The sequence below is a fragment of the Ipomoea nil genome, unplaced genomic scaffold (genome assembly GCF_001879475.1).
Source record: "Ipomoea nil cultivar Tokyo-kokei standard unplaced genomic scaffold, Asagao_1.1 scaffold0869, whole genome shotgun sequence".
NCBI lineage: Eukaryota > Viridiplantae > Streptophyta > Magnoliopsida > Solanales > Convolvulaceae > Ipomoea > Ipomoea nil.
Window position 1 is genome coordinate 323,014 of NW_017617297.1, and position 140,277 is coordinate 463,290.

A 140,277-nucleotide genomic window follows, 5' to 3' on the forward strand; every position below is an offset into this window, starting at 1 on the left:
GTTCTCAAAGCATTTAATAATCCCCAGGAGTCACGCCTTCTATTACGATCCGAATTTCCATAAAAACACGTCATGCGCCACTGTTTACCACTCTCGGCCCTGACCTCCACATCCAAATGATTTTTAGAAAAACTCAACAAACTGGCCGTATTATTTTTCTTCCAGAAAAGAGCAAGACCACCACTCAAACCAACATTATCAACATAAAATAAACCTTCATACCCAAGCGTGACACGGAGCCTCTCTGCATGTGTCCAGGCCACCATGGTTTCCATTAACAACACAAACTCGGGCTTCTTACGGGACACCATGTCCACCACCTCTCGAACTGTTCGTGGATTGCCCAAGCCACGATAGTTCCAACTTAACGTACTCTTGAGGATGGGCGGGACTAAGAACCCGCCATAGACAAGTTTTTTGACACATCATTCATAGCAACATCACAATCCCCCGAGTCCACATGCCCCTCCTACCCGTCAGATAGCTGTCGACGGCGTTTTGCTGTCGCTACCAAAACACCACCATTCGGCAGCACTCCTACCGAAGCCCCACCACCACCTCGGCTTCCCGTATCACCCTTCCCCTTGCTCGCCTCAACGCCGGCCTGGACGTCCGGCAAAGGTAGCGGCCTCCCACCGACCGGAATCAGCCAGCTCCCACCCACCTCTCTCGGAGTCCCCCGACTGCCCCCTGCTCGCAAATCAGCCCCGTATGAATACTTACCAACCAGAATGCTACTCTCCCGGGCCTTCAAACAAAAGGTATAGACATGCCCCGTGAATTAACAGTAGAAACAGAATTTATGCAGTCGTTCATACCTAAACGCCACCCAACATGTGGTTTTATCTCTATTAACAAGCTTCATACATCGTTGCAAAGGTTTGTCAACCGCAATCGACACCTGAATACGATAGAAGGTTAGCCAGGGGGCACCGACGAACCTGTCATCAAACTTAACGAACGTACCAATAAAGTTACCTGCCTGCTCAAGAACCTTCTTTGACGTGTAGCCCATCGAGAGTTCATGCAATTGAACCCACATATCAACACTATTCAGCGACACCTCACATGGAACCGCACCCCCATAACTTCTCGACACACAAGGGTGTTGTTCTCAAATGCCCATGGTCCCCATTCAAAACATACTCCACATCTGTTTTATGGTAAAAAACGAATAGGAACAAGCCCGGTTGAATTTCAGTTACCTGCACACCCTTGACCGGTTGCTACACGGATGCCATAACCTGCCGCATATACTCAATTTTAACCATCTTTGCCGTCAGAAACCGTCCTACCACCGCCCAGGTCTCCTCCCCGTCGCCTCCTACCTCACCGACACCATCACCCTTCGGCGCAAACTCCTCCCCCTCTTCCTCCAGCGCCATGTCCGCCCAACTCGCCGCCAACCATTTAACAGCTTCGTTATCCGGAGTTGCTGCCATGGCTGTTACGTCGCACAGTCACCACGTCGTCCCGCTGGTAATCGCCGGCAATCAACCGGATGAAGAAGCAAAAGCACGAGCAAAATCCTAGGAATCCTAGAGAGAGAATTTTTATGTTTAATTACTGTTTTGTGGTCAAAAAATTTCTTCACTTAAATAACCCTAGATTCCGTAAGTATAAACTTTAGTAACGAAATATTCCGTTAACTATTTATTATTCTTAACTTACTAAATAGTTTCTATAAGAAATGTCTTAGGTTCGAACCTCACCCCAATCAGAATTGGCATAATTGTTAAATATATACTACGAATATGTTAAAATATACGGAGTATTAAAAAATTAAATAATATAAAATTTAACATAAACTTTGGTCAAATAATTAACCCGACTAAATACAAAACATTCAAAGTTGAGCATCAAAGATTATAAATCATGAACTTTGAAAATCATTTTCTTACATTTAAAAAAAAAAACAAATTTAATTAGGTTAAGTTTTTTTCTTTTTTCCGTTTAATTAATCTTCGCTTGACTATTTAGAACAAAACTCAATATTTCAATTATGTTTTTTGCATTATTGGAATGATTTAGGTTATTATGGTTTTAATATTTGTTTGTATGTCTTTTTATAAAGGTACAATTGTACATTACTTTACAAATATTATACTATTAATTTTTTTTATCGGACAAAATTTGTTCTTACATCCTTGTCAAACCTGCGCGACCTAATTACAAAGTTGTTGATCAGAAATACAATTACACCTGGACTCTAAAACGATAAGACAATTTTCCAAAGAATTGACAATGTTACATCTCACTGGCTCAAATTGAACAAGTTTAGACATCATTCTTAGAATTTTATCAATGTATGAAAACTTCTAAAAAAATTTGTAAGTTAATTTTTATTATATCATTTTAACAATATCTATTGTAACAATATATTTTGAATTATTTATTATCATCATCTATTGACGGCAATTGTAGCAATTTTAATTGATAAACTCCCAAAACAATTTGTCTCAACAATGAATGTAAATTAAAAAAATCAATGACTTTAATGTTGTTGATGAAAAGTATGTACGTCACTTTATTACTCTTATTAAATTAAATAAATTGGTAGCTACAACAAAAAATAATACATATACATTTAATTAATTTAGAATTAGAAGTCTATAATGTCATTATTCAAAAAAAAAAAATTATTCATTATAAAAAATTTAAAAAGACATATAATTTCATTAGTTATATTATATTTATTTTCTACAACCTTCAAAAAAAATTATTTATTTTCTACAATTTAAAGATTCCTTACCTTCAATTTAAATTTATTAATTAATTATATTCACTACATTGCGCATTGTCTTCTTTTTACATTATCTTGTAATTAAATATCAAAGTTATGCTTTCAAAAAAATATCAAAGTTATGATACAAAATATGTTATATATTTATTTACTAAGTATTTTGTAGAAATATAATAAATATTAACATTTTGTTCAATACTTTCACATGATAATCTATGACACACATCTCACAACATATTAAACATGTAGGAAAAGACTACCATTACCAAATATCAATATGCACTAGTAAGATAAAGAGTTCATAGTACAACTAAGATCTCAGTTATATACACAACAAGGAAAATCTAAAACTTCCAACACCATAATCTCATTGCATGATGATGTCCTCTATGCTACCACCAGTTACCCAATTGCACATGACATACTACCAGTAAAAAAAAAAAAAAACATGACATGTATTGAAGATGAAGACAATGATAATGCTACCCAAAAGAGAATTAAGAAGACTTAGATAAATTTAAACCAAAAGTATTTAGACTTAGAAGAAGGGAGTAGAGAAAGGATTAAAAGACCATTTTGTTTGGGTTATCAACTTCAATTTCCAGCCACGTACGGCCACGTCTTCTACTCGCCGCCGACGGGTTGTTGTTTGGGTTCCCAATTGTCGCTGAACCGGATCAACACCAAACAGGGCCGTATTTTAAGTTTTGGTGGCCCTATTCTGGTAAATAAATGTGGCCCTACCAAAACCATAATTTTTAAAACCAATACATGCAAGTTTTGAACCTTTGACCTCCAAGTTAAAATACAATAAATACACATTCTTACCATCTCTTCATGAAACATTTAAAGTGCAATTGAAAACTTTTAATTTTTATTTCTAAACTAGCTAGGTAAAAATTAAATATTGGACCTCTAAAATTTGGGGCCCCTCTAAAATTGGGGGCCCTGTGCGGTAGCCCAGCTTGCACAGCCTAAAATCCGGCCCTGACACCAAATAGGAGAAAGGATCAAAAGACCATTTTGTTCCTCAGATTATAGACTAAATGTTGGGTTAAGGTTTTTCGGTCAAATTTGACCGGCAATTTAGCCGGTGTGATCAAAATTGACAAAAACTACATAGTTAGGGTACTAAATTGACACTTTTAAAAGTCATGTGCTGAAATTAACAAAGTCCCTATAGTCATATGACCAAAATTAAAATTTTCTCCAAAATTATATTAGATAGTCAATAAAAATATTTCTCTTTTAAAATTTTTAGGTAATCCCGCCATTAAACTTAATAAAGTGCGCTAATTACGCATTAAATATACCACCATTGATTTTTCACGCAGGAATTAAAGAATTTGCTCCATGAAGAAATATATTAACTTTCTTTTATACAAATTATTACGATGTACCAACTATTTTTAGCCGCCATATTTATTTTCCATTCACGAGTATGCCAGCTAGATTCTATTAATTAATATTCCATTCAACTCATTTCATGTACTGTATTTTTTTTTTTTTTGAAAAAATTAATTCATTTAACATCATTTAGGAAACCCACATGGCCACATCCACTATTTGAAAGAGTTCATTAATTAAAGTGATAAATTTCACTTTTATATAATAGTTACGAATCACACAAATTTGATAAATCGTATTATGAAGATCCTATGTGATGTGTTCGATCAAAAGAATATCCGTAAGAATCGAACTAGTGAATTTTTAGTACAATAATAAGGTTTCAGCCACCCAATCACTTCTTTAATTCAGACTATTTCATTAAAATTTTACTGACGCTAAAATTAGTACTTGACAAATGACAATAAAATCAAAGAGAAGTGGTATATACCACAATTGTACCGCGTACTATTTTAAAGTAATTATTATTTTATTTTTTAAAAATAAATTTATAAAATTTAATGTGGAGTTAAGTAAATGGGTGGCAGAGTTAATGATGAGTTTGCAGGAAAAGAAAAGTAAAAAAGATACTTGTACAGTTGTACTTCTACTGCTCTACTAATAGTCTGCTACAGTGCTACACTCTACACACGTAGAGATACAAACGAATGGTGACGTCATGATCAGCATTCGACTGGCCAGGATTTAACCATTCCGATCCGATGGTTGTGGTTCCCTGTAGTTCGAAACGCACGTGGAGGTCCCAGTTTAGATCTGTCAGTGCTACAGTAGAGTAGAGGAGATGAACTCTACGCGCCTTTAATTATAAGATGATAATAATCTTTGAAAAAATTACATGTTATATCCAAGTTCTGACTTAGTCCTTGAGTTATGACATTATCTATTTTTAGTTCCTTAGTTATAAATGAAGTGGCGCATTTAGTCACCAATCGTTAAAATTGACGGAAAAATTAAAAAATATTTAAAATTTTAAGGATAAAGTAGAAAATTCACATTTTATTTTTCTTTTTATATCAAAACCACTTTCACAACATTATTTTTCACTTCTTAACCTCTTATTTCAAAATTGTTCAATTCTAAAAGCATTTCAATAACTTTAGTATGACTTGTTAGGAACCTGGCTCTCGTGTGTCTATATATATATATATATATATATATATATATATATATATATATATATATATATATAATCTTTATATATTGTAAAGATATACAAATTCTTGATTAAGTTACTGCAGAGCTTACAAAAGAATTTTACGTACTAAAAATCTCAAGTTAATCCCTTGGTGAATTTTTTATAAAAATACCTGAGAAATTTGACATCTTCTTGTATTTCAAAAGTTATGGTTTGATTACAATTATGCTTAGTAAGGGAAATCATAAACTTTTAGGATGGTGTGCTTTACATGATTGAAGACAATGATAAAGTGTTATCTTGTTTGTCTGAGTCACAAGTTCCTTATACGAGACTCAAGTTACTAACAAGTCATACGAAGATTATTGAATTGCTTTTGGAATTGAAGAATCTTGAAATAGAATGCTAGGAAGTTGAAAATAATGTTGCAAAAGTGGTTTCAATATAAGAAAGTGAATAAAATATGAATTTTCTACTTTACCCCTAAAATTTTAAATATTTTTTAATTTTTCCGTCAGTTTAACGGTCGGGGACCAAATGCGTCACTTTGCTTATAACTGAGGGACTAAAAATGGATACGGTCATAACTCATGGACTGAGTCGTCACTATCATTATAACTCAAGGACCAAACTTGCCATTTTCCCTATAATCTTTTAATTAATAATTAATTAATTTTAGGAATAAAGTCCAAATTGGTCCCTAAACGTAACCTGAAAGTATAATTAGGCCCTTCAGTAGGTTGAGAAAGTAGCTAAGAACAACAAAAGATTCAATAGTACTAAAATAATAATAATAATAATAATAATAATAATAATAATAATAATAATAATAATAATAATAAAAGAACTTGCACACAAGAGAGAGTTAGGAACCAATTAGAAATGTCAATATAAAAGATCTAACAACTTTAAAGTAAGAATAAATGAAAAGGATAATGATATTTTGATAAATAATTTAAACTTGTATGTACTTAACAACACCATAAAGTGCATCTCTTAATATTTATAGGTATAGTAAAATTATTCACTTTTTTACAACTTATTGTTTAGGGGTTTTTTTTTTTTTTTTTTTTTTTTTTTTATGGAGTATTTATGGTTTAATTTGGTTTAGAAATTAAAGTCACTTTAGAGTTTAATAGATATTGTTTGCCTTTAGAGTGCATTAAACAACAATATATATATATATATAGTACATTCAACACCAGTATAAAGGGTATCTTATGATATCAATTATTCGTTTAGAGATTCACTTTGTAGTTTGTACTATTTAAGAATTTAGAATTTATGATTTAGCTTTGAGTTTAGTTTTCTTCTTCCAAAAGGCTGATTCACTTTGTAGTTTTCTTGATTTATCAACATATGCACTCTATAGTTTCACTTACACTCTATAGTGCTATAAGTTGCACTATATAGTGTTATTAATCGTACTTTAAAGTTTGAACACGCGCTTTGCGTGAAATAGCAATGCTCAATATGTAAAATTAATTCAAATAAGCAAAGAATAATCAATATTAGTTATAATAAATATTGTTTAATATAATCGGTATCACAATAAATTATTATTATTATTATTTTATAATAATAAAAAAAAAAACCTCTTTGTGTTTCGTTAAAAGTTAAGAAATTGTATTTTTTTATGTTTAGTTCATTTTCTTGAAAATGAACTAAACATAAAAAAATACAATTTCTTAACTTTTAACGAAACACAAAGAGTTTTTTTTTTTTTTTTTTACTTTCAGGCAAAAATTTAAAAATTAAATTATTTTCCAAAAAATGAGTCTATTTATCTTTTGAAAATCATTTTTTAGAAAATAATTTTCAAGTTTCTAAACGGAGCCTAAAGAAAATTACACACCACAAAATTCATTCCTAAATACACTAAGGAAAAATATTTGTCAGGTTTCTAAACAGAACCTAAAGGAAATTACACGCAAAGAAATTCATTCCTAAATACACTAAGGAATTTATATATTTTTTTATTACAAAAGAAGGGGATACCCATATACTATCTACGCCTACATCAAGGCTCGAACCTAAGACATCCCACATAAAGGGCCAACCGGATACCAGTGGACCACAAGTCACTTAATAAAAATTATAAATAAGGAAATTAAAAATGAAATTATATTTTAGAAAATTAGCATTTTTTAAAAGAAAAAAATTAATCATTAAATCAAAGTTTAAAAGGTTAACACCGGGCAGAATGACATGCCATTCCATACAATCTGACAAAGAGATGAATTCTCTAGCAATATTGTGGGCTACTTGATTCGCATACAGTTTCACAAATTGAAAGCTTCTAATCCTGTTTGGTAAAATAGTTAGCTTACCAGTCAATTTTTACTTGTTTGACTACTATTAGCCGTTTGGCTTGGTTAAATAGTCAATATTAGTGTTTGATTAATTAGCTTTTTGTAATAGCTTATTGCTATAAAACGCTAAAATTGAAAAAATTGCTCCAAACAGTTTTTTTGATCAGGGTTTTGAAAAAGTCATGTAATCAGTTATCAGCTAACAACTAATTTGACGTAACAAAACTTGCTCACAATGAATAGCCTTACACAGTACACGCTGTACTATTTGGGCATGCACTTCCATCACCACCCTATATATGTAACCCAAACTAATCAAAACTAACTCTTTAATCTAGCTGAGAGCTTCTCGAACACCCATAGCCTCGACCTCTTTAGGAAAAAAAAGCCCTATAACGAAGTCTGATCAATAGAAGCATCCACATAAACTGTAACCATCACTAGGCAGTGACAATTTATCCATCATGCCCACTGTCCTTAGCGCAGGTTACAGAACTTCAACTATGCAACTAGGGAACAACTTGGTTAACAAAACCGGCAAGAGGAGAGTTGTCACCTTTAGTTTCTAGCATCTATCATTTCTTTGTTGCCAGATTTTCCAACATAGGAGGAGAACTAAGCATATAATGTAAGCTGATGTATCTGATTCTGGCCAAGCCCTTATATATCCTTCACACAACCTAGAACAACAAGTGAGTAATCGTAGGGGCTCCTCTTGCATCCCGAGTGCCATTATATCACCTCTCCTAGCGTGTTTGTTAAGGGCAATGATAGTGAGTGTACAAAATATAACAATATCGTCCTCAGGAGATTGAGGATTATGACACGTAATATATAAATAACTAGTCACTAGTGTTAGAAATTAACAAAAAGCTAAGCAACCATAAACAAGATAGAATTGAACAAAAATATATAAACAAGAGATAATCACGAAATAAAATAAAAAAGACTCAAGTTGAGGAAATGTGAAAACAAACCTATAAGATTAGGGAAGAACACATAATCGAAGAATTGAAGAGATGCACGTAAGGATTCTAGTCTAAAACCCTCTCGTGATCATCTAAATAAAAACTAGAACTAGAAATCATCACACTCTCATGATGCATTAACTCCAAGTCCATCAACAATACAAAACATCAAAAGCAGGGCCAACTCTGGGCAAGGGCCTAACTTTGCCCAAGGCCCACCCACAATCCTTATATATATATGGAAGGGTTCTCGTGCGGTTGTGCGAAGGACGCACCTTAAGCATTAAAATGGCGCATCTTAAGTACACAAACCACTCACTTTAAGCACAAAAACAAAATATCTTAAGAACATAAACCACGCACATTAAGCACACAACAAAGCACCTTAAGACACACAAATTAAACCACGCACTTAAGTTTTTAAATGGTTCACCTTAAGTTTCAACAACGTACTACTCACATTAAGCACACAACCCACGTACCTTAAGCACAAAACCCACGCACCTTAAGCACAAACCAACACACCTTAAGCACAAAACCCAAACACCTTAAATTTGACCTAGATGAAAAAATTATCAAATTGCCAAGATTTAATTAAAGACAAAGTAGTTTAATTATATTCTTCCAAAAGCTTGAACACCAACCCTAAGGGCCCCCACACCCCAACCCAAAATAGTTTAATTATATTGGTAACCACATAATTATCATTTTAAAACTCAAAGGGACCAAACCCTCTTGTCTATATTTCTAATAATTACCCCCCCCCCCCCCCCTACATTCTAAAATGGTAATCTAATGCTTATATTTATAACATGTGTTACTTTTACAATGAGTAATTTAATACTTATATTTATAACAAGTGCAATCCGTTGAGTTATCATGAATCATCGCAGCAATGGACAGAACCCGCATCGACCTTTTATCTAATAAATGCATCTCTTTAAGAAGTTGGGGTTTGTTGCACTTATTAGCTCTAGAATTATTACGGTTATCCGAGTAATAAGTACCATCAAACAAACTATAACTGATTTAATGAGATATTCGCTGTTTTATAGTCTAAAGTAGTTCATACTTACACATGCATCGCTTAGTCTTTGAGACAAGCATATGACTATTGGCAGGATCAACCTGGTAGCATTCTTCAATGACGTCGCTGCTGCACGAAGCGCACGATATGCCCCAATCCCCCGCTCTGAGGAGCAATGGAATACGAGCATAATGTTAGGTCGAGGCGACAGTTGCAGTCGTACAAAATGCGTCAAAAGGGACAAATTGGGCTCGAGATCCCGTGCCCTCAAGGTGGACCGAATCCAAGAGCCCGGGCAATCGATCGCGGACCAAGGCCATGTCGCTTTGCGAGGACCGTGAAATGCTAGCAATGCCTTTGCATCCATCCCGCGCCCGATCCACGCATTTTGCGATGATGAGAGCACGACAAAATGCAAATACGTTAGTCTGCCAATGCCATGCAATGTATGCAACACAAGAAACCATCGTGCGACCAAGGTCGTGCACCCTTGTTTCGTCTTAAATGAAGAGACGTGCTTGGCAGGACGTCATTACTTGAGCATGGATCCAATCTTACCGCACACGCCAATTACCACTCATGCACCGTCTCGCATCGCGAAACACCACATGTGCTTAACCGAAGACCGACAGGGACTGCTCTAGGATGAATCTTTGCACAAGACTCCACCGATACTGGCCGTCATGACCTTTTATAAGCTAACTAAATATAATTAAAGTGTTTGGTAAAAATTAATTATTTTAGTAGCAAATAAGTGTAAAATGACATAAAAGAATAAACAAAGAGTAAAAGACATTTTTGGTCCTAGACTTATAGTGGCTTGGACAATTTTAGTCCTTTATAAAAAAAATTGCCATTTTATGGACAGAGTTATTGTGGCGAAGACATTTTTGGTCCTCCGTCTATATTTCTGTTAGATAACCGTATGAGAGAGGGGCAATTACGTCAATTTAGGCTATCTCCTTCTATCTATTATATCTATGTGTGTTTGGCGGCTTCGATTCTCCTTCTATCTATTTGATTAGTAACCTGTTTGGCGGCTTCGATTCTCCGGCAATTTCTTCGTACAACTGCAACTTGGACTCTCCGACTCCTTCGAATTATGACCGAGAAGAAAACAAAACACACATAGATATAATAGATAGAAGGAGATAGCCTAAATTGACGTAATTACCCCTCTCTCAGACGGTTATCTAACAGAAATATAGACGGAGGACCCAAAATGTCCTCGTCACAATAACTCTGTCCATAAAATGGCAAATTTTTTTATAAAGGACTAAAATTGTCCAAGTCACTATAAATTTAGGACTAAAAATGTCTTTTACTCAACAAATATATTGAGATTTTGATTAATGAAGGGTAAATGAATCATTTTTGTAAATTAATAAAAATAAAAAAGAAAACAATTAAACAGCCATGAGTTTATTTCGAAATGCTCCGAAACGCATTACTACATTAATAACACATTTTGGCTCTGTTTGGCAAACCTAGCTGAAAAGCTATAAGCTAGGAGCTGAAAGCTGAAAAGCTATAAGCTCGGATCTGAAAACTGAAGAGCTGTTAAGCTAGCTGTTATGATTAAAAGTGTTTGGTAAAAATAGCTTTTTGATAAGCTGATAAATGTAAAAAGACTAAAAATGACATCTTCATAAAATTTAAATTAGTTTGTTTACATATTAAAATTTAACATTTTGTCTTTAAAAAAAATTAACATTTTAAAAGAAAACTATTAGCATAATCATGATCTAGCATCTTATAATGAAGTAGCAATATTGTTGCAAATCTAATAATAATAATAATAATAATAATAATAATAATAATAATAATAATAATAATAATAATAATAATAATAATAATAATAATAATAATAATAATAATAATAATAATAATAATAATAATAATAATAATAATAATAATATTTGTGGTGAAAGTTGCGGATAAAGGAGAAGAGAAAGGGTTTTAATTGCAAAGGGTAAATTATGTCATTTTTTTAAAATAATAAGGATAAAGATGGAAAAAAAAGTTAGGAAGCTATGAGCTTATTTTGAAACGCTACCTAAAGTAGCGTTCCAAAATAAGCTATTATTTTAAGCTAGGAGCTTATTTTGGGAACATTACCAAACATAGCTTATAGTTTATTAGGAGATTAAAATAAGCTATAAGCTTCTAAATAATCTCTGCCAAACAGAACCTTTATGTCGGCTATTTGCCACTAATAACAAAAAATCATCAATTAAGGAACTAAACTGTACCACCAGATCTATGGAAGTGGGAATGTTTCGAGGATAATTAATTAATTATAAAAATTGATAAATGTTGAAGAATAAAATTTTTATCATATATATATATATATATATATATATATATATATATATATATATATATATATTATTTTAGAAAAAATAACTAAAAGATGTAATGTATTTATTTTTGAACTAATTTGAAAATGCCACATTAGTACAAAGTAAATAAATAAATAAAAAGAAAGAAAATAAGAACAGAGGATACGCATAACAATTACTCCACGGATGTACTGTACTCCAGTATGCCTAACCCGATGCACCGCACTACTCCAGCAAATCGAACTAAAAGAATGCATCACAATTACTCCACCAATGTATTGCACTACTCCAACATGTCGAACTGGGGGATGCACCACAATTACTCTAAAAATACATTACAGTTACTCTACGAATGCACCGCAATACTCCAGCAGGGAGACACGGCGACTTTGGGTGCATCCGTAGAGTAATTGCGACGCATTCCCCCAATTTGCTTGGTAAGGACGTAAAGTTTGCATTTGAACGCTAATATATAGGATTATTTTTAAATACAAATCCCCCTTAAAATATAAACTGTGTGCATGTAAGTACGTTAATGTGCGCACGAACTAATCCTAGATATTGTTGGCAGTGTGCACAGTGTGCATGTAAGTATGTTAATGTGTGCGCGAGCTTTGATGGATGATTGTGATTTTTTCCTCCTACGCGCTGTGTGCATGTAAGTATGTTAATGTGTGCATGAGCTTTGATGGATGGTTGTGATTTTTCTCCAACGCGCTGTGTGCATATAAGTATGTTAATGTGTGCACGAGCTAATTCTAGAAATTGTTGGTAGTGCGCCCTGTGTGCATGTAAGTATGTTAATGTGTGCACGAGCTCAAGTTTGTATTTTAAGGAGGGTTTGTATTTGAATGCAACCTATATATATATATATATATATATATATATATATATATATAGGAAGGTTCAGGTGCGGCGGTGTCCTTAGGTGCGGCGTCATCAATAGTTCAACAAATATATACACCATCAACGTTAGGAAAATGCATCACAAAAACACACAAAAATTAGGTACGCATCACCAAAAACATACCATTAGGTGTGAGTAAAAACACCATACAGTGTCGAAATACACCATTGTGGTGTGGTGAGTTATATGATGTATTTTTTTTGGATCTGTTGTGTATTTTTTAATTTTTTTTTTTGCATTCCATTATGGTGTGTTTCTCTTACATTGTCGGTGCATGTTGTTAACACTGTTGGTGTATTATGAAATTCCGTCGCACCGCCACACGGGAAGACTCCGCCGCATTTGAACTTTATATATATAGAGCGCTCATATGCGGCAGGGTCTTACCGTGCGGCGGTGCGGTCAAATTCCAGAATACACCAACATTGTTAACAATATGCACCAACAGTGTAATAAAAACACACCACAATGAAATGCAATAAAACATCACAAAATACACAACAGACTCAAAAAAATACACCATATAACTCACCACTCCCAATTGTGTATTTCCGAACAGTGTATGGTGTTTTTACTCACACCTAATGGTGTGTGTTTGGTGATGCAGGGGGCTCTGTTTACTCTGTTTTGTGTGGTGTATTTTCCTAACGTTGATGGTGCATATTTGTTGAACTATTGGTGTTGCCGCACCGTAAGAAATAGCCGCACCGTAAGACACTGCCGCACCTGAACCCGCCTCTATATATATATATATATATATGGTCAGGTTCCTATGAGAACAGGTTTTCCTGTGCGGTCAGTGCGGCATACACCATTAGGTATGCATAAATGTACCACACAGTGTTTGAAAACACACCTTTATGTGTGGTGTATTTTTTTGTGTAGTGCATTTTTTGACATTTCATTCTGGTGTATTCTCGAACACTGTATGGTGCATTTATGCATACCTAATGTGTATGCCGCACTGACCGCACGAGAAGACCTGTTCTCACAGGAACCAATATATATATATATATATATATATATATATATATATATATATATATATATATATATATATATTGGTTCCTGTGAGAACAAGTCTTTCTGTGCGGTCAGTGCGACATACACTATTAGGTAGTATTGAAAATTAAGTAGAAAATGAAAGAGAGGGAACAAAGGTAGTATTGAGTTGTCTTCACATGGGTGCATGTGAGGATGACCCACGTACCATGGGAACGAGTGTAAAAATGACATGTACATCGTTTTCTCCAGACCAAGGTCTCTCTGTTGGGTTATGGTTCCTGCCTCGACACTTCTATTCCTACGATGCATGCACCCCCCACCCACTCACCCCCTCTATTTTTATCCTTTTGTTTTCTTTATATTTATTATTAATTATTAATATTATATGCTCAATCATTAATTCGCGAGTATATTTGTCTTTATGCATTTGTATGCTGTTGCATGCATCTTCACCAATTTTTCTTTTACTTTATTTGTTATAAAAATTTATTTAATGATGACCCAACATATACTAATCAAAAGGCTAAGGACGTCATTTCACTAAATTATATAATTTATGTTTTATGATCATTATATTTCACTACTGGAAATTATTGAATTTCCGACCACCTGAAAGTGATCTTAAATCAAGTTGAAAGCAAAAAGTGGTCGGAAATAGCAACAAGGGTTTTTCCGGATACCAAAAGTGGTCGAAACAAGGCTTTCAACTTGATTTAAGATAACTTTGGTGGTCGGAAATTTCAGAATTTTCAGTAGTATTTTCCTATTACTAATCTTGTACTATTTTTTTTTTTGAATATGTATAATAGTTACATTTATTACAAGACACATATTTTAATTTTAAGTAATAAACCAATTTAAATATTTTATTTTAAAATTCTTTTTATACAGCGTATTTACATTAACCAATTAAATTAGATAAAAAAAATTTTATGGTATATATAGATTAGTGGGCTATTAATTAAAACTAGTAGTTGTCCCGTGCGATGCATGGCAAATATGTTATAAAAATATACCCTATATGAGGTTTATTCATATATAAAAATTTTGTTATTTAATAATTATGTGTGAATTGCTATGATAAAATATAATTATGAACATAAATATATTTACAATTTAAATAAGAATTGGTATTTAAGGTGGGTGATTACTACAAATCTTAAACTATATTAAAAATTTAGTACATAGTATTTAATATTACAAATTTTTAAGAACTTAGTAAATTACACTAGTAATTGAATTACAATTTTCAAAGTCACCACGGATCAAAATTTGTAGACTTTTGAGATTTCTAGAGTTATAAATCTCAAAGGTCTAAAAATTTTGATCTGTGGTGACTCTGAAAATTGTTAGAAATCTCAAAGGTAAAAAAATTTTGATCCGTGGTTACTCTGAAAGTTGAAATTCAATTACTATTGTAGTTTATTAAGTTCTTAAAAATTTGTAGTATTAAATACTATGTACTAAATTTTTAAGATTGATCTCAATTAAAGTTTATTTGTGAGTTTTTTGGATGGATTGGATGAGGCAAGAGAGATGAAAATGAATTAAGGTTAATTTGAATTTTTATGCACCATGTAATAAATAAATAAATAAATCTTAATTATAATATAACTATATGGTTTGGTGAGCAATTATTGTTACAATAATTGCTCACCAAACCATATGGTTATATTATAGTTAAGATTAGCAAAGTGCCAACTGAACTATGCAGGCATGTTTTATATAATTTCATTTTTATGACAATTTATGGTGGGAAGATATCAAAAAATATATTTTTAAAAAAAATTATAAATATGCCAAGGGTACCTTGTGGTTGAGCAATACTATGTATAAGTTAGATTGTAGTACTAAAAAAAAATTGTAAATATGCATTATTAATTTTTATTTTTACAAGGATTATCATTAATTAATTAACGTATAACGTATTAGGACTCTGCATTCTAAGCACACTAGAATTCATTCTCCCCATTATTACGAATATTATAAATATATCTCTTCATCATCATGTATTTTATAATCATGGATTGATCAATAATAAGATTATTCCTTGAACTATTTGTTCTCATTCGGTATCAGACCAAATGATCGATGACTATAAACCCTACTAAAGAAAAGAAAAAAGAAAAAAAAAAAAAGGAAAAAAAAAAAAAAAAAAACGCCTCCGCCACCAATCTCCCATGGCCGCAACACCACCTCCTCTTCTCGCACCATCTCCGATATTGCCTATCCAATAAATATCCTACAAATATCACATCACTTTATCTCTATTAAACATACTTCCTCAAACTATCTGTTATGGAAGACTCAACTTGTTTCCTTTCTTCGCGTGGTTAAAATCTCAGTAGATACGTTACCGAAGGCACGTTTCTATGTCCGGGTTCATTTATTAAGACTCCAGATGAGTGTCCTGTTGTAGCCACACTCCGAATGAGTGTTCCGTTGTAGCTTCGCTCTAGATCAGTATTGTGTTGTAGCTGTGCTCCGGCTGAGTGTTTCATTGTAGCCGATCCTGTGCCCAAAAATTTGGTCCGTTAGGATTATTTTATTTTGTTCGTGACAAAGTAACACCAAAGGAACTACAAGGAAACTACATCTCTACAAAAAGACCAATTCGTAGGTATCTCCACCAAGTTAGTAACCATAACAAGACTAAATGATCTAAGGGACAAGCTCAATATTCTCTCTAGAAAACCTTATGCTTGAGGGGGCGTATTAGGACTCTGTATTTTATTCTAGGCATACTAGAATTTATTCTCCATTCTCTATATTATTAGGAATATTACCATTTATCATTCCTATTCTGATTAGGACTCTTTGTATCTTTATAAATAAATCTCTTCATCATATACTTTAAATTATCATATCAATAATAAAATTATTCCGAGAACTACTATTCTCATCTAACTAAGTACTATATTTGCCAATAACAAATTAATTAAAAAGAATTCTCCAACTAATTTTACTTAGATTCATGTGATGTATGGACGTTAAGGATGCTATACTTGATATTATGTTTTTGGTAGATACATGTTTAATTAGATGGGGCAGGGCAAACTCATACCTATGGGAATTGTGATTGGAGTTATATCTTTATTATTTCGAATGAAGTAAATTAGATACTCTAGGCTTATCAACTAGACCGACGTCTCTGTTAGAATTTGAATAATTTTTGCATGTTAAATTGTTATTTTGATTTAAAGTTCACATTCACTATCATAAGATGCACTGCTGGAACTTATGAAATTTCCGACCACTTAAAAGTGATCTTAAATCAAGTCGAAAGTCTTGTTCTGACCACTTTTGATATTCAGAAAAACCTTTGTTGCTATTTCTGACCACTTTTTACTTTCAACTTAATTTAAGATTACTTTAAGTGGTCGAAAATTCCATAATTTTCAGCAGTGATGCAATTTAGATGAAAATTATTTTTTAACCTTAGCTAGTAAAGGAAAAAGCAAGTCAATAGGTAACTCCCATATAAAATTATAACTACTAAGTTAACTGTCTGATTAATTTAACTACCAATTATCCCATGTTAAATTGCTCTGATGGATAGCACTAGATTGATTTGACGGCATAATGGTCTTAGACTCAACTAACGTACTAAAATCATTATTATACAAAATTCAACATTTAACAGACTGAGTTGTGATTGATTTTGAAATGTATGTTAAACCGTCTGCATCCTGCAACGGCGTGGAGTAAAAGTAAAATGAGAGGAAAATGTGGTGTGTGATGCATAGAGTGCACCTATATATTAATGTAATTAGAAAACTACAAAAGCAAACCCTAGACAAGTTGATTAAGTAATTGACTTGATAATTATAATGTTTCAAATTTTACTATTTATAAGAGTTATGGGAGGTACTTATTGACTTTATTAATTTGAGTTGGTTTATTTAGTATGAGAATTGAGAAGCCTAGATCGGTTTCATCCAAAGTGCACCTTTAGACAATAATTGCATGTTGGAAAAATAGTAAAAATGATATTGTATGTGCTATTTTGTTGTACAAATATATGTGGGGTCCACTTCCGATTTGAGCCGGGACAAAGTGAATTCGAATTCTTCATAGTGAGACGAAAAGATTGATATATTGTACACTCAAAACGAATAATAATGGGTGAATGAAAAATTGATTCACAAAATAGACCCATTAGATTTGAAATATAGAGGTGGAAAGGATTGTTACAATCTAGTTTTTAAATCAGTGATTAATGTCATGATTAATTGCTATTTAATCTACATCTCCTATATAAACATTTGGTTGAGCATGTGATTTTACACACCAACTTAGTCAACGTTTTGCTCTAAGAAAAACACGTACTGCTCAACTTCCTCCTCAAATTTATGTGTTCATAGCACTGTTCTAGTTCGTCGAGCTTATTGTTTGAGTGCTCAACCACCACCATTAATTGCCATACGACCACAACCACCACCACCACCACCACTACCACACCAACACCGCTACTACAACCACCATCATCACTACCACTACCACCACTGCCACCACTACAACCATCACCACCACCACCACCACCACCATTACTACCACACCACCACTGCCACCAACATCACCACCACCACCACCACCATCATCACTGTTAGTGATAATAATATTAATGATTGTATTATATGTGGTTAATAGATATGTGGTGGTAGATTAGTTGACTCTAGCCAACCTATTGTATAGGAGAGTATTACGTTACCTTTTTTTTGAATGCTACTGACTCTATTACGTTACCTTATTCCTATAGGTTTGTATTATTGTAATCCTTCTGTAACTGAATACAATTTGAATCAATCTCTCTCATCTGGTATCAGTTAGCGTTAGGTTTTCTCCCTACCACCATCACTACCACCACTACCACCAACACCAACACTACCACAACCACCCCCATCTCCACCACCACCAAGCCACAACCATTACCGTATATTATTATTATTATTATTATTATAACAAATAATATGTTCATTTTGAAGAAAATAAACAAAACAAAAAACATACAATTCATTAACTTTCAGTCAAATAGAAAAAGATAGTTTTATGACATTCAACCAAATATCTGAAAATTAAAATATTTTACTAAAAAAATGAGTTATTTTTTCCAGATGGATTTTCAAACGGACACTTAATTTCGTTTAAGTACTAGTTGTTGCATATTTTATTTGTTTGTTTATTAATACTCATGTATATCAAATTGCAATGCTATTAGTATATTCATGGTTTTCACATTAAATAAACAAAACAAAAAAACACACACAACACATACAGTGTGTGTGTATTTATTTATTTATTTATTTATTTATTTATTTATAGTTGTAGAATTCATATTATTTTAAAGAGAAAATTGTATTTTTGATCCTCCATTTATACACTTATCCTTGTGGTACAGACTTAGTCTAACATTGAGTTATATGATGAGATAAAGAAAAAAAAAAAAAAAAAAAAAAAAAAAAAAAAAGGAAGGAATTAAATCTTTATTATTTTGAAGAAAGTAAATAGTTTTGCCTTATGAATTAGACTAATGTCTCTTCAATTTAGTTTTGGATACATTTTTGTTTTTCAAATTGCATTGATATGATGGATAATACTCGATTCACATGATGCCAAAGGGGTCTTAATTAGACTCAACTAACATGTCGAAATCATCATTATACAAAATTCAACATCATATATATATTTTTTTAAATGAGTTGTAATTGATTTTGAAATGTTAGATCATGTCTGTCCTGTAACGTGGACTAAAGGTAATATAAGAAGAAAAGTTAGTGTGGAATGCATAGAGTGCGCATATTAAGGCAATTAGAAAACTACAAAGGCTTTGTGGGAGACGGTGGGATGTTGTTGTTTGAGTTAGCTGGCAATCACTATTTTATTTATGGAATCTCTTTTTCATTATTAAGTTTCTAAACTTTTTTGGGGAGCGTTTTATTTGATTTGATTAGTTTAGAATTTTTTTTTTTAATACTACCGATTCTATTACAAGGTAATATCTGTTCGAAACTACTTTCTCAACCTATTGAGATATAAAGAGTCAATATCACTTTCACTGAGGATCGAACCCACAACCTTCCAAAAGCAGTTTGGTGTCATTAGACCATAAGGTCTTTGGCTAGAAATTTCTTTAATTTGCTAATCTTTTTTTTTTTTCAAAGTTGCATTATCAAAGCTACTAATGGTAGATTTCTCTCCCTTTTTTCTTTTATCTTTTCTTTTGTAGTTTGACTTAAATTATGATAAATCAATAATTTTGATACATAACAAATTTCAATTTTAGTCAATGATCGACATTGTAACTTTAAGCCCTCTTTTTAAATTTTGTATAATTATATAATTGACTTTTGGATTGCCACAATTAGTCATTTAGCGTCTATGGCAGCAACCCTTCAAAATGGACTTCGTATCCTTGAGGCACCTCCGCTCGATCGAGCTCGTGGAGATGGTCTCCCTCGACCGGCTTGGAACTTCGACTTTGAGAAGAATTTCCCAACCAAACCACTGGGAACGCGATGCTTTCTAGTCTCTTTAGGTGTCTCCCTCATTTCTGATCCAAAAAATCATTCAATTATAAGATTTTACAAGAATAGGAGAGAAATTATATATTCTAACAAAAAAATTAAATAATATTTATATTATATTTAGCCTGGCCTCTTTTTTTTTTTTTTTTTTTTGAAAATCAACCAAAATAAACTTCATTAAATGAGATGTTCAATACATGAGGGAATAGATGAAAACATATAAAAGGGCCACTTTGAGAACCAGCAGCCCTAGCCAAGGCATGAGCGGCTTTATTCACTGATCTAGAGATGAACCTGAAAGACACTGCTTCAAAGTGTCGTCGATATTCCCAGCAAATGTAAAATCCGTTAAGGAGCCATTAAGTAAATTGCATACCATTTGACAGTCCGAAAACACTGTAACCTTAGTGTAGCCCATATCCTTGCTTCATGAAAGAGCCTCCATGATAGCTACAGCCTCCGCTAAATGGGCATCGTTTAAGCATCTTATTGAATAACAAAAATTTAAATAGAGGACTAATTATGAAAAAAATAAAAAATAAGAATTTAATAATTATGAAAAACAAATAAAAGTTAAAGATTTTGTTTTTTTTGAGTACTATTGACCATATTACAGGTAGAATCTGTTCATATATACTCTCTCAACCTACTAAAGCCCAATGAGTTAATACCTTCCACTAAAGCTCAAAACCATGATCTCACATTTGGGAGAGTCACTTGATGCCGTTTGATCACATGGTCTTTGGCAAAAAAAAAAAAAAAAGATTTAATCTAACAAAATTTTAAAAGTGAGACTCATGCATATTTTATTATACCTTGTAATGTATCCATTACCAATAACCAATGATTTATGTTAGATTCGAATTGTTTTATTATATTCATACTTAGGATCGTATTGAAATAAGAAAGAGAAAAAAAACGTATAATAAGATAATTGACATTATAGATTAAACATCGATATCAATGTAAGGTCATTGTTATGAAGTTAATGTTGATATGAGTTGAGCTATTAATACAAGTCCAATTTGACAAGTTAGACGGGATCTTACAAGGTGGACACGGTTCTAAAACTGTTCATAATTATAAATATATAGTTTAAAAATTATGAACACATAATTTTATAATTATAAACATAGAGTTGTGAACATAATTATGAACATATAGTTCTATAATTATTAATATAGAGATTCAATAATTGTAAATATGAAGTTTAATAATTATGAATATATAGCTTTATAATTATGAACATATAGTTCAATAATTATGAACATAGAGTTCTGTAATTGTGAATATAGAGTTCAATAATTATGTATATAAAGTTTAAAAAATTATGAATATGTAACTTTATGATTATGAACATATAATTCAGTAATTATGAGCATAGAATTGTGTACGCCTTGTAAGGTGAACATAGTTCTACAGTATAACGATTGAAGTTAGAACTATTTGACCTGTATTTTAGATGGGTTAGGCATTTAAAAGAAAAAATGATTCGTCCCATTCTTTTGCATGACAAATAAAATATGTGTTATACGCATTGGACATGTATAACTATGCGTTACGTTATCCACTTAATTACCTGTTTTAATAATATTTTAAATTTTAAATTTTAAACATTTGTTTTCCTGTTGTTAATTGCTATTGATTTTGAACTTAAATGATGAATCATGAATGTTTACTTAGAAGTTTGAATTTAGTGTATTGCTATGTTACTTCATTTATATCATGTTTGATTTACGAAATGAATTTTGAGAGAATATGAATGATGAAATAAGTAAGGTATTAAACAAGAATTGTATTTTATTGTTTGGTTCACTAAAGAAATAGACTTTTGAAATTATAATGAATTTCAGTGTTTGGTTGGTTAAAGAATTAGAAATGAAATGGATTTTTAAAAGAAATAAATACCTTTATACAAAATATATAATAATAATAATTATTATTATTAATGATTATATATATATATATATATATATATATATATATATATATATATATATATATATATATATATATAGGATAGACAGAAAGAGATATAAAATAATAATAATAATAATAATAATAATTATTATTATTATTATTATTAAAAAGATATTTATATTAAAGAGTTAATTAAGTACCGTTCAAACAGGTAAAATTTTGGACTTTTTTTTTTTTTTCTCCTTGTTATAAAACAGGATTAAAAAAATACAAAAACACTTCACGTGTTGTTTACCCATTGATGAAAACTAAGAAGTAAAAATGAAATAAAAACGTAACATTGTTTATGAAAATCATTAACGGTTTGATTTGTTCCACCCAATGTAAAGTTGGGATTGTATATGGTGAGCATCTTCTCAAAAAAAAATAAAAAATGGTGAGCAACACTAGACACGAGGAATGAAAAGTTTGCTTCATGCACAAAAACATTCGACATTATGTCGTTAATTTCATAACAACAACAGCAAAAAAAAAAAATGTAAAATACAATAATGTTTATAAGATTATTTTTTTAAAATTATATTGATAGTGTACAATCAAATTAAATATGATATATTTAATTACATTTAATATTATACTTTTTGTTAAGAGAAATCTATAGTCACTTGATGTTATTAATATTAATACTAGTGGTACTTAGTACAATTAAGTACGACGATATACATAATTATAACGAATGCTCTTGACACCATAAAATTTTTTGAATATTATAAAAAATGCTATAATATTATAAATATAAATATTGTATTTCAAAAATAAAAAAGCAGTACATGTTAATTACGCACATAACTTATGAAAAAATTATAACTATATATGTTTTCATCACTTTTTATTTTTAAAGTATCACATCTTTACAGATGATATTGTACTTATGTGTGGCTAAATAAAGAAAAATATTATTTATTGCCTAGAATTCTAGATTCCTTACCGTTTAGTTCCCATCCATAAGATTATGAAATTAATCGAGTAAAATGTTAAAATAGGTCTAATAATGTTCATGAAAAAAGTAAAACGGAGGAAGGGGACCAATCTAACAATATTAGCTGGATTTGTACTTGAGCTTGTCAATTAGTTAGATAACAAAGTTCTACCATAATGATGATCTAACTAGTTAACCATCACACCTAGTACACACACAAAAATAATGTGCAATAATAGGTTTGAAGTGTAGCAGTGTGCCAATGTACATATATGTATTGCTTTTTTAAAGCGTATTTGATTCTTATAAGAGTGTTGTAATTGATTCTGTTGGAGGATGCTGGTGAAGGGACAAGTCTAGTATTCGGTGGCTAGGGGATTGTTGGGTGGAGGCCTGAAAGATCAAGCCCAGCACCTTATAGCCTCTCGAAAATGTGGCAGTATATAAAGAAATAAAATTGTGTCTTCGTTACAAGCCATAACTTTTGACATAGTGCAGTGATAAGCGCTTAATCCTAACAAGTGTTATTAGAGTCCGGTCACTCGCAGAGACCGATAAAGGGTTAAGTCCAAAAAAAAAAAAAAAAAAAAAAGATAGAAATGGAAAATTATAAAATAATAAATTATTGCTTATTAGGTAACATACTGATCGACATAATGATATGAAAATGCAACTTTTCCATATTTGGGAGAAGAAGAGTACATTTCTACAAATCTACACATACAAATAGGGGTGGGCACTTCGGTTCGGTTTATCCGAACCGAACCGAATCGATCCGATCCGAACCGAAGTAGTAATAGAAAACCGAATGGTTCGGAATTTTGTAACCCGAACGGTTTAGTACCGAACCGAACCGAAACCGAACGGTTTGGCAAAAACCGAACCGAACCGAATGCTATATAATTTTTTAATAAATAATAATAATAATAATAATAATAATAATAATAATAATAATAATAATAATAATAAAAAAAAAAGAAGTAAATCCAAGTGCCTTGATGCCTGCTCCGCCGTTCAGTTCTCATTCTTACTAGTACCGAACCTTCAATTTTTTATTTAATTTCTTTATAGCTTGTTTTCTACATTGCACTTTTGTTGTTTGTCGCAATTGTTCTTTACCTCACAATTATATATAACTTGAGTTATATTTACAATATTCAGTATTTTCCTTAGTTTCATGTTTTTCTATAAATTTAATGTGCTTTACAGTCATTCTAATTTTGATTTCCAGTGTACTATAATTATTTTCTAGTATTGGAATATATTTCGAGTGCACTAGCAATGACAGATTGTGTCCAAAAATTAACTATATAGTAATTGACACTAGTTCTTTTAATAACAACTATATAGATAGATGATTATTCATCTTATCAATGAAAATATTCCAACTGAAGAGTCGGTTGTGCAAAAACGTTAACTAAGGTTTGGTAATTAGTACTTAGTATTGTGTTTGAACTTTGGATTGCTATTTTGTTATATAATGTTTAGAGTTTGAATTTGGATGATGTGAATATGTATTGTTTGGTAGTATGTTCGAAAAATTAGAAAATGTTGAAATTTGGGGATCTTAAACCGAATCGAACACCGAACCGAATTAAATCCGAACCGAAACCGAACCGTTTCAAACCGAATCGAAACCGAACCGAACCCTAATGTTAAACCGAATGGTTTAACTTTTTTAAAACTGAAAAACCGAAACCGAAAAAAACCGAACCGAAAACCGAAACGCCCACCCCTACATACAAATACAAATCTAATAAGAGCCAATAAAGTCAGGCCCTTAACCAAAATTTAATTGTTTATTGAAATGAATGATTCATATTATTTTAATTTTAGCTTTTTTTTTATGATTTTATTTCTTTATCCTCTATTATATTATTTTCTTTCCTTAAATAAACATGCATTCCGTTAGTATATAAACTTTAGTAATGAAATATTTCATTAACTATTTATTATTCTTAACTTACTCATTAATTTCTATAAGAAATGTCTTAGGTTCGGACCCCATCCCCATCATAGTTGGCATAATTGTTAAAATATACTACGAATATGTTAAAATGTATTTAAAAAAATACAATATAAAATTTAACTTTGACCACGAATGGTAACAATTTGAAAGTCGAAGAATCACAGGTGGTCAATTTAAAAGTTTATAACTAAATGTGACAAAATCACTATACTCGGAGGACCCCATTTGGTATTAACTCATTAAAATAATAATAGTAAGTTACTAAAATAGCCTCTCAAGTATAGTAATTTCACCCACTTTTGTGCAATTGTTATATCGTGCACCAGGGCGCACAATGCATTGGGCGTCCTGTCCAAAACGACGTCATTTTTTATGTTAAGAGTTTATGTGTATTATTTTAATAGTTTATATGTATTATGTATTATGTTAGAGCATATTATGTTATGAGTTTATGTATATTTTACTATACAATTCTGTACATTCGAAGGATGAGATTTTTTTTTTGAAGTTAACGACATAAACGTGAAACGAAATTTCTAAAAAAAAAAAAAAAAAAGAAAAAATAGATACAAAACAACGTCGTTTTGGTCATGGCGCACAATGCATTGTGCGCCTTGGTGCCCGTTATAATTTGTCACTTTTGTGTGTTGTATAATTTTCTAAAGAAGAAAAACAAGGGTCGTTATATTGTGCACCGCGGTGCATAATCGATTATGCACCGTGCGTCAGACACTACAGTGTGTCTAGACCGACACTGGCTCATATATTATTTTTATATTATCAAATGAAACTACAGTTATATCAAAATGATACTGTATTTGTGGTGAAATGAAACTACAGTATATATAAAATGAAACTGAATAACATTTCACATATTTGAGTGTATATTGTACAATGAAGCTGTAATTATATTCAAATGATCATGTAGTTATGTTTTAATGAAATTATAGTGTATATAATAAAATGAGTTAATACCCAAAATAGTCCCTCGACTATGTCGTAATTACCAATTTGGTCCTCGACTATCATTCTTACCCAATTAAGTCCTCAACTATACAATTTTTACCCAATTTAGTCCTTTGTCAATTTGACTGTTTGTTGACTGTCAAAAGTGGAAATAAAGTTGTAATTTTACAAGTTTTCTCCTTCCTCCTCATTTAGCAGCGCCAAACCATGTAGCAATAAGCTCCGGTTGGGTTCTAAACCTGTCAGTATCGAAGTAGTGGTTATGCATCGGATAGCCCATGAATTTGATTTCCAACGATTTTTTGACGATCGAAATCTGATCGGAGTGTATTGCTGCATGGTTTGGCACTGCTAAATGGAGAGGAAGGAGAAATCTTGTAAAATTATAATTTTATCCCAACTTTTGACAGTCAACAAACAGTCAAATTAATACAGAGGACTAAATTGGGTAAGAATTGTATAGTTGAGGACTAAATTGGGTAAGAATTGTATAGTTGCGGACTTAATTGAGTAAAAGTTACATAGTTGAGGACTTAATTGTGTAAGAATGGTAGTTGAGGACCAAATTGGTAATTATGGCATAGTCGAGGGACCATTTTGGGTATTAACTCTAATAAAATTGAATAACATTTTCACATATTTGAGTGTATAAATATTGAATGAACCTGTAGTTATATCAAAATGAAACTATAGTTGTGTTGAACTAAAACTGCAGCGTATACAAAATGAAACTGAAGAACAGAGTTATTTTTTGCGAAGATTTTGTTTCTTTTCATTAAATAAAACGACGTCGTTTTGACAGTGTCGATTTAGATACACTGTAGTATTTGACGCACAGTGTATAATCGATTATGCACCACGGTGCACGATATAATTTGCTGAAAAACAACCAATGGACCTAAAAAATAAAAACACAACATATACCCAAACTCTATAAAATATAAATTTATAATAGATCTCAAAGCCCATATCCAAATCAATACTGTGGGCCTTAAATTAACGTCATCTAAAAAGACCCAATTCATTTCTCCGCAATGGTTATACTTATAGATCATCAATCATTATTGCGTGGATCATGGTCCACACAAGTTATGTGGACCATATTTTGTATATTGTAAAATAATGTATATTCAGTATAAAAATAATGTACATTCAGTCCCAAAAATAATGTACATTATATTTAAAAGATATACATTATTTTGTACTGAGTATACATTATGTACCATAGTCCACACAATAATTTGCCTATAGAGTTGTCAAAATGGATTGGCGGAGTAGATTTATACAAACTTAAGGGGAGGCTGCCATCATATAAAATTAGGTGGGCTAGGCCGGGGTAGCCTGTGGCCCGTCGAGCCTGCCTTGCCTAGCTCGTGGAGCGGACTAAAAAGTCCGTCAATATTACGGACTTTGCAAATTAAAGTCTACCCACTCTTTTGGCGAGACGAAACGGACTAGCTCAATAAGCTAAACCTGATTAATCGCTCTATGTATATACATTTAACATATTATATATTTTAAGTTAATAGATTATGGACATTTAGTTATAGATGAATGTAAATAATAACTAAATGTATATAATAGATTAATTGTATATAAATAATCTGGACTATGATCTATAATATTCATGGTGAACCATGATCTATGGCAAATTGGTCCACACAGTGTTATGTGGACTATAACAAAAAGTACATTTTTAATATACTAAATGTATATTATTTTTGTATTGAATGTACATTATACAATATAATGTATACTCAGTACAAAAATAATGTACATCCCCTAAATATAATGTACATTATTTTTAAACTAAATGCACATTATTTTTGTATTGAATGCACATTATTTTACAGTATACAAAATATGGTCTACACAATAATGATTGAAGTCTATATGTACATAATCTAAATTATGGTGTACACGATATAATTTATTATAAAATTATAACTTTTAAAATTAAAATCACTAATTATTTCTTTTCAATAAAATTTAGGACGTATTTGGGCGGTTGGTATAGTGCAAATTGAGTTATCGTCGACAGTGGACACCGCCTCTGTAAGCTTCCCTCTACCTACATCATCTATACATTTCTCCTAATTTAATCCTATGGTCATGCTGGTTTGATGAGTTTCTGTACTGAATTGCATAGAGTAATAGTTTGAATTTTTTAAATATTGAAATGGTTTAGGTTTTAGAAACAGTTGATTGTTCTTCTCCCAAACAGTTGATTGTTCTAAATGCTGATTAGCTGGCTCTAAACTGAAAATCACCCTTGAGGGGGAGGCAGAAGAAAAAAATTGCTAGGCTTATTGGTCAATTGTAAATGATTATTTCATAAAGCATGCTTAATTAAGAACCTATGAGCTCAACTTGGCTTGACTGGAACTGGAATGGTTCTCAGCTTGGCTTTGCTGAAAGGAATTTTTGACTGGAATGGTTAATCTGGGAACTGAGTTTGTGATGGTTTATGTACACCAGACTCCTTGGCTATGGATTTTGGGATTTTCTTTATTTTTGTCATTCTTGTATGTATATTATCCATATTGGTAGAGTGGGGTGAATACATTTTTGTTTAGATGTAAAAAAGATGGTATCTTTTTTTAAAATATATATATATATATATATATATATATATATATGCCCTACAGTTAGTGTCAATAGGGTATTGGACAGGGTAATATTTAGTTGGGTTTGGGACGAGGTTGGGTAGTCTTAACTGTAAATGATTTCGGATTTGAGAATAGCTGAACAGGTTGGGACCTTCCGACCTTACCTTTTGCAATCCCTAGTTACATCTTAGTATGCAAAACGCATGTTATCTTACTTTTTAAGTTATCCATGTCTATTTCTGTTGCAGATTTTTCTGGAGGGGGCTTGTTACTGATTACTGTCATGGATCTTAAACCATTTAAACTAGACATAGATGACCTTATAAGTGAATTCGCTGAGGTATGAACTATTTTCTGCTTCCTTAGTATGATCCCCTCAACTATAGTGATGTTGAATGGTATCACTTAATTTCTTTTGTTGTATTTTCAATTCTTCCTGCTTCTTTTCGTAAGTAGCAATCTTGTTGGTGTATAGGGCGGATCAACGACTCTTGTGGAGATGAAGAGAGTATGGCTTTCAAAAAAATTCTCCTTTATTTTTGAGGCAAGTCCTTCCACAAATCAGGCATGCTTTATGCAATCACTCTTTGCTTATTCCGTTGGTACGTTCTTAGCGTGCTTCATTTTTTTATATTTTTTATTTTAGTGCTCTGTTACCCAATCTGATGTGCTTTAGCTTGTTCATCTAGATTGAGTGACTTCTTATTATGAAAGTAGAAAATATCCATTTCTTAATGTTACAAGAGCTAATAGCTTTCTATCTTAATATTCTGAAAGAATTTAACTCGACTTCAGAGTTTGATGTTTCTTTCCAACAGTTAGTTATTATTATAGTTCTTGGACATCATAATATGTTATTTCTTGCATTGTTAGTGCCCCTTCCAGTTGTTTGGTTTATGGGTTATGATACGCATCCAAAAGGATGGATGGTTTACTCACGCAGAAAAAGGAAGGATGCAAATCAGGCAAATCAGGATATACATGGGAAGGCTTAACTCAAGGGTTTTGACAAATAAAGAGAGGCATAATCATCTCAACAATCATCTCAGCAATCATCTCCTTTCTATAATTATTTATTTCCTAGTACTATAAATCAGAATCTCTAGAAGAGAGTAGATCATCCAATAATCTTCCTTAGTCTTTAAGCTTTAGTAGCTAGGCAAGAGCCTAAAACTCTTGTTGGGGAAAGTCTTGTGACTTCCTGTTTCTTTTCTTTATTTTCTAGTCAATAAAAATACCTCCTGGTTCTTTTCTCTAACAAATTGGTCCGACCTGCCGTTGAATGGCGAACACATGTGATTCCCGCATAGAGACGTTAGAGAAGAACCAAGATGCAATTCGTACTGAATTGACCACATTGACGGATCGATTTGCAGCCGTAGAAGCTTCTGTGGCTAGGATGTCCGACCTCCTCGCTCTCTCCCTCCAAAGCAAAGGGCAGGGCGATGCCAGTGCGTCATCGGTAGCAGTCCCAACAATTGATTCCAACCCCTCGTCAGAACGATTGGCTCCTCCCGACAACACCACACTTCCCACGGGAAGATTGGAACTTCCTACATTTGATGGTGGCGACCCGATCGGATGGTTGCCCAGAGTGGAGCAATATTTCGCCATACATCACACCCGGGAAGATCTGAAGGTTCCGACAGCCTTTATCAGTATGCAAGGACCGGCTCTACATTGGCTCCGGTGGATGAAGCGAACGCAGCAATTCGTAACTGAATGCCTAGTGTGTCAAAAGAATAAGTATGACACCATGGCACCAGAGGTTTACTCCAACCTCTGGACAGAATTTTTTGACAAATGGGGCACCAAGTTGCGTTTGAGCACTGCATACCACCCTCAAACGGACGGCCAGTCAGAAGTCCTCAATCGATGCCTGGAGCAGTATTTGCGGTGTATGACTTCTGAACAACCAAAGCAATGGGGACGCTTCCTCCATTGGGCTGAATACTGTAGCGTATCTGACTTCAACGGTCAGTTTCCTCACTCCAACCTTAGGGACAAGGTTGCTTCTTTGGAGGGTGGCAATGATACGCATCCAAAAGGATGGATGGTTTACTCACGCAGAAAAAGGAAGGATGCAAATCAGGCAAATCAGGATATACATGGGAAGGCTTAACTCAAGGGTTTTGACAAATAAAGAGAGGCATAATCATCTCAACAATCATCTCAGCAATCATCTCCTTTCTATAATTATTTATTTCCTAGTACTATAAATCAGAATCTCTAGAAGAGAGTAGATCATCCAATAATCTTCCTTAGTCTTTAAGCTTTAGTAGCTAGGCAAGAGCCTAAAACTCTTGTGGGGCAAGAGCCTAAAACTCTTGTTGGGGAAAGTCTTGTGACTTCCTGTTTCTTTTCTTTATTTTCTAGTCAATAAAAATACCTCCTGGTTCTTTTCTCTAGCAGGTTAATCCTTGTTTTTCTTATTGTATTATGTTTGCCATTCGTACTTCCTTTATGCCATATCCGGTTCTCACTTTTGCATTCTTTTTTCTTTTATTGATGACCTCTGGGAACTTAAATTGCCACCCCCTAGTCCTCAAATTACATTCTTGCTGTTTGGTACTGATATTTACTTTTTTGATGCTTTGTTTTTTGTCTCTTGGTCTTAGGCTATGCAGCATCTACTCGCTCTTTATCACATAGACTGGGTGGCCTTTATTGCTTATATTGCCTTTTTGAGACTCAGCCATTTATGCCTCCTTTCAAGATATATCTATCTCTTGGTATGTATGACTAAAAACGTTTTCTAATATAATAGATGAAAGTGCAGGTTATGTTTTCTTTGAATTCTTTCTATGACCGATCTTCTGGTGACCTGAGACCAGATGTATTTGATTAGTCAATGATTATCATCGTTCTTTTTTCAAAGGTTAGTTAATAGATATGTAAGTTTGGGTCTTAAATTGGCCGTAAGCTAGATGTCCAAGCTACTGTCTATTCTGATGTTTTGTATTATTTCATTTTCTTGGTTTAGCCACTGAGATTTAAATCTGAATAATTGAATTCTTGGATATGCGAATATTCCATAAACTTGTCTTTAGAACTCACAATTATAGGTATTGATAAACTACAGGAGAATTGAAGAGGTTGCGAAACCTTGTTGCAGATGCAAAAGCCAACAATATAAAAGTTGTATGTGCTTTAGTGAAAAGAATGTTGGAAAGGAACATGTTTCTCTATGGGTTTGTGGATATAAATGAAGGCTGTGCAACAGAAAGAGTAAATGAACTTACAGAGATACAGAATGCTAGAGTCCAAACTGCATATGAGAAGTAAGGACTAAATTTTATAAAACCCCACCTTAAAACAAGGGTTTCCCTTATCCATTGTCTTTGGTTTCTTTGCTGCAACTGGCCAAATGACTATAACCGTTTTTGCTGTATAGGTTGTTTGCAAACACACGAATTGAGCACTTCACCCATTTGGACATGGTATGCTCCAAAACACCTGGTCAGATAATTGATGGGTTGTTTCTTGCTATTTGCATTCCCAAATAGGTAGATGTTGTACAAGTATTGCTAGCAACACTATAGGTGAAGAAATTGTATGCTCCCACACGGGTTTAGCTCAATGGTTCAGTAGGCAGTATTTGGGAGAAGAGACCAAGATTCGAACCTTGGCGGTGGTAGTGTGGGGATTATGCCTAAAGTGGGCAGATCCCTTGTGCGCACCGGCATTTGGCCCTGTCTGCTGAGCCATTGAGTCACCGTGATTTACATCCTCCCAAATGAATTTTGCTAATTATTGGTCATCATAATCACTTTTACATGGTCATTTATCAGTGCTTTGTGCCATGTTTTTGTCATGGTGCCACTCTCTTGATTCCAAAATGGCATTTTAAATTTTCTTTTTCTAGGGAGTGGAACTTGATGCAGATTTGATCAAACAAAGATCAACAGAATATGCAATGGCGAAGAAACAAGCCATTGAAGGTACCTCAACTATTTCTATATCTTTACATGTCGTCTCCACTATTCCCATTTTCAAGTCAAATAAGTAAAGTTAATGTTCTATTTGAATTATTTTCTTTTTTGAAGATGCTGCATTTTAGTATGTATTCTTAGACTTTGTCCAACTACATGTAATCTTTTGCTTATGGAAAACTGTCTTCTTAAACTTCGTTTGAGCTCACTGGTTCTTCTTGTTTCGTTTCTAAAGAGGCTAGCAAGATTGTAGATATCGAAAACATAAAACACATAATGGAGAACAAGAGATCGATTGGAGAAACAATCAAGCAGAAAGCCGGTTATTGGAATGCACAGAAGGATGCATTCTATCAACAAACAGGATTTGGTCATGAGTTGGCTATAGAACAGGAAGAAGCGATGCAAGTTGATGAAAATTTAGAGGAAGCGGGTGAATTGCAGGAAGACGACTTTGGGAAGGAGCTGGAAGATGTTCTTTTGTCCGAACAGCTCTTGCTCGAAAATGAAGAAGCAGAAGATTTTGAGCAGGATTGATTGATTTCTTAAACTCTAATGAAATTACTATTGGGGATGCCCTTAAAGAAGAGAATCAGAAGACGTTAGAAGAATCAGGTGAAGATTATTTGCAGGATCGCCTGATTAGCCACCAGACTTGAATGTTTAACACTTACCTTCCATGACTGTGACTTCTATAGTTCTATCAATGAATTTGTCTAAAAAACGTGTCTCATTAATGCACATATCTAGAATGTAACTCATAACTTGACAATGCAAATTGGCTCTTCCAAAAGATGTCTTCTTGAATAGATCAACAATTGGTTATATAAATCATAAAAAATGAATATACAGGTGTAGACATGCCAAGTGGGTCATGCTAGCCCGGTTTGACACAAATCTACATGAGCCCGAAATTTTTGACAGTTTTTAAGATTGATTATAAGTTTTGACACAGTCAAATATTGGTGGGAACATATATTAATTATTGCTCCAATGTTTTTGAATCTGTAGTATTCATTGTATTGTTATATAATATTGATAAGCACATATCACTACACAAAAAGAAAATCACACTATATTCGATAAGCTCGACAAGAGGATGTTGGCAATTATTTAACTTGTGATTGTCAACTACTAATACATTCTAGGTATAGAATTCATAATCTTTAATGTACATAATTTCATAATACAAGACACAAAAACTTACAACAAAGACACATATGCGTGTAATATATATATATATATATATATATATATATATATATATATATATATATATATATATATATATATATATATATATATATAAGCTTCAATCCAGGTTATACCCCTGGTTTATGTCGCTTTTTTCTGTTAAATTCTTTTGTACCTTATGCTATAAAAGTTGTACTACATAATTTTTTGGACAAAAATATCCCTGCAGTTATAACTTCTGTTATCTTTCTACATTATTATTACCATGTACATGCATACATAATATTATTTCTTACATCCTTCCATGGTAAGTTTACATTCATTTAGGTTTTAATTAAAATGTTACCATAGTTATATTTAATAATTTATCATTTCTATAATTTTTACCTCAAAAATATTAATATGAATCATACAATTATATATGTACACACACACACACACAATATATATATATACACACACACACAATTATTTGTTAAAAAAATTAATATAACTAAGATTTTAATATTTAGTTTTAATATTGGGCATATATTTTTTGCGCATCGCGCATATAAAATACTAGTATATATATATATGCACAAAATTTCACAGCACAAAATATAAATTCATAACATAAAACACATAATATGTTGTGTTACACAACTACTAATTTGTTTGATGTACAGAATTTCATAGCACACAAGACATATACACATGTTTTATAGTTAAAAAGAAAAACATGTAACTTAAATTGAACAACCAAATGATTGCCGTAAAAGATAAATCGAAAACAATGTCGTATAAGATCAGGGTCTATAGTGCACTGTGGACTCTGGTCCACAGTATAACGATCCCAATTCTTTTAGTACGAAATTAATTTCACTTGTGACTTTAATTGGCAATGGAATGAAATTAATATGCAATGTGTGGTTTCTTACCTCTCATCACAAAGGAGCCATCATTACTGTGAGCAGACAATATATTGAAAGAATATGACTTTGGTAAATATTTTTCCATATGTAAAACATAATAATTTACATGTAAAGTAAGAATTTAACAATTTTACATCTTAAATTAATAATTTACAAACACTTAGTGTACATATTCACGATGATATTACATATGGATACGAATATATGATGTATATATAGTGTACTAGCTTTTTTACGCGCTTTGCATGAATGGGATAATGTCCAATGATTATTTTTAAATAAGTATTTTAAAGTATAGCAATGCAACATTATATAGGAGATGTTCATGCATAGATAAATAAATGTTGAATTTGTTTATTTAAATCGGTAATTTAAACTATATAAATGCAAAATAATATATGAGAGATTGATTATAATTAGCACTAAAATAAATGTTTGTAACTTTTAGAAATCTACAATTTAGAAATTATGAATCTAAAGTATAAATTTTATGAATCTACAGTATATAAATTATGGATCTACAGTATAGAAATCATGGATATGGAACCGTGCCCACCTTGCAAGGTGGGCACGTGCTCACAGCATAACGATCCCTGTGCATTTAGTCGGATTAATTATTTGACCAAAGTTTATGTTAAATTATATATATATATATATATATATATATATATATATATATATATATATATATATATATATATATATATATATATATATTAACATATTTGTAATATATGTTTAACAATTATGCCAACTTTAATTAATTGGGATGTGTTTCGAACCTAAGACCTTTCTTAGGGATAAAGTACAAATAAGCCACTGAACTATTTGGGAAATAGCAATTAAGCCATCGAACTCAAATAACCCTCAAATAAGCCATTGAACCCAGAAAAAAAGAGCAAATAAGCCATTGAACCCTGAAAAAAAGAGTAATTAACACTATTTACAGGTTAACTTCAGGTTTTTTGCTGATTGGATTGCCAAATGTTTATTTTATTTACGTTTATTATTTTTTATTAATATTATCCACTTGGATAGTATTATATTTTAAAATAATTATAATAAAAATATTTTTGTCTTGTCGAGATTTAATTTGTTTCTTTATTATTATTTTTTCACTAGATCTTTTGTTTAAAAAATAATAATAAATAAATAAATTAGATCTAGACAATACAAAACTACTTTGATTATAATTACTTTAAAATATATTACTATGTAGATAGATTATAATAATAAAAAAATATAAATAAAATAAACATTTGACAATACAGTCAGCAAAAACCTGGAGTTAACCTGTTAAAAATGTTAATTGCTCTTTTTTTCTGGGTTCAATGGCTTATTTGTGGGTTATTTGAGTTCGATGACTTAATTGTTTTTTTTCAAATAGTTTAGTAGCTTATTTGTACTTTATCCCCCTTTCTTATAGAAATTAATGATTAAGTTAAAAATAATAAATAGTTAACGGAATATTCTGTTACTAAATTTTAAACTAACGGAATTTAAGTTATTTAAGGGAAGAAAATAATATAATAGAGGGTAAATAAGGAAAATCATTAAAAAATAATAATAAAATTAAAATAATATGAACCATTGATTTGTAGAAACAATCGTACCGACATTTTTTTGTATTCGTAATATATGTTTAACAATTATGCCAACTTTAATTAGGATGTGTTTCGAACCTAAGACCTTTCTTATAGAAATTAATGATTAAGTTAAAAATAATAAATAGTTAACGGAATATTCCGTTACTAAAGTTTAAACTAACGGAATTTAAGTTATTTAAGGGAAGAAAATAATATAATAGAGCTGGGTAAATAAGAAAAATTATTTAAAAAAAATAAAATCAAAATAATATGAACCATTGATTTGTAGAAACAATTACCGACATTTTTTTGTTCCAAGGGTCTAACATTATTGGCTCTTATTAGAATTGTGTTGTATATTGTATGTATTGTAGATGTAGATATATTTTTGATTCAGATACCCCATTTAGCATGCATGTCCGAATTGGTCAAATTTTGCTCCTCCTTTCTACCATTTTCTCTCCCTCTTTCTCCTCCCATTGTAAGTCTTTTGACCACAACACAAACACAGAAAGAGATTGAAAACTAACAATACAACAGAAATATCAAGTCCATGGCTTGCGTTGCTGTAACTTGTTTGATGCGAACAATAGAGCTTGAGTTCCTGCAATCCAATCCACGTCTGATGTTCCAGGACACACAACATATCAAGTCTCTCCATGAAAAGCTTGGCCTTTTGCTGATGTTTCTTGATGAATCTGACAAGAAAGCCGACTATAATGAGGAGTTGAATGAGGTGACAGCAAAAATTAGACAAGTAGCAGTGCAAGCAGAATATGACATTGAAGCAGAGCTAATAGAGGAGATTATTCATCATCAGACAGTTGATCAGACCTTATGGCGCGTACTTGAAGACGTTGAACAGCTGATAGAGATGACTGAGAATGCACACCAGATTCATCTTGCTAAAGATTTGCAAATTCTACATCTAGAGAATCCATCATCACCCTTGAAACGTACTCCAAAACATGAGGACACAATAATGGTAGGACACGCTGAAGAATTCGAGGAATTTAAGGATCAGCTCCTTCGGTCCTCGAATGAACAACGACAAGTTATGGCGCTTGTTGGCATGGGAGGTATTGGCAAGACAACATTTGCAAGGAAAATTTATGATGAGTCTGGTGTTAAGTCTTATTTTGACTGTTGTGGTTGGGCAACCATATCTCAAGATCTCAATAAGAGGCAAGTGCTCCTTGATCTTTGTCGTTCTGTCATGCCAACACGCGATGACCTTAACACTCAGAACGATGATCAGCTAGCCGAACAACTGCAGAAAAGTCTAAAGGGACGGAGATATCTCATCGTCGTAGATGACATATGGACCACTGGAGCCTGGGATAATGTCAAAAGATGTTTTCCTGAGAGCAACACTAGCAGCCGAATATTATTGACTACTAGACTCCGAGACGTAGCTAGCTATGCTTGTTCCAGTAAGTCATTTAATTATGAGATGCGGTTCTTAAACTCTGATGAAAGTTGGAATTTATTTTGTCAAAAGTTTTTGGTAAGAGAAAGTTTGAACAAAGAATTTGAAACGATGGGGAGGGAAATTGTTGAGAGATGTGGAGGATTACCAATTACAGTTGTGGTGCTAGCTGGACATCTATCCACTAACATGGCAGTAGATGAATGGAGGAGTGTTAAATCAATGTTAAACTCATTGGCGAATTTAGATCTGTCTCAACAATTTTCCAGAATACTGAGTTTGAGTTACAACAACTTGCCTTGCCATTTGAAGAGTTGTTTTCTATATTTAGGAGGTTTTCCTGAAGATAGTGAGATCGAAATTAAGAAAGTGGTTAGATTATGGATTGCTGAGGGATTCATAATAGAAGTGAGTGAAAAGACGCTAGAAGAATCAGGTGAAGAATATTTGGAGGATCTTATGAATAGAAGCCTGATTATGAAAAGTGGGAGAAGCACTAATACTGGCAAAGTTGGAACATGTAAGATGCATGATCTATTACATGACCTGTGTGCAAGCAAGGCTAAAAAAGAGAAACTTCTGTGCACCAGAGATGGCAGTGAACTTCATCATCATCATTATCATCATCGTAACGTTGTTCATTCTGATGGAAATCGTTGGTTAAGTCTTAAAATAACATCTCAACTAAATCATTTTAGCATTGATTTGGACAAATCCCGCTCCATTTTATGCTTTGATATGCGTGAATGGGGTGGTCCTGATTCGTTTTTGTATTCGCTAGCCAGTAGTGTTAGCATGACAGCCAACTCTTTTAAGATGCTAAGAGTGTTGGACTTAACTCTACTTGACTGCAAAGAAATACCTTCAGATATTAAAGAATTAGTTCTTCTTAGATATCTAGCTTTAGCCTCAAATAGGCTTCTTACCTCCACCATACCTTTGGGGAAGAATCGGAATCTGCAAACACTTATTATTTGTGAAGATATCAATGGCTTCTGTCAGCTACCTCGCGGAATATGGGAGTTGCCACAATTAAGGCACCTTCAGTTATACCATCAGCTAATTCCAATGTACACTCCAGAAGTGGCTCAACTAAATCTGCAAACAATGTACTGGTTGCAATGCGTTCAGTGCACTAAGCAAGTGCTTTCGAGGATTCCAAATGTTAAGGAGTTGGGAATAATTGCCCAAGGATGCATATCCCACCATTGTTTAGATGATCTTAACTGCTTAAATAAGCTGGAGAAGCTAAAAGTTCAGGGCACCTATTGTCCCATAAAACTACTGCGGCCTTATACTACTTTTCCACAAAACCTCAAGGAGATTACCTTTGCAAAAACTCTCATGCCCTGGGAAGCTATGGACGTTATGAGTATGCTGCCCAAGCTCAAGGTGCTAAAACTCAAGAATCATGCCTGTGTGGGACAAGACTGGAAACTAAGTGTAGAGAAGGGGTTCCCTGAGTTGAAGGTTTTGCTAATTTCTGTTATGGATTTGAAGCATTGGGAGCTGGGCGATGATGTTGATGCTGATGATCATCCTTTCCCAAAGCTTGAGCGCTTGGTATTGAGAAATTGCTTTGAGTTGAAAGAGATGCCAAGTTGGATTGAAAACATTAGTAATCTGAAGTCAATTCGGTTAGAGCATTGCCATGCTTCCCTTGTGAGTTGTGCCAGGATGATTGAAAAAGAGCAGCGTGAGAACTACGGAGAAGAATATGGATTTGAGATTCTTGAATTCCACACTACTCAATCAGGTCTCTCTCTCCCTTGCACTAGTTGGTTTGATATATATATTTTCCAAATTGTGGCATTTTATTTCCTACTTTAAATAATTCGACCTTTATTCCTATTTTGTATGCTGATCGAAAAAGATGAAGATCAAGATTCCAGTCTCCCTCTCTGTCACTCATTTGCAGAAGAGAATGATGAAGATATAAAAACGGTACAGTGATTCCACCTACCCTTAAGCTTTTTTATTTCCGTTTTATTATATATTATTATTCTATCTCTTGTGATCGATATTGACTAACTGTAAAAGCAAATCTGCAAATCTTTTGCTATGCAGAGTGTTTTCCTCGAAGCAACAAGTCTCTATATCCCACACGAGAACAATCCTCAGTGTTGGAGTTGGACTCAGGACTCCGGGTATGCATTAATCTCTCATTTTTGTTCTCTAATTTGACCAGTTTATGTAAAAGAATTGTATATAGTCCAATTCCCCTTTACAACGTGTGCAGATATAGGGTTGCAGAACTTCTGTGGGTTACCTGGCTCGAGATCAAAGGACAGTTGGACACCAGGCACCTGCACAAAAACACTTCTTATTCTGCATACCTTATTTTTAAACTTAAACTGAAGGCCCGTGGACTCGATACAGCATTCACATTGGTGAGATACCTCACTGATAAAAGATGTTATAGTGAGAATCGACGTCGTCAAGTATTTTTAGCAAAAAGGAGGTCTTCTCAAGAATTTGGCCAATTTCCAAATAGTCGCCATGATGGGTGGATGGAGATTAAGCTCGGAGATTTTTACATTAGTTTAAGAAATGATGGTGAGGTTGAAATGGGGCTTTGGAGTACTGAAGACGCGCTTTTAAAGTCTGGTCTCGTTGTCAAGGGCATTGAAGTTCGACCTAATTGTTGAGGAAGATATATAATTTATGAGATAACACCCAGTTAAATTGTACTTTGTATTATGAACTTTCTCATATAGGTTTAGTTAGAGAATTAGTAGTTAGCAGATTGGTAAGCTATTAGTAGATTGTAGATAGATTGTATTAGTAGTTTTTACTAATAGATAATATTACTTGATCACTTGTTCATAAAAAAGTGTTTAGTAATTTTTGGTTCGCGAGTTGCACAATCAGTTTATCAGTCAAATCCTAATGTACATTATTTGATAGTATGGTCCACACAATAATAGTTGCCTTCTATCAACATGGACCCTTTAAATCACAATGGAAATGATGATAGAAAACCTGTCAGAAATCTGGAGAGTCTCTGACGCCTTCTCTGAAAATACTATCGGAGATAATCTAAGATTTAACGCTTATTCCTAAAACAGACAGAGGATAAGGATGGATAGGGATGGAGTCTACTAATAGCACCGCCGGCTCAACCCTCCATTAGAGCGTCAGCCGGAGGATGGAGTCGTAGGACCTTTACAGAGTTGAAGTGTGTAACTGAACCTTTTCAATATTTGAGAGCCTAATTACTTTTTTATCAAAAGTTAAAGAGTCTATTTGACATTTTTCGCTTTAACAAATTAAGTAAACTAAATATTCTCACTGTGTACTCAAAAAAATAAAATAAAAAAAAAATCCCACTGTACTGTTATTTTGGCCGAACCTCAATGGCCTTAATGACGAGTCCCGACTTCTCGTTACTCTCAGTATTCCACAGTCGAATATCAACAACACCTTCATTTCCATTGCAGACATTAAACTCTCCGAGCATAATCTCCATCCATTCATCATCATCGGAGTCTACATGGGACCTCATCCCTGCTAAAACTACTTGGTTCTCACTGTTAGTGTTATTGTCATTCACATATCTCAACGATGATCGTGCCAGGTCGATCCCATAATGCCTGGGTTTAATCTTGTAGAGGAGGTATGCGGAGTAACAAGTCATCTTGTGTAAGCGCCTGGTGTCCACCGTTCCACGGATGTCAAGCCACCACACTCGTAAAAGCTCTGCAACTTCGTATCTGTACACATATAATTGTGTCGATATTATGTTCACGAACATTGGAATTAGAATGATAATTAATATATAAAAATATATAGTAAATATATATCAATATATGTATATGTGTATATAGGGAAGGGATCAGGTGCGGGTGGGATTTTCCGTGCTGGTAGACGCACGTTAAGCATTAATCTGACGCACTTAAAATACAAAATACACGTAAGCACACAAACAAAACACCTTAAGAACATTAACACATGCACGTTAAGCACAAACCTCAAGCATGTTAAGCACAAGCATCACGCATGTTAAGCACAAGCCTCACGCACCTTAAGCACAGAACTAGACACCTTTTAAGTTTCAACAACTACTCACATTAAGCACAAACACACGCACGTTAAGCACAAAACTCACGCATGTTAAGCACAAAACCCACGCACCGTAAGCACAAAACTCACGCACTTAAGCACACAACTCACGCACATAAGTTTCAACAACTCACATTAAGCACAAACTCACGCACTTGAAGTACAAAACTGACGCACGTTAAAACCGCACAACCGCACGGGAAACACTTAAATGCACCTGAACCTCTTTCTGTGTATATATATTAAAATTTCATTTTTTTTTTTATCAATATGGAGGGGATTTAAAATTTCATATTTTTTTTGTTCGACTACGAAGTGTTCTGAGCAGGTCTAACTGTATGAGACACCTTTAAATTTGTACCATACAAAAAAGATAATGTATGTTTGGTAAATGGCTCTGATTGAGTTAGTGGGTTTGACTAGTTAATAGCATTAGTTGATTGTAGAAAAGTGCTTGGTAAATTAGTGTTAATTAGTTGATTAAATACTAAATGACTTTCTCAAAAAGTTGATCGAAAAAACTATTTTGAGCAACTTTTTAAATTTTAGCGTTATGAAGAAATAAGTTGTTACAAAAAACTAATTAATCAAACACTCATATTGATTGTTTAACCAAGTCAAACAGCTAATAGTCGTCAAATAAGCTAAAATTAATAGGCTAAATATTTTACCAAACAAGACCAATGAGTTTTATGATTATTAAAAAAAATTGAATCCTGATATAGTATTTATTCAATTCATATCTGTGGATCAACCTCTCATTTAAAAGAGTCACCACGACCACAGACCACTAGACCAGACCACAAAATCATTGACTATCCTATAAGACAATAAGTTAGAGTGGATTTTGTTTAATTACTACTACGTACGTACCCGGAGTTCCGAGTCCAAGTCCAATAGCTGGGATCATCCCCCCATGCAATCCCGAGGCTTCTTGCTTCTATCCGTACACTTTGCACAACGCAAACTATACCTCGTGTCAGGTCTTCCTCGTACTTTTGCTCCTCATCAAAGGCTTCATCGATCTCTTCTGCAAATTAAAGTAGATTAAACGATCGAATGACCCATAGAGTATAGAGAGATAGAGAGAGATAGCCCTGATTGAATGTGGAACATATATATATATATATATATATATATATATAATTCAAGAATCTTGATTAGAAAACACATTCTTCCCCAGAGAACTAACTCACGTTGCTTTCCTTCAATCCCTTCTGCATCATTTATACTCTTCTCATCCTCTTCCATCTCCTCATCATTCTGGCTATTCTTTTCATCCTCATCTTTTTCAGGGAGGTCCTCTATTATTATTTAACAAGAATGAAGATTCATTTAAATAGGATATATGATACAAAATGCCAAATGCATTATATTTAATTAATTTGGAAAAAACAACTGAAACCAATTATAACTACCATACGTAAGAAGAGAGGAAGATGAGAGAGAGAGAGAGAGAGAGACCTGATTGAGTGTGGAATTCAAGAATCTGAAATCCATATTCTTCACCGTAGCAGTCACGCTGCTCTTCTTCAATCTTCCTGGCAGAATTCACAAGGGAAGCATGGCAATGCTTCAACTGAACTGACTTCAGATTATCACAAAGGTTTTCAATCCAACTTGGCATCTCTTTCAACTCAAAGCAATTTCTCAATACCAAGCGCTCAAGCTTTGGGAAAGGATGATCATCAACATCATCCGCCACCTCCCAATGCTTCAAATCCATATCAGAAATTAGCAAAAGCTTCAATTCAGGGAACCCCCTCTCTACACTTAGTTTCCAGTTTTGTCCCACACAGGCATGATTCTTGAGTTTTAGCACCTCAAGCTTGGGCAGCATACTCATAACATTCATAGCTTCCCAGGGCATGAGAGTTTTTGCAAAGCTAATCTCCTTGAGGTTTTGTGGAAAAGTAGTATAAGGCCTCAGTTTTATGGGACAATAGGTGCCCTGAACTTTTAGCTTCTCCAGTTTTTTTAAGCAGTTAAGACTATCTAAACAACGGTGGGATCTGCATCCTCGGGCGATTATTCCCAACTCTTTAACATTTGGAATCCTCAAAAACACTTGCTTTGTGCACTGAAAGCTCTTCAACCAATACACTGTCTGTAGATTTAGTTGAACCACTTTTGGTGTATACAATGGGAGCTGATGGTATAAGTCAAGGTGCCTTAATTGTGGCAACTCCCATATTCCATCAGGTAGCATATGGACACCATTGATACCTCCACAGATAACAAGTGTTTGCAGATTCCTATTCCTGCTCACTGGTATGGAGGTGAGCAGCCAGTTTGAGGCTAAAGCTAGATATCTGAGAAGAACTACATCGTCTATAATATCTGATGAAGGTAAACTTCCTTTGTAGTCAAGTAAAGTTAAGTCCAGCACTCTTAACATCTTAAATGAGTTGGCTGTCAGCTTAGCATTATTGGCTAGCGAAATTAAATACCAATCAAGATGATCCCGTACACGCATATCAAAGCATAAAATGGAGCGGGATTTGTTCAAAGCAATGCTAAACTGATTAAATTCATATGTTATTTTAAGACTTAACCAACGATTTCCATCAGAATGAACAACGTTACGATGATGATGATGATGATGATGATGATGAAGTTCAATGCCATCTCTGGTGCACAGAAGTTTCTCTTTTTTAGCCTTGCTTGAACACAGGTCATGTAATAGATCATGCATCATACATGTTTCAACTTTGCCACTATTACTGCTTCTCCCACTTTTCATAATCAGGCTTCTATTCATAAGATCCTCCAAATATTCTTCACCTGATTCTTCTACCGTCTTTTCACTCACTTCTTTTATGAATCCCTCAGCAATCCATAATCTAACCACTTTCTTAATTTCAATCTCACTATCTTCAGGAAAACCTCCTAAATATAGAAAACAACTCTTCAAATGGCAAGGCAAGTTGTTGTAACTCAAACTCAGTATTCTGGAAAATCGTTCAGGCAGATTAACATTCACTAATGAGTTTAAGGTTGATTCAACACTCTTCCACTCATCTACTGCCATATTGGCGGATAGATGCCCTGCTAGCACCGCAACTGTAAGTGGTAATCCTCTACAATTCTCAACAATCTTCCTCCCAATCGTTTCAAATTCTTTGTGCAAACATTCTTTTGTCAAAAGTTTTTGACAAAATAAATTCCAACTTTCATCAGAGTTTAAAAATCGCATGTCATAATTAAATGACTTACTGGAACAAGCATAGCTAGCTACCTCTTGGAGTCTAGTAGTCAATAATATTCGGCTGCTAGTGTCGTTCTCCGGAAAACATCTTTGGACATTATCCCAGGCTTCAGTGCTCCATATGTCATCCACCACAATGAGATATCTCCGTCCCTTTAGACTTTTCTGCAGTTGTTCAGCTAGCTCATCACTGTTCTGTGTGTAAAGGTCATCGCGCATTGGCATGACAGAACAACAAAGATCAAGGAGCACTTGCCTCTTATTCAGATCTTGAGACATGGTTGCCCAACCACAACAGTCAAAATAAGACTTAACACCAGACTCATCATAAATTCTCCTTGCAAATGTTGTCTTGCCAATACCTCCCATGCCGACAAGCGCCATAACTTGTCGTTGCTCTTTCGAGGACCGAAGGAGCTGATCCTTAAATTCCTCGAATTCTTCGGCGTGTCCTACCATTATTGTGTCCTCAAGTTTTGGAGTACGTTTCAAGGGTGATTGACCACCAGATGATGGACTCCCTAGATGTAGAATTTGCAAATCTTTAGCAAGATGAATCTGGTGTGCATTCTTAGTCATCTCCATCAGCTGTTCAACGTCTTCAAGTACTCGCCATAAGGTCTGATCAACTGTCTCATCATGAATAATCTCCTCTATTAGCTCTGCTTCAATGTTATATTCTGCTTTCTCTGCTACTTCTCTAATTTTTGCTGTCACCTCATTCAGCTCCTCATTATAGTCGGCTTTCTTGTCAGATTCGTCAAGAAACATCTGCAAAAGACCAAGCTTTTCGTGGAGAGACTTGATATGTTGTCTGTCCTGGAACATCAGACGTGGATTGGATTGCAGGAACTCAAGCTCTATTGTTCGCATCAAAGAAGTTACTGCAACGCAAGCCATGGACTTGATATTTCTTACAATGAGAGGAGAACGAAGGAGAGAAAATGCAATGGTAGAAAGAAGGAGCAAATGGTTGGAGGGAGGATAGCAACTTCCTCTAGAGAGACTGTTCGCTCCGGAAAAAGACTTACCTGCGCGTGGCCCGTGAACAATAAGTGTGGTAGGGACCGTTATCCCCCATCCTCCATAACTGGCAAATTATATCGTGCAGCCATAATTGATTATGCACCGCACATCAAAACGACGTCGTTTTGTTTAATGAAAAGAAACAGCATCCGTTTCCCGCTGTTTCGCATCCTTCCGTAAAAAGTAACTCTGTTATTCAGTTTCATTTTGTTTACACTACAGTTTCAGTTCAACACAACTACAATTTCATTTCGATATAACAACAGTTTCAACCGATATTTATAGACTCAAATATGTGAAAATGTTATTTAATTTTATTTTATATATACACTATAGTTTTAATAAAACACAACTACATGATCATTTTGATATAATTACAGCTTCATTGTACAATATATACTCAAATATGTGAAATGTTATTCAGTTTCATTTTATATACACTGCATTTTCATTTCCCCACAACTATAGTATCATTTTGATATAACTACAGTTTCATTTTATAATATAAAAATAATACGTGGGGCAATATCGGTTTAGATATACTGTAGTGTCAGTTGGTAATTAACATACAAACAAATGCACGCTCCGTTAACACTAACGGCGCGCTATTTCTTTACTTAAAGAAACGGCGCCGTTTTAACCGCGTTGTATGTGCACCGCGGTCCACGATATAACGACCGTACCCCTCCATAACTCCATTAGATTTTTTTTTTTAAGTCTCATGCTGCAATTAAATTATTATTATTATTATTATTATTATTATTATTATTAGAAAAGTATCAAATAGATCATTGAATTCTACACTTTGTGCAATTGAACCATTGGAAGAAAGAAAAGGCAGTCACGACTGTTTTCATCCTCGTCCAGGATAAAGGTAGCGACAACTATAGTTACCTCCCCATTTATCCATGCGATGCTTTGATAAAGTAGAGTGATTAAATTGAACAGAACAAAGGTATAAGGACTAAATTGAAAAAAACACTATAGTACATAGACTTCATAGGTACTTTTGTGGACTATATTTTGTATACTGTAAAATAATGTACGTTCTGTACAAAAATAATGTACTTTTAGTATATTAAAATGTACATTGTATCCAGGGGATGTACATTATTTGTGTATTGCGTGTACATTATATTGTATAATGTATATTCAGTACAAAAATAAAGTACATTTAGTATATTAAAAATGTAATTTTGTTATGGTCCACATAACACTGTGTGGACCATGGTCCACACAATAATTTGCCAAGTTAATTCAAAAGAATAGATGTGATTCATGTGATAAGAGCAAAATAAAGGAAATGACAATCAAATTGTAATGAAAGATCAAGCAACGATTAACAATCAATACTAAAACTAAGGGCTTGAACTAGGTCATTTAAGTGTAGATGATATAGTGTATCATTGATTAGAACTCATGTAATGCATTGACAAGAGAACTAGGGAGATACTACTAGGTGTCAGCACCATTCCTGTGGTCGTTGGACTCTCAATCAGTTTCAAACCCCACTCTCGTGGTGACTTAAGACTATTGAAGCATTTTATCAAGCATGCGGTGTTCGCATCTCCTTCCAACCCCTTTTCTCAAAGGTGAGTTGGATTAGTGAGTGGTATGGCTATGGTATTGTTGTATTCTCATAGTGACAACGACTTGTCCATGTATCTCTTGTATAATTTGGCCACAACCATACAAGAGTCAATATAAACCATCAATCTCACAACTAAAACCATTATTATCAAGTCATTATTACACTAACTCATAGCTCAATTCAATCACATAGCATCAATCACAAAAGATGACTTAATCCAATCCCTAATTGAATCTAGCTAAGCATGAACTGAAATCAAGGACATTTACAAGAACAATTGGAAGCAATAAAATGCAAAGAAAGCAAAAAGGAAAGACTTAGCTTTGATTAAGAGCTATATATGGAAATGAAATATGAAAATTGCAAGATGAAATCTGAAATTGTTCTTCAAATATTCTTCAAAGTTGGATTTATTACACAAATGAAATGTTTAGAGTCCAACAAAACCTTGGAAAGAAAGTGGAGAATGACAAGTTTTTAAGAAATAACTGCCTATTGGTATTTATAGTCTAAAATCCGCGCCTATTGTTATCTTCATAGAAGTTGTATCACTTTGAAATACCTTTCCAATGCCGTTGGAATCACTCAATTTGGATATTCTTACGGTGAGATATGCTCAAAATACTGAGACGTCGCCTGACAGAGAAAAACATAGCAGAATGGAGTCACGCTGGTAGTCACGGTGTGGATACCAGCGTGACCCATAATCTTCACTATAAAATGCATATTTCTTCATCTCCTTTGTTTCTTTGGGTCCCTGGGCATGTCATGATACTTCCAACTTGCTCTTTTTCACTTTTTTGATCTCTCATGACTCCCGGAGTATGTCTTTGTATCAAGATGACTTCAAAACACATTCAATTGAGCTCCAATTTACATGATGTTACAATCAATGCCTCCAAATCACCTAAATGACACAAAGAAATCAAATAAACACATACTTAGCTTCCAATAATCATGAAATCTTATGAGTTTGATATCAATTGTGCATATAAAAGTACTAAGAATTAGTGTTTATCAACAGTGCACTGTAGACCCTGGTCATATAAGATGTCGTTTTCAATTTATTTTTTACGACGACCGTTTGGTTGTTCAATTCAAGTTACATGTTTTTTTTTTCTTTTTTTTTTACTATAAAGCATGCGTATGTGTCTTGTGTTATGAAATTATGTACCTTAAAAGTATAAATTTTGTACTTCAAACAAATTAGTAGTTGTGTAAATACAACATATTGTGTGTTTTATGTTATGAATTTATATGTTGTGTTGTGAAATTTTGTGCCTATAGAATATAAATTTTCTACCCAAATCAAATTTGAAAATAAGTAAATATATAAAATGTGCATGTGTCTCGCGTTATGAAATTATGTACCTTAAGAGTATGAATTATGTATCTAGAATAGATTAGTAGTTGTGTAACACACAACATATTACGTGTCTTATGTTATGAATTTATATCTTGTGTTAGATCCCTTTGACAGCGTCCGCGCGTGTAACACACAAGGCCAAGGCCACCTTAGACTGAGGCCGCCCCAAGCCTGGATCGTCCTCGCTTCTTCTTGGATTTAGTCTCGGATCCATCTCTAATATATCCATCACTACAAATTCAAAAACATTGGAATAATAATTAATAATATATCTTCCCACCAATATTTGACTGTGTCAAAACTTATAATCAATCTTAAAAATTGGGCATTAAATTTCGCGCTCGTATAGATTTGTGTCAAACCAGGCTAGCATGACCCACTTGGCATGTCGACCCTGTAGCACTAATTTTTTCCAATTTATTATAACCAACTAGTAATTGTCCCGTGCGATGTACGAACTATTATTAATTTAATAAATTTATCAATTAAATTTTTGACATTCTCTGAATTAGCAAAGAAAGTAAGGGTTGTGGAAACTGCAGAAAAATGTACTTGAGTTCTTGAGCTCATAATTAGTTTGATTAAAAATGTAAGTATAACTATACAATGTAATATTTAATATTTTTAAAAATTTAATTATGCTATTATTATGTTGATTTTAAAGTTTATTGTTACTTGTATTATTATTTGAATTTAAATTTTTTAAAGGAATTTGAATTTGAAATAACTACTTTAATTATATAATTAACGTATTTAAATAAAACTTGTAAATAAAATAACAGGCGATATTTGTCCAAAATCTCCACAAAAAACTTATTCATTTAAAAAAAATTATTTATGTAAGAACTATATTTATTTTATCTTTAATTTCTCCTCTTTATATATGTGGAGTCAAATTAATTATAATTGAGGTTTAAATGAATATATACACAAATTATATTAAATATAAAACTTTACCAATAAATTTGAACACAATAAACTTTTTTTCATACTTCATTATGCTTTAATAGAGATAGAGATAGAGCTATAATAATAAAATATAATTTATAAAATATAAATACACATAATAACTTTTAAAAAACATGTATAAATGCATCTACCCACACAATTAATGCATTCATACTTGCAAATCTTGCATTAATGAGGCATGTTTTTTAAAGCTCCTAAATATAGAAAACAACTCTTCAAATAGTAAGGTAAGTTGTTGTAACTCAAACTGAGTATTCTAAAAAATTGTTGAGCCAGATCTAAATTCACAAATGAGTTTAACATTGATTTAACACTCTTTCACTAGAACTCGAGGCTTGAATAACTTTCACAACCTCTAAAACCCTCTCTGCTTTAGGGTTCCTCTTCAAGCGTCGCTCATTCCTTCCTCACGGTCGCCGCCTCCACTCGCTGCCGCCTCCGTGAAGCGAGTGGAGGCGGCGTCCCTTGTCACCATCTCCCAACCTTCATTTACTGATGCCTTCCCTGCTTCCATCGCCTAAATTATCGCTTTCCCCTGCTGCCAATCTCCTTGTTTCTTCGTTCGATTTCCACTACCACCTCCGCCTTAGCCACCAGTTAAACCTCCCACTTCCCTCATCCCTCTCCCTCCATCTCCACAACCACTGTCCACCACCAATCTGTGGTTTTCCATCCGTTATTTCGATGAGTTTTTTCCTCTCATTTCTTTGGCGAGTTCCTTTTCATTAAGGTGAAACGATTTAATTGGTCATGGCGTATGTTAATCTCATCCTGAGCAACAAAGAAGATATGAACGATGATATGCAGTTCAGATTGATGGAGATAATGTCTATGGACAGAAGAACGACAATTGATACTCAACTAGTATGCAAGACTTCTCAAACATAGTCAGTCTTGGATAACCCGATCATTAACAACATCATCTGTCCCATTGCAGTTGTTGTTTAAACGATCCCTTAGGTCTCTCCCCGACCCCATAGGGAGGGATAGTTTGTCGGCTTGCATCCCCTTTGAGGTTGCCTAGCTTCCACCTGAGGTGACATTGGTGTTTTGGAAATCGCGAGAATTGCGAGAATTGGGCCTCGTCATTGTTATATATGAAAAATTTGAAAATAGTAACTAGTAAGTACACTTGAGCTTGTATATATGTCTAACTCTCAATGAAAACACCAATGGTGGAATTAATTAACGTAGAGGCCTATATTAACTAAGTCGGATTAATAAAATGAACAAAGGAATATAAAGACAATGTATACGACTTTTAAGAGACAAAGTGTTTGTGTTAATGGCTTTAAAGAGACTAATTAAGAGAGTACAAATTAAAGAATATAATGATCAAACAAGTTGTGTCCTAAATGAGGGCCTCAAGACACTAGATGACCAATTATGAGATGATGATGAATTACAGCTTCTAGCCCTTGAAGTTGAATGTTGAACCCCTCAACAACTTCTATTGGTGTTCATGGCACCAAAAGCACCCATTGGTGTTCCTTATCAAAAATGAATAAATTAAAGGAATTGAATATAAAGACAATGTATAAAGCTCGAAAGAGACAAAGTGTTTGCATTAATGACTTTGGAAAGTATAAAGAATGTAATGATATGACAAAGTGTGTCCTAAATGAGAGCAAAGAGTTTGCTATTATACTTAGCCTCTCCCTGCAACTACCCGGTCGAATCGAACCTTACCCGCTCGGGGCGAATGGTTAGGGTCCAACTTAATTGACCACATCTTTCGCTCGCCTTGGCCGATTGAACCCCCCGACTCGACCTCATGGGCTCGGGTCGGATCACCTTGAGCTCGCATTGGGTACTTGGGCCAACCCTGAGGTCGAGCTAGCCCATGCTGGTTTTCCTCCATTCGGATCAGTTCTGCTTAGCATTCCATCATTCGGATATGTTCACTCCAAACACATTCTTAGTATCAATCACATAGAATATCATTTGAAAAAGTTATTCGACACTTGTAATAAGTCAATAATTATGATTCATATCAATGACTTTGTAAAGTTCTTCAATTTCAACAGTACTTAAAGGGGTGTATTCAATCATGACTTTCATAAACTTTTAAAGACTTTTATGAACTTTAAAAGTTTGGAGGTATTCAATTCAAACTTTTAAGGAGTTTTTAAAAGTCAGGCAGTATCCAATCAAGATTTTTAAAGAGTCTTTAAAAGTCGGGTGGTATTCGATTAATACTTTTAAAGAGTCTTTAAAAGCCATGTGGTATTCAAAAAGTTATGGATTTGAGTAGACTTTATAATTTTAGGACTTTTGTAGATTTTTCCTTCTCAAATATTAATAGTTGAAATCCAACCCTCGATCCCAAGATTTCAAAATTTTCTTTCTACCAACTCTGAAGGTTTTCTCTCTCTATTTAAACTTTATTTTTTTCTCACTATTTAAACTTTATAAACCTTATACCTAAATTCAATAAATTATTTTTTCTTTATTATCCTATATTTTCTCTCTCCTAAACTTTACAATCTTCCTCTAAATTTTTGTATATATATATATATATTATATTTTTAAGGGAAAATGACACTTTTTCCCCCTGTGTTGTTTACTAATAGCATATTTCCCCCCTGTGTTGTTTATGTAACCACTTTATCCCCCTCAATTGTTTTTAAAGTGGTTATTTTCCCCCCTCTCCGTTAAATAAGTGTTAGGGATGTTAAATATGAGGGTAAAAATGGCATTTCACTTATTATTATTATTATTATTATTATTATTATTAATTTATTAATGAATTTGGTTTGCAATATAACTGTGCATTTTTAAGCGTGGAGTACTGCAATATATTAGGGCGTGAGGGTGGGGTCGTCCATTAATCCTTTATATAATAAAGCTATATGGTTTGGGAAATAATTAATGCTACAATTAATGTCACAACATACATCTTTTATTATAAAGAAAAAAGCACAACATTTAAAAAATAAAATAGCTATATATTATATAATCATATAAAAAAATATACTTTTGAAAAATAAAATAACTATATATTATATAATCATATAAAAAATGTGCTCAATTAGAGTTTAAATTTACACATACAAAATTTGAAATTTGCTTTCCAAATGTAATTATCTTAGTTATTATTCGTATTGTGAAAATTATAATATAGATGAAATACAATTAAGAATAAATCAATGTAATTAAGTAAATTTTCTCTATAAGTTTATTTGAATATGCACATAATTAGATATTATATTAATCATACAAAATTATAATTTATTTTAATTGTAATTTTGTATTCTATAAAAATAATAAATACTTGACCAATGGAAGCTCAAAAATATTATTATATTAAATAATTTAAAATATTTTAATTTTTCTATTTTTTATTTATATTTATAATAATATAATTTTTTTCCGTGTATCGCGCGGGTGAATTACTAGTAATAATAATAATAATAAGGAAGGAGCATGATGGTGACAAGTGTCATCATCCTATTCTCCTAAAAATTTTAAGATAGACCAGTATTAATCATATCATATCATAGTTCATCTCAGTTCGTTGCTATGCCAAACGACCTACACAGAAGACATCAAGATATAAAAATGGTACGGTGACCCTACCTACCCTTAAGCTATTTTACCTTCGTTTTATTATATAATTTTATGTACTTATTGTTGTATCAGATGACCAAGTATAGAGTAAGAAAATCTGCAAATCTTTTGTTGTGCAGAGTGTGTTCTTTGAAGCAAGAAGTCTCTACATCCCACACGCGAACAATCCTGAGCATTGGATCTGGACTTGGGACTCCGGGTATGTAATATAGGCCTATATAGACTCTAAGTTCACCTTTTCCAAGTCTGTGTGGACATATCTGGTTCATTAAAAGTTAGAAATCAATTGTCAGATCTGATCCTGTGTAATTGCAGTTGCACAGTTAGTTGTAAGTTGCATAATTGATATTGGACCAGATCTAATTATTGATCTTTAGCTTTTAATGAACCAGATCTGTCCACACGAACTCATAGGAAGAAGTGGACTCATTTGAACAGTAGCCTCTCTCTCCATTTTGTCCTCTAATTTGATTGGAGTGAAAAAGAATTGTATTTAATTTTGAAGTTCCACTAAATTGAGTTACAATAACTTGTGCAGGCATGAGGTTTGTGAACTTCTGAACGTTTGCTGGCTGGAGATCAAAGGAATGGTGGACACCAAGTGCTTACTTAAAATGACTTGTTACTCCGCATACCTTCTTTTCAAACTTAAAGAGAGGACACAATGGGTTCATACGGGACTTACCTCGGTGAGGTATCTCAAGGATAAGGGTAGCTATAGTGAGAGTCGACGTAGTCAAGTGTTTTTAACAGAAAGTAAGTCTTTTAAGGATTCTGGCCAGTTTCCAAACATACGCCAAGATGGATGGATGGAGATTAAGCTTGGAGATTTTTATGTAACCTCAGGAAATGAAGGTATGGTTGAAATACGATTTTGGAATATTGAAAACTTACATTGGAAGTGGGGTCTCATTGTTAGGGGGATTGATGTTCGACCTGATTGAGGAAGGAAATTTAATGTTCGTTTACGGGATAACACCCAAATTCTAGTTACTTTCTTATATAAGCTTTGTTTGGCAATTAGCACTTAGCTATGAAACTTTAGTGGTTTTGATTAGCAATAGATGCTTTAGTGGTTGTTTGAGTCCCTCCTTGATGTGTCTAGTTAGATATATATTCAAAGTTTGATATTCTTTTTATTTATAATTCAAGTTTGTTAGTACCAATTACAAGCTTGGGATCGGAAGAACTTTTGATACTCGATTTGCAACTATACAAAATCAGTTAAGCAAGTGCATATATCGTTTATGAGTATAGACATTAGTAACGGGTGTCATATTCACAGGGACTACAACTATTAGTATTACTTATATATAAACTAAAAGTAGCATGCAGACAACAAAAAGAACAATTTCAGGTTTTGCCAAGAAGATGCAAACAAGAAGCTAAATATTCACAGGTGCCTGTTGTGTTAAGGTTAAGCATACCATGAAGCTGTTGAAGAATGTTTCCTTCTACTCTTTCAACCATAAGTCTGAAAATGTAAGAACTGCAAAGAAAGGGCATTTCTCAGTGCTTGGCATTGAAGGCACCAGAAAATCAAAGAAGTTCTTCATTGCTTTAGACTATCTTTCCTATTCCCCCTTTCCTCAAGTTGCTTGAAGCAGCAGAAAAAGAACGTGGATTTGAGAAACAAGGCGTGTTAGCAGTACCTTGTGAAGCCAGTGAGCTTGAAGAATTCTGTCAATTGATTGAACTGAAACTGTGTAATAAAGAGGTTAACAGTTTTGTCTGCTTGTCTTCGGTCAGAATAGAGTATGTGAGGACATTGTAGGGCACTGCCAATGCCCTTTTTATCAAATTGGATAAAGAACAAAAACGTAAACAAATACAAACTGCATCATTAGTTTATAGTGTTTATACATCCACTCTATAACATGTTAAAAACCTGAAAACAAATGCAAAAGCTCTGAAAGAGATACTGTTTGGTCACCCACTGAATTCTCTTATAAACAAAATCCTTGAGAAAAAACATTAACAAGAAATTGTACTAACAAACAAATTTGTTGGTAGAAACTACTAGTCACTTGACCATTTCCTTTCACCACTATCATAAAAAATCCTGTTCTAAGTACAATTTCCTTCAATACAACTTGGCAAAAGTGAGACCACCAGACAGGAAAAAAAAAAAAAAAAAAAAATCTGATCAATCGGATGAAAATCAATTCTGAACATATCCTAAATAAAATAGTAACTAACATTGAAAAAAGCCTGAAACTATGGTTGACTTCTACATGGACTCACCTGAAATTCACAGCATGGATACAATGTGTTTTTTAATTTTCAGCTAACCAAATTCACTGTAAACACATCCATGAACTAATTTACAACTGGGTCAGCTCCTGCTGGTTTTCCACAGATTGCCTAAGAATTAACTCTGCTCTCCTCTTCTTATCATCTTTATCTTCATCTCGCCTGAACCATGTTGCTGTTCTTGAAGAACTCTTGTTCCAAAGCCTCAAATTTAGAGAATCGCCTAAAACTTTCTTACCAGGTCTGAACTCTAAACATACAGCAGGTCTTTTGTCCGGAACAATCTTCTCCATGCCATTTCCTGTTTCTGAAAGCCCATCTTTCATTGCTTCAATTGCTGGAGCAAATGTCTCCAGCAAAGAGGCATGGTCGTTGGTGTGGACTTTGGCAGAGAATTTAACTGGCAGAGCAATAGGAGATACATCTTTCTCTCCGGCTTGTAATGTCTTTGCAAGGAATGGGTTTTTGATTTCGTTATGACCCAAACCATTCTCAGTATCATTCGGCTCCTCTGAGCTTGAAGCCACTGGCAGACCATTGCACACCAACCGCTGCTGCAAATTCAACAAAGACCTCTCCGCCTTCCTACGCTGCCTGACTAACTCAATTTTATCAGCTCGAGGATCAGACTCCCTCTCGTTCCATGTAGGTGTGTGTATATATGTGTGAGGGTCAGGAAATGCAGGCAACCAAGGTGGTATGTGCTTAAACTCTGGTGTTTCACCCATTTCCTCAAAACTAGGAATCATCCTAGGCACTTTGACCACTGGAAAGTGTGGCACAGGCTGGGCAAAAGGAATCTCCTCAGCTGACTCAACATACTCAACTATCTCCCTCATAACACCTGAATTCATCCCACAACCGTTTACCTCTGCGGCACCCAGAAACCCTGTGTGTGTATACAAATCCTCCAATGCACCAACTATATCAAATACATTACACTCAGACCTCCCAGCTAAATTGGCATAGGAAGTTGCAGTCTTTCCTAGGTCAAAAAGGTACTTAATTGCAATGTCTGCAAAGGAATCCAGAGCTGATTCATTGCAGCTCTCAAAACCAACACTCTCACATATCTGTGCCACTGCAATTCTCGATATGGCACTCCCAAAATCACGCGAATCCACCCGCTTATCCACAGTATTCTCTCGCTCTCTTTTATTCTCGACTTTGCCTCCATTGCTCATATTCAAATTCCTGAATCATTTAAGATTTCTCAATCAAAATCCAACCGATTAACTAATCTTTAGCATTAGACCCAAACACTCACTAATAAACTAGCAAACACTACTCTCTAGTCACCATCAAGAATTAGACATAATAAAACACACGGAATATCAAATATCAAAACATGATCAGGCAGATCTCAAATTACCCAATGCTGTTCAAAGTTTAGGTAAATAAACTTCTAAGACTCAATTAATAATAAATTTAAGCACAAAAGTTTTTTTTTAAAAACAAATCAGCATCTTTTAAAGGATACTCTAATTGCAAGCTGAACTCTAATTTATTCACCTCAACTCTTCACTTGTACCCTCTTTTGTAAAAAAAAAAAAAAAAAAAATTGGAAAGAAGTTTTGCAAAATTAATATAAACACTACAGAGTGCCTAATTAACAGGGTGTGTATCAAAACGTAGCTTTCCCCAGCTAAAAACAAACATGATGCACCAACGAAGAGATATTATGCACACTTGAAAATAATTATTTCTCAATTTCTTGTGGTAATACATGCATTCAGGAACACATGGCAATAAAGCATTCTTAATCTTTATTCTCGCGCCTTTAGCTAATTTTTACTTTAAAACTAAAATTACTTAAGCATAAACAAGAAACTTTGGAGGAAATTCATTGGTAGTGGGCACAAATATTAGAGGAGCGGCCAAGAACACCCAAAAGAAATAAATCTACAAAAATAGCCCTCCAAAAAAAAAATCCGGATTGTATGTATTTACCAAAATCATCATCGTATAAGCATTTTCCACAAGTGCAAACGGTAAAGAAACAATAAATTTTACATTCGATTAGAGATCATGCTCTTAAATTTGCTTACGTGTGCAAAGTTAGGGTTTGTATGCATACTTGTCCTCGGCGGTGAATTGCCACATGTAGGGATTGAAGCAGGGGATCGAGGAGAAGGCAGCGGAGCCGATCCAACAGCTCCCGAAGTCTTTCGGGTCGCAGTGCGGGACTCCCGGGTCGCCCCTAGAAGCGTTTGCTAAATACTTCTCCATTTCCGCCTGTGCCTGTGTGCTGTATAGCTGTGCTCCTCCGTCACCGTCAGTCACATGCGTGTTGTATATGATATATGGTATTACGTTTATACCCTTGCTTCTCCTTCAAATTATAATTTCACCACCAACAATTCTACAGATTTAAAATTATTAAAGTGGCACTTGGTTCAAATAGGTATCGAATCTGAATGGAATAAAGACTTAATTTCAACCAAGTTGCTTGTAGTCCGGCTTGTAGTCCACTGGTATTGAGTTGCTCTCTTAAGTGGGAGGTGTAAGGTTTGAACCTCATTTGAGATAAATAATGTGTATATGTAGGGTATATCTCCCTTCCTTATTAATAAAAAAAAAAAGACTTAATTTCAAATTTTGATTCCTTTGTTATTGATATTTTAATTTTTATTGAGTTAATTCTCGCGGAGGTTCTTTGGTGATAGTTTTAAATTTAGTTTCGATTATTATTTTTGTCATTTAATACTTTATACTATTATATTTTGAACACTTTTAATCTTTTTAATAATTTTAGGTAAGGGTATTTTTGTCTTTTTAAATTTTTAATTATTTTTCCAATGAGTTCGTTCCAACATATGTCTCTTGCTTTTGGTGGTATTTCCAAATGTAGTCCAACACAATCGTTTCATATTTTTGACATTTTTTTATCATTCCGGTGAAACCCTATTTTATGAAAGTGTATTTTTATATGAGAAAGAAGATACCTTTTTTTTTTTTTTTTTTTTTTCCTTTTGGTCTATAGCTATAGTAGATGATTCACATAATCATGAACTAAAACGATATCAGTTAGATTGAAGCCAACCGTGTAGCGATATCCCAAGCTTTTCAATTGCGTTACTAAATAATTACCCTGGCCCATACCCGGAGGTCCTCACATACTCGGTATTGCCATTGACAAAGGACGATTTTGCGTTAAATTGAAGGAGAAGAATACAAGAGTCTGGTGAAGGAGATGGTGTAATCCACGAGTAGGGATGTCAATCGGGCCAGTCCACTCGATTTCGGGCTAGCTCTGTCGGGTTTATCAATTCGGGCTAATCAATTATTTTATTGTTTTATTTTCGGGTTTGGGTTGTCCCTAACCCTAAACATCGTGTTATCGGGCATATCGGATGGGTTGAACCATCTGAACTAAAATTGAAAACTAAGAGTGGGTACCCACATTTAGAGCTATAAAAATGGGCCTGATTCGCATAGTTGAGCTCGTTTAGACCTTGTTTAGGCATGTTGAGTTGTATATTTCTCCGATTCGATCCGAACGGGCTATCCCGTTTAGCCCCTATGTGGTACCTGTGATATACATGTTTGCCTCATAGCCTTGTAACCCGCGGGGCAACTGTATAATTCGTCACCCCTACCCATACCCACATCCTAAGTTTATTTAAATATTTATTAGTTTAAATGTGTTTGTAATTTTGTATTAGAATTTAAAAAACATAGATAATAGTAAGAATTGAACACCTAATCTCTCCTTTAATCTTAACCTAGAAATATCAATTAAATGTTAAAAGTATTTATTAAACTTTTTTGTATAACTATATATTTATTTAAATCATTCACAAACATTATAGGAATAAGGGTCAAATTAGCCATCGAACGTAACGTGAAAATGCAATTGGGCTACTCAACTAAAAAAATAGTGCAATCAGACCATTCAACATTGTAAAATCATGCAATTTGTCCCAAGTGACTTGCAGTAGCAGGTTACCAACATGTAATTAGTTAAAAATTAATAAATAGATTGTGAGTGAACGAAAAATTAATTCTCAAAGTGTACTCATTTAAATTTTGAAAAATAGAGTTGGAAAGACTTGTAAATAGCATTTGTCTCACATTGAAAATGGATGTGAATTTGTAATAGTAAATATTTCACTTTTTTTTAGAAATTTGAATTGTATTGTATAAAGACTCTTTCGCGTGCGAGGGGCGAAGGGAGGCGAACCAAATCTCAAAATAATCAAAAAAGGTTTAGTTTGTGTGCACCTGTGATAGACGAACACGAATTTCGTGGAAAATTGGCAACCCATGAGGCATAAGTTATGCCAAATTTCTGAACATTTTTATCAAGTCTGAGGAACAAAGTCTTTGGTACTTAGAGCAACACAAGTTACACGAAACTATGTTGCTAGACACATCAAGGTCGTTTACTAACTTGGAGAAATGGAGGATTTTTCAGAAAATAGAGAAATTGAGAAGTGAAAAAAATAAAAATTGAAGGAATTGTTTATTAAATTTCTTCTTCCAAATTCAATCTCTATCTCCATTCTTCCACTTCTAATACAAATTTGGAGAATAGATAAAAAGCTTTCTCCAAATCGAGGAATGGACACCGATGAACAGTAAATCAGATAAACATCCCGTGTGCGGCGCTTATCTGTGTTTTGTTCTTCCCATTCTTCTTTTTTCCCCGACGTCTTCCTCTTTTTTCCGTTTTAATAATAATAATAATAATAATAATAATAATAATAATAATAATAATTATTATTATTATTATTATTATTATTATTATGCTAAAGTGTCATCTCGCACCCTGAACTATAACGGATTATTCATACCACACCCTGATCTTTTATAAGTGATATTTAAATTCACCAACCATTAATTTTTTTTCGCCTAGAATTTTTTATAGGTTACTTACAGGTTACCGGTAATCTATGCTGATATAGGATTTTTTTTCTTTTTTCTAACACCTCATTCCGCCAGCCAGCCAACAATGATTAATTTGTTGATCAACCTTAGACAAAAGGTAAAGAAATTTATGATCCATTATAATTTAATTTATAATAGCGCAGCTAAGATTGTCGTAAAGGGTAAACCGAAGATGTTTGGGAGGAGACGATAGAACTTACTGTACCGTCCGCCAAGATGCTCGACGGCGTTGACGAAGTGGTCGTGTAGCTCCGGCGTCCACTCTAAACGCGGTAATGGAAATTTCTTGTACTGCCAATTAAACCCATTTCTCTGGCCGCTGCTTTTCCTCATTTCGATCTTCTGATTTTCCGGCGAAGGTGAAGACAGTGAGCGGAGGAGGAGATGAGAATTCAATGTATAATAAAGTGGTTGGAACCATATAAAGAAGAGCATAAAAGAAGAACTAAAAGTAGCTAGAGGGAGTCAGAGCTGAGATTATGGACTTTTGTTGGCCTGTGTGGACTTTTGCAACATTCCCCATTTCCCTATGACAATGTATTTCTATTCTGAAGAGGAATTTATTTTATCTGCAAGAATGTAAATTTACAAGAAGCTAAGCAGCGACAACAACGTTATTCTTCTTGACGACAACAATTATTTTGCGTTTCTGCGGACGACCACGACGAAGAAACCACATGCCTAATTAATTTATTGCTTTTGATGAAGGTGACGGCGAAGCCTTTCTCCACTAGCCAGCAGGCGAGATCGACGAAAGGGATGATGTGGCCTTGTAGCGAATAACATATCAACATTGCATGCAGCTTTTGGCCGGTATCCGTCATGGATTATTATTAACAATGTTTAAAAACTCTTAGGAATGTCGAAGTGAAGAAAGCATATCAAGATTATTGATTTTGAGAGTAGACTTAAAAATTTGGGGTTGACTTAAAAAGAAGTTCCACATCAGCTAATAACTTGTGACATGTCATCATAGTAACCTAGAAACCTGTAAAAAATTCTAGACGAAAAAAATTTAATAGTTCGTGCATCTAAATATCACTTATGAAAAATCAGGGTGCGGCATGAATAATCCGTTATAGTTCAGGGTGCGAGATGACACTTTAGCCTTATTATTATTATTTGCACAAAAAATCACATTTATATTTTTATACATGTTATTATTGCCTATGTTATTTTGTAATCATTTATAATTTATTTAGTGTAAGGTTTTTATTGGTGTATTGAAATTAGAGCAAATACCAATTTTAGTCTCACCAGTATTAGCAAAATGACAATTTTGATCCACATGTTTAATTCCTACCAAAACTCATCCCACAGCTATTGTTTTGCTACCAAAGTTAATCACTCCGGTAGTCCGGTCACCGAAAAAATTAAAACACGCCGAATTCTTTAAAAAATAAAGGTATTTTTGTCCTTTTATCATTAAGATCAAAGTATTTACTAAATTTCCGTTAAAATTAATAGCTTGATCTGCCAGACTGCCAATGCATTTCGCCATTTTAATTTGTAAAAAAAAAAAAAAAACAATAACAAATTATACAGAAAACAATTTTAGAATTCAGCCTAAAGATTTCAGTAGTGGCAACACTTCTTCTTGTAGCTTTTAGTTGGTCCTAACACTCTCTCTGGAGGATCTCCCACCACCACTCTTGCCTCTCTTTCGTTTCTGTTTACCATGCCCTCTCAAAGTAGAAAAGCTAACCTGATAATCAAGATTGCATAACAACTTAACAAATGATGAACTATATACATTCAGTTGAATTTTAAAGAATGAAATACACTATTTGCAATTAACAGGACAATCTAATGTCCCAGTTTAAGAACATTAAGCTCACAAGATAACCCGACGTGTTTTAATTTTTCCGGCGATCGGAGTGATTAACTTTGATAGTAAAATAATAGTTGTGGGATTAGTTTTGGTAGGAATTAAATATGAAGACTAAAATTGTCATTTTGTTAATACTCGTGGAACTAAAATTGGTATTTGCTCATTGAAATTATTATAATAGAAATGAAAAACTAAAAATAAGGAATGGAAATTAAATGATTTGAAAAATAGAAAAATAGAAATGAAAAAACAGAGGAATGAAGTAAACGATCCTCAATGTCTCCAAATGGAGAGATGGAACGATGCGGGTGAACAGTGATTCTTTCTGAGGTCCTGTCATAGTGTCATGATTCCCACCAGCAGCGTTTGTGCATTCTTTTTCCCTTTCTTTAACTTTCCCCTATTCGAAGCATCAAAAGTTGCTTCGAAGCATCAATTACGATCAACCTCTGCTATTCAGTAAGCAGTAGAGGTTTGTGAAGTTCTACTATTTGTAGCAACATTGGTCAACCTTTTCATTTCTCTTCCTCCTCTGCTGCTCTCACCTCACCAGCTACATCTTCTTCTTCATTTTCTTGCTGCCCACCAGGTATGTTTCTTCTTCTTTTTTTTTTTTTTTTTTTTTTTTTTCAGTCATAAATTATTCTTTTTGATAGCTATTTTTCTTTTTCAAGATCTGACATCTAAAATGGTTTCCTGGCTGACCGACTGGTTTCTACATTTTTTATTTTGCAATATATTGAATTTTGTTTGTGAACTTTTCTCCTATTTTACTTGTGAATTGTTTGTGAATTCTTATGGTTTAATGTAGAAGATAATGACTTGTCTCTAGAGTTTTTTGTGCTAATTTCAAGTTTTGATTATGTTGAGAAAGATAACCTTGATTTAAACTTGTATTGATTATGTTGGAAATTTATGGACATTGTATTGAACTTGTGATGTTAGGTTTTTGCATTTTGGGTATTGAAGCTAAGAGTCCGTCATGGCTTGTGTTGCACTAACTAGTTTAATGCGAACACTAGAGCTTGAGTTCCTGCAACCCAATCCACGTCTCATTCTAAATAACAAACAACTTATCGAGTCTCTCTGCAAAAAACTTACCTTTTTGCAAACGTTTCTTGACGAATCTGAGAAGAAAGCCCACAATTGTGAGGAGCTGAACGATCTGATAGCAAGAATTAGAGGAGTAACTCTCGAAGCAGAATATGACATTGAAGCAGAGCTAGTAGGGGATGATGGTCCAATGATGACAAATTTTAGACTAGCTCTCGAAGCAGAATCTGACATTGAAGCAGAGCTAGTAGAGATTTGTCATCAGATGCTGGATGTAACCTTGAGGCGTGTACTTAAAGATGTTGAAGATCTGATAGTGATGATTGAGGCACGAACAGCAAAAGGTTTGCAAACTCAACATCCGGAGGAGAGTTCATCGTCTGCTGGTCAATCATCCTCCCAACATGCTTCAAAATTTGAAGACACCATGGTGGGGCAAACCAAAGAATTCGAGGAGTTGAAGAAAAAGCTTATATCCTCGAATAAACCATTGCAAGTTATGTCACTTGTCGGTATGGGAGGTATTGGCAAGACGATGTTTGCAAGAAAACTTGCTAATGATTCTGCAGTCAAGGGTCGCTTTCACTGTTGTGGTTGGGCAACCATGTCTCAAGAGCATAATAAGAGGCAAGTGCTCCTTCAACTGTGTCGTTCCGTCTTGCCAATGCGTGATGATGACATTAACACTATGAACGATGGTGAGCTAGCAGCACAACTGCAGAAAAGTTTAAAGAGACAGAGATATCTAATTATCCTGGATGACATATGGACTAAAGGCGCATGGGATGATGTCAAGGGATGCTTTCCAGATGAGGACACCGGCAGTCGAATATTATTGACTACTAGGCTCAAAGAGGTATCTGAATATGCTTGTTTAGATAATTTACATGACATGCGCTTCTTAAATTGTGACGAAGGTTGGAATTTATTTTGTCAAAAGTTTTTGGTAAGAGAAAGTTTGAACAAAGAATTTGAAACAATAGGGAGGAAGATTGTTGAGAATTGTAGAGGATTACCACTTACAGTTGTGGTGGTAGCAGGACATCTATCCGCCAATATGGCAGTAGATGAGTGGAAGAGTGTTGAGTCAACGTTAAACTCATTGGTGAATTTTGATCTGGCTGAACAATTTTCCAGAATACTCAGTGTAAGTTACAAAAACTTACCTTGCCATTTGAAGAGTTGTTTTCTATATTTAGGAGCTTTTCCTGAAGATAGAGAGATTGGAATTAAAAAATTGATTAGGTTATGGATTGCGGAGGGATTCATAAAAGAAGAGAGTGAAAAGACGTTAGAAGAATCAGGTGAAGATTATTTGCAGGATCTTATCAATAGAAGCCTGATTATGGTAAGTGCGCAAGGCAGTAATGGAAAAGTTGAAACATGTAAGATGCATGACCTATTGCATGAGCTGTGTGCAAGCAAGGCTAAAACAGAGAAACTTCTGTGCACTAGAGATAGGAGTAAAAATGGTTACAATATTCAATCAGATGGAAATCGTTGGTTAAGTCTTAAAATAGCATCTCAAGGTTCTCTTTGCTTAGCTGCTTTGAAAAAATCCCGTTCCATTTTATGCTTTGATATGCATAAATGGAAAGATTCTGATAGGGATTTAGGTTATCTAGCCAATAGTTATAAGATGACAGCCTACTCTTTTAAGATGTTAAGAGTGCTGGACTTAACTATACTTGACTACAATGGAAGTATACCTTCAGATATTATAGATGTAGTTCTTCTCAGATATCTAGCTTTATCCTCAAACTGGCTGCTCACCTCCATACCAGTGAGCAGGAATTGGAATCTGCAAACACTTATTATTTGTGAAGATATCCATGGTGTCCGTAAGCTACCTGATGGAATATGGGAGTTGCCACAATTAAGGCACCTTCAGTTATACCATCAGCTAATTCCAATGTACACTCCAGAAGTGGTTCAAGTAAATCTGCAAACAATGTACTGGTTGCAATGTGTTCAGTGCACAAAGCAAGTGTTTTCGAGGATTCCAAATGTTAAGGAGTTGGGAATAATCACCCAAGGATGCATATCCCACCGTTGTTTAGATGATCTTAACTGCTTAAATAAGCTGGAGAAGCTAAAAGTTGAGGGCACCTATTGTCCTATACAACTGCAGTCTTGTACTTTTCCACAAAACCTCAAGGAGATTACCTTTGCAAAAACTCTCATGCCCTGGGAAGCTATGAACATTATGAGTATGCTGCCCAAGCTTGTGGTGCTAAAACTCAAGAAGCATGCCTGTGTGGGACAAGACTGGAAACTAAGTGTAGAGAAGGGGTTCCCTGAATTGAAGCTTTTGCTAATTTCTGTTATGGATTTGAAGCATTGGGAGCTGGGCGATGATGTTGATGATGATGATCATCCTTTCCCAAAGCTTGAGCGCCTGGTATTCAGAAATTGCTTTGAGTTGAAAGAGATGCCAAGTTGGATTGAAAACCTTAGAAATCTGAAGTCAGTTCAGTTGGAGCATTGCCATGCTTCCCTTGTGAATTCTGCCATGGTTGAAAAAGAGCAGCGTCAGTTATACGGAGAAGAATTTGCATTTGAGATTCTTGAATTCCACACTCAATCAGGTCTCTCTCTCTCCCCCCTTGCAGTAATTGGTTTGATTTGTTTTCCAAAATGTGGCATTTTATTTCCTACATGCTTTAAATAATTCCACCTTTATTCCTATTTTGTATGCTGAAAAAGATGAAGATCAAGATTCCACACTCACTCAGGTCTCTCTCCCTCCCTGTCACTCATTTGCAGAAGAAAATGATGTAGATATAAAAATGGTACTGTGATTCCATACCCTTAAGCTTTTTATTTCCGTTTTATTATTATACATTATTATTCTACCTCTTGTGATCGAACTGTAAAAGCAAATGCAAATCTTTTGCTATGCAGAGTGTTTTCCTGGAAGCAAGAAGTCTCTACATCCCACACGAGAACAATCCTCGGTATTGGAGTTGGACTCTGGACTCCGGGTATGCATTAATCTCTCCATTTTTGTTCCATCTCTAATTTGACCGGTTTATGTAAAAGAACTGTATATAGTCCAATCCCCTTTACAACGTGTGCAGACATGAGGTTGCAGTACTTCTGGACGTTTGTTGGCTCGAGATCAAAGGAAAGTTGGACACCGGGCGCCTGCATAAAATCACTTCTTACTCTGCGTACCTTATTTTCAAACTTCAACCCGAGGCTGAACGGCTCGATGTAGCATTGACATCCGTGAGATACATCAAGGATAAAATAAGTTATAGTGAGAATCAACGTTGTCAAGTATTTTTAGCAAAAAAGAGGTTTTCTGAAGACCCTGGCCGGTTTCCAAACCGTCGCCATGATGGGTGGATGGAGATTAAGCTCGGAGATTTTTACATTAGTTCAACAAATGAAGGTGAGGTCGAAATGCGGCTTTGGAATATAACGCAGCATTGGAAGTCTGGTCTCATCGTCAAGGGCATTGAGGTTCGACCTAGCTAATTGATGAGGAAGAAAATTTATGGGATAACACCCACTTAATGTTGGTACCGTTGGTAGAAAACAAATAATAATCAAATAAAATTGACTATTATTTTCCTTGGAAAAAAGGGAAGAAAAGATGAAGAAATTTGGCTAGTGTTTGGTGTTGGGTTTTTGCAAGAGTCGAGTGAGCACTCTTTCCTTAAAACCTTATTTGCCACCTCCCGTAGATGCTAGGAGCGTTGTGGCCTAGGCTTCCCAGGATAAAACTTGTTATGATCCAATGTTTGAGCATTCAAACAAAGGATCCGGCGAGCAAGACAATGGCTATGAACACAGTATAGCTAAAGAAAGAGTAGAAGCAGAGATTTTTGAAGCTGGAAAAGTATACTTTCGTGCTGTGTAAAGCTGTGTGTAAAACTCTACTGCCTCTACCCTCTCTTATATAGGGTTGAAGGAGCCAATAGCCTTTATTATGGCAATTAAAAATGACATTAAAGCTGCCTTCCAACAGCTATAACAGCAGGCCACTACTTGGGAATTGAATTCAGAATTCAAAATTGGAATTAATAGACAATTAATTCCGTAACAGATGAATTCAATCCCCTCAACAGTCAGAACTTTCGGGTTCCTGACCGTTAGCGTACAGGGTTCGGTCTCAACTTTCGACCTCATCCAATTTCGGCCCTTGCACCTTTCGTGGACTCTGTTGCACGAGAGTTGTGCTCTCGGTGCACCACAACCTCTCGTGCTCTCTTGTAGCACGAGAGTAGGTGGCTGTTGCACGAGAGTTGTGCTCTCGGTTCGGTTCTGGGCGAACCCGAACCAAGTGGCTTTCGACCTCATCCAATTTCGGCCCTTGCACCTTTCGTGGACTCTGTTGCACGAGAGTTGTGCTCTCGGTGCACCACAACCTCTCGTGCTCTCTTGTAGCACGAGAGTAGGTGGCTGTTGCACGAGAGTTGTGCTCTCGGTTCGGTTCTGGGCGAACCCGAACCAAGTGGCTATACCAGTTGGAAAATGATACCAAAGTTTGGCATAACTTAGCCCGCAAGGCCAGAATCTCTGCTCGTTGGAATTTGATTTGCACCCCCCCCCCCCTCCCCCTGCGCGAGAGAGCCTCTATGCTATACAATTCTACAAGCTTCAAAAGAGCTCTTGTATATAAGGGGGGAAAATCTTCATTCCAAAGCAATGTGGGACAAAAAGCTCACTTTTTTTCCCTTCATTTTCCAACTCAAATGGGTCTACTTTGAGAATCAATATCTCATTCACCCATTATCCGTTTTGAGCGTACAATATATCGATCTCTTCGTCTCACTACGAAGAATCCGAATCCACTTTGACCCGACCCAAATCGGAAGTAGACCCCACTGATAATTGTACCACAAAATAGCCACTTAACATGCCATTTTATGTCATTTTAAGCTATTTTTTCCAACAATCCCCCACATGAATGAAAAATTGATTTTCGGGGTATTTTGAAATCGGAAACAACTGTGTTCAAACGGTCGATCCCTGCATAGGATAGGTAGGGAGTCACTATACCCTTTGAACCTTCCCTCGTAAAGACATGTTTACTCTACTGGCTGTACGGTAGAACGCGATGTCTTTGAACCGACTGCCGTTTGTGTAGACGATGACATATCTCACACAGGAATCTCCCAACCATGCTCTTGCTCTCATGAGTGTGCCCGTTTTGGTCGTGGGTCACCGTTCCTGGTTTTGCGAGAGTTTCTAAAGAATTGTGCCCAACAATTCTCCTTTGAAGCGACCCTCACTTCTCTCTAACATAGGTGATTCTTTCTCGAGTATACCGCATACTCAAGAATCATTAAAGCATTAATATGCTAGCCTCTTGCGGGAGTCACTGTTCTAACGAGGAGTGGTAGGGAGTCCGAGACCCCCACAGTGACGCGCTCCGTTCCATAATTTAGTTGTCCCATTGAACCTAGGTGCCAGCTAGGTTGGGTATCCACTATAGAACTTTTTAGTCCAAGGGCAGTAGACCCATTCCTCGTGTCAACTTCTCCACAACTTCTCTTCCTCACCCTTTGGTCAGCGGATCCGCTATATTGTCTTTTGACTTTACGTAGTCAATCGAGACAACTCCAGTTGTGAGTAGTTGTCTAATGGTATTATGTCTACGACGCACATGTCTAGACTTACCATTATACATATGACTCTGTACTCTCCCAATTGTGGCTTGACTATCGCAATGCACACATATTGGAGGTACCGGTCTTTCCCAATTAGGAATATCCTCTATAAAATGGCGTAGCCATTCAGCCTCTTCACAACCTTTGTCCAAGGCTATTAGCTCAGATTCCATCGTGGATCTAGCTATCACAGTTTGCTTAGAGGATTTCCATGCAACGGCTGCACCGACTAGTGTAAACACGTAGCCACTCGTGGACTTAGAGTCCTTAATATCAAATATCCAATTCGCATCGCTATACCCTTCAAGTACAGCGGGATATCTCCCGTAGTGCAGTCCAAGACCACGAGTATACCTCAAGTATCTCATAACCTTTACTATTGCCTTCCAGTGCATAGCACCGGGGTTACTCGTATATCTACTGAGTTTACTAACCGCATAGGCAATATCCGGCCTAGTACAGCTCATAAGATACATCAAGCTACCAATGACCCGAGCATATTCCACTTGTGAAATTCCTTCTCCGTGGTTCTTGGTTAGATGAATATTTGTATCAAATGGTGTCCTAGCCACTTGACTATCATCCTTGTTAAATCTCTCAAGGATTTTGTCAATATAATGTGATTGGCTCAACACGAGGCCATCAGGTCTTCTAATGATTCTAATCCCGAGGATTAAATCAGCCAAACCCATATCCTTCATGTCAAATCTCGCATTTAACATGTTTTTGGTAGACTTGATCATCCGATCATTACTACCAACGATGAGAATATCATCGACATATAAACAAAGAATGACGTAGCCATCTATCGTTCCCTTAACGTAGACACATTTGTCACCTTCGTTTATTTTAAACCCGTTTGTTAACATCGCATGGTCAAACTTCTCGTGCCACTGCTTAGGCGCTTGTTTTAAACCATAGAGCGATTTAACCAACTTACACACTTTCCTCTCTTGGCCCGGAACCACGAACCCTTCGGGTTGTTCCATATAGATTTCCTCATCTAATTCGCCATTTAGGAAAGCGGTTTTCACATCCATTTGATGAACTTCCAAGTTTCGCAACGCGGCTATGGCAAGTATCATCCTAATGGAGTTTATTCTCGTCACGGGAGAATACGTGTCGAAGTAATCGAGGCCCTCGCGTTGCCTGTAACCCTTGATTACAAGCCTAGCCTTATACTTCTCGATGGAACCGTCCGGTTTCATCTTCCTTTTAAAGACCCACTTGGATCCTAAGGGTTTACTACCCGGAGGAAGATTAACCAGTTCCCAAGTGTGATTCTGTAGAATAGAATCCACTTCACTTTTTATAGCCTCTTTCCACATTGGTCCTTCCCTAGAAGTCACGGCTTCTACATACGTTCGAGGCTCGTTCTCTATCAAACAAGATAGAAAATCGGGTTCATTTTCTAATAAACAAGTTAGAGTACCCGAATCGTACTCTAACAAGTAAGTTAGAAAATCAGGACCGAATGATTTTCCAACTCTCGCCCGCTTACTGCGTCTCGGCTCGAGCTCGGGTTCTCTCTCGGATTCCCCACTATCATTATCCATAGTTTCGTCAAACGTTCGTTTTGACGTACTTGGTCCCTCGTTGGACCTACAAGGAAATATATTTTCGAAAAAATATGCATTCCTTGATTCTATTATCGTGTTCTCGTGTACATCCGGATTATTGGACTCATGTACTAAGAACCGATAAGCACTACTATTATGTGCATACCCAATAAAGATACAGTCCACCGTCTTAGGACCTATCTTTACTTTCTTAGGTGTTGGCACCAAAACTTTGGCAAGACACCCCCACACTTTCAGGTACTGGTAGGAAGGTTTCCTACCGTTCCACAGCTCATAAGGAGTCTTATCGAGCTTCTTTCGGGGTACCTTATTCAAAAGGTAATTACTTGTCAAGATCGCCTCACCCCAAGCATCTTGAGGTAGGCCCGAACTTATAAGCATCGCATTCATCATATCTTTCAATGTACGATTCTTTCGTTCGGCAACACCGTTCGATTGAGGTGAGTAAGGTGCAGTACGCTCGTGTATTATACCTACACTCGCACAGAAGTCACCAATAGGTGCTTCGTACTCACCACCTCTATCGCTTCTAACCTTCTTAATTCTCCGATTAAGTTGGTTTTCCACTTCATTCTTATAAAGAACGAATTTATCAACGGCTTCATCTTTGCTCTTAAGCAAATACACATAGCAGTATCGTGTGCTATCGTCGATAAATGTGATAAAATACTTATTACCACCTCTCGTTTGTATCGATCTAAAATCGCACAAATCACTATGGATTAATTCTAGTGGTTCAGTTTCCCTTTCAACCGACTTGAAAGGTACTTTCGTTAGTTTTGCCTCAACACAAATTTCACACTTGTTATTTGTGTCAATTTGAAAGTTAGGAATATGGTCCATGCTAATTAATCTACGCATAGAATTAAAATTAACATGACCTAGTCTACCATGCCATAAATTGGAAGACTCAAGCAAGTAAACAGAATTAACTTTGCTTTTATTGATAACAGGAATTACACTGAGCTTAAACAGCCCATTAGTTACATATCCTTTATCAACAAACATTCCTAACTTGGACAAAACTACTTTGTCTGACTCGAACACCATGCGAAAGCCATGCTTGTTCAACAGAGAGCCAGACACAAGATTCTTCCTCAGCTCAGGAACATACAGCACGTTGTTCAACGTTAGTTCCTTCCCGGAGGTCATCTTCAGAACCACCTTGCCCATGCCTTCCACAGCAGACTGAGCCGAGTTTCCCATCCACACCTTCTCACCTTCAACGGTCTCAAAGGTGTTGAACATCTCTCGGTTGCAACACAAGTGCCTGGTTGCACCGGTATCAATGAACCACTCACGAGGGTTTGAGCCCACGAGGTTCACCTCGGTCACCATAGCCGAAAGGCTAATCTCGACCTCTTTCTGATTGCTATCTCCAACAACATTGGCTTCAGAACTCTTGTTCTTCTTCCTTGGAGCCTTGCATTCAGATGCTCTGTGGCCATGCTTGCCACAATTGTAGCATTCACCAGGAAACTTGTTCTTGGTAACGCCACCTTTCGGACCTAGCTTTCGCTTGTCCTTCTTGTTCCTCCTGGAGTTCTTACCGTGCTCCACAACGTTGGCCTTAGCACCAACAACGATAGGAGCCTTCCTATCATTCGTCCTGTTCCCTTCCTCAATCCTGAGTCGCTGGATCAGGTCATCCAGATTCATCTCCTTTCGCTTATGCTTAAGGTAGTTCTTGAAGTCCTTCCAACCTGGAGGCAACAAATGGATCACAGATCCCACTTGGAAGGCTTCACTTAGCACCATGCCTTCGTCACGGATCTCGTCAAATATTAATTGCAAATCTTCTACCTGACTTAGCACGGTCTTTGAATCAACCATTTTGAAGTCGAGGAATCGGCCAACTACAAATTTCTTTGAGCCGGCATCCTCACTTCGGTATTTATGATCCAAAGCTTCCCACAACGCTTTTGATGTGCTTATCTTTCGATATACATCATATAGCGTGTCACACAATCCATTCAGGATGTAGTTTCGGCAAAGGAAGTCCGAATCCTTCCAATAGCCAACCGCCATCACGGATTGTGCATCTTGTTCCTTCAACTCGGGAACACTCTCGGACAAGAACCTTGCCAGGCCGAGAGTTGCTAGGTAGAACAACATCTTCTGTTGCCACCTCTTGAAGTTCGAACCAACACCGGTGAACTTCTCCGGCTTTTCAGCCGAACCACTCGGTACCGAAGGTACCCGAGACATGGGAATATATCCCTCAGTGCTCCCACCATCTTGTGAACCAACGTTCACTGGTGTAGCTTGGGAATTAGCAACATTGTTGCCGTTTCCTCCATTGTTGTTCTCAACAACATTTTCTTCCCCATTGTTAACGATTGGCAACTCGGGGTTCTCCATTTCTTCAAGGAAATTCGAGAAAACAACCAACGGGAAAACAAGAATTAAGGTTTTAAGGAAAGAGTGCTCACTCGACTCTTGCAAAAACCCAACACCAAACACTAGCCAAATTTCTTCATCTTTTCTTCCCTTCTTTCCAAGGAAAATAATAGTCAATTTTATTTGATTATTATTTGATTATTATTTGCCACCTCCCGTAGATGCTAGGAGCGTTGTGGCCTAGGCTTCCCAGGATAAAACTTGCTATGATCCAATGTTTGAGCATTCAAACAAAGGATCCGGCGAGCAAGACAATGGCTATGAACACAGTATAGCTAAAGAAAGAGTAGAAGCAGAGATTTTTGAAGCTGGAAAAGTATACTTTCGTGCTGTGTAAAGCTGTGTGTAAAACTCTACTGCCTCTACCCTCTCTTATATAGGGTTGAAGGAGCCAATAGCCTTTATTATGGCAATTAAAAATGACATTAAAGCTGCCTTCCAACAGCTATAACAGCAGGCCACTACCTGGGAATTGAATTCAGAATTCAAAATTGGAATTAATAGACAATTAATTCCGTAACAGATGAATTCAATCCCCTCAACAGTCAGAACTTTTGGGTTCCTGACCGTTAGCGTACAGGGTTCGGTCTCAACTTTCGACCTCATCCAATTTCGGCCCTTGCACCTTTCGTGGACTCTGTTGCACGAGAGTTGTGCTCTCGGTGCACCACAACCTCTCGTGCTCTCTTGTAGCACGAGAGTAGGTGGCTGTTGCACGAGAGTTGTGCTCTTGTAGCAAGAGAGTAGGTGGCTGTTGCACGAGAGTTGTGCTCTCGGTTCGGTTCTGGGCGAACCCGAACCAAGTGTAGGTGGTGGCTGTTGCACGAGAGTTGTGCTCTCGGTTCGGTTCTGGGCGAACCCGAACCAAGTGTAGGTGGCTGTTGCACGAGAGTTGTGCTCTCGGTTCGGTTCTGGGCGAACCCGAACCAATTTCCGGACGACATTCGTGCCCTCGCACACGAGCTCGGGCTTGAATCAAGCCTTTTTCAATCTCTGCTCGTTGGAAATTGATTTGCACCCCCCCCCCCCCCCCCCCCCCCCCCCGCGCGAGAGAGCCTCTATGCTATACAATTCTACAAGCTTCAAAAGAGCTCTTGTATATAAGGGGGGAAAATCTTCATTCCAAAGCAATGTGGGACAAAAAGCTCACTTTTTTTCCCTTCATTTTCCAACTCAAATGGGTCTACTTTGAGAATCAATATCTCATTCACTCATTATCCGTTTTGAGCGTACAATATATCGATCTCTTCGTCTCACTACGAAGAATCCGAATCCACTTTGACCCGACCCCAATCGGAAGTAGACCCCACTGATAATTGTACCACAAAATAGCCACTTAACATGCCATTTTAAGCTATTTTTTCCAACACTTAAATTGTATTAGGGACTTTCTCTTTCTCATAAGGTTAGTTCAGTTTGAGAATTATTAGTTAGCAGATTAATTGGTAATCTATTAGTATATAGTAGGTAGATGTATTATTATTGGTAATATATTATTATTATTATTATTATTATGAAATATATGTATACCTTTTAGGTCATTTCACATTTTAATTGAAACAACTAATTTTTTTAAAATATTTTTTTACCAACCGCTGATATAATTCGCTGGTCAAATCCGCTAATATAATCCACTATTTGCTAACTGCTAACACAATCCGCTAATGCTAACCACTGATTGCCAAACAAGGACATTGCTAGGTAGTTTCCCACTTCAATTTGTTGTATGATTTGAATACTCTTTGTCAACAAAATTTTCAAGTAGTTAATATGACTGACTTAATTAATTTTTTTTTCATTTTTCATGGTATTAATAAAATACTCGGTAAATAAATATATAGCATTATTTTGTATTATAACTTTGATATTAATTAAAAAATAGTGTGCAAAAAAAGATAATGGACAATGTAGTGAATATAATCAATTGATGAATTTGCATATAAAGAATTTTTACATTTGAGAAAAATAAAGAAAATATAACTAATGAAATTATTTCTCTTAATTAATTTATTGATAATGAATAATTATTTTTTTAAAGGGAAAATTGTCAAATAGGCCCTCGAACTTTAGCTTAAAAGTCAATTAGCCCCTAAATTTTTTAAAGGTGCAATTACACTCATCAAGAATTCATTTAAGTGCAATGAAGTCCAAAAATAAATTAATTACCTGCTATCACGGGTCATTAGGGTTCAAGCTACCTTCCGGCGAATTTTCCGGCTTCCGTTTGTTTTTTTTTTTTGTTTTTTTTTTTTGTTTTTTTTTTAAATTAAATTTTATTTTCTATATAGTTTTGTTTTGATTATTATTATTACATTATTATTAATTATTAATATTATTATTGTTGTAATTCTATTTAATTATTACATTATTACATAATAATAATAATATAAATTTTATTTTAGATAATTAAATTTTATTTTAGATAATGTTAAACAGAAAAAGACAGAGTGGAGAGGGAAAGGTCATGATCATCTTATTCCCTATCTTCATCATAGTACAATGATCTATATATATACAAGATACAATGAAGAGATATAATAATAGAGAATAATTACATCCGTTACAGACGTTACAAAGCTATCATTAATGTCCACCATAAATCTATTTACAACAAAAACATCTCATTAATAATTTTTTTTATCTTTCGTCCCTCCTCAGGGAGATTCTGTATCCGTCTCTGCGCATGTGCATTACTAGTTTACTTTACATGTTTACTACACTTAACATTAATTATTTATCTATTTAGTTAATTCAAAAGATTCTATGCGTGGTTATTGGTATTATAGTACGTATTATATTACATCAAGTATCAAAGCTAATAAATAATCTATAAACTATTAAAGATTGGTATTGGTTGTATTATTTTATTGTTTGATTTTAGATTGTGGATACTGAATTGATATAATATCATATACTACTATAACAACAACAATAAATCATGAATTTGCTCTGAGATTAGCGTAGTGATTCATCGCCTGACTTGAAGTTACAATTGAAGGTGACAATGTAGGAAGTTTAAAGGCCGGGCCTAGGGTGATAGAAAGTATGGTGGATTGAATTCCTTATGCGTAATGAACATTAGGGTTTGACTGGTAAACTAATTGTGTGTGACTGAGGGACAAAAAATGACTAAACACTTAATTTTACAAACACGTACTTTTTTATGAACAAGTGAACAAGTAATATTATCCATTGGTAAAAACTACTAATACAATCTACCTACTATATACTAATAGCTTACCAATTAATCTGCTTACTACTAATTCTCAAACTAAATTAAAACCTATATGAGAAAAAGAAAGTTACTAATACAATTTAAGTGGGTGTTATCCCATAAATTTTTTTCCTCATCGATTAGCTAGGTCGAACCTCAATGCCCTTGACAATGAGACCAGACTTCCAATTCCTGTTTTTAGTACTCCAAAGTCGCATTTCGACCTCACCTTCATTTATTGAACTAATGTAAAAATCTCCGAGCTTAATCTCCATCCACCCATCATGGCGACGGTTTGGAAACCGGCCAGGGTCTTCATAAGACCTTCTTTTCGCTAAAAACACTTGACAACGTCGATTCTCATTATAACTTCTTTTATCCTTGATGTATCTCACTGATGTGAATGTTGTATCGAGACATTGAGCTTTCGGTTTAAGTTTAAAAATAAGGTAGGCAGAATAAGAAGTGATTTTGTGCAGGAGCCGAGTTTCTAACTTTCCTTTGATCTCGAGCCAGCAAACGCCCAGAAGTACTGCAACCTTATGTCTGCACACGTTGTAAAGGGGAATTGGACTATACACAATTCTTTTACATAAACCGGTCAAATTAGAGAGAGAACAAAAATGGAGAGATTAATGCATACCCGGAGTCCCGAGTCCAACTCCAATACCGAGGGTTGTTCGCGTGTGGGATGTAGAGACTTCTTGCTTCGAGGAAAACACTCTGCACAGCAAAAGATTTGCAGATTTGCTTTTACAGTTGGTCAATATCGATCACAAGAGGTAGAATGACATATAATAAAATGGAAATAAAAAGCTTAAGGGTAGGTGGAATCATTGTACCGTTTTTATATCTTCATCATTCTCTTCTGCAAATGAGTGACAGAGAGGGAGAGAGATCTGAGTGAGCGTGGAATGTTGATCTTCATCTTTTTGATCAGCATACAAAATAGGAATAAAGGTGGAATTATTTAAAGTATGTATGAAATAAAATGCCATATTTTGGAAAATATATAGATCAAACCAATTACTGCAAGGGAGAGAGAGACCAGATAGAGTGTGGAAATCAAGAATCTCCAATGCAAATTCTTCTCCGTATAACTGACGCTGGTCTTCTTCAATCATCCTGGCAGAAGTCACAAGGGAAGCATGGCAATGCTCCAACTGAACTGACTTCAAATTACTATGGTTTTCAATCCAACTTGGCATCTCTTTCAACTCAAAGCAATTTCTCAATACCAAGCGCTCAAGCTTTGGGAAAGGATGATCATCAACATCATCGCCCAACTCCCAATGCTTCAAATCCATAACAGAAATTATCAAAAGCTTCAATTCAGGGAACCCCTTCTCTACACTTAGTTCCCAGTCTTGTCCTACACAGGCATGATTCTTGAGTTTTAGCACCTCAAGCTTGGGCAGCATACTCATAACGTTCATAGCTTCCCACGGCATGAGAGTTTTTGCAAAGGTAATCTCCTTGAGGTTTTGTGGAAAAGTACAAGACTGCAGTTGTATAGGACAATAGGTGCCCTCAACTTTTAGCTTCTCCAGCTTATTTAAGCAGTTAAGATTATCTAAACAACGGTGGGATCTGCATCCTTGGGCGATTATTCCCAACTCCTTAACATTTGGAATCCTCAAAAGCACTTGCTTAGTGCACTGAACGCATTGCAACCAGTACATTGTTTGCAGATTTAGTTGAGCCACTTCTGGAGTGTACATTGGAATTAGCTGATGGTATAACTGAAGGTGCCTTAATTGTGCCAACTCCCACATTCCATCAGGTAACTTACGGACACCATTGAAATCTTCAGAAATAACAAGTGTTTGCAGATTCCGATTCCTGCTCACTGGTATGGAGGTGAGCAGCCAGTTTGAGGCTAAAGCTAGATATCTGAGAAGAACTACATCTATAATATCTGAAGGTATACTTCCTTTGTAGTCAAGTCCAGTTAAGTCCAGCACTCTTAACATCTTAAAAGAGTCGGCTGTCATCTGAGAACTACTGGCTAGAGAATTTAAATACCAATCAGAATCATCCCATTTACGCATATCAAAGCATAAAATGGAACGGGATTTTTTCAAAGCATCTAAACAAAAATAATCTTGAGATGTTATTTTAAGACTTAACCAACGATTTCCATCTGATTGAATATAGTAATTTTTGCAATATCTACTGCACAGAAGTTTCTCTGTTTTAGCCTTGCTTGCACACAGCTCATGCAATAGGTCATGCATCTTACATGTTTCAACTTTTCCATTTTTGCTTTGCCCACTTACCATAATCAGGCTTCTATTGATAAGATCCTGCAAATAATCTTCACCTGATTCTTCTAACGTCTTTTCACTCTCTTCTTTTATGAATCCCTCCGCAATCCATAACCTAATCAATTTTTTAATTCCAATCTCTCTATCTTCAGGAAAAACTCCAAAATATAGAAAACAACTCTTCAAATGGCAAGGTAAGTTTTTGTAACTCAGACTGAGTATTCTGGAAAATTGTTCAGACAGATCTAAATTCACCAATGAGTTTAACATTGATTTAACACTCCTCCACTCATCTACTGCCATGTTGGTGGATAGATGTCCCGCTAGCACCACAACTGTAAGTGGTAATCCTGCACATCTCTTAACAATTTCCTTCCCTATCGTTTCAAATTCTTTGTTCAGACTTTCTCTTGACAAAAACTTTTGACAAAATAAATTCCAGCTTTCATCACAATTTAAGAAGCGCATGTCATGTAAATTATCTAAACAAGCATATTTAGATACCTCTTTGAGTCGAGTGGTCAATAATATTCGACTGCCAGTGTTCTCCTCTGGAAAGCATCCCTTCACATCATCCCATGCGCCTTCAGTCCATATGTCGTCCACAATAATTAGATATCTGTGGCCCAGTAAACTTTTGCGCAGTTGTTCTGCTAGCTCATCATCCTTCATAGTGTTAATGTCATCATGCATTGGCATGACGGAACGACACAGTTGAAGGAGCACTTGCCTCTTAGTATGCTCTTGAGACATGGTTGCCCAACCACAACAGTCAAAGTGACGCTTAACTGCAGAATCATTAGCAAGTTTTCTTGCAAATGTTGTCTTGCCAATACCTCCCATACCAACAAGGGACATAACTTGCAATGGCTTATTCGAGGATAGAAGCTTTTCCTTGAACTCCTCGAATTCTTTGGTTTGCCCCACCATGGTGTCTTCAAATTTTGAAGCATGTTGGGAGGATGATTGACCAGCAGACGATAATGAACTCTCCTCCGGATGTTGAGTTTGCAAACCTTTTGTTGTTTGTGCCTCAATCATCACGATCAGATGTTCAACATCTTTAAGTAAGCGCCTCAAGGTTACATCCAGCATCTGATGACGAATCTCTACTAGCTCTGCTTCAATGTCAGATTCTGCTTCCATAGCTAGTCTAAATTGTGTCATCATTGAACCATCATCCCCTACTAGCTCTGCTTCAATGTCATATTCTGCTTCGAGAGCTACTCCTCTAATTCTTGCTATCAGATGGTTCAGCTCCTCACAATTGTGGGCTTTCTTCTCAGATTCGTCAAGAAACATTTGCAAAAAGGTAAGGTTTTTGCAGAGAGAGTGGATAAGTTGTTTGTGATTTAGAATGAGACGTGGATTGGGTTGCAGGAACTCAAGCTCTAGTGTTCGCATTAAACAAGTTAGTGCAACACAAGCCATGCCGGACTCTTAATTAGCTTCTACAAACTGTAATTAATTATTTCTGTATTGCTGCACTCAATATAATCTCTAAGCTGTGGAGAATGAGATATTGGCTTTGGAGTGTATTTATAAAGACTCAAGTGTGAAGACACAACTGCAAAAAAAATTTGTTGCTAAAACTTGCATTAAGTTGTCAACACAAAGTGGACTCGCAACAAAAATAAATTCCAATTGAGCCATTTTAATTTTTTTAAAGAAAAATGCAGTTGACATTCTTTTTAGCAGGTTTGGCATCATCATCATCAATAATAATAATATATAAATATTTGACAATATATGTTGCCCAAGTCAAAGTCAAATTAACTAGGGGTGTTCATTCGGTTAACCGAACCGAATTAACTGATTTTTTTTTTTTTTTTTTTTTTGCTTTAACCGTTAATCGAACCGAAATTTACTCTACCGAATTGGGCCGAACCGAACTTTTTTTCGATTAACCGAAATTTTTAACCTAAAATTTAAAATCCATAAAATAATTCCTAAAATAATAATTCCAATTAAAATAAAATACATATTATAATAAATTCAGATTATTATTTATTCTATTTGACATTTTGACTATTTATGATTTTAGTAATTATATATTTAATATATATATATATATATATATATATATATATATATATATATATATATATATATATATATATATATATATATATATATATATTCCAAAATTCTGTTAACCGACACTTTCGAACCGAATTAACCGTTAACCGAATTTTAAGAAAACCTTTAACCGAACTGAAATATTTCGGTTCGAAAACGGTTAATCGAATTTCATCGATTTGGTCGGTTAACCGAGATTTGCACACCCCTAAAATTAACTCTCAACAATTATGGATTGGTTGTTGAAAAAAATAGCTAAATTGTCATTTAAAGGGGTAATTTTATGATATAATTTTTAGTGTGATCCACTTATGATTTGAGTCGGGTTAAAGTGTATTCAAATTCTTTCATGTGAGATGTTTAATTAATTTCATATATTTTACGTTTAAAATAGATTGTGAGTGAATGAAAAATTAATTTTCAAAATGTACTCATTTAAATTGTGAAAAATAGAGTTCGAAAGACTTGTAAATAACATTTGTCTCACATGCATTGAAAAAGGGATGTGGGTTTGTAATAGTAAATAGAGTAAATACCTAAAATGGTCCCTCAACTATAGCTAAATTCACAAATTGGTCTTCGACTTTCAATTTCAACCAATTAAGTCCTTAACTTTGCAATTTTGATACGATTTGGTCCTCCATCTATTTGACCATTTGTTGACCGTGATCGACGATCTCCAAAAGAACCTTCAGCTCTCGTCGGAGCACGTGGAGGCCTCCAGGATGACGTTGCACCGGTTCGGAAACACGTCGTCTTCTTCGCTCTGGTACGAACTCAACTAATTGAATCCAAAGGGAGGATGAAGAAAGGCGACCAGATTTGGTAGATTGCTTTCAACTGTGGATTCAAATGTAACAGTGCAGTATGGAAATGCAACCGGAACCTTAAAAACCCGACGATGGACCATGAAATTACATATATATCCTCAAAAATCACAGTCAACAAACAGTCAAATAGACAGAGGACCAAATTGTGTTAAAATTGCAAAGTCAAAGACTTAATTGGTTGAAATTGAAAGTCGAGAACCAATTTGTGAATTTAGCTATAGTCGAGGGACCATTTTGGATATTTACTCTAGTAAATATATACAATTTTACTTTTTTAGGAATTTGAATGGTATTGTATAAAGACTCTTTCACGTGCAGAGGCAAAGGGAGGCAAACCAAATCTCAAAATGAATCTAAAAAGGTTTAGTTTGTGTGGACCCGTGATAGACACACACGAATTTCATTGAAAAATTGGCAACTCATGAGGCATAAGTTATGTCAAATTTCTGAACATTTTTTTCAACTTCCTACTCGAAGGAGCACAAGTTAGAGCAGCACAAGTTACACGAAACTATGTTGCTAGAAGCATCAAAGGTTTTTTCACGAACTCCTACTCGAAGCAGCACAAGTTGCGCAAACCTATATTGTAGACTTGGTACATACATGAATTATTATCCTACACAAATTTTTCTCTTTAATTATGTTTTAAGTTATAATTTTGATCCACCACTAACAAATTATTATTATTATTATTATTATTATTATTATTATTGATGATGATGCCAAGCATGCAAAAAAGAATGTCAACTGCATTTTTCTTTTAAAAAATGGCTGAATTGGAATTTATTTTTTTGGGGAGTCCACTTTGTGTCGACAAGTTTGAGCAACAAATTTATTTTGCAGTTGTGTCTTCACACTTCAGTCTTTATAAATACACTTCAAAGCCAATATCTCATTCTCCACAGCTTAGAGATTATATTGAGTGCAGCAATACAGAAATAATTAATTACAGTTTGTAGAAGCTAATTAAGAGTCCGGCATGGCTTGTGTTGCACTAACTTGTTTAATGCGAACACTAGAGCGCAAAGCAATTAAATCAGTACCCTTCCCCTTGGTGAACAGGGAGGGGTCAGCCGAGGACTGCTTGAATCCAATCTGAATGAGAGCATTAGTGAGCTTAGCATTCCACTGTCTACTCGCTTGTTTGAGTCCGTATAAAGACCTGAGCAGTCTGCACACTTGGTTTGGCTTTGTGCTTTCAAAACCTGGTGGCAAAACCATGTAGACCTCCTCGTTTAAGTCTCCATGCAGGAATGCGTTGTTGATGTCCAATCGATGGACGTACCAACTTCTGGATACTGCTGCAGCAAGGAAGGTGCGGATGGTGGTTAATCTCGCGACTGGAGAGAATGTTTCCAGATAATCGATCCCAAGTTGCTATGTAGCCTTTAGCTACGTGCCGCGCCTTATGCCTTTCAATCGTCCCATCATCTTTGAGCTTTACCTTGAAAACTCATTTGCACCCTATAGGTGTTTTTCTCGGAGCAAGTCTGTGAGTTCCCATGTCTTATTCTCTTGAAGGGCATTAATCTCCGCATTCATAGCTTTCTGCCAACATTCATGTTGAGCGGCTTGTTTGTAAGTCTTTGGCTCGCTAGCTGGCAGCGGTGGCAGCCATGACAAAAGCTTTGTGTGAGGGTGCGAGATGATCATAAGCCACGACTTTAGATAGGAAATGTGGAGAACTGGAATAAGGGCTGTCTTGGAAGATAACATCACAATAATAGTCTTGCAGCTTCCTGGGAGCTTGGCTATCTGTTAGACCTCTGAGGCTGATGATTATGATTCGAGGCAAGAGTTGTGTCATTCATGTCACTTTCATCGACATTATGATCATCATTATGTGGAGAACATGACCATTGGATGTTGGTGCTGTAATCAATATTCTGCAAGGGATGAGTGAGACTGTGGTGATCACTTGAGATACATGCGTCTGGTACAGTATTTAAGGGATGATGAGTGCTCTCATGAGGTGCTTGAATCATGTTTATCAAATAGACAGCATGAATCACACATTGTCCCCAGAATTCAAGAGGGAAACTGGCTTGAAAGCGAAGAGCACGAGCCACACTTAGCACATGTTGATGTTTGCGTTCAACCACAGCATTTTGCTAGGGAGTATATACACAAGTTTTCTGGTGGATGGTGCCATTCTCAGTAAAGAAGCTTTCCATATTAAATTCTAATCCATTGTCACTACGTATAGCCTTGATGGGCATACCAAATTGAGTTTGAATGAGCTTATAGAAATCCTTTATTTAAGTTCGAGTTTCTGACTTGCATTTCATCAGTCTTAACCATGTATATCTCGAGTAGTCGTCTACTATAGTCAGGAAATACCTTTCTCCACACAATGATTTAACTTGAAAGGGGCCCCAAATGTCGACATGCACCAGATCAAAACAAGCATTCGACGTAGTTATACTCACTGGGAATGAAGATCGCTTGTGTTTTGCAAATTGACAGATATCACAAGCCAGCTTCCTATTATTTGATGCAGGAATATCACAAAGCAAATGAATTTTATTGATGGGATAGTGCCCCAAACGTTGATGCCAAAGATCAACACTACACTGCATGACAAACTGATTACAAGTATTAGTTGGGGGTGTACTAAGCATATAGAGTCCTTTCTCCTCTTTAGCAAATCCAATCGTCCTCCCATGGACCCTCAGGAGGCACTGGTCAGAAGCAAACATTAGTGAGTGAGGTGAACTTTTCAATAGCTTGCTAACAGAAACGATATTGAATTTAAAAGATGGGATGTGCAGCACTTCTCTCAACCATATATCCTCAGTCAGTTTAATTCTTCCCACATGTTCCACAGTAACACGATCTCCATTAGGCAAGCTTACCATGCATCATTCCCTCAATAGTGTGATAATCATAAAAGAACTCAATAGAACAAGCTATATGATCAGTTCCTTCTGAATCTAAAATCCACGTTGAGGGAGACAAGCTAACAGAATTAATGCAAGAGAAATCAAAACACTTGCCTTCATTCTAGATTTCTAACTTATTGAACTTTGGTATGAGAGACACAGTTGTTGTGGTGGAAGTCTGACCATGTCCTGCCTGAGTTTGAAGCAGACTAATTAGCTTTTGAATCTGTTCAGAAGATATGTTATTGTCAGAAGTGACCGCTATAGTTTGTTGTTTTCCCAGCCTGGTATCCACCACGGTGGATATCAATGCTTTTTGTAGCATTTTTCGATAGTGTGCACATAACACAATACACATAAACTTTTAACTGAATACACATAATGGGATTTCGTCTGTTCGGACGGACGGAATGACGTCAGCGTGCGTTTTGTGCCTGTGCCTGGACGCACATTGCTATGTGCGCTGCGGTGCACGATATAAATTGCCCTACTAATTCTCAAACTAAACTAACCTATATGAGAAGGAGAAAGTTATTAATACAATTTAAGTGGGTGTTATCCCATAAATTTTCTTCCTTATAAATTAGCTAGGTCGAACCTCAATGCCCTTGACAATGAGCCCAGATTTCAATTCTCCGTTTGTTTTCCAAAACCGCAGTTCGACCTCACCTTCATTTGTTGAACTAACGTAAAAATCTCCGAGCTTAATCTCCATCCACCCATCATAGCGACAGTCTGGAAATCGGCCAGGGTCTTCAGAAGACCTCTCTTTTGCTAAAAATACTTGACAACGTCGATTCTCACTAGAAGAACTTTTATCCTTGATGTATCTCACGTATGTGAATGCTGTATCGAGCTGTTCGGTCTTGGGTGTGAGTTTGAAAATGAGATATGCAGAGTAAGAAGTGATTTTGTGCAGGCGCCTAGTGTCCAACTTTCCTGTGATCTCGAGCCACCAAACACCCCGAAGTACTGCAACCTCATGTCTGCACACGTTGTAAAGGGGAATTGGACTATATACAATTCTTTTACATAAACCGGTCAAATTAGAGAACAAAAATGAGAGATTAACGCATACCCGGAGTCCTGAGTCCACCTCCAATACTGAGGATTGTTCTCGTGTGGGATGTAGAGACTTCTTGCTTCGAGAAAAACACTCTGCATAGCAAAAGGTAGATTTCCAGATTTGTTTTTACAGTTGGTCAAGATCGATCACAAGAGGTAGAATAATAATATATAATAAAACGGAAATAAAAAAGCTTAAGGGTAGGTGGAATCACTGTACCCTTTTTATATCTTCATCATACTCTTCTGCAAATGAGTGACAGAGAGGGAGAGTGGAATGTTGATCTTCATCTTTTTGGATCAGCATACAAAATAGGAATAAAGGTCGAATTATTTAAAGTATGTATGAAATAAAATGCCACATGCATTTTGGAAAATATATAGATCAAACCAATATAATTACTGCAAGGGAGAGAGAGACCTGATTGAGTGTGGAATTCACGAATCTCCAATTCTCCTCCGAGTGATTGACGCTGCTCTTTTTCATCCACGGCAGAAGTCACAAGGGAAGCATGGCAATGCTCCAACTGAACTGACTTCAAATTACTAAGGTTTTCAATCCAACTTGGCATCCGTTTCAACTCAAAGCAATTTCTCAATACCAAGCGCTCAAGCTTTGGGAAAGGATGATCAACATCATCGCCCAGCACCGAGTCCTTCAAATCCATAACAGAAATTACCAAAACCTTCAATTCAGGGAACCCCTTCTCTACACTTAGTTTCCACTCTTGTCCCACACAGGCATGATTCTTGAGTTTTAGCACCTTGAGCTTGGGCAGCATACTGATAACGTCCATATCTTTCCAGGGCACGAGAGTTTTTGCAAAGGTAATCTCCTTGAGGTTTTGTGGAAAAGTACAAGACTGCAGTTGTATAGGACAATAGGTGCCCTCAACTTTTAGCTTCTCCAGCTTTTTTAAGCAATTAAGGTCATCTAAACAACGGTGGGATCTGCATCCTTGGGCGATTATTCCCAACTCCTTAACATTTGGAATCCTCGAAAGCACTTGCTTTGTGCACTGAACGCATTGCAACCAGTACATTGTTTGCAGATTTAGTTGAGCCACTTCTGGAGTGTACATTGGAATTAGCTGATGGTATAACTCAAGGTGCCTTAATTGTGGCAACTCCCAGATTCCATGAGGTAACTTACAGACACCATTGATATCTTCACGAATAACAAGTGTTTGCAGATTCCGATTCCTGCTCACTGGAATAGAGTTGAGCAGCCAGTTTGAGGCTAAAACTAGATATCTGAGAAGAACTACATCTATAATATCTGGAGGTATATTTCCTTTGTAGTCAGGTACAGTTAAGTCCAGCACTCTTAACATCTTAAAAGAGCAGGCTGTCATCTGATAACTATTGGCTAGATAATCTGAAACCCAATCATAATCATTCGCTTCAGAATCATTCGATTCAGAATCATTCGCTTCAGAATCATTGGCTTCAGGATCTTTCCACATATCAAAGCATAAAATGGAACGGGATTCTTTCAAAGCAGTTAAGCAAAGAGATTCATTTGATACTATTTTAAGACTTAACCAACGATTTCCATCTGATTGAATAAAGTAACCATTTTTACTTCTATCTCTACTGCATAGAAGTTTCTCTGTTTTAGCCTTGCTTGCACACAGCTCATGCAATAGGTCATGCATCTTACATGTTTCAACTTTTCCATTACTGCTTTGCACACTTACCATAATCAGGCTTCTATTGATAAGATCCTGCAAGTAATCTTCACCTGATTCTTCTAACGTCTTTTCACTCTCTTCTTTTATGAATCCTTCCGCAATCCATAACCTAATCAAATTTTTAATTCCAATCTCTCTATCTTCAGGAAAAACTCCTAAATATAGAAAACAACTCTTCAAATGGCATGGTAAGTTTTTGTAACTCAGACTCAGTATTCTGGAAATTTGTTGAGACAGATCTAAATTCACCCATGAGTTTAACGTTGATTCAACACTCTTCCACTCATCTACTGCCATATTGGCAGATAGATGTCCTGCTACCACTACAACTGTAAGTGGTAATCCTCTACAATTCTCAACAACTTTCTTCCCTATGGTTTCAAATTCTTTGTTCAAACTTTGTATTACCAAAAACTTTTGACGAAATAAATCCCAACTTTCATCAAAATTTAAGAAGCGCATGTCATGTAAATTATCTGAAGAAGCAGCATAATTAGATACCTCTTTGAGTCGAGTAGTCAATAGTATTTGACTGCCAGTGTTTTTATCCTCACTTGGAAAGCATCTCTTGACATCCTCCCATGCGCGTACAGTCCATATGTCATCCAGGATAATGAGATATCTCCATCCCTTTAAACTATTCTGCAGTTGTGCTGCTATCTCACCATCCTCCATAGTCTTAATGTCATCGTCCATTGGCATGATGGAACCACACAGTTGAAGGAGCACTTGCCTCTTATTATGCTCTTGAGACATGGTTGCCCAACCACAACGGGGAAAGCGTTTCCTAACTTCAGAATCATTAGCAACTTTTCTTGCAAATGTCGTCTTGCCAATACCTCCCATACCGACAAGGGAGGTAACTTGCAATGGTTTATTTGAGGATAGAAGCTTTTTCTTGAACTCCTCGAATTCTTTGGTGTGCCCCACCATGGTGTCTTCAAATTTTGAAGCAAGTTGGGAGGATGATTGTCCAACAGACGATAATGAACTCTCCTCCGGATGTAGATGAGTTTGCAAAGCTTTTGCTGCTCGTGCCTCAATCATCACTATCAGATCTTCAACATCTTTAACTACGAGCCTCAAGGTTAAATCGAGCATCTGATCACGAATCTCTACTAGCTCTGCTTCAATGTCAGATTCTTCTGCTTCGAGAGCTAGTCTAAAATTTGTCATCATTGGACCACCATCCCCTACTACCTCTGCTTCAATGTCATATTCTGCTTCCAGAGCTACTCCTCTAATTCTTGCTATCAGATCCTCATCACAATTGTGGGCTTTCTTCTCAGATTCCTCAACAAACGTTTGCAAAAAGCTAAGCTTTTTGCAGAGAGAGTGGATAATAAGTTGTTTGTGATCATCTAGAATGAGACGTGGATTGGGTTGCAGGAACTCAAGCTCTAGTGTTCGCATTAAACAAGTTAGTGCAACACAAGCCATATGTATATGACGACGGACTCTTAATTAGCTTCTACAAATTCTGTATTGCACTCAATAATCTCTAAGCTGTGGATGGAGAATGAGAATGAGAAAATAAATTTGTTGCTCAAACTTGTCGACACAAATTAATGTGGACTCGCAAAAGAATAAATTCCACTTCAGCCATTTTTTAAAGATAAATGCAGTTGACTTTTTTGTTAGCATGTTCAGCAGCAGCATCATCAATATAATAATAAGTACAACGAAACACAGCCTAGAAATATTAAAAAAGTTCTGGAGTAGTTTCGTGCATGTGGATATCTGAGCACGAAAATAATTACTCCGTAACTCCCAACAGCCAAATTTAATCAAATTAAATATGATATTCCAATGTTATTCTTAGATTGAAAATTAATTAGAATTAATCATAATTAATTCTATAACTAATCATAATTAACTCAACAATTTTCACTAAGTTGGAGATATAGCACAAGTTTAATAACAGTAGAATTTCACAAACTCTATTGCTTACTCAATAGTCGAGTTGGCCGAGTTAGGCGCTAGGCGGCCGGTTGCCTAGGCGAGCACCTAGGGAGAAAATCATCCTGGTCTAGGGAACGCCTAGTCGGTGCCTAGGTGGGCGCCTAGACCGATTTTTGCAACAGTGTATTTACTATTACAAACCCACATTCATTTTTCATGAGGAACAAATGCTATTTACAAGTCTTTCCAATCTCTATTTTTCACAATTTAAATAGGTACACTTTGAGAATTAATTTTTCATTCAATCACTATCTATTTTGAACGTAAAATATATCAAATTAAACATCTCACATAGAAAAATTTGAATACACTGTACTTTAACCCGATCCAAATCATAAGTGAATCACACTGAAAATTATACCACAAAATTATCCCTTTAAATGACAATTTAGCTAATTTTTCAAACAACCAATCCATAATTGTTGAGAGTTAATTTGACTTGGACTTGGCCTTGGCGTTGACGACATGGTTTTTATTTGACAAAGTGGATCATACACGCAACAGTTATTATTGAAGAAGAAAAGTAATAGCTAATTAAAGAAAAGAAAAAACTATAATTTTACACTTTGCAAGTTCGCATATTGTAAATTTATAATGTAGGAGTTGACGGATCTTCTTAAGATGAGATTCTACAATAAATTAAAGTCCTATCATGTAGAATTAATATATAAATACTAAATAGTAAACATTAATAAGTTATAGTGCAAAAATAAACAATGCAATGATATATAGGTTTGTTTTGGATCAAATCGAAATTTAGATGCGTGTGCCATGTGCACATATTATCAAAGATTAGAGCAAATTAACAATTCATTGTTTAAATACAGCTCATGACTTATCAAAAAAAAAATATAATAATAATAATAATAATAATAATAATAATAATAATAATAATAATAATAATAATAAATGTTGAAAAAATCGCTAGGCGTCCTCCAGGCGCCTGGGGACCACCCAGGGCGCGATTTTTGCAATACTGATAATAATAATAATAATAACAATAATAACAATAACAACAACAACAACAACAACAACAACAACAACAACAACAATAATAATAATAATAATAATAATAATAATAATAATAATAATAAGAGAAGGAGGAGGAGGAGGAGGTAATAATAATAATAATAACAAGAGGGGGAGGGGGAGGAGGAGGATTTTTCGTCCCTAAGTTATAGGGTAATTGTAAAATTCGTCCCTGAGTGTTGGTTATGTTCACTGTTCGTCCCTAAGTTATCATTGGTGTTGCACTTTTCGTCCCCGAGTTATAGAGTACGTAATTGTAGAATTCGTCTCTTAGTGTCGGTCATGCTCACTTTTCGGTCCTAAGTTATCATTGGTGTTGCACCTTTCGTCCCTGAGTTATACTAAAATTGCAAATTGCATACCTAATCACTACTACATAAATAGTATACTATGTCACAATAGACAGAGGTTTTTTAAATAACTACCGTCTAATATAATTGATTGCAACATTATTATAGTCTCAGCATTTTTTTCAATGCATCAAGTGTGTTACGATGTTCTATTATCCTACATTGATAGTAACAAATAACAAGGAAATAACTTAAATGCAAGGTAAAATTATAAATTTTTAGACTATTATCAATATCATATCTCTGAATCAAATAAATTGTGACGTTATTTACTTTACGTCTTTATTGCACTTAACATTAATTATTTATCTATTTAGTTAATTCAAAAGATTCTATGCGCAGAAATTCAAGTCTCGTTGACATCAACTCTCTCTCTAGATTCTCTTTAGGGTTTTTGCATACCTACTAGGGTTTTCCTAGGTTTTCAGACAATTCTATTCGTATCCTTCCTGAAAGATGGCCAACGATGTTGTAATGGATGGTGTGGACAACCGGCGTGATGCGGGGCAAGCTGAGATGGAAGAGACGCGTGAAAAACGATTGTTGGAAGGGGTTCGTACGCAGCGGATGACGGAAGGCCAACAACAACCGCAACGAACAATAAATTGGGGGCAATTGGGGAGGGAATTGGGAGTGGATGGAATGTTACGGGAAAGTGGGGGAAGGGAATTGGGAGTGGATGGAATGTTACGGGAAAGTGGGGGAAGGGGGGAAAAGGTGGTGGATTGGGGAGGGAGAATGTGGTGTTGGCAGGTAATGGCAGTGGTATGGGAGAGGAGGTGGGCGGTTTGGATGGGAGTACGGATCAGCGTAGGAGGGGGGTTGGGGGGGCTACACGGCAGCAAGGGGTAGTGGGGGGTGTGGCGGAGTTGACGGATAGATGGGCGGAGATGGCTTTGATGGAGGAAGAAGGGGCGGTGTTTATGCCGGAAGGTGGGGAAGGGGTGGTAGAGGGTGATGGGGAGGAGGAGGAAGAGACTTGGAAGGTTGTTGGGCGGTTTTTGACACAAAAAATGGTAAAATTGGATTTTATGAGACAGGTTCTGGCATCTGTGTGGCAGCCGGTACGTGGAGTACAGGTAACGGAAATTCAGAGGGGTTTGTTCTTGTTTGTGTTTTTCCATAAGACGGATATGGAATATGTGCTGAATGGAGGACCCTGGGCCTTTGAGAATAATGCTCTCGTGTGTCGGGAGGTATTAGATGGGGTTAATCCTGTGGATGTGGAGCTGGATATGATTGATATGTGGGTACAGTTGCATGACATGCCTAAGGGATACACGTCACATGCAATTCTGGAGCAGGCAGGAAATTTTTTGGGTTCTTTTGTTAAACATGATGACCGGTTTGAGGGGGCGCCATGGCTAACGTTTCATCGTATTCGGGTGTCAATTTCGGTTGATAGGCCACTTAGAAGGAGGATGAGGTTGATGAAGAGAGATGGGACAACGGCATGGGTAAATTTCAGATATGAACGGCTGCACAAGTTTTGCTACTTTTGTGGCTGTATGGGTCACTTGCATACTTTCTGCATACACGCTAGGGAGGCTGGAATTCCGGTCGAAAGGTACCTGTACGGTCCGGATTTGCGAGCTGGTGGATCCCGGAGCGCTCCTAGAGCGGTTGGGGATAGCTGGCTTGTTCCGGTAGGCGGGAAACCACGACCACTGGGAGTCAAGCCACGTGTAGTGGATGGGGGACAAGGAAATGGGGCTGTCACACCCACGAGTATGTCTGAAGATGAGGTGGTGGTGGCTACGGCAAAGCGTCGTAGACATGGAACGGAGGGGGGAGAGGGGAGTGGAAACGATGAGGTAACAACCGCAGCTATTCCAAAAAACTTGTCCATGGCGGGAGCTGGTGTCCAGCCCCGCCCATCATCATGAGTACTCTGAGCTGGAACTGTCATGGCTTGGGCAATCCACGCACAGTTCGACAGATTGTGGGCCTTGCGTCCAGTAAGAAGCCTGATTTTGTGTTTTTGATGGAGACCAAGGTACCACGGATACATGCAGAACGGATCCGGGTTACGCTTGGCTATGAAGGTTTGTTTTATGTTGATAACGATGGTTTGAGTGGAGGAATGGCGCTTCTGTGGAAGAAAAATAATACGGTGAGATTTTTAAGCTATTCGCAGAGTCATATTGATGTGGAGGTAAGCTTGTTTAATAAGTTATGGCGCATGACATGCATTTATGGTATCCCCGAGTGTGGTAGGCGGGAGGAGACATGGGATTTACTTGCTACTCTCAAGACTAGATCTTTATTGCCCTGGGTGGTGATAGGGGACTTTAATAACCTACTATATCAGCATGAGAAGAAGGGGGGAAATCCGTATCCTAATAGTCTGTTACGGGGTTTCGGAGATGCTGTGGATGACTGTGGTTTGATGCAAATGCCAATGAGGGGCCATCAGTATACGTGGCAGAAGGGGAAGGGGACGCCGAATTGGATAGAGGAAAAATTGGATAAGGCTTTAATAACGAATGATTGGGGTCTACTCAATGGGAATTCAATGCTGGAAAATATTCGAACTCGGGCGTCGGATCACTCGATCCTATTCCTCAGTATTAATCCGATTTGCATGCCAAGGAAAAGGGGACCGCGAAAGTTCAGATTTGAAATGGCTTGGCTATTAGATGAGGGGTGCAAAGGAGTTGTAGAAACGGCCTGGCAAGAGGGGAGAACGGAGGGATTGCTGCACTGTCAGCAGTTGTGTGGAGAAAAGTTAATGCGGTGGGGTGGGGATCAGTTTCATAAGTTTGGAAAGCGAATTAACCACCTGCAGCAGAGGCAAGATGCCATACGGAATAGACGAGATTTGGTAGCTCTCGCTGAGTACCAACAGATTGAGAATACCATGAAACGAGTAGAGGCCTAGGAGGATGTGTTTTGGAGGCAGCGGGCCAAGCAACACTGGCTACGCGAGGCTGATGCGAATACAAAATTTTATCACAGGTATGCTTCTGCACGCCGGAAAAAGAATTTTATTTCTACTATTAAATGTGATGCTGGTAACTGGGTGGAGGGGGATGATATGCATGCTGTTATACATAATTACTTTGAAAATATTTTTGCCTCAAATGGACTGAGTTGCAATGATCCACTTTTTGGAGTCCTAACCCCACGAGTATCGTTGGAGCAGAATTTGATGCTAGACCGCCCTTTTGAAATTAATGAGGTTAAAGAGGCTCTTTTTTCAATGTATCCGGATAAGGCACCGGGGCCGGATGGGTTGAACCCGGGTTTTTACCAGCAGTTTTGGGAGATAGTGGGAGGAGATGTATCTGGTTTTATAATTAATGCCTTGAATTCCTGTGTATTCCCTGAAGGATTGAATGATACTAACATTGTCTTGATACCGAAGAAGGAGATGCCTGAGACGGTAGCAGATTTAAGGCCAATTGCATTGAGTAATGTCATTTACAGAATTATGGCCAAAATGATAGCTAATAGGATGAGAACATTAATGGGAGGATTGATCTCAGAATCCCAGAGTGCTTTTATCTCGGGAAGGCTAATCACGGACAACATCCTAGTGGCAGCGGAGGTGGGGCATTATCTGAATAGAAAGCAATGTGGTATAGTGGGATGGAGTGCATTAAAGCTAGATATGTCAAAGGCCTATGACAGAATGGAGTGGAACTTTCTAGAAAGAATGCTGACTGTTATGGGTTTTAGTGAGAAGTGGGTAAAGCTAATTGTGATGTGTGTAACGACCGTTAATTATACTGTAATGGTTAATGGTATAGAAGGGGGCAAGTGAAACCAACCAGGGGACTCAGGCAGGGAGACCCGCTCTCTCCGTATTTATTTATTATTTGTGCAGAGGCTCTCTCGATGATATTACAGTATGAACAGTTGGCAGGTTCAATACATGGGTGCAGAGTAGCAAGGGGGGCACCGCCTGTATCACACCTATTTTTTGCGGATGATAGTCTCCTATTTTTTAAAGCAAATATCCAGGAGGCATGAGTTATAAGGCAGTGTCTTGCAAGGTATGAGAAATTGTCAGGCCAGGTAGTGAATTATAATAAATCAAATATATGTTTTAGCAGAAATACCCAGGAGGCTGACAGGGCACAGGTGGCGAGTTGTCTGGGGGTGGTGCAAGCACCCAATTTTGGGAAATATCTGGGCCTGCCATCTTTTGTAGGGAGAAACAAGAGAGCTGTTTTTTCGTATGTGGAGGAAAAAATCAGGCAACGAATTGGTTCGTGGAGTAAAAAGCTACTCTCTCAGGCTGGTAAGGAAGTATTATTGAAAAGTGTAGCACAATCGCTGCCTACCTTTTCGATGAGTGTTTTTTTGTTACCTGAGACAGTTTGTCAGTCCATTGAGCGAACTATGAATAAATATTGGTGGGGCAGTGGAAGAGAAAGGGGAATACATTGGAAGGCATGGGACAGGTTGTGCATACCAAAAAAGTATGGTGGTATGGGTTTTAAAGAGCTAAGGGCTTTTAATATAGCAATGCTAGGTAAACAGGCATGACGATTTTTAATACACCCAGAAACACTCGTAGCCAAAATATATAAGGCAAGGTATTATCCCACAACTAGTTTTACAGATGCAACTATTGGTAATTGCCCGAGTTATTGTTGGAGAAGTATAATGGCAGCCCATGCAATGGTAGTCTCAGGGGTGCGAAGGAGGATTGGGAATGGACAGACAACCCTAATATGGGGGCACCCGTGGGTGCGAGATAATCCTAGCCCATTGATTCAAACAGAAATGCCACAGCAATTGAGAGAGGCGCAAGTTGCAGGACTAATTGATTTACAGACTCATACCTGGGATCCGCATATTTTGTCTGATTTATTTATTCCTGAAGATGTGGAGCGAATAAATATGATCCCTGTTAGTCCTGAGTATGAGGACTCATGGTACTGGATGAGTGACCCAAAGGGGACATATACAGTAAAGAATGCCTATAGGCATATTGTGGGAGATTATGAGAATAATCCAGCGAATTTTGATAAGTGGATTGCAATGTGGAGAATAAAAGTCCCCCCGAAATGGAAAACTTTTTTGTGGAGAGCCATATGTGATATTTTGCCAACAACCCTAAACTTGATATTTAAAAGGGTGGAGGTGGACCCAACTTGCCCTATGTGTGGTTTAGAACATGAGGATGTGTTGCATGCTTTAGTGCTCTGTGAATATTCTAGACTTGTTTGGAATATAACACAATTGCCTATTATTAATATTGTTGCAGACTCGTTTACAACATGGCTAAAAGGGGTTATGGCAGTCTTGACGGAGGAGCAGATCCGGGTGATGGTAGCAGTATTATATTATATTTGGAGAATCCGGAATTCAGCTGTCTGGAAGGGATCAATGATGCGGCCTACCCAGTTAGTCAGAGCAGCCACCGTAGCACTGCAGGCGTACGGCACTGCTCATGTTGGCCGAACCAACCCGACACCGGCGACGGACCACGTGAATGGTCCAGGAGGGGGTGGTCTACGATGTTATGTGGACGCGGGTTTCCGGCACGACACGGGCGAGGCTACTTACGGCATGGTAATTATAGCTCCAGATGGCTCGTTTGTGGCAGCAAGGAATGGCAATTTACCAATTTGTTTTTCACCACTTATGGCGGAGGCTCAGGCATACAAGGAGGCTTTGTCCTGGCTACTTGAACGGGACACCACATCAGTAAGTTTACTCACGGATTGCATGGAATTGGCAGCGATATTCAGGCACCATCATGCGCCGATACATTCGTACGTTGGGGTCACAGTTGACCAGTGCAGGACGTTTATGTCGTTATTTAATCGTATTACTTTGGATTATATTTCTAGGCAGGTTAATTTACATGCGCATACTTTGGCTACGTTAGCATTTACTCAGGATCAAGCTATGTACTGGGATGCTATCCCACCTGACACTATTGCGGCTTTGATTCATTAATACAATCGCAAGATTGACCTTCAAAAAAAAAAAAGATTCTATGCGCCGTTATTGGTATTATATTACATATTATTATATCTAATCTAATATCAAAACTAATAAATAATCTATTAACTATTAAATTATATCAATACACTAAGACTACGTGGTCTAATGGTACTTGGGTTGGACTTCCATTTAAAAGGTTGTGAGTTTGAGCTTCAGTGGAGGCAATTATATCAGATTGAGCTTTAATGAATTATTTTATTCTTTGCCAAGAACTTACTTTGTGCTCACTCCCATTCTTTGCCAAGAACTAACTTTGTGCTCACTCTCATATGAGAGGTCATGAGATCGAGCTTCAGTGGAGGTGTTATATATATATATATATATATATATATATATATATATATAATGATAAAAGTTTAGAAGATTTCTATAATTGAATCCATATCTATTTGTAACAAGAATATTTTTTTTTGTCCAAATGTAATGCAAAAAATTCAACAGAGAAAAAATACAATTCAAAATTTAATTATAAAATGACATTTTTGTGCATATTTAAATATAAAATTATTTACCAAAAATTCAATATTAATTCATTCTAAAATTTTATTTTCAATTGTAATTAAAACCAATCAATGAATTTTAAATACAATATTATCAAATATAAAATTAACAAAATATACAAAAAAAAAAAAAAATTTAAAAATTGAGCTTCAAAAGTTTAGGCATGTGCATGGCCTAGACCAATTTAGTGATGTAAATCTTCATACCCAAATCAACTTCAACCCTAAATCTTAAAAAAAAAAATTGTAGGCAAATATTTATTTATTTATTTAGGGTTGAAGTTGATTTGGAGATGAATATCTCCATTTCTTCGTGGAACTTAATAAGGGGAAGAAGAAGGAATCATCCCAAATGAGATAAGGATAATAAATTACTATTAAGACCCTATTTCTAACTGTCAACTAACATAATTTTTAACAAATGACTAAATTGTGTAAAACCATAAAATTGAGGACGAAATTGACCACAAAAAGTTATTTAGGACTAAATTGAGTAAAAACACAATAGTCGAGAACTATATTGGGTATTAACTCTATTAAAATATATCAGTACATCTTACGAATTGATATTGGTTGTATTATTATTTTTTGTTTGATTTTAGATTGTGGATACTGAATTGATATGATATGATATACTATAACAACAACAACAACAATAAAACATTAATTTGCTCTGAGACTCAGCGTAGTAACTCATTGCTTGACTTGAAACTACAATTGAAAGCTACAGTACGTGTAGGGGGTTTAAAGAGTCTAGGATAATATAAGGTATGGTGAATTGAATTCCATATGCATAATGAACAATAGGGTTTGACCAGTAAATTGATTGTGTGTGACAGAGACAAAAATTACTAAACGCTTAATTTTGCAAACACTTTTTTTATATATATATATATTTTTTTTATGAACAAGTGAACAAGTAATATTATCGATTGGTAAAAACTACTAATGCAATCTACCTACTATATACTAATTAATAGCTTACCAATTAATCTGCTAACTACTACGGAGTAATTATTAAACTAAACTAAACCTATTTGAAAAAAATCCCAATACAATTTAAGTGGGTGTTATCCCATTAATTTTCTTCTTTATCAAATAGCTAGGTCGAACTTCAATGCCCTTAACAATGAGACCAGACTTGGTATAGGGGGTTGTATTCCAAAGTCGTATTTCGACCTCACCTTCATTTGTGGAACTAATGAAAAAATCTCCGAGTTTAATCTCCAACCACCAATCATGGCGACATTTTCGAAACTGACCAGGGTCATTAGAAGAAAACCTCTTTTTTGTTAAAAATACTTGAGAACGTCGATTCTCACTATAACTTCTTTTATCTCTGATGTATCTCACGGATGTGAATGCTGTAGCGAGCCTTTTGGCATCGGGTTTAAGTTTGAAAATAAGGTATGCAGAGTAAGAAGTCATTTTGTGCAGGAACTTGGTGTCCAACGTTCCTTTGATCTCGAGCCAGAAAACGTCCAGAAGTACTGCAACCTCATCATATCTGCACACGTTGGTTGTAAAGGGGAATTATATATATACAATTCTTTTACATAAACCGGTCAAATTAGAGAACAAACAAAAATGGAGAGATTAATGCATACCCGGAGACACGACTCCAACTCCAACACTCAGGATTGTGGTCGTTTAGGATGTCGAGTCTTCTTGCTTCCAGGAAAACATTCTGCATAGCAAAAGGTAGATTTGCAGATTTGCTTTTACAGTTGGTCAAGATCGATCACAAGAGGTAGAATAATAATATATAATAAAACGGAAATAAAAAGCTTTAGTGTATGTAGGTGGAATCACCGTAATATCTTCATCATTGTCTTCTGCAAATGAGTGACAGAGAGGGAGAGAGACCTGAGTGAGTGTGGAATGTTGATCTTCGTCTTTTTCGATCAGCATACAAAATAGGAATAAAGGTGGAATTATTTAAAGCATGTAGGAAATAAAATGCCACATTTTGGAAAATATATAGATCAAACCAATTACTGCAAGGGAGAGAGAGACCTGATTGAATAGTGTGGAATTCAAGAATCTGAAATCCATATTCTTCTCTGTAGCACTCACGCTGCTCTTCTTCAATCACCCTGGCAGAAGTCACAAGGGAAGCATGGCAATGCTCCAACTGAACTGACTTCAGATTACTAAGGTTTTCAATCCAACGTGGCATCTCTTTCAACTCAAAGCAATTTCTCAATACCAAGCGCTCAAGCTTTGGGAAAGGATGAACATCAACATAATCGCCCAGCTCCCAATGCTTCAAATCCATTACAGAAATTAGCAAAAGCTTCAATTCAGGGAACCCCCTCTCTACACTTAGTTTCCAGTCTTGTCCCAAACAGGCATGATTCTTAAGTTTTAGCACCTCAAGCTTGGGCAGCATACTCATAACGTTCATAGCTTCCCAGGGCAAGAGAGTTTTTGCAAAGGTAATCTCCTTGAGGTTTTGTGGAAAAGTATAAGGCTGCAGTAGTTTTATGGGACAATAGCTGCCCTGAACTTTTAGCTTCTCCAGCTTATTTAAGCAGTTTAGATCATTTAAACAACGGTGGCAATCGCATCCTTGGGCGATTACTCCCAACTCCTTAACATTTGGAATCCTCAAAAGCACCTGCTTAGTGCACTGAACGCATTGCAACCAGTACATTGTTTGCAGATTTACTTGAGCCACTTCTGGAGTGTACATTGGAATTAGCTGATGGTATAACTCAAGGTGCCTTAATTGAGGCAACTCCCACATTCCACGAGGTAGCTGACAGACGCCATTGATATCTTCACGAATAATAAGTGTTTGCAGATTCCAATTCCTGCTCACTGGTATGGAGGTGAGCAGCCAGTTTGAGGATAAAGCTAGATATCTGAGAAGAACTACTTCTATAATATGTGAAGGTATACTTCCATTGTAGTCAACTACAGTTAAGTCCAGCACTCTTAACATCTTAAAAGAGTAGGATGTCATCTCATAACCATTGGCTATATAACTTATTGCCCAATCAGAATCGTTCCATTTACGCATATCAAAGCACAAAATGGAACGGGATTTTTCCAAATCAGTTAAGCAAAGAGAACCTGCTATTTTAAGACTTAACCAACGATTTCCATCTGATTGAACAAAGTAACTATTTTCACTCCTAACTCTACTGCACAGAAGTTTCTCAGTTTTAGCCTTGCTTGCACACAGCTCATGCAATAGGTCATGCATCTTACATGTTTCAACTTTTCCATTACTGTTTCGCTCACTTACCATAATCAGGCTTCTATTGATAAGATCCTGCAAATAATCTTCACCTGATTCTTCTAACGTCTTTTCACTCTCTTCTTTTACGAATCCCTCCGCAATCCATAACCTAATCACTTTTTTAATTCCAATCTCACCATCTTCAGGAAAAACTCCTAAATATAGAAAACAACTCTTCAAATGGCAAGGTAAGTTTTTGTAACTCAGACTCAGTATTCTGGAAAATTGTTCAGACAGATCTAAATTCACCAATGAGTTTAACATTGATTCAACACTCTTCCACTCATCTACTGCCATATTGGCGGATAGATGTCCTGCTACCACCACAACTGTAAGTGGTAATCCTCCACATCTCTTAACAATTTCCCTCCCTATCGTTTCAAATTCTTTGTTCAAACTTTGTCCTGACAAAAACTTTTGACAAAATAAATCCCAACTTTCTTCAAAATTTAAGAAGCGTATGTCATGTAAATTATCTGAAGAAGCAGCATAATTAGATACCTCTTTGAGTCGAGTAGTCAATAGTATTTGACTGCCAGTGTTTTCATCTTCACTTGGAAAGCATCCCTTGACATCATCCCATGCGCCTTCAGTCCATATGTCGTCCACAATAATTAGATATCTGTGGCCCAGTAAACCTTTGCGCAGTTGTGCTGCTAGCTCACCATCGTTCATAGTGTTAATGTCATCACGCATTGGCATGACGGAACGACACAGTTGAAGGAGCACATGCCTCTTATTATGCTCTTGAGACATGGTTGCCCAACCACAACGGTCAAAGTGACGCTTCACTGCAGAATCATTAGCAAGTTTTCTGGCAAAAGTCGTCTTGCCAATACCTCCCATACCTACAAAGGACATAACTTGCAATTGTTTATTTGAGGATAGAAGCTTTTCCTTGAACTCCTCGAATTCTTTGACTTGCCCTACCATGGTGTCTTCTTCAAATTTTGAAGCATGTAGTTGGGAGGATGATAATTGACCACCAGACGATGAACTCCACTCCAGATATAGAGTTCGCAAACCTTTTCTTCGAAGTACTGCAACCTCAATCATCACGATCAGATGTTCAACATCTTCAAGTACGCGCCTCAAGGTTACATCCAGCTTCTGCCGCTGATGAATCTTTACTAGCCCTTCGTTTTTTTTAAGGAAATGAATCCTTACTAGCTCTGCTTCAATGTCATATTCTGCTTCGAGAGCTACTCCTCTAATTCTTGCTATCAGATCGTTCGGATCCTCCCAATTGTGGGCTTTCTTCTCAGATTCGTCAAGAAACGTTTGCAAAAAGGTAAGTTTTTTGCAGAGAGAGGGGATAAGTTGTTTGTCATTTAGAATGAGACGTGGATTGGGTTGCAGGAACTCAATCTCTAGTGTTCGCATTAAACTAGTTAGTGCAACACAAGCCATGACGGACTCTTAGCTTCAATACCCAAAGTGCAAAAACCTAACATCACAAGTTCAATACAATATCCATAAATTTTCCAACATAATCAATAAGTTCAAATCAAGGTTATCTTTCTCAACATAATCAAAACTTGAAATTAGCACAAAAAACTCTAGAGACAAGTCATTATATTCTACAGTAAACCATAAGAATTCACAAACAATTCACAAATAAAATAAGGGAAAAATTCACAAATAAAATTTAATGATATTGCAAAATAAAAAATATCGAAACCAACCGGCCAGACTGGTTTTTCAAAAGTTTCTGTTAGAATTTTTAGCTAAAAATGGCATTTTAAGTGACTATTTTGTTGTACAAATATATGTGGGATCCACTCCCGATTTGGATCGGGTCAAAATGGATTCGGGTTCTTCGTAGTGAGATGAAGGATTTGATATAATGTACGCTCAAAATGAATAATAGGTGAATGAGAAATTGATTATCAAAGTGAACCTATTTGAGAGAAGTCAAAACTTAAACTAGGTGCTAATTAAAATTAGCACGATTCGTAACCTGTACGAAAGTTGGGCTTAGGTGGATTAAGCTTTAATTGAAAGCTTAATTTTAAATTGGGACAAATGATGCTGGACGAAAGTTCATGCTTTAAGTTGGAGTTGTGAGCTCTTTCGTGTTCTTCTGCTCTCCGATCTTTTCGTGAGCTACTTTCGTGCATGTTGCACTGTTCCAGTGCTTGCGAACCACTCGGGTGTAGTTTTCGGTCCCAATTTGTTAAACCTTCAGGTTTGTACGGACTTCTCGGTCGCTCAAATATTTTGAAACGGGTCGTTATGGTGGTACGAATTAATCGTGTATTAAGTTCGTGATCGTTGGTATTATTACAAGTACGATCGTTTCAAACGTTTTCATCCAATTATTAAATTTTGAATTTATGTTGGTTAATGTGCCATGAATAGGCTAATTAATCCTTTTTCCCCTACAAATTCCTTGGATGCTTGGCAGATAGTTTACAACATCAGATTGAAATCTCTCAAAACCTTTTGTTTTCTCTCTACTCTCATCTCGTTTACAAAGGGAAATTTCTGCCAACATCTTCTGAAAAACATCGGAGTGCTCAACTTGTGTTCTTGTTCGCCGGACTTTGGGTTTGAGTGCTCGAACGCCAAAGTCGTAGTCCGTTTTATCCTGGGAGACTGACGCCACAACGCTCCTAGCACCCTCGGGAGGTGGCGAATCGGTTTTAAGGAGAGTGTGTGTACACACGACTCGAATTTCTGCTTCCTCTACTTTCTTCTCGTTGGGTTAAAACCTCAGGTTAGAAATCCTTTATTGTTTTATCTTTTGTTCTTGGTTTCGTACCAAGTTGTGTGATTAATTTCGTGGAAATTAAGTTCCTTGTACTAGTTTCGTATTAGCTGTGGTGGGATTATTTTTTGATCAAATAAATCCCTATTGGTTAATATATATACGTTGTATATATATGTAGTTTTGGTTTTGTACCAAAATTGGTTGAAATTAATTTTCTATAAATTAAATTCCAATTTTTGGAATAAATATATATATATTATATATATTTTGTGTATCGATTTATTCACCAATATCCAACAATCTTAAAACCGATTAATCTTTTGGTGAATAAAGTCGATGGCTCCCATTGTTGTTGAAAGTGGTAACATGAATGTTGCTCATGTGCACATTCAAATGGCCGGATTGGCAACGTTGTTGCACATTCCGAAACCTCGGTGAACTTTGGTTCAGAGACCGGTGGTGGCATCAAAGGGTATATCCCTACGATGAAGGTACATGGGACGGTACCTTGTGGATTGGTCGAAAGACCATGGAAATTCAAGATGTTGAATTTCGTAGGATGGCAACTTGAAATGTTGTACAACCTAATGATTCTCGGCATGTCATGGATCTTGACTGAGATGGTTCATAGTGGAAAGGAACATGAGTCTAATGCTCAAACCGTTAGCATAGTAAGGATTTGGAAATATTCGATTTTCCTATGCCTAAACTATGTTTTAAACGGTTTGTGTGACTCGTTGTGGGAATCTTTGGACCTGAAGTATAAAAGTGATGACGCTAAGGAAAAAATGTTTGTCATCAACCGATTACTTGAATACAAGATGGTGGATTCAGGGATTGTCCTAAGTCAAGTTGACGAAGGAACGATCGTGAGTGAAGCCTTTCAAGTGGAACCTAGTATCCATTTGTTGCCTTTGGGCAGAAAGGACTTCAAGAAGCAATTCTATGGAATATGCTTCAATTGTGGCATTATGGGCCACAAGTGGACTGATTGTAAAGCACTTAAGAGGATGAATGATTATTCGGAATCTAATGTGGTGTGGGTCAATCAGAATGAGTCTGAAATCATCCTTTCGGCAATGGTGACCGAGGTAAACCTGGTTGGTTCGAACCAAACGGAATGGTTCATTGATAAGGGTGCGACCCGATATATGTGTTTCAACCGTGAGTTGTTTACTACCTTCGAGACGACTAATAGTGGGAATGTATGTATGGAAAACTCTGCTCAGTCTACTGTGGAAGGCATGGGCAAAGTGGTTCTCAAGATGACCTCTGGAAAGAGCTGACTCTGAACAACATTTTGTACGTACCGGAGCTACGGAAGAACTTAGTTTCTGGTTCATTGTTGAACAAGAATGGCTTCCGGTTAGTGTTTGAGTCAGACGAAGTTGTTTTGTCGAAATCAGGAATGTACGTAGGCAAGAGTTATGTGCTAGATGAGCTTTTTAAGCTTGATGCAATAACCGCGATTAATAAAAGCATTATTAATTCAGCCTGCTTACTTGAGTCTTCACGTTTGTGGCACGGTAGACTAGGTCATGTTAATTTTAATTCTATACATAGATTAATTAACTTGGACCATATTCCCGCATTTCAAGTTGATAAGCACAAATGTGAGATTTGTGTTGAGGGAAAACAAACAAAAATTCCTTTTAAATCGATTGAAAGGAAAACGGAACCACTTGAGTTGGTTCATAGCGATGTATGTGATTTTAGATCAATATAATCGCGCGGTTGTAATAAATATTTTATCACGTTTATCGATGATAGCACAAGATACTGCTATGTGTATTTGCTTAAGAGCAAAGACGAGGCTGTCGATAAATTCATTCTTTATAAGAACAAAGTGGAAAACCAACTTAATCGGAGGATTAAGAAGGTTAGAAGCGATCGAGGTGGTGAGTATGAAGCACATATTGGTGACTTCTGTGCAAGTGTAGGTATCATACACGAGTGTACGGCACCTTACGCACCTCAATCGAATGGTACGGTGTTGCCGAACGAAAAATCGTACATTGAAAGAGATGATGAATGCGATGTTGATAAGTTCGGGCCTAGCTCAAAGTATGTGGGGTGAGACGATTTTGAAAAGTAACTACCTTCTAAATAAGGTTCCCCGCAAGAAGCTCGATAAGACTCCTTATGAGATATGAAATGGTAGGAAACCCTCTTATCAGTACCTGGAAGTGTGGGGGTGTCTTGCCAAATTTTTGGTGCCAACACCTAAGAAAATAAAGATAGGTCCCAAGACGGTGGACTGCATCTTTATTGGCTATGCACATAACAGTAGTATGTATTGGTTCTTAGTACACGAGTCCTATAATCAGGACGTATATAACAACCGGATAATTGAATCAAGGAATGCATCGTTCTTTGAAGATGTATTTCCGTGTAGGTCTAGTGGGGGACATAGTACGTCGAAACGAACATTCGACGAGGCTGTGGATAATGGCAGTGGAGGGTTTGAGAAAGAACCCGAGCTCGAAGCTAGACGTAGCAAGCGAGTTAGGATTGAAAAATCCTTTGGTCCAGATTTTCTGACGTACTTGTTAGAATGTGATACGTATATTCTAACTTGTTTACTAGAAAATGAACCGGATTTTCTGACATGTTTGTTAGAAAACGAGCCTCGAACGCATGTAGAAGCTGTGACTTCTACGGAAGGACCAATGTGGAAAGAGGCTATAAAGAGTGAAGTGGATTCTATCTTACAGAATCACACTTGGGAACTGGTTGATCTTCCTCCGGGTAATAAGCCCTTGGGATCCAAGTGGGTCTTTAGACGAAAGTTAAAATCTGATGGTTCCATTGAGAAGTATAAGGCTAGGCTTGTAATTAAGGGTTACAGGCAACGCGAGGGCCTTGATTACTTCGACACGTATTTTCCCGTGACGAGAATAAATTCCATAAGGATGATTCTTGCCATAGCCGCACTGCGGAATTTGGAAGTTCATCAAATGGATGTGAAAACAGCTTTCTTGAATGATGAGTGAGATGAAGAAATCTATATGGAACAACACGAAGGGTTTGTGGTTCCGGGCCAAGAGAAGAAAGTCTGTAAATTGGTTAAATCGTTATATGGTTTAAAACAAACGCCTAAGCAGTGGCACGAAAAGTTTGACCATACGATGTTAACCAATGGGTTTAATATAAACGAAAGTGACAAGGGTGTCTACATTAAGGAAGCGATAGATTGTTATGTCATTCTTTGTTTATATGTGGATGATATACTCATCGTGGGTAGTAGTGATCGAATGATCAAATCTACCAAAGACATGTTAAATTCGAGATTTGACATGAAGGATATGGGTTTAGCAGATTTAATCATTAGGATTAGAATCGTGAGAAGACCTGATGGTCTCGTGTTAAGCCAATCTCATTATGTTGATAAAATCCTTGCAAAGTTTAACAAGGATGATTATCAAGTGGCTAGGACTCCATTAGATACTAACGTTATTCTGTCCAAAAATCGCGGAAGTGTATCTCTCAAGTAGAATACGCTAGGATTATTGGAAGTTTGATTTATCTAATGAGCTATACCAGGCCTGATATTGCCTTTAATTTGCGGTTAGCAAACTCAGTAGATATACGAGTAACCCTAGTGATGCGCACTGGAAGGCAATAGTGAGAGTTATGAGATACTTGAGGTATACTCGTGACTAGGGACTGCACTATACACGATATCCTGCTGTACTTGAAGGGTATAGCGACGCTAACTGGATATTGGATATGAAGAACTCTAATTCCACGAGTGGCTACGTGTTTACGTTAACCGGTGCAGCCATTTCTTGGAAATCCTCGAAACAAACCTTGATAGCTAGATCCACGATGGAATATGAGTTGATAGCCTTAGACAAATGTTGTAAAGAGGCTGAATGGCTACGCCATTTTGTGGAGGATATTCCTTGTTGGGATAGATATGTACATCTAATTAGTGTGCATTGTGATAATCAAGCAACAATTGGGAGAGTACAAAGTCATATGTATAATGGTAAGTCTAGACATATATGTCGAAGACATAATACCATCAAACAACTACTCACAACGGGTGTTGTCTCTATTGACTATGTGAAGTCAAAAGACAATATAGCGGATCCGCTAACCAAAGGGTTGAGCAAAGATGTTGAGAAGTTGGCACGAGGAATGGGTTTGAAGCCCATGGAATAAAAAGTTCTATAGTGGACACCCAACCTAGCTGGCACCTAGGTTCAATGGGACAACTAAATTATAGAACGAAGTGTGTCACTGTGGGGGTCTCGGACTCCTATCATTCCTCGTGAGAACAGTGACTCCCGCACGAGGTTAGCACGCAGATGCTTTAATGATTCGAATGTCGGTTGACATGTGTGAGTATGCAGGATACTCGGAAAAGAATCACCTATGTGAGAGAGAAGTAGGGTCACTTCAAAGGAGAATTGATGGGCTCAATTCTTTAGAAACTCTTGTAGAACCAGGAAGGTGACCCATGACCAAAACGGGCACACCCATGAGAACATAACAAAGGTTGTGAGGTTCTTGTGTGGGATATGTATCATCATCTACACAAACGGCAGTTGGTTCAAATACATCAAGTTCTACCATACAGCCAGTAGAGTAAACATATCTTCAAACGCAAGGTTCAAAGGGTAACACCTACCTATGCTATGCAGGGATCAACCGTTGAGCACATTCGTGTCGATTTTTCTTCGTCCCAAAAATCATTTTCATTCCTGTGGGGGATTGTTGGAATTTTTAGCTAAAAATGACATTTTGAGTGACTATTATGTGGTACAAATATATGTGGAATCCACTTCCGATTTGGGTTGGGTCAAAGTGGATTCGGGTTCTTCGAAGTGAGATGAAGGATTTGATATAATGTACGCTCAAAATGGGTAATAGGTGAATGAGAAATTGATTCTGAAAATGAACCTTTTTGAGAGAAGTCATAACTTAAACTAGGTGCTAATTAAAATTAGCACGATTCCTAACATGTACGAAAGTTGGGCTTAAGTGGATTAAGCTTTAATTGAAAGCTTAATTTTAAATTGGGACAAATGATGCTGGACGAAAGTGCATGCACGAATCAATAAATTGAAAGCTTAATTTCAAGCTTGAGTTTCATGCTTTAAGTTGGAGTTGTGAGCTCTTTCGTGTTCTACTGCTCTCCGATCCTTTCGTGAGCTACTTTCGTGCTGTATCGCTTCGGTCCTTGCGGACCACTCGGATGTGGTTCTCGGTCCCAATTTGTTAAACGGGTCGTTATGGTCGGTACGAATTAATCGCGTATTAAGTTTGTGACCGTTGGTATTATTACAAGTACGACCGTTTCAAACGTTATCATCCAATTATTAAATTTAGAATTTATGTTGGTTAATGTGCCATGAATTGGCTAATTAATCCTTTTTCCCCTACAAATACCTTGGATGCTTGGCAAATAGTTTACAACGTCAGATTGAAATCTCTCAAAACCTTTTGTTTTCTCTCTACTCTCATCTCGTTTACAAAGGGAAATTTCTGCCAACATCTTCTGAAAAATATCAGAGTGCTCAACTTGTGTTCTTGTTCGCCGGATTTTGGATTTGAGTGCTCGAACGCCAAAGTCGTAGTCCGTTTTATCCTGGGAGACTGACGCCACAACGCTCCTAGCACCCTCGGGAGGTGGCGAATCGGTTTTAAGGAGAATGTGTATACACAAAACTCGGATTTCTGCTTCTTCTATTTTCTTCTCGTTGGGTTAAAACCTCAGGTTAGAAACCCTTTCTTGTTTTATCTTTTGTTCTTGGTTTCGTACCAAGTGGTGGGATTAATTTCGTGGAAATTAAGTCCCTTGTACTAGTTTCGTACTAGCTGTGGTGAGATTATTTTTTGATAAAATAAATCTCTATTGGTTAATATATATACGTTGTATATATTTGTAATTTGGGTTTTGTATCAAAATTGGTTGGAATTAATTTTCTATAAATTAAATTCTAATTTTCGGAATAAATATATATTTTGTGTATCGATTTATTCACCAATATCCAACCGTTACCGGCCAGGAAATTATTTTAGTATCAGATGAACAAAAAAATAGCTATCAAGAAAAGTAATTTATGACTTTAAAAAAAAAAAAAAAAAAAAAAAAAAAAAAAAAAAAAAAAAAAGCAGAAACATACCTGGTAGGCAGCAAGAAAATGAAGAAGAGAAATGGAAAGGTTGACCAATGTTATTCTCTGATTGAAAATTAGAATTAATCATAATTAATTTTGTAACTAATCATAATAAACTCAACAATTTTCACTACATTGGAGATATAGCACAAGTTTGATAACAACACATCGAACTTGGTACAAATAGTAGAACTTCACAAACCTCTACGGCTCTACTGCTTACTGAATAGCAGAGGTTGATCGTAATTGATGCATGCTTCGAACAACAGAGGTTTGCGCAATTTGTGCCGCTTCGAGCAGAAGTTCGTGAAAACCCTTTAATGCTTCGTGAAACTTAGCTTGTGTTGCTCTAAGTAGCAAGACTTTGTTCCTCACAGTTGATAAAAATGTTCAGAAATTTGGCATACCTTATGCCTCATGGGTTGCCTCGCTAAATGACAATTTAGCTCATTTTTTCAACAACCACCATAGTTGTTGAGTGTTAATTTGACTTGGACTTGGCCTTGTCGTTCACAACATGTTTTTTATTTGACAAAGTTGATCATACACACAACAATTATAACATATATTGTCAAATATTTATACTATTATTATTGGGCAAATTATGCTATGCGCACGTGCGCACCTTGCAAGGTGCGCACGTCTCTAAAACGGCGTCGTTTTCGCTGTTCTAAGTATAAAAAAAAAAAAAATTGTTCGAAAGGCCGTTAACGGCATTAATAGCGTATTCGTTATGAAATTATGAATGTACAGTTATAAAATTATGAATGTACAGTTACGGAATTATGAACATAGAGCTTCGAAAATTATGAATGTTCGGTATGGAATTATGAATATACTGTATGGAATTATGATTGTACAGTTATGGAATTATGAATGTACAGTTATGAAATTATGAACACAGAACTCTGACATTATGAACTTACAATTATGAACATAGAGCTTTGAAAATTATGAATTTACATTTATTGAATTATGAATGTACAGTTACGGAATTATGAATGTACAATTATGGAATTATTAATGTACAGTTATGAAATTATAAACACAGAGCTGTGAATATATGCTCCTATAACGAAACGGTCTGAATTTTTTTTTTAAAAAAAAGGGAAGATAACGGTGCCACTGACGGCACCGTTACCGTGCCCATGATGCATGCTGGCACGAGTCCACAGCATAACGACTCATTATTATTGTTGTTGTTGTTGTGGATGACATATGGACTGAAGGCGCATGGGATGATGTCAAGGGATCAGGCCCGGTCCTATCATTTTATAGGCCCGGTACATGATGAAAAAAATAGGGCAAATTATGCTCTGGAAACGTGTTCACCATGAATGGTGAACACTGGTCTAAACGGCACCGTTTTTACGTAAAAATAAAATAAAATTCGCTAATGTAGTGTTAACAGCGCGCATTTGGTCAGATTATGAATTTTCTGTTATGAGATTATGAATGTACTGTAAATTCATAATCTCATAACAGAAAATTCATAATCTCATAACAGAAAATTCATAATCTCATAACAGAAAATTCATAATCTCATAACAGAAAATTCATAATTTCATAACAGAAAATTCATAATTTATGAATGTTGAAGAAGCTTGCGCTACAGAGGAGCAGCCATGGTTTCGGACGGGAATGTGTAGGCATGCTTCCAAAGTGAATGTGCAGGCATGGATTCATAATTTATGAATGTCCGAAATCATTGTTCACCTCAAATTAAAGTGAAACCGCGAAATGTGAAAATGAAGAAGAAAAGTCACGCGATTAATTAAGGAAAAAAAAAAAAAAAAAAGATAACGGTGCACTAACACCGTTGAGACCGTGTTCACCATGGATGGTGAACACGGTTCCATGACATAACGATTGAAAAAATAGGCCCTAGTTAATATATATTTTATACCTAAAATTTAAATTAAATAACAAAAAAATACTAATATCAATAACTTTAAATAAGATTAACAAGTTTTTAATTATTTTACATACACAATAATAATCATGAAAAATTCTAGGTGATTTCATAAATGCAAAATAATAAATAATTGTATAAGTGCCTTCATAAATAAATAATTATAATTTATAAAAATAAATAAATAATTTAAAATAAAGTAAACTTATAAACAATAACATTGTTATCATAATAAATAATAAATTAATTATTATTAAAAATTTATAAAACAACACTTGCAAACATATGTGAGGCTAAAAATCTTTATGTGTCTTTGTTTGGTTAACATGACTTGATTGAAATTATTTTTAATTTAATTTTTCATAATATCTACTATCTATCTACTATCTACTATACTAATAAGAGCCCAAGAGAGTTAGGCCTATAATGGGTAGAAAAAATGGCGGTCACAGATTTTAATCAAATAAATGGCTCAGATTAATTAAAAGATTGATCAGATTTAAATTTTACACTAAAATTTCCTAAAATATACACACACCGTTACTAATTCCGTTAAAATTTTAAGAATTGCCGTTAGTTCACTGTTAACTTACTCATTGATTTCAATAAAAAAAGGTCTTAGGTTCGAAACTCATCCCAATCAAAGTTGGCATAATTAGTACTCTATTTTACTCTTATTAAATTATATAAATAATAATTTAGTAGTTACAACAAAAAATAATACATATGCATTTCTTTAACTTAGAATTATGTGTCCACAATGCCTTTATTCAAAAAAAAAAAAAAATTATTCATTATCAATCAATTAAATAAGAGAAATAATTTTCAAAAAAAAAATAAGAGAAATAATTTTATTTGTTATATTGTCTTTATTTTTCTTCAATATAAAAATTCTTTATATTCAAATTTATTAATTGATTATATTCGCTACATTATCCTTACAATGTCTTTATTCAGTGAAAAAAAATTTATTAATTATCAATAAATTAATTAAGAGAAATATTTTCGTTAGTTATATTGTCTTTATTTTTCTCAAATGTAAAAATTCTTTACATTCAAATTCATCAATTGATTATATTCACTACATTATCTATTATTTTTTTGTGCACTATTTTTCTAATTAAATATCAAAGTTATAATACAAAATAATGCTATATATTTATTTACCAAGTATTTTATTAATACCATGAAAAAATTAAAAAATATAATTAATAAAGCCAACCATATTAACTACTTGAGAGATTTTGTGACAACGAGAGTATTCAAATCACACAACAAATTGAAGTGAGAACTACCTCGCAATGTCCTTGTTTGACAATCAGCAGTTAGCGGTTAGCGTTAGCGGATTATACTAGCGGATTTGACCAGCGAATTTATTTAATTATTAACATTGGGTAGAAAAAATGACCGCCAAATTATTAAATCAAATGAATGGTTCATATTGTTCAGGTTTTAATTTTTTCTTTTAAGATTTTCTAATTTATCCTTAATTATATGATTATCCATTTAACTTTTCCGTTAATTCACCGTTAGTCTAATTCTAATATTAAAGTCTAATATAGAATTATAACTACACCATTAATCTAATTCTAATATTAAAGTCTTAATAGAACTTAACCACAAATCCTAATGTCGGAATCTCCTCAAACAATATTAGTATATATTTAATATTTTATGTCCTAATTTTTATTTGTTCTCCCTTATGTCCCGTATTTGGTTTCAACCATACCTATACAATTATTTTATTGACAATTATAATCAATCTTGACTATATTATCTTGCATTTGTAAACTTAGAATTACCTATTTAACCCGCACGGGCTTAGCTCAATGGTTTAGTAGGTAGTATTTGGGAGAAGAGACGAAGGTTTGAACCTCGGCGGCGGCAGTGCGGGAATTATGTCCAAAGTGGGCAGATTCCTTGTGCGTATCAGCATTTGACCCTGTCTGCTGAATCATTGAGTCACCGTGATTTACAACTTCCCACAATGCTTTGTCGGGTCGGAGTGTGGGGGGCCCTTGGGGTTGGGGATTCAACCTTTGGGAGAAGAATTACCTATTTAAATACGCAAATTCAACCTTCAATTATCTATGCATGAACAATTTCAATATAATCCTGCCTTAATATACTTTAAAGTACTTATTTAAAAAAAAAGCATTGGGCATTATCCCAATCGCGCAATGCGCGTAAAAAACTAGTGTTTAGTATAAGTATATAAAAGTTATATATATTTATTATAAAATACTATTAAATACAAAAAAAAACAAAAAAAAAACAAAAAAAAAAAACAAAACAAATTTTTTTTTTTTTAAATACATTACAAAATAAACAAAAAAGTAAGAGGTGATGAATTTCAATAATTTAAAAAGTACATTAGAAAATCAGCAAAAAATAGAGTTGAGGAATTTCATGATTTTTTTCTAAAATGTGAAAGGTAGGGTTTGATCCCTTTAACTTTAACACAGAAGTTATTAACATTCAAATATTATACCAGCCAACCTAATTAACCTATTTGTTTACATGCACGTATATTATTTACTTATCCTATATATATACTATATATAGGCAAATTATGCTGTGCATCCGTATGCACCATGCATGGTGCATACAGATGCACAAACGACGTCGTTTTATTAAAAATGCGCGTCTCCCCTTAAAAAAAATTCAGGTTCGATTCTTAGCAACAACATATAAACTAAAATTCCAGAATCGATGAACTATAATTCCAGAATCTATGAACTATAATTCCAGAATCTAATCTATGAACTAAAAATTTCAGAATGAATGAACTAAAATTCCAGAATCTATGAACTAAAATTTCAGAATCGATGAACTACAATTCCAGAATTGATGAACTATAATTCCAGAATCAATGAACTAAAATTCCATAATCTATGAACTAAAATTCCAGAATGAATGAACAACATAATGTTGTTGCTGGGAATCGAACCTGAAATTTTTTTAAGAGGAAACGCGCGTTTTTAATAAAACGACGTTGTTTTTGCATCCGTATGCACCATGCATGGTGCATACGGATGCACATCATAACTACTCCTATATATACTACACATATAACGGGTATGATGGACCCCCTCCAAGCATGGGCCCTGCAAGGGATGCTTTTTAGAAGAGACACCGGCAGTCGAATATTATTCACTACTAGCTAGGCTCAAAGAGGTAACTAAATAATAATAATAATAATAATAATAATAATAATAATAATAATAATAATAATTTATGAACCATTCTAGATGTCAATCTGAACAAACAAAAAGAAAAGCTATCAAAAAAATTAATTTATGACTGAAAAAAAAAAAAAAAAAAAAAAAAGAAAGAAAGAAACATACCTGGTGGGCAGCAAGAAAATGAAGAAGAAGATGTAGTTGGTGAGGTGAGAACAGCAGAGTAGGAAGAGGTGTGAAGATGGCTGAAGTGTGGAGAATGCATGCATGCTTCTTGGTTCAATATTTTTATACTACTACAACTTGCATTCTTTGAATATATTATGGGTTTTATATTTTTTAGAACAATCGTGAATCCAAGTTTGTTCTAAAAAAAAGTATTAAATAAGATATTCAAAGAATGCAAGTTGTAGTAGTAGTTTTAACAACAAAAATAATAATAATAATCTACATTTATATTATTAACTAGTTTTACACTGCTCAATATTTATAATTAAATAAATATTTAAAAGTATATCAATGCAAGATTATATATGAGAAGTTCATACATAAGAAATTTAATGTAAAATTCGTTTATTTAAATATGTAACTCATAGTATATGAATACAATGTAATATAAGAGATTCATTATAATTGTTACTAATTTTTTTTAAAATAGTAACTAAATATTTTTGTTGTAAAGAGTTCTAATATACTTAATGAATGCATATATATACAATATCAATGAATGAATCAACGGTACCAATCCTTTAGGTGTTTTGCGTGTTTTACTCAGTGTTCATTTAGTTCAACCATTATTGTTGAATAAATTATTATGGATAAAGAAATTCTTAATTTAAGGAATTTAGATGAAGTAGTAAAAATTTAAAATTTTTAATTATAATGTAACCCAAAGATATTGGACGATTGGTAAATATGATGTAACCCAAAGATCAAAATGCTAAAGAAAGTGTTTGGTTATTCAACAGTTTGAAGCAATAATTTGTTCCAAGCCACTGAAAATACAAACAAAACACCTCTATTTTTTTAATTTTTTTTTTTAAAGTTTACTGTAGAGACATTTCGACTCATTCAATAACAAAAGCCAGTTTCGCTAGCTCACTACTTGCTCATCAACGGATGGACAAGCTTAATTTTTAAATTGAAGCCTTTAAGGCTACTTTTATAGCAATCGTTATGCCATGGAACCATGTTCACCATTCATGGTGAACACGGTCCCAACGGTGTTAGTGCACCGTTATCTTTTTTTTTTTTTTTTTTTCTTTCTTAATTAATCGCGTGACTTTTCTTCTTCATTTTCACATTTCGCGGTTTCACTTTAATTTGAGGTGAGCAATGATTTCGGACATTCATAAATTATGAATCCATGCCAGCACATTCACTTTGGAACCATGCCTACACATTCCCGTCCGAAACCATGGTTGCTCCTCTGTAGCGCAAGCTTCTTCAACATTCATAAATTATGAATTTTCTGTTATGAGATTATGAATTTTCTGTTATGAGATTATGAATTTACAGTAAATTCATAATCTCATAACATAAAATTCATAATTTAATAAATGTTTTTCTTTTATGCGATTATGAATTTTCTATCATGAGATTATGAATTTACAGTACATTCATAATCTCTTAACAGAAAATTCATAATCTGACCAAACGCGCGCCGTTAACACCACATTCGCGATTTTTTTATTTTTTATTTTTTTTTTACGTAAAAAGGCGCCGTTTGGACCCGTGTTCACCATTCATGGTGAACAGTTTCCAGGGCATAATTTGCGCTTTTATAGGAGTTTCAAGGCTCCCATGCCACTTTTCCCACCGATGTGAGAAAAGTGCCAAAACTAAGGAGAGCTGAATGTTCGGCTCTCGGTACGTTTTATTTATTTTTTTATTTTTTTAATAAATGGTTATTATTATTATTATTTTAAAGGAAAATCGCACTTTTGGTTCTTCAATTGTTGCTCGATCTGCAATGTGATCTCTCACTGTTAATTTTATTCAATTGGGTCCCTCAAATCTTCAAACCGTAGTCAATTTGATCATCGGATCAGATTTCTCTCAAACTAGGGTTAAAACCATAGACAAAAGTGTAATTTCGCAATAGTTCTTTACCCCATTCTCCTCAATCTGCGTGTCTCCCAAAGTCATCCATAGAACCGTCAATGACTGCATGCAGCGCCTCACCGGGCCTTCTTCTATGTGCGGTGAGTCCTCCGCCGCAGTCGGTGGATCCGGCGGGCGCTGTCTCCAGCGGCGAGGCTGGCATCAATAGAGGAAACGAGTTCGTCGGAGAGGGAGCAAGATCCTCAACAATCCCTTCTTCATCAGCATCGTTTCAAACCCGAATCCACACCCGTTGACCATCTTGTCGCAGTGGTTCCATCTCCTCTTCTCGACAACCAGCAACGATGGTGGATGGCGGTGGTTCTAACTCGTCGACGGCAGCAGGTCTGCGAAGCAGCAACGGCGGCGACGACTGTCATCTCTCTCTTGGTCGACGATGATGGCGGTCAGTGGCGGCACCCTTTGTTTCCGGCTAAGGCAGAGCGGCGTCCTGGCGTGGCAATTTCCTTGGCGGCAAGCTATCGGAGAGTGAGTAGTCCCATCGGAAATGGAACCGCCACCTCTCTTCATCCCCGCAGCTTTTTCTTCTTGCAGTAGTCAAACATTGCAAGTCAATGGAGTGTTCCTTTTTAGAAGCAACATGCAACTTTCTCTCACAGATAAACTTGTGGATTAAAGATATGTCATCTGTATTAATGATATTGTATTTGTATGGTCGTAATTGACTTAGACTTAACTGCTAGCATGATGTATAAGATTAGTTAGGCAAGTCTTTCATTCCTTTTGTATCTCTGTATTTTCCATATGTGAATTTAATACACAAAATTATCCTCTCATTTGTATCAGTTAGCGATAGGTAGCCTCTTTTTTCTCTCTCTTCACAATGTCGACTAATTCGAGTGAGGTCCGTCACCGTGCCTCAGCCGGCCACCCCAAATTCCTTCTCAACGGCACACCATTTCGTGTCCATTAAACTTACAACACGTAATTTTTTGTTTTGGCGTATCCAATTAATACCCTTCCTACGAGGTCAAGGACTGTTAGGTTATGTTGATAGTGAGACCCCGTGTCCTCTGGCAATTCTCACCACCCCCGCCACCAGCGACGGCGCCTCCGACGGCACTACATCCACCACCGCCCCGAATCCGGCGCATGCCCTCTAGATTTAACAGGATCAGTCGATCCTCTCACTCCTCATCTCATCCCTATCTGATGAGGTAATGTATCTTGTTGTCGGTCGTGCCACCTCCCGCGATGTATGGCTCTCCATCACAGCGGCGTTGGGTTCTTTGACGAGGGTGCGCTGCTTGAACCTTCTCGGCCAGTTCCAATCCCTCTGGCAAGGTGATAGCTCGCCGACCGAATATCTTGGACGGGCACAGTTGATCGTGGAGGACCTCACCCTGGCCGGCCGCCCCATGTCTTTCGACTAGCAGAACTTGTACGTGTTTCGGGGCCTCCGACTAGAGTTCCGCTCCATGGCCGGATCACTCGCCGCTTCAGGTACACCGGTTTTGATTCCTATGCTCTCTAATTTCTTATCCTCTTTATTAGCTTATACATAATGAAATAGAAGAAGTAAATTATTTGCGAGTGGCCCACTGGCTTATCCAGGCCCGCATCAGTCTTATATCGTGGATCGCGGTGCACGATCAAAACGGCGCCGTTTAAAGAAACGGTGAGCCGTTATTGTTAACGGAACGCACATTTTTTGTGTATTAATTACCAATTCAAATTACAGTGTATCTAAACTGACACTACAATGTAACTAAATCAACACTGCCTCACGTATTATTTATATATGATCAAATATCAAATGAAATTGTAGTTATATCAAAATGATAATGTAGTTGTGGTGAAATGAAACTGCAGTTTATATAAAATAAAACTGAATAATATTTCACATATTTGAGTGTATATTGTGCAATAAAGTTGTAGTTATATCGAAATGATCATGTAGTTGTGTTTTAATGAAACTATAATGTATATAAAATAAAATTAAATAATATTTTCACATATTTGAGTGTATAAATGTCAAATGAAACTGTAGTTATATCTAAATGAAACTGTAGTTGTGTTGAACTGAAACTGCAGTGTATACAAAATGAAACTGAATAACAGAGTTACTTTTTACGGAACAGCGCGAAACAGGTGCCGTTTCTTTTTATTAAACAAAACGACGTCGTTTTGAGGCTTAGTGCATAATCGATTATGCACCGCGGTGCACGATATAATTTGACAACCCGCCTAGACTTTTACCAGCAATTATACCGTGGACCATGGTCCAAAACGACAGACACTATAGTGTATCTAAACTGACATTGTCTTACGTATTATTTTTATTATATTATCAAATGAAACTGCAATTGAATTGAAATGAAACTGTAGTTGTGTTGAGTGAAACTGTAGTGTATATAAAATGAAACTGAATAACAATTTCACATATTTGAGTGTATATTGTCCACCGAAACTATAATTATATCAAAATGATACTGTAGTTGTATTGAAATGAAATTACAGTGCATATTTGATGTTTGGACCATAATGCATTGTGAACCACGGTCCACAGTATAATTTACCGACTTTTACCCCAGGAAACACATTACTTAGGGATTGTTTGGTTCACGAAATGTGTTGTATAACTTAAAAAATATTATATTTTTGTATTTGTTTAAAATTGAGATATGTAATATATAATCCTATATAGTTTATAGTTATCGTATACAGAGTATATATATATATATATATATATATATATATATATATATATATATATATATTCCATCTCATTTTGTTTGTCTGCGCAAACCAATGACTAACCCTCCTCATCCTAACCCATTAACAATAAATTAAACAAAGTTTAAATCTCAAATTGATAGAAGTATGTATCAGCTATTCCTTAATGATTAAATTGTATAGAGAAAATTTATTTTAGTTTAAAGATTTCAACCACTACAAAATAATTGACACTAATTTTGAGTGAATCAACTTCATCATATCAATACACTCCCTCCTTTTTCCTGACTGCCAAGTGGACCAAAAAAAATTAAAAAGCTACTAACTTATTTTGTAACATTTTTAAAAAAGAAGCTCTTATTTTAAGCTAGGAACTTGTTTTGTAAAACATTATTAAACGGAGCTTATAGCTTATTAATAACTTAAAATAAATTATAAGCTTTTAAATAAGCTCTGTCAAATACATTGGCTCTCTTTGGCAGAACTTATTTTAAACTACTAATAAACAAGCTCTGTTGGGTAATGTTCTTAAAATAAGCTTCTAGCTTAAAAGAAGAGCTTAGAAACACTACCTTAAGCTCTGTTTGACAAACCTGACTGAAAAGATCTCATTTTCAGCTTTCAACACCTATTTTATAGCTTTTCAGCAAGGTTTGCCAATAACAACCATTATATCAAACTTATATCATTTCAATTCGATGGGCCAATTTTCCAACTGGCATATTAGACAATCGTACAAATGAGTGAATGACAATTATTGAAGGCGAAAAGTTGTGGTTAATAAGAAAAGAGAAATCTTTCCAAAAAAAAAGAAAAAGAAAAAAATAAAATATTATTTTTAGTCCATCGACTATATTACATGTATTAATTTTAGTCCTTAACTATTAAAATTTTTAAATTAATTACATGTCTATTCAATTTATATAACATTTGGTCCATAATTATTAACATTTTCAAATTAGATGCATAACTATTCAATTCGTATCACATTTGGTCTTACCATTAAACTACTTGCTAAGTGTTTTTGTTTTCTTTGTTGAGTAGGATAAGGATAACATCATATCTATAAACCAAATAAAATGTGATGTTATTTACTTTAGGTCTTTACTGCACTTAACATTAATTATTTATCTATTTAGTTATTTCAAAAGATTCTATGAGCCGTTATTGGTATTATAGTACATATTATTACATCTAATATCAAAACTAATAAATAATATATCAGTACAACTTACGGATTGGTATTGGTTGAATTATTTTATTCTTTGATTCTTTGCCAAGAACCTTGTGCTCGTGCTCAGATAGTATGTAGTGACCTGATGAGGACGGTTTTCACTCATCCATCAAGTATCAAATTACAGTATAGAGTTTAGATATCGTTCCACTGGAGATGGCTCTTGTAATGTTAGGAATTGATGCAAAGTGGAGCTAAGCACAAGCTAAAACTATTCTTTTAGAAGCTAGACCTATCCTTAATGAGTTGGTTTGATAAGATTAGGCTAATAACAAATAAGACAAGTAAAACAAAGGACCGAGATTTGGTTGATTCAAGCTAGGATGCCAAATATTGTACTAAGTATTAGGGAATTAAATCAAGGCATGGGGTAAGTGAGATGCACAAAAGTGTCCAAATACCACTCTTGTAGCTATTTGGACTTGCAACCTCACATTGAACTCCACTCTCGTGACAATTCAACCCAAGGATGCCCAAACAAGAACACAAGGCAAAGATTCCCCTTAACACCCAAAATACTCTTGTATTGGGTATTAAGTGTGTGAATGTGTGGCTAGTGTACAAGCTCTACTCTCGTAGCAACAAACACACTCCAAATCAAGCATATAATTGGGATCCAATAATCATACACAAATTTCTCAACAAACCCATTTCACACAACAACCCTAGATCACCCAAATAATCCCCTTTATGCAATACAACTCAATTAGGCATCAATAGCAAGAAATCAAACCAAATCCAAGTCCTAAAACACTTAGCTACTCATAATATAACAATAGATACACAATAGAACAAATTGCACTTTTGGTCCTGTGAGTATTAGGGTACTGACAATTTGAGTACGTGACTTTCAAAACTCCCAATTTAAACCTTTAACTATGCAATTTTTGGCACATTTGGTCCTCCGGGCCAAATTGCCGGCCAATTTTAGCCGAAAAAACATAAATTGGTTCAAATTGTTTTTTGACGAGGGTAAAATTGTCATTTCACTCCCTTCTTCTTCATTCTCCCTTTCTTCTTCGTTCTTCTTCTTCTTCATCCCGGTGAACTTGTTATGCTCCAACGACAGCGCCGACAGCATCGGCAGCGACGCCATGAATTCCGGCAAGGAGCCGTGCAGTTTGTTGAAGCTGAGGTCAATCGCGATCAGCTTGCTGAGAACGCCCATGTGTAAGTGATTGAGAGGACGAAATATTTGTTGGAGTTGAGGTTAAGGATGGTGCGGTTGTTTTGGCAGGTGAGTTCGTAGGTGGAGAGGCCGCAGGAGGAGTTTGGATCGCCGGCGGTTAATCGGAAGGGATAACGGATGTCTTGAATGTTACCGCAAGAAGCAGAGCAGCTTCTCTTTTGTTGATGACCTCTGCAATTTGTTCCACACAAAATCGCCAATATTATTACAAGTCTCATCATTTTCTCTCTCTTTGATCTGTGGAATAATTTGTTTGATGTGTTTCTGGTGTTTTTGGGCTTTAAGAGCAATGGGTTGGGATTCCTAAATTATCCACAGCTCGACTTGCCATTGGCTGTCTTCGCTCACCATTCAAATCGGCACGCCAAATAATGTCTGTTGTTGACTAACTGACCGGAAGGTGTTTTCCCCCCAAATACATTCACTCAATGACGTTTTTACCCTCATCAGAAATTAATTCGAAGCATTAAATCTTTTTCCGGTCAAAATTGGCCGACAATTTGGCCCGAAGGACCAAATGTGCCAAAAATTGCATAGTTAAAGGTTTAAATTGGGAGTTTTGAAAGTCACGTACTCAAATTGTCAGTACCCTAATACTCACAGGACCAAAAGTGCAATTTGTTCTACACAATATTAAAAGAGAAATTGAAAGCATAGATGAAAAGTAAAGAGAAGAGATGAATAAGAAAACTTCTCTATTGAAGCCTTGAAATCCAAGATTTGCAATGTTCTTGAGCTTGGAAATGGAAAAGAAACACAAATCTACACTAATCTAATCTATTCTAAACTAACCCTAACTAGAGAAATGAAAGGTGAATGAAAAATGTAATGAAAGATATGTTTTGGGGTGGAAAAATCCCCTTAAAAGGGTAAAAAACGGGCTGCAAAAAGTTGCAGAGGGCTGGCCACGGGTGTGGCCACGGGCGTGGCTTCACCCGTGGCCAGAAATGCAGGGCACACTGCCCAGTGGCCACGGGTGTGGCCACGGCCGTGGCCAGACCCGTGGCCACAGGCAGTGTGCACTGCCTGTGCACTAAGGTCGTCTTCTAGGCCAGTTTTTACCCGCAAAACCTTTGAATTAGCGTTTGTGGTCTTCATCAAAGTTGTAGCCCTTGAAGTTAGCTTTTGAATGATATAAAAATCACTTCATTTGGACACTCCTAGACCGAGATATGGTCAAAATACGGAGACTGCGCCAATCTGGGCGAGAAATGCCACCTTACTATCTTTTGCTTTGCCTTTGCTTTGAATTGCCTATATCATCAAGACCACTAAGGCACAAATATTTGGCACATGGAAGAGTGTTGTTCAATCTTCTTTTCTTCATTTTGCCTCACAAAAATATCCTCATGCTATGATGACTTGAAATCTTGATCAAATAGCTCAATGTTTGGCTCAAAACATCGTTTTCTTGTCAAGTCACCTAAGCACAAACAATCATTCCATAAGTTACCAAATTGGCTCAATAATATAATGATTAACAAGTAAAAATACCAAAATGTGTAAGGAAAAAGCATTAGTTTTAGACATTCATCATGACCTCTCTCATATGAGAGGTCATGAGATCGAGTTTCAGTGGATGCGTTGTTATATATATATATATATATATATATATATATATATATATATATATATATATATATATGAAAGGGATTAGGTGCATTTGTGGCTTCCCGTGCGGTTGTGCGGAGTCTTGTGCGTGACTTTTAAAAGAAGAACAGAAGACGAAGACGTATATGTCCCATGTGGTTGTGCGGAGTCTTGTGCGTGACTTTAAAAGAAGAAGAACAGAGAGACCGCAAGAAGAACAGAAGACGAAAAAAGAAGAACAGAAGACGAAGACGTATATGTCCCGTGCGGTTGTGCGGAGTCTTGTGCGTGACTTTAAAAGAAGAAGAACAGAGAGACCGCAAGAAGAACAGAAGACGAAAAAAGAAGAACAGAAGACGAAGACGTATATGTCCCGTGCGGTTGTGCAGAGTCTTGTGCGTGACTTTAAAAGAAGAAGAACAGAGAGACCGCACGGAGTCTTGTGCGTGACTTTAAAAGAAGAAGAACAGAGAGAGAGAGGAAGAGAAGACAAGACGAAAAAAGAAGAACAGAGAGAGAGGAAGAGAAGACGAAGACGTATATGTTCAGGAGCAACAGGAGCACATTAACATTACACACTCACGCACATTAAGTACAAATCTCAGGCACATTAAGCACAAGAGTCACGCACATTAATTAAGTACAAACCTCACGCACATTAATCAACCGCACTGGAACCTTTCACTATATATATATATATATATATATATATATATATATATATATATATATATATATATATATATATATATATATATATATATATATGGTGACCTTCAAGTAAGAACCCTTTATTAGGTAAGAACCTAAGAACTAATCCAAGCCATTTAAATTTGTTCAATCAATGGTTTAGATAAGTAATCATTTATATGTAGATCTTAAACCTACTTAATTAAAAAGGATATTAGTGTAATTTTATCAAGGTACCAATTATAAATTAATATTATATTTTGATTCTTTTTGAGATTTTAGGATGATAAGATAAGGAAGGAGACTGATTGGACTGAGATTCTGTGATCGACTCATCTAAGATACGGAGAGAAAGACGGTCGTCCGACGATCTGGAGAATACGGTATGCGACGAAGGATGGCGGTAGCATTTATTTTTATCCCTACAAGCATGTGCGTATAATACTTGGTAACATTCTTTTGTATCCCTAAAAGCCTGTGCTATTCAATTTAAATAACATTGAATATGTGTTATTCAATTTAAATAACATTCAATTTAAAGAACATTCATTTTAATGCATCGATCCATATTGTCGTGTGCCAACCAATCATTGGTAACTCAATTTATGTGTCAAGTTTGTTCACGATGAAAAGTACAGTAAATCACTGAATAAACATAAAACAACTTGATTTAAGAAGGTAATGCGTGTATGAGTTAAACTGTGTGTGGCATGATGTGTAGAATAGATATACGTATGAAAAAGCATAAAGCAGGTCGCTGTGCACTTGAGTTATATTGTGTGTGCCAATATGTGCAATAAATTGACAGAATTAGTTCACGAAAATCAGGATGATGTGATAGACTAGTATGTGCACTTAGGTTACACCGTGTGTGCTATAATATGCAGAATGAATGTGTCTATGAAAAGACAAAAAACAAGTTGGTGTGCACTTAGGTTGAACTGTGTGTGCCATAATGTGCAAAAACACTGACATATTGACTTCACAAAAACCCTCGTGATGTTATAGACTATGGTGTGCATTTTGGTTAAACTGGGTGTGCCTCAATGTGCAGAACAAGTGTGTGCATGAGAAGGATTAAAGCAATTTGGTGTGCACTTAGCTTGAACTTTGTGTGCCATATTGTGCAATAACACTGTCATTATGAATACACGAAAACTAAAACGATGTGATAATTTAGGGTGTGCACTTGGGTTAACGAGTGTGTGTCATTGCGTTGTTAAAAAATTGATATACGAAATATCGCGAGCTTACGATGTGCCACACTGTATTTCACAATGTGCACATCGAAAGCGTCTAGCACACAATACACCATACAGTACCATGCACATAGAGTACACATTGATACACTGAATAGAATGTGTGCATGTACACGTATACGAATGTGCATAGCACCAATGCTACCAATACCCTACCAGTGTGCACATTGCTTGAATTGTGTGTGCCAAAATTTGCAATAATATTGACAAAAAGAATTCACGAAAATCAAGATGATGTGATAGACTAGTGTGTGCACCTATGTTACACCGCGTGTGTTATAATGTGCAGAATGAGTGTGTCTATGAAAAACCATAAAACAAGTTGGTGGCACTTGGGTTGAACTGTGTGTGCACTAATATACAAAACTACAAACAGAATAAATTGACAAGAACCAAGTTGATGTTATACACTACATTGTGCACTTGGTTTAAATTGGATGTGCTATAATGTGCAAAGTGATTATGTTTATAAAAGACATACAACAAGTTGGTGTGCACTTGGGTTGACATGTGTGTGCTATATCGTGCAATAATACTAACAGCATGAACAACGAAAGTCAGGTTGATGTGATAAATTAGGTTGAGCACTTGAGTTTACGAGTGTGTGCCAGGATGGTTAAAAAAACTAATATACGAAAAATTGTTAAATTGCGATGTATCTCACTGTATTCATGGAACAACTGAGGAATAAATGTCAAACATCATAAATATAATACAGAAATGTTCTTAATGAACTAAACAGGAGCACTGAACAACTTGATCCAATGAGCACATGTAGCTAGCATTATCCAACAGCGTCATGGTATTCAACTGCGCTATGGATGATCTTCAAATGGTGCATGTTAAACTCAACCGACAAAATTTGACGCATATAAGTCATCCTCAACAAATCAAGACCCCTACTATCACCCTTTTGCAGCCCACAGTCCCATTCATTCACACACTACCTGAAGAAGGCCTCCATGAGCCGCATCGCAAAGACGCCACAATCCACTTTGATACATGCATCGCGTCAACACATCTGCATCCTTCTAGGAACAAGCTTTTGTACGATAGCCCCACACTAATCATCAACCACATCATCAAGGAACACATATAACAAATCTTTTGCCAAAGGGCATACACCGATGGAAAATATTAGAAATTGAATGAACACCAAAATCAAGCACAACCTAAATGGGAAAAAATGTATGAAAAGATGGAACACAACTTCTTGTGCTCCTACCTAGAACTGTGTGTGCCAAAATGTCCAATAATACTGCCTGAATGAATAAATGAGAATTAGGTTGACGTGATAGTCTATGGTGTGCACTTTGGTATAATTGTGTGTGATATAATGTGCAGAATTAATGCATGTTCAAAAAAACGTAAAATTAGTTGGTGTGCACTTGGGATAAACTGTGTGAATAAATAATACACAAAAAAAAATAGAAGAAATCAAAGAATATATGCACAACAAAACAGACACAACAAATCACAGATATACGCACACACAAATGTGCACAACGGCACACCCCTAACACTAGCCAACCTAAAAAGCTACATATTACTACGTAACACATATACTGCTATACTAACTTTCACTAGTGATAATATATGCAAATTTTGTTTTAGCTATGCATATTTAATTATTTTTTGAAGTTATAAGAATAATGAGGGAGATTTGAATTGTCGAAGAGATTAAATTCTTGAAGTTTCAGTTTTGTATTACCAGAAAGGTGTGGGGAATTCCCTAAACCTGTTACAAAAAAACTATCTTATGATTAGGGATCAAACAACTAAACAAATGCTCAGAGAAAAAACACAACTCCGGATATTGAAATCACAGAGATCGATTACAAAGGGACTATTATTCTTCATAGACTAAGTTATCTTGTAAGCATTGAAAAACGAAGGTTCACTTTACGGAATTCTTCACTGCCAAGATAAACATAAATTATACACAATTTAAAATTAGTCTAGTTCACACATTAAGTTCCACAATCCATATCACTGAATTCTAGAAATTTCAAATTAGAATGAGATAAAAAAAATGACCAAAATGCAAAGATGCTTGTAGGTTTTTTTTAAGAGTGTTTGAGGTTTTGGCAGTTTGCGGAAGACGAAGCACAGTGAGAATGGAGGCAAAGCAGTAAAGGGAGAAGCAAAAGCTCATTGCTATCACCGGCGCCGCTGCTCTTCTCGCTATCGGCGTCAACTTCGCTGTCATTGCTTTCAACTCTTAGAAGAGGAATCGCAAGAGGCAAGAGATACCAAGCTTTGGGACGGGAACAGAGTCCAACCTACGACTCACAATTTCAGACTGCGAAGAATAAGCGAGAAGACCGCACCTTCCACCTACGTACACCACCCAAAAACCTAAAATACCCTTGTTTGCCTAAAATATAACCAAAACAGCGGAAAAAAAAAACCCATTTAGAAAAGATTAAACATGAGCCGTTAATTAAATAAAATAAAAGGCTCAGATTAGTTCCTAGGTTCCTACCTAAACATTGGTTCTTATATGATTGTAATTCTATATATATATATATATATATATATATATATATATATATATATATATATATATATATAATAGAGTAATGGCACCAAACAAGCACACGCTCCCCCACCACCGTCTCAATCCTTTCAAGAATTGGAGATTCCTCCCTTCACCTCCTCACAATCTAAAAAAACCCCAGAAATTCTGGCACTCTACAGTGACGGCGGTGGCTCATCAACCTGTTTCGTAACTGGAAACGGCGAAATCGAGTGGCCCGATTGCATGTCATCAAACCGCCGCAATCCCTTCAAGAACTGGAGATTTATCCCATCTTCTCCTCCCTTCACCTCCTCACAAACTGAAAAATCGCTAGAAATTCCGGCACTCTGCGGCGACGACCCATCATCCTGTTTTGCAACTGGAAACGACGAAATCGAGTGAAACATATGGAAACGAGACGAGGAACTCATTGTTGTTATTGTTGTTGTTGTGCAGAGAACTCAGAGAAGGAGAGACAACAAGCAAATTGTTTGATTTGGGGTTAATTTGTGACCGGAAGACAAAAGGAACAACGGACGATGAAGAGCAGTTGTAATTTCCCTGTAAGGGTGTGAATGGACCAAAATACTCCCGAACTTAACAGCTGGTTGATAGAAAATGTAACGGAGGACCAAATTAGGGTAATTTTTTAAAGTCAAGGGACCATATTGTATGCAATTAAAAGTCGAAATGTAAAATTGAGAATGACCGATAGTCAATGAATAGTTGATACCACAGTCGGTCGAGGCGCACGCCTTGGCCACAATTGGTCGAGGTGCGCACCTCGGCCAGCAGCACAAAATAATAATAATAATAATAATAATAATAATAATAATAATAATAATAATAATAATAATAATAATAATAATAATAATAATAAAAGGCTGAAGTCCGTCTCGGCCACAGTCGGCTGAGGCGCGCACCTCGGCCAGCCTAGGCCGAAGCCCGTCTCGGCCAGCAACAAAAAAAAAAATATAATAAAAATAAAAATGAGGCCGAGGCGCTCGCCTTGGCCAGCATTGGCCGAGGCCCGCCTCGGCCAACCTCCGGGACTTTGGTTAAAAAAAAATGAGGATCTTTAATTCAGTTTTACTCCCAAGCCACCTCAAACACATCCGCAGACTCGAGAGTAGGGGAGCTGGTGACAGAGTAATGATGCTAGCACCCGACCTAGGTTGTCAACAGGCACCTGACCCGGCGCCATGTGGAAACCCAACGGGCAAAACTCCCATGGCCAGAAGTCATTTACTACCCCGCTCATTCAAGACAAGGAAATAATGGCTCAGCTCCTCATTATGATAACTGTTACGTACCGCCTCATCAAAGAGCAGTTACTGAGGGGACCTACACTTAGAAGGGAGCCGTTGCACTTATTAGAAGGCCATTACTGCCTATTATTATAGTTGTTACCATTATACCGTATAAGTAGATGATTCTTGGTTGAGGAGGGGAACATGCTGATTACTCCGTACTAAACACTTAGCAATACAACAATTCATATTCTCATATTATATTTCCGGATACTTACCGTCACATACTTTGATACACATGATACTGAATCAGGGCTACATTGATGGGAGGTAAGTATAAATATTTCTAAGTGCTCACTAGAGTATTGAGAGAAGTGAGAGAAACATTTCCTTATTTGCGTGAATCCATAGCAGTCCAAGGAACTCCGACAAAGGACTCAAGCAACGATAGATATGGCGGTTATGCCACATATAAAAGTGTTTAATGTGGATTATGTGCTTACAGAATAATCAGTCATCAAATGTCAAGCTTGAGCAGGAACAGAGCTATCTGTAACTTGGTCTAGGAAAGGATAATCAGTATATCCCACAACTGGATCGGAAGTGTAGAACGTAGACCTATCGTACTTGTTCAGCGCCGCATCCACCTTGAACCGCAACACCAAATCCGGATTAGCGATGAAGAGCCGGCCATAGGACACAAGATCAGCTTCATCTTTCTCAATTGCCTCAATCCCCAGCTGCCTTGTATACCCACCACTGCTCATAAAACTCCCCTCATACCCCTTCCTCAGACTGTTCATCATCAACGCCTCCTGTTCCTCGCCGCCAAACATGTTCGCGCCGCCATCTCCCTTTATGGTGAACCGCGGCTGCGTGACGTGGAGGTAGGCCAGTTTGGACCCGAGCTTGGCCTGGAGCTTGTTGAGCCTCTCCACCACGGCTAGGCCGAGAGCGTGCGGGTCGGAGTCGGTGGCGTCCATGTGGTCAATGGCAGGGGAAATCCTCACCGCGACACGGTCGGGTCCGATGGCCGTGGCCACCGCCTCAAGAATCTGCAGCAAAAATCTGCAGCGGTTTTCCAGAGAGCCGCCGTACTCGTCGGTCCGGTCATTTATCCCGTCTTTCAAGAATTGATCTATCAGGTACCCGTGCGCTGAGTGGATTTCGATGCCGTCGAAACCTGCTTCGATGGCTTTAGTTGCTGCAATGCGATAATAATCTACGTATCTGGATATATCATTAGTTGATAAAGCCTTTGGTTTTGAGTAGTGGCCGTAGGAACCATCTGGCTTGATGAGAGGCCAATGCTCTGAAATCTGCTTCTCTGTTGATGAAACTGGTGAACCCCCATCAGGTTGATACACTGCCATCCACCACAAAATGATGCAAAATCCCATCAATATATTACCCAAAAAAATTCAAGATTTATTAACAAATGATTCAAGCAATCGATATGAAACATTGAGTAATACCTTGATGAGATGCACGACCCACGTGCCAAAGTTGGCAAAAGAAAACCGCACCCTTAGCATGGACAGCATCAACCACCTTCTTCCACGCCTCCACTTGCTCCTGGGTAAAAATCCCAGGAACATTTGGAAACCTAAACCACACCCAGAATTCAAACAACCTTAATTAGTTCATTGTTGTTAGACTAATAGTTGATTAAGCACTTATCACTCGCAAAAAAAACTATAACTAGTAGTAAAAGACGCAATTTTATTTATTTAATTAGTAGTTAATGAAGAATTTCAAAACGAAGAGGGTGAGGTTTGGTCTTTCAGACCTCCCCAACAATTCCCTAACCATTTGGACTTGGCTCTTCGGGGCTCTACCTTACAAAAACTAACCGATAAAAAAACTAACAGGACTTGACAATTCCCCCTCTAGGAATTATCAGCACCGTTTTTCAAACTCGTGGTTCTGATACCACTTATTACACCACTACGCCAAAAGTAATAGACTTTGGCTATTTACCAATTTTTCTGCTCAGCACTTCTCTAGCCACCAATTAATGAACTTGACCTGTTACTGACCTCCACCCAACAATAACAAATGCAAAACTTTATTTATTTACACTAGCATAGTAGCTAGCACACATTTGAAAGGCAAAGTGCTGGATCCACCCAACAATCTCCCAGCAATGATTTGACTTTTCAAGCGTTTGCCCAACAAAAAACCGATAAACCAGTCCATGAAAATCACAAACATACCCGGCTGAAGTAGGGTCGATCATAGTTCCCTCAGTGAGAAGAAATCCACCTTGAGTGGCCCTTTGGGAATAGTACTCCACGTGTGCCTGTTGTGGGACATTGTCCAAAGCTCTACACCTCGTGCATGGTGCAAATACCACCCTGAAAAGAACAGAACAGATGTCGAGTGTCGAACAGAAGAAGAAACAGATGACTAACATTACATTAAAACAAATGCAAGAAAGGAATGCAAACCTGTGGGCGAGATTGAACCTTCCCATCTTGTAAGGTGAGAAGAGTTTGGGAACAGAACCTTGAACAAGAGGCAACGCTTGAGTCATGGTACTTGTTGTTTCCGGCGATCGAATGTGAAGAGAATATAGGGACTAGCCGGTGGTTCGCGGCGGAGAAGGGATTAAGGAAAGCGTGTTTGAGAATTGATGAGACGATCGAGGAAACGATCTTTTATAGGGGAGGAGAATATGGTCGGTAAGATGATATTGACACGACATTCTCATTTCACAATAAAAGAAAATGTAAAAGGAAAATATAAAAGGAATGCCTTTATTTATTATTTTTTTGAAAGGAATGCCTTTATTTATTACATAGGAGGGAGTGTTTTTTTTTTGAAAAATATTTGGTGTACTCTCATTTTAAACTCACAACTTGTACTTTTTTTCACATGCTTTTGATGTAGACACTTTTCAATGGATTAAAATAACCAATCTTGATTTGCCACCTCAAAGAATATAAATGAGGGAGTAGAATTTTAGAAGTCTATGTAGTAGAACTTTTTTTTTTTTTGGTCGGGATTACGTAGTATCTGATTGGCCTTTTAATATAAATAAAAGTCGGAATTGGGTTAATTCGGTAATTCTAATTCCTGCATGTTTGTCACACGTTATTTAATTGCACTTGCGGCTTTCGTGTTTGACTTTTCATTGTAAATTTTGGACGGAAAATGGAAAAAGGAAAATTGAATATTGACTCCCACCGGTCAGCAGGCTCACTTTAATTTATGTTAGGTAAGCAGGGACGACATTTTCTGGTTAAACTCGTAAAATTGACCCTTTTTTGCCTTTCCATTTTTCTTGCTGGAGATGCAAGTGAACAAAAATAAAAATTTTACCATGTGTCTTATTTTGTTAAGGAAAAAAAAAAAGATAAATAAATAAAATTTGTATCTAAAGGGTTAATTCTAGGAATTGTAACTAGAGATGAAAATAGGAAGGGGTCTACGGCTTGACTTAGTTTAGACTTAACTTGTCTTAACATATTTAGTAAGTAGGCCATGCTTAGGCCTAATTTAATACCTATTTAACTAAATAAGGCAGAAGTATATGTTTAAGGCCTAATCTATAGGATTATTATATATTTCACTTTTACTTAATATGTTTTTATATTTACAAAATGAAACTAATTATATATATCAAATTCTAAAACATAAATTCTTAATTTTTAAATTTGCACACTTTCTCGTCTCTCCGTACTTCCATCCTAGCGGAGTAGCAACTCATCCTTAGATACTACATAGTAGCAGTAGTAGATGCCATATAGTGAGCCATTTGATTGATGTTAATTTGGTTCTTATCTTAGTTTTTAAATTTTTTTAAAAATTCGATTGAAGTTCATTGCACATATTGGTATCACTACATGCACACTTGTTGTGGCTTGCGACTACTGTAACTGTTGGTCTATTATTGTTATATTATGTTTAATATTTTTAACAAATATGTAGTCATTATAAATTAAAATGTATAATGTGTAGATCTTAAATATACTCAAACCTATTTAAAATCTACATCAGAGTTCTATTCTATTCATTTTATTTTTATTATTTGAACCAAACACCTCAAGAAGGTCGGAAACTCAAAAATACACAAACTTGTTGCCATCTCTATTGATAGTTATGGATCTGGTCCGAATTGCTTGGGACATGGCTAGGGTAAGTTTCAAGTGAAGAGATGAATGGATCGGAATTGATATGTATTTAAACTGGTTAATGCGTGCCAAGCTCAGCTCGGAACTAAACTGGCCTCGATATGGATATTCTATGGGGTTGGGGCTAATTAAACAGCCTAAACTAGCTTGGCGGCCATGGCTAACTCTTTTGGGAGTTATACTCCATGGATTTTCAATCTCTACTCATTCATTGTTTTATTTCTTAATGTGATAAGTAATGATAAATTATTTTCATCATCATGTGGATTCTTAAAAAAATATCTATATCAAAATTTTGGCTGAGAGACTAAGTCGGGAGTACAATTTGAGAATGCAAGTAATATTTTCTTTGTGTTGGTTATCACCTGAGAATTTTAATTCGAGTACCAATAGCCTAAATAAATTATTAATTTGATATAAAAATATCGTTATAATAATCAAGTAAAAAAAAAAAAAAGTAAAATCAACTCTAGATTTAATTTGGTAGATATTAATCTACTATACAGTTGGTGTCTTGTTATGCATCAATAAAATTAATCATATCTAAACTTTGCCGACGGTGCTACATTCGGCTTTGTCATTTTTAATGCCAATCTGGAGTTCAAGGCAGCTGGGAATGACCCCCTCCAGTGTATTCAAGAGCCGTACATGGCGGAGGCCATGGCAATGAAGGAAGTGTTGGAATGGATCAAAAATCGGGGTTTAACCAATGTTTGACTAGAAACATATTATCTTGTACTTTGTTCCAGTCTATCGGACTCAAAGGAGAATCGTTCATATGCAGGCTCCATCACTTGCGAGTGTAAGAGTCATGTCAGTAGAATAGTTGGTTGTAGCATTCGTTATATTAGTAGACAGGTGCAATGCACTTAGGAACTTGGTTGAAGAAAATTGGGAATAAGAATGAGAAATTAGGGTTTGGGAAAGAAGAAGAGAAATAAGAGAAGGAAATTGATCTTTATTCATAGCATAAAAACTCCCTTTACAATTCTAAGGATTTATAAGATAAAAAAACAACGATAAACAACTTTGAAATCGGGTAGCAACAACTCCCCTCTTTCTAGGATCTCAACTGAAGAGGAAGCTGCTGGAAGATGCTGGAAACGACGTCGTCTGATAGGCTGTTTTTAACTGATTCCAACGGATAGTTAAATGACGTCGTCTGGCCTTTGGGCGTAACGACTCTTAACTTCCTTCCTTCAAACGATGTCGTTTTGTCGATATCTTATTTCTCAGCCTTTCTCACTGTTAGCCAACACCTCTAAATCATTTGATTGCCACCCTTTCCTCCCACTTTCCTCATCATTTATGCATCCATCCAAGGTCGTTACAACACCCCCTCCCCCCACTTCCAATTGATCCTTGTCCCCAAGGATCAAATGAAGGAAACAGGCTCTTCACATGATGATAATCCTCCCAAGTTGCTCAGGTAAATTTGCCCATTACACAAGGATCTGAGTGACAGCTTGGTTGTTCCTTTTGATCAATCTTTTCTCTAGCACTGCAATAGGTTCAGCTAGGATTTGACCCTCTTGTCCAAGCATAAGGCGATTGAGCTGGGCCACTACACCATCCCCAACTCTCTTCTTCAACTAGGAGACATGGAGCACAGGATGCAACTGTGATTCTGATGGTAATAGCAGTCTGTAAGCTACTTCTCCCACCTTTTCCACCATCTTGTAGGGAAAATAGTATTTGGAGGCCAATTTCAAGTTGGTTATGATAGCTAGAGAGAGAGTGAGAGACCTGCCTATAGGGTTGGACTTTAAGATAGACCCAATCCCCAATATCAAGGGGCCTCTCACTCCTTCCCTTGTCTGCTTGCACCTTCATTCAATTTTGGGTCTACCTCAAGTTTTCTTTAAGTGCTGACAACGCAGCCTCTCTCTCTGCAAGCCAGCTGGTCTCCTACCCTTTAGTGAATGAATTGTAAGCCAGTAAAGGGGGAGAATATCCATAAAGAGCATGGAAGGGAGTACACTTAAGAGAAGAATGGTAATTAGTGTTGTACCACCATTCTGCAAGATGTAGCCACTTTTCCCAGCTCTTAGATTTTGGCAAATTGAGTCACTAACCACTTTTTCCCCATTGGCTACTGTCACCTCCAAGGGCCTAGCCTTCTCGAGCTGTTTTCTTAGCTGAATCAACAATTTTGGATCCAAGAAGTTGTGGGTGCTTCCACTATCTACTAGGATCACTACTGGCTGATTCTGAATGGATCGAAGTAATTTGATAGTGTTCACCCCCTCAACCCCTACTACAGCACAGAGTGAAACTTCTACCTCCTCTGGGATTGACCCATCCACTTATGATTCCAACAGTTCAGGCAACTTACTACTCTCCTGGTCCTCTATAATGTTGAAAGTAGAACCACTACACTTGTGTCCTGGTTGCCAAGGATCAAAGAACCTAAAACACCTTTTTTGCTCCCTTAACTTATTTTTAAATTGGGTAATTTCTAGGTCTTTGGATGTAGTAGTTTGGGTTGATAGGGTTGGTTTTTCGCTAGGGGTAAAGTTGTTGGTAAGTGGGTTGTTTGAATTGGAGCTGTAAGATCTTATAGGCTGTGTTGGCTTAGGATTCCAGTGTGAAGTTTTGGGTCCCTCATTACCCTTCAAGCCCTTCTCATATTGTCTAGCAAACCAAATAGCATCTTCCAAACTCCCTGGTCTGGAAGTCCTAACAAAACACCTTAGGTTTTGTTCCAACCTAGCAATGTAGTTTTCTAGGAAATATCCCTCAGTCAGGCAAGGATGAGCCTATAGTAAGAGGTTTTTTAACCCCTCAAATGTATCAGTAAAGTCATCCACCTCTCCCCATTGTTTAAAGGTAGCAAAGTCCTCCATAAGAGAGACTCCACTTTCTCCAAACCTCTTACATATTGCCTCTGTAAAGGTTGCCCAATGAAACTCCTCCCTCAACCCATGGACATAGCCCTCAAACCACAATCCAACTTTACCAGTTAAATGCACATACAAGTATACAACAGATTAATAAATTCATATCTAGGGATATGGGATAATATATACAAAGAATTTCTTACACCTAAGCACCCACTATCTAGGATTATCATAATCAAAAGAGGGAAATTCACTCTTATACCTTAGGAAGAAATCATGATTCTGTCCTGCAGCACCTTGTCTAATTCCTTCCATCACCCCTCTCCTAGGGATCCAATCTAGATGCACCCTTTCCAGCTGTTCTACACTTATAGGTGACACTGCTTCTGGCTTAGTTCCTTCAACTTCTCCCTCCTACACCTGGGCCTTATCAGGCCTCCCTATTGGGTCTTCTGGGAATTGAACTTGGACTAAAGATTGCCCAAGTGAGTTTCCCATAATTGGAGGAGCTGGTCGATTAAGCCTCAGTATCTACAATAGTTCTTCCCTGAGAGTGCCAAACTGAGTATTCATCTGAGTTGAGAGCTTAGTAACTAAGTCTTGTGTGGCTTGGAAGCGAGTATCTATTTTGTTGTTAAGCTCAATAACAGTGGCCTCTAACTTTCAGATACGATCCTCCATAAGTGGGCTCTGATACCACTTGCAATGCACTTAGGAACTTGGTTGAAGAAAATTGGGGATAAGAATGAGAAATTAGGGTTTAGGAAAAAAGAAGAGAAGGAAATTGATCTTTATTCATAGCATAAAAACTCCCTTTACAATTCAAAGGGTTTATAAGATCAAACACAACGATAAACAACTCTTAAATCAGGTAGCAACAACTCCCCTCTTTCTAGGGAAGGCAATTCTACCCGAACCCTATGGGTTCCCCGTAGCAACAACTCCCCTCTTTTTAGGGAACGCCCCGAACCAACTTTGAAATCGGGTAGCAACAATTCCCCTCTTTCTAGGGAAGGCAGAGGTTTGTTAATTAATATATATAGGGTACTGTGCTGATTACGGGCACACGATAAATTAGTCACACAAGAATACATGTAAACATCAGGTTTCGAACCCATGCTCTATTAATTAACAAACCTATGTTATAGATACACACACACACACACACACACATTAGTATTCATTTATTATATATATACGTTTATGTATATCTTATAACTAAAAATGCATAATGAATTAACTTCTTTATGGGCTAGTGCCTTAGGGATTCATTTGAATTATCATCTCATTACCTTAGGCTTTTGTTTATGAAAATTGAATAGGAATAACGCAAATAACATAATGAGTAAACACTTAACACAATTTTTACTACCAACACAATTTTAGTTCCGATTAAGGACTAAATTCATTAGCTCTTATTGAATTTTAGAGTTATGTTCAAACGTATAAAAAAATCAATGTGATAAATTAGAATTGTAGTATAAAATTTTTATTAGATTTAAGTGTAATATTAATAATTAGTGTTGCGGGTTGGGTATTACCCGCACCCGCAAAATTTCCGCAGGGGCGGGTATGAGGTAGAAATTTCATTACCTGCGCGGGTGTGGGGAGTGGGTTGGGAATGTGGGTGCGGATGCGGGGGATACATCTCCCGCACCCACCTCACCCCATTGCCATCCCTACCTCTTTCCAGGATCTCAACTGAAGAGGAAGCTGCTGGAAGATGCTGGAAACGACGTCATCTGATAGGCTGTTTTCAACTGATTCCAATGGCTAGTTAAACAACGTCGTCTGGCCTTTGGGCGTAATGGCTCTTAACTTCCTTCCTTCGAACGGTGTCGTTTTGTCTCTTATTTCCAGCCTTTCTCACTGTTAACCAACACATCGATTCTGATTGTCACCCTTTCCTGCCACTTTCCTCATCATTTATGCATCCATCGAGGGCCTGGTTACTTTCAAAAAAAAATAATAATAATAAAAATTGGATAGTAGCCATTCAAAAGAAACAGTGTCATATATCACTGCTAAAATCTAAAGTGCAATAATTGGGGGAAAAGATGGAAGCTTTACAACAAATAAAACCTATGGTCCCTATGGATATGATGATATTGAATTCCATTACGTTTGGTAACAAAAAGTATAACTGAAAAGAGGAATGATCCCACATCACGAAATGTAGAGCAGAAGTTTGGTCCCAATTAATTTGTAAAATTAGATTGTATTTACCACATCACATTGCAATGGCTATCAAAGTATACTGAATTACAGAAAATTAAAGATTTGGAACCCACTTTTAATTTTTTGGTTGTAAATTGCTTCTTTTGAATGCTAAATTCTTGAGTTTGGTCATTCCTATCGTTAGTGATATGACCTCACATTAGTTTAGTAAAAAATTGTAGAATAGTAATTATTATTTATTAACTAAATGTAATTAATGGATTTTCCTACATATTACACTATTCATTTTTTATTGTCTCCCTTAAATTGGAGTACCTATATGTTATTAAATAAAGCATTGATTTCTAAAGAATATTTGTTTGATTTACGGTAAAACTTGCAACCATTATCTGAATATGTTTTTCGACTGAAGCTCGTTTTGTAGAAATAACAGGCAAATGACTACAATGAGGTAAATAGCCTAAATTGTCATAATTAACAAGTTCAAATCAAAAAAGAGCTTGGAACCTTATGATTATTGAGTCGATTACTCAACAAACCTAGCTCTGACCACCAAGGTAGTAAAAATTATATACAAATTAAAATTTTGTACAAAAAAAAAAAAAAAAAAAAATTACCACATTGGCCCAATTTTAAGGTTTTCAATCACTTTTAAGAAATTTAAAAAGTAATCCCTGAAGTGATTGCAAAGCCAACCCCATACAACAAGCTTTAGACTTTAGAGCAAAATAAAGCTCAATTAAACACGTACTCTTGAATTTGATGTGTAGTGCTCTGAATTCCCAAATGCCATGTGCATCCCATAGTTATTGCGTGGACCGTGGTGTGTGGACTACGGTCCAAAAATGAAATCGCTTTGTGTAAAAAAAAAAAAAATTTACGCGATCCACTGCAACATACATTAATTTTATTACTCATAATATACATTATTTTAACTCATAAAGTTCATTATCTTACCCAAAAATTTCATTATTTTAACACATAAAATACATTATTCTAATACATAATGTACATTATTCTAACACATAATGTACATTATTCTTACTCATAACGTACATTATTTTAACTCATAAAATTCAACGACGTTATTTTGGACCGCCAATAATTTGCCATGTACATCAATATTTCAGTTTTAACTTTGCATAAACCACGTTATTCTCCGTAGAGAGGGTGTTCCATTGTGCTAATTTAATTTATGACACATATTTTAGTTAATTTTGAATATAAATTACTTTAATATTGCTTAAATTGATCAATTATATGATTCTTTGCGTATAAAGAAGCAAGTTTGAGAACATATCATAGTTTGAAGGTAAAAAGATCTAAATCAAGGACAATTTGGACTCAAATAGGAAAAATAGGATGAAAGCTAGACGAGGAGTCTGTCACGAAGGTTGTCACGCTGGTGATGCATAGCATAAGAGGAACTTCAGAACGTGCAGTGGTCTCTGCTATCATGAAGCATATCACGCACGTGAGGAGTTTCGTGAGAGCAACTTCAGAATGTAAACTCTGCTGTCATGTTTGGTGTCACGCTTGTGAGAGCTCTCGTGAGAGGGGACTTCAGAGAGTGAATCATAGCTACACGAGGCCTATCACGCTCGTGAGAGGTCTTATGACATGCTTGATCCAGGAGTATATATAGAGAAATTTAGAGTTAGACATTATTTTAACCCAACTCTTAGAACCCTAACAAAACAATATACACTTTCAATTTTCATTGTAATTTCAATTCATTTCTCATTACAATTTCTAGTTAGATTCAATTGCTATTTCTATTTCGGAAGCATGTGTTGATGTAGATTGAAGATTCAATTCATTTTCCAATTGTAAATTTACTTCCAATTAACTAAGTCAATTCCAATTTCATTCTTTTAATTCATTGCAATTTGTTACTTGGTTGCTTTGCTACTTTGATTCATTGCCTATTGTTGATGTGAAATTCTCTTCTCTTTGAATCTATGTTAGTTTCCATCATGATCATGTGCGTGTAGTCCTTTAGGAAAGGGATAGGGATGAGGATTAGGTTTATGTATATATATGTGACTTTGAATTGTTGAATAAGAGTGTTGATACTTTAACGTGATTGTGTTCTGGTTGGGACCAAATCTAGACCCGAGGTGTTAATTAATCATACTCCACATTTGAGAAAATATATGGGAGTATGGGATATCAAAACACAAGATGTTTGATAAAATGCATCTTAGGCACTCATGAGTCATGAGAATGTTCATGTATGTCCTAAGAGGGTAGAATGACCTTTAGAAAGGCGTTCCTCCCGTTCGAT

At 36.0% G+C, this 140,277-nt stretch overlaps 9 protein-coding genes across 16 annotated transcripts; 4 read left to right on the plus strand and 5 right to left on the minus strand.

Moving 5' to 3' along the window:
• Positions 1–28,863: 28,863 nt before the first annotated feature.
• LOC109178768 lies at positions 28,864–39,341 on the plus strand. Of its 2 annotated transcripts, XM_019328324.1 has the most exons (9): positions 28,864–29,153; positions 29,289–29,415; positions 31,432–31,545; positions 31,896–32,094; positions 32,208–32,253; positions 32,679–32,754; positions 32,981–33,283; positions 38,908–38,911; positions 39,330–39,341. In XM_019328324.1, exons 1-7 carry the CDS (start codon positions 29,043–29,045, stop codon positions 33,280–33,282), a joined length of 975 nt encoding a protein of 324 aa, XP_019183869.1. In that variant the 5' UTR covers positions 28,864–29,042; the 3' UTR covers position 33,283; positions 38,908–38,911; positions 39,330–39,341. The 2 variants fall into 2 exon arrangements, with proteins under 2 accessions (XP_019183869.1, XP_019183868.1); XM_019328323.1 differs by lacking the exons at positions 38,908–38,911; positions 39,330–39,341 and having other exon boundaries at positions 32,981–33,430.
• On the plus strand, positions 36,933–54,853 carry LOC109178765 (putative late blight resistance protein homolog R1B-17). Its single transcript, XM_019328318.1, has 5 exons — positions 36,933–39,621; positions 39,739–39,809; positions 39,933–39,935; positions 53,777–53,856; positions 54,196–54,853. Exons 1-5 carry the CDS (start codon positions 36,990–36,992, stop codon positions 54,599–54,601), a joined length of 3,192 nt encoding a protein of 1,063 aa, XP_019183863.1. The 5' UTR covers positions 36,933–36,989; the 3' UTR covers positions 54,602–54,853.
• LOC109178761 (putative late blight resistance protein homolog R1B-17) lies at positions 41,166–46,044 on the minus strand. 3 transcript variants are annotated; one of them, XM_019328311.1, is made up of 4 exons: positions 43,392–46,044; positions 43,124–43,219; positions 42,801–42,957; positions 41,166–41,578 (listed from the first exon to the last, which is right to left on the minus strand). In XM_019328311.1, the coding sequence occupies exons 1-4, from the start codon at positions 46,033–46,035 to the stop codon at positions 41,203–41,205; spliced, it is 3,273 nt and encodes a 1,090-aa protein (XP_019183856.1). In that variant the 5' UTR covers positions 46,036–46,044; the 3' UTR covers positions 41,166–41,202. The 3 variants fall into 3 exon arrangements, with proteins under 3 accessions (XP_019183856.1, XP_019183855.1, XP_019183857.1); XM_019328310.1 differs by having other exon boundaries at positions 43,124–43,231; XM_019328312.1 differs by lacking the exon at positions 43,124–43,219.
• Positions 54,854–55,587: 734 nt separating the features above from the next.
• Positions 55,588–58,172, minus strand: LOC109178767 (transcription initiation factor TFIID subunit 8). 2 transcript variants are annotated; one of them, XM_019328320.1, is made up of 2 exons: positions 57,988–58,172; positions 55,588–57,104 (listed from the first exon to the last, which is right to left on the minus strand). In XM_019328320.1, exons 1-2 carry the CDS (start codon positions 58,137–58,139, stop codon positions 55,982–55,984), a joined length of 1,275 nt encoding a protein of 424 aa, XP_019183865.1. In that variant the 5' UTR covers positions 58,140–58,172; the 3' UTR covers positions 55,588–55,981. The 2 variants fall into 2 exon arrangements, with proteins under 2 accessions (XP_019183865.1, XP_019183866.1); XM_019328321.1 differs by having other exon boundaries at positions 55,604–57,104; positions 57,959–58,092.
• Positions 58,173–63,025: 4,853 nt separating this feature from the next.
• On the plus strand, positions 63,026–74,688 carry LOC109178762 (putative late blight resistance protein homolog R1A-10). The gene is made up of 6 exons (XM_019328313.1): positions 63,026–63,220; positions 63,577–66,272; positions 66,391–66,476; positions 66,589–66,668; positions 66,765–67,202; positions 74,656–74,688. Exons 2-5 carry the CDS (start codon positions 63,614–63,616, stop codon positions 67,165–67,167), a joined length of 3,228 nt encoding a protein of 1,075 aa, XP_019183858.1. The 5' UTR covers positions 63,026–63,220; positions 63,577–63,613; the 3' UTR covers positions 67,168–67,202; positions 74,656–74,688.
• A 1,725-nt stretch (positions 74,689–76,413) lies between these two features.
• LOC109178763 (putative late blight resistance protein homolog R1A-3) lies at positions 76,414–101,385 on the minus strand. Of its 4 annotated transcripts, XM_019328314.1 has the most exons (6): positions 88,517–88,835; positions 87,818–88,438; positions 77,548–79,270; positions 77,342–77,427; positions 77,143–77,222; positions 76,414–77,045 (listed from the first exon to the last, which is right to left on the minus strand). In XM_019328314.1, exons 1-6 carry the CDS (start codon positions 88,754–88,756, stop codon positions 76,640–76,642), a joined length of 3,156 nt encoding a protein of 1,051 aa, XP_019183859.1. In that variant the 5' UTR covers positions 88,757–88,835; the 3' UTR covers positions 76,414–76,639. The 4 variants fall into 4 exon arrangements, with proteins under 4 accessions (XP_019183859.1, XP_019183862.1, XP_019183861.1 ...); XM_019328317.1 differs by lacking the exons at positions 87,818–88,438; positions 88,517–88,835 and adding an exon at positions 100,129–101,385 and having other exon boundaries at positions 77,548–78,547; XM_019328316.1 differs by lacking the exon at positions 87,818–88,438 and having other exon boundaries at positions 77,548–79,882.
• On the minus strand, positions 98,103–100,094 carry LOC109178766 (putative late blight resistance protein homolog R1A-3). The gene is made up of 4 exons (XM_019328319.1): positions 99,138–100,094; positions 98,934–99,016; positions 98,729–98,808; positions 98,103–98,628 (listed from the first exon to the last, which is right to left on the minus strand). The coding sequence occupies exons 1-4, from the start codon at positions 100,087–100,089 to the stop codon at positions 98,181–98,183; spliced, it is 1,563 nt and encodes a 520-aa protein (XP_019183864.1). The 5' UTR covers positions 100,090–100,094; the 3' UTR covers positions 98,103–98,180.
• Positions 101,386–103,653: 2,268 nt separating the features above from the next.
• LOC109178740 lies at positions 103,654–104,367 on the plus strand. The gene has a single exon (XM_019328280.1). It carries the CDS (start codon positions 103,654–103,656, stop codon positions 104,365–104,367), a length of 714 nt encoding a protein of 237 aa, XP_019183825.1.
• Positions 104,368–129,117: 24,750 nt separating this feature from the next.
• LOC109178726 (12-oxophytodienoate reductase 3-like) lies at positions 129,118–131,566 on the minus strand. The gene is made up of 4 exons (XM_019328264.1): positions 131,287–131,566; positions 131,053–131,193; positions 130,312–130,442; positions 129,118–130,202 (listed from the first exon to the last, which is right to left on the minus strand). The coding sequence occupies exons 1-4, from the start codon at positions 131,370–131,372 to the stop codon at positions 129,361–129,363; spliced, it is 1,200 nt and encodes a 399-aa protein (XP_019183809.1). The 5' UTR covers positions 131,373–131,566; the 3' UTR covers positions 129,118–129,360.
• Between the last annotated feature and the right edge of the window lie 8,711 nt (positions 131,567–140,277).

Excerpts from the sequence above, each read along its gene's own strand:
- LOC109178767 (XM_019328320.1), bottom strand. The coding sequence starts at position 58,139 with ATGGAGAAGTATTTAGCAAACGCTTCTAGGGGCGACCCGGGAGTCCCG. Across the intron at positions 57,105-57,987 it reads CAATTCACCGCCGAGGACAA|GAATTTGAATATGAGCAATG; the intron begins GTATGCATACAA and ends TAAATGATTCAG.
- LOC109178762 (XM_019328313.1), top strand. The coding sequence starts at position 63,614 with ATGGCTTGTGTTGCACTAACTAGTTTAATGCGAACACTAGAGCTTGAG. Across the intron at positions 66,477-66,588 it reads ATGATGTAGATATAAAAATG|AGTGTTTTCCTGGAAGCAAG; the intron begins GTACTGTGATTC and ends TTTGCTATGCAG. Across the intron at positions 66,669-66,764 it reads AGTTGGACTCTGGACTCCGG|ACATGAGGTTGCAGTACTTC; the intron begins GTATGCATTAAT and ends CAACGTGTGCAG.
- LOC109178726 (XM_019328264.1), bottom strand. The coding sequence starts at position 131,372 with ATGACTCAAGCGTTGCCTCTTGTTCAAGGTTCTGTTCCCAAACTCTTC. Across the intron at positions 131,194-131,286 it reads AGGTTCAATCTCGCCCACAG|GGTGGTATTTGCACCATGCA; the intron begins GTTTGCATTCCT and ends TGTTCTTTTCAG. Across the intron at positions 130,443-131,052 it reads ATCGACCCTACTTCAGCCGG|GTTTCCAAATGTTCCTGGGA; the intron begins GTATGTTTGTGA and ends GGTGTGGTTTAG.
- LOC109178765 (XM_019328318.1), top strand. The coding sequence starts at position 36,990 with ATGGCTTGCGTTGCTGTAACTTGTTTGATGCGAACAATAGAGCTTGAG. Across the intron at positions 39,622-39,738 it reads ATTCCACACTACTCAATCAG|ATGAAGATCAAGATTCCAGT; the intron begins GTCTCTCTCTCC and ends TGATCGAAAAAG. Across the intron at positions 53,857-54,195 it reads ATCTGGACTTGGGACTCCGG|GCATGAGGTTTGTGAACTTC; the intron begins GTATGTAATATA and ends TAACTTGTGCAG.
- LOC109178761 (XM_019328310.1), bottom strand. The coding sequence starts at position 46,035 with ATGGCTTGCGTTGCAGTAACTTCTTTGATGCGAACAATAGAGCTTGAG. Across the intron at positions 43,232-43,391 it reads TGAATTCCACACTCAATCAG|AGGACCTCCCTGAAAAAGAT; the intron begins GTCTCTCTCTCT and ends AAATAATAATAG. Across the intron at positions 41,579-42,800 it reads ACTTGGACTCGGAACTCCGG|ATACGAAGTTGCAGAGCTTT; the intron begins GTACGTACGTAG and ends ATATGTGTACAG.
- LOC109178766 (XM_019328319.1), bottom strand. The coding sequence starts at position 100,089 with ATGACATCCTACTCTTTTAAGATGTTAAGAGTGCTGGACTTAACTGTA. Across the intron at positions 99,017-99,137 it reads ATTCCACACTATTCAATCAG|ACGAAGATCAACATTCCACA; the intron begins GTCTCTCTCTCC and ends TGATCGAAAAAG. Across the intron at positions 98,629-98,728 it reads AGTTGGAGTCGTGTCTCCGG|ATATGATGAGGTTGCAGTAC; the intron begins GTATGCATTAAT and ends CAACGTGTGCAG.
- LOC109178763 (XM_019328314.1), bottom strand. The coding sequence starts at position 88,756 with ATGGCTTGTGTTGCACTAACTTGTTTAATGCGAACACTAGAGCTTGAG. Across the intron at positions 79,271-87,817 it reads TGACTACTCGACTCAAAGAG|GTATCTAAATATGCTTGTTT; the intron begins GTATCTAATTAT and ends CGACTCAAAGAG. Across the intron at positions 77,223-77,341 it reads ATGATGAAGATATAAAAACG|AGTGTTTTCCTCGAAGCAAG; the intron begins GTACAATGATTC and ends TTTGCTGTGCAG.
- LOC109178768 (XM_019328324.1), top strand. The coding sequence starts at position 29,043 with ATGTCTATTTCTGTTGCAGATTTTTCTGGAGGGGGCTTGTTACTGATT. Across the intron at positions 29,416-31,431 it reads ACTCTTTGCTTATTCCGTTG|GCTATGCAGCATCTACTCGC; the intron begins GTACGTTCTTAG and ends TCTTGGTCTTAG. Across the intron at positions 32,254-32,678 it reads ACTTCACCCATTTGGACATG|GGAGTGGAACTTGATGCAGA; the intron begins GTATGCTCCAAA and ends TTCTTTTTCTAG.
- LOC109178740 (XM_019328280.1), top strand. The coding sequence starts at position 103,654 with ATGTTGTACAACCTAATGATTCTCGGCATGTCATGGATCTTGACTGAG.